A 118653-nucleotide genomic window follows, 5' to 3' on the forward strand; every position below is an offset into this window, starting at 1 on the left:
CATCGATGTAGGTTAAACATGCTGCAGGGGCTATTTATTAAAATGGTGCAGGGGGCACCATGGCACATGCTGTGAATGTATTTTATACATGGATGTGATCAGGGCAGGACTGGAGTTAAACATGTAAAGTTTGAGGCAGATTGAATCATGCAGAGGGTAGCTAGACATCACTTCCTTCCATTTCTCAAATCATCCTCGACATTTGCAAAACAGGAAGTGCATTTCTCAAAACAATTCGTACAAATAGTAAAACACTACGGATTACCCGCTAAAGCCAGTCTCTGGCTCAGAATCCTTAGTTCATCTCTCCAAAGTAAATCTGTGTCAATGAACATGTCATTGGATCAGAATGACCAGTCCTGGTGTCATTGTGTGGATCAGACGGTCAGATTGCTGAGTCATGTTGTCAATATAACAGTGTTCTCTGGAGGGATGTTCTGATGTAAACTATGGATAAAGTTCTGATAACAGTTATTGTAAACTGTAAGTTCCTCCTTAGTGAATGTGGGAGATTGATTCCAAGAGACTGGAAAAGATTCACCTTTAGGCTTTTACTGTTTGTGCTGTAATCTGTTGACAGACCACCAAAAAAAATTAATCTGGCCCTTCCTGCAAATGTCACAGATGTATCATCGAGTACAGATACTTTAGAATTGGCTGTAAGACCAGATGGATATTTAGAATTTTTCACCCCCATACATCTCTCTGAACTCATTTCAATAGTTTCTACATCCAAACCATCAACATGTCTTTTAGATCCTATCCCAACTAGACTGTTCAAGGAGGCTTTACCTTTAATTAATTCCTCAATGTTAGATCTGATTAATCTCTCTCTAGTAACAGGTTATGTACCACAGGCTTTTAAGGTTGCTGTAATCAAACCTTTACTTAAAAAGCCCACTCTAGATCCAGATGTTTTAGCCAACTATAGACCAATTTCCAACCTCCCATTTCTCTCTAAAATTCTGGAAAGAACAGTTGCAAATCAATTATATGAACATTTACAAAGGAATAGCCTGTTTGAAGAGTTTCAGTCAGGCTTCAGAGTGCATCATAGCACAGAAACAGCTCTGGTGAAAGTTACTAATGACCTTCTCATAGCGTCAGATAATGGACTGGTCTCTATACTTATTTTATTGGACCTTAGTCCAGCATTCGATACAATCGACCACAAACTTTTATTACAGCGACTAGAACATTCTATTGGCATTAAAGGGACAGCACTGGACTGGTTTAAATCCTACTTATCAGACAGGTTCCAGTTTGTGCATGTCAACAATGACTCTTCTGAGCATACTAGGGTTAATCATGGAGTTCCTCAGGGTTCTGTCTTAGGACCAATACTGTTCACATTATACATGCTTCCCTTAGGCAACATTATTAGGAAGCACTGTATTAATTTCCATTGTTATGCTGACGACACTCAATTGTATTTATCTATGAAGCCAAATGAAACTAATCAGCTAGCTAGACTGCAAGATTGTCTTAAGGACATAAAGACCTGGATGACCTATAATTTCTTACTACTAAATTCAGACAAGACTGAAGTCATTGTATTTGGCCCCAAACATCTTAGAGAATTGCTTTCAAAGCATATAGTTACTCTGGATGGCATTACATTGGCCTCCAGTACTACTGTGAGGAACCTCGGTGTTATCTTTGACCAGGACATGTCCTTTAACTCGCACATAAAACAAATCTGTAGGACTTCCTTTTTCCACCTGAGAAATATTGTGAAAATCAGGAACATCCTGTCTCAGAGTGATGCAGAAAAACTAGTCCATGCATTTGTTACTTCTAGGCTTGACTACTGTAATTCCTTATTATCAGGTTGTCCCAATAGCTCTCTGAAACATCTACAGCTGATCCAAAACGCTGCAGCCAGAGTACTGACGGGAGTTAGCAAGAGAGATCATATTTCTCCTATATTGGTTTCTCTTCATTGGCTCCCTGTTAAATCTAGAATAGAATTCAAAATCCTTCTTCTGACATATAAAGCTCTTAACAACCAATCTCCATCATATCTTAAAGACCTGATAGTACCATATTACCCTAGCAGAACTCTTCGCTCTCAGACTGCAGGCTTACTTGTTGTTCCTAGAATCTCTAAAAGTAGAATGGGAGGCAGAGCCTTCAGTTATCAGGCGCCTCTCCTGTGGAACCAGCTCCCAGTTTGGGTTCTGGAGGCAGACACCCTCTATATTTTTAAGACCAGGCTTAAAACCTTCCTTTTCGACAAAGCTTATAGTTAGGGCTGACTGGGTGACCCTGACGGGGTGAGCTGGTGTTTTCATTTGCACAACTGACTTCCCCTCTTGACGTCCCTTTAGTTTGCCCCTAGTTATGCTGCTATAGGCCTAGACTGCTGGGGAACCTCTCTGGATGCACTGAGCCCTTCTCTAACTACCTATGTATTTACTATATATACCATTATTGCATTACATTCACTCTGTTTCTTTCTGTGTCCTTTCTCCGAGTGTCCCTGGTCCCAGAGCTGGATGCTGGATGCTTCAGATGTGTGGCTGTGTTTTATGGTCCTTGTGTCCCACCCCCCACCTCTCTATCTCTACCCCTCTATCTATATCCCTCTATCTCTACCTCTACCCCTCTATCTCTACCTCTCTACTTCTTCTGTCCCTCTCAACCCGCCCGGCCAGCAGGCAGATGGGTCCCCCCACATTAGAGCCGGGTTCTGCTCGAGGTTTTTTTCCCTGTTAAAAGGGTGTTTTCCTTGCCACTGTCGCCTTTTGGCTTGCTCTGGGGGTCAGGCATATGGGTTCTGTAAAGCGTCTCGAGACAATTTGACTGTAATTGGCGCTATATAAATAAAATTGAATTGAATTGAATTGAATCATTGTGATACAGAAAGGAAAACAGCGCTGCATAGCATAAAGAAAAAACAAAAAACTACAGTAGAAATGTGAAGAGAGGACAATCTCCCGAGGGAAAACTGTCCATGCAGCTGTAGGAATTCCAGTTCAGTCTTCCTACACCTCCTGTCTGTTAGGCCGCAAATTCTCATCCACATCATGAATATCTTCTCCTGAGTCTTTGAGTGATTTCAGAAAACCCGAACCCTTCACACATTTCCCTTCATTAGAGAAAGTCAAGATTCAGCTGGGAGCAATTTACCAACTCAGGACAGATTTAGAAAAAAGTCGAATGGAAATGTATAGAAATATCCTGACATATTCTGACAACTTTTTTAAAGACTGATGTGATGAAATAATGACTAAATGTTGTGGGGGGTGAGACTATTCAACAGAGACCCATTAGAATACATTTAGATCAGCAGGACAGAAGCAGCTGATAATGGAGGAAACAGCAGAGAATTGGACAGAATCATTTGCATGGATGAACCAAAGCATTTACAGCTGGTTCAAAGAAATGAGAAACTGCTTTTTGATGTGAACAAGAGACACAATGATCGGAAGATTGAACAAGTAGTTTTGAGAATTTCAGTTCTAATCTGAGAAATGTACCAAAGCAACTGAGAAAAACTACAAATTGGGGAGCTCTAGGTGAAATGTGCTGCCTGCGGTAGATGTTAGACATTCTACAGGGGGCGCTCTGGAGCCATTTTATCTCACATGGCCAGTTCCAATAAAATATTAAAGTTTCAACAGTTCTGGTGAGTTTCTGAGCATGTTTAGGGCTCAAAAGGTCCCTGTTCCAATAGGTCGATGAAGAGGAGGAGGATGAAGAGGAGGATGAAGAGGAGGAGGAGTCAGAGCTGCTCTCTGGGGATAAACAGAGAACCGAGCAGCTGACTCTCACTGAGGATAACGACTGAAGAACAGAAGCATCTGAAGAGATCCGAGCTCCTCCTCCGTCTGCTGATCGGTGAGTTTCATCATCAGAAGTCCAGAGGAAAGTTCAGACAGGCAGGAAGAGAGACAGACAGAGAGACAGACAGGCAGACAGACAGGCAGAGAGACAGACAGACAGACACAGAGAGACAGACAGACAGACACAGAGAGACAGACAGACAGACACAGAGAGACAGAGACAGGCAGACAGACGGACAGACAGACAGAGAGACAGACAGACAGACACAGAGAGACAGAGAGAGAGACAGGCAGACAGACAGACAGAGAGACAGACAGACAGACACAGAGAGACAGGCAGACAGACAGACAGACAGGCAGGCAGACAGACAGGTAATCAGCAGGTAAACTGTCATCATGTCCAGGTGAGTTGAATCTTCTTTACTTCCTGTCGGACTGAGTTCAGATCCAGACGTTCAGTCGAATCTTCACTAGAAAACAAGATGTCGGTTCAGCTGTAGTTTTATTGTCTGTAGTTTTAGTCCGTCTGTAGTTTTGTCTGTAGTTTTATTGTCTGTAGTTTTAGTCTGTCTGTAGTTTTAGTCCATCTGTAGTTTTATTGTCTGTAGTTTTATTGTGTCTGTAGTTTTAGTCCGTCTGTAGTTTTATTGTCTGTAGTTTTAGTCTGTCTGTAGTTTTATTGACTGTAGTTTTATTCCGTCTGTAGTTTTATTCCGTCTATAGTTTTATTCCGTCTGTAGTTTTATTGTCTGTAGTTTTATTGTCTGTAGTTTTATTGTGTCTGTAGTTTTATTCCGTCTGTAGTTTTATTCCGTCTGTAGTTTTATTGTCTGTAGTTTTATTGTCTGTAGTTTTATTCCGTCTGTAGTTTTATTGTCTGTAGTTTTCTATGGCGTCGTCATGGTGACCGTGTTTTTCCATCTTGTTCAACTCTGAGCAGCTTCAGGCTGAATTTAACCTTCGACACACTTTGGACTGTTTGGATCAAACCAGTTTCTGATCAAATCAGTTTCTGATGGACTATTGATCGATTATCTGCACTCTCAGCTGTTTGTTCCTCAGATCTTTTTCAGCTCTGCGTTCTGCTGAGTTTAGCTCTGAAAATGGAATCTGAGTTCTTTACAAATGAGTAGAACTTGTTAATTTATAGAGACTGAATTAGAAAAGAGTTTATTGAGAAGTTTGACAGAGTTGGTTTGGTTCTAAAGCTCCGTTCTGTCCTTCAGCTGAGGTTCTAAAGCTCCGTTCTGTCCTCCAGCTGAGGTTCTAAAGCTCCGTTCTGTCCTCCAACTGAGGTTCTAAAGGTCCATTCTGTCCTCCAGCTGAGGTTCTGGTTCTAAAGCTCCGTTCTTTCCTCCAGCTGAGGTTCTAAAGCTCCATTCTGTCTTCCAGCTGAGGTTCTGGTTCTAAAGCTCCGTTCTGCGTCTCATCTTCAGTTCTCCTCTTTCCTGTCAGAGCGACACTGAGGTGGAAAATGTTTCAGATGATTGAGAAGAAGCACGACGAGCCAGATCTGCTGCCTTCTAATTAAAGGTTAGCAGTTAGCGGTTAGCAGCTGTCCAGATGTGGTCGCCGTGGCAGCTGTGTGCTGATTGGCTGTCGTCACTGAGCTGTAATTAAACACACAGATTACAGGCTGTGAGTGGGCGGAGCTTCACGTGCCAATATTTGGGAGGCTTTGACCTGATGACTAATGTGTGTGTGTGTGTGTCAGTAAATTCACATCTGAATATTACGTCTTGCAGTGATATTTGAGGAAACAGAGTTCTGACCTTTAACAGTAAATCGCTGAAAGTTTGATCAGTTCTGCAGTCAGAATATCACCAGAATATCACCAGAATATCACCAAAATATCACCAAAATATCACCAGAATATCACCAGAAAACGTTCCACCACCTCTTTGGTCTCACAGCTGTTCCTGACTGAATGAATGAACATTTATAAACTAGTCTGTTGAAGTCACTGGAATCAGTTTCTATTTATAAAAATAGAAAACTGAATAAACTGCAGCGTTAGAACGTCTGATTAGAACGTCAGTGACTGAATAAAGCTCAGCGTTAGAACGTTCCTGTCCAAGCTATGTTTAAGGAGCAGTCGGAGAACAGAGGAGCTGTTGTGAAACGGGGTTACTGGAGTTCATCAGCTGTTTTTCTGGACATCAGTCTGAGGAACGAGTTCAGCTGGAACCTCAGCAGGAGCCTCAAAAACAGCAGCTCGTCTGTGGAACGTCCCCTTTTAGAACCACCACCCAGAAATTAAAGATCCTGGAGCCAGAAACAGATTTTCTCTGATCCAATGTTTGCATAAAGAAACAGAAGCTTCGGTTCCATTGATCAGAAAACAAACAGAGTCAGAAAAACACAGGAACCTGTGAGTCACAGCTCAGGGTCCACAACACCCACAACACACACTAACACACCTTCACCTAATAACACCTGGTCTCACCTGTACTATATTGTTTGTAGTACTCAGTGTATTTATAGTAATGTTTATAGTACTCAGTGTATTTATAGTAATGTTTGTAGTACTCGGTGTATTTATAGTATTCCTCCATTTTATAACAGAATTTTTAACAGTAAACTGCTGAACATGAAGACGTTCCCTGAAGGTTCCCTGATGGTTTTCAGATAAACTATCTGTTAGACCTTAAGGATCTCAGTGTGGAACATCTTCTGAGGTACAAACAGAACCAGAACCTCTGAAGCACCACAACCGTCCACATTTCCATCATTTAGGTTCCTTTTGGTTCCAGGTTTGGATGTTCCATTTCAGGATGATCGTCTGGTTCTCGTTGGTTCTCCTCCTCGTGTCTTCGGTTCCCTCCATAATGGCTGCAGAACCTGCTGGCTGTAAGATCCGCATCACTGACAAAGGCCTGGACATGTGTGAGTGATTCTACGAGAACCTTCATGTTCTGATTCCAGCGGTTCTAATCCTGAATTAAACTTTAATCCAGATTTAATCCTCCATGAGTTCTCCACCACTGATCCACGGCTTAGTTGCCATGACAACGGAATGACCCAGGTCCTTCTGTGGTTCAGGTCTGATGAGATGTTCTGGATCTACTCTGGTTCTCTAACCAAGTGGACGTTTGTGTAGAACCTCCACAGATGGATCCATATTAGTACCTCTTCAGTTAGGTTCTCCTCCATCCTGGAGACTCCTGGACCTGAGAACTCCCTCAGAAAATAAAGGTGCTAACTGGAACCATACATGGTTCCTCTATGGCACCACTGTGAAGCTCCATGTTTGGTTCCAGTTAGCACTTTTATTTTTCTGAGCAATGGGTTCTTTAAAGAACCATTTATTTAAGTTCTTGGGAGAATCTCCAAGCATCTCCTCAAAGAACCATAAAAATGGTTCCTTTGGAGACCATAAATGGTGCAAAACCAAACTTAGGTTCTTTAAAGAACCATTTATTTATGGTTTTCTGATGTTTAATAAACCAAAAGATTCATCCAGAATAAAATCAGGTTTAAAGAACCAAAGAACTCCAGAAACCATCAAGTTCCTTTAAAGAACCACATAAATAAAGAGGTTCTTCAGGAGCTGATGGTGTTTTATGAGTATCTTAGGAACCATCTAAGAACTCTGTTTTTTTCTGAAAGAAGAACTATTCATGGTGCTAGAGGAAGCTTTTGTTTGATGGTTCTTAGAAGCTCTGTTGGGGTTCTGGTGATGTCCAGAACTTTTAGCATCACAGTGTGAACCTCCTCAGAACCTCTGGAACACGTCCGACTGTTCTGCAGCAGATTGAGGTCCAAACATTTGGAGAACTTGTTTGTTTGGACAGCGCCACCTACTGGATGGTCGGTAACGTGTCCAACCTCTAATTTAAAAGCTTGTTCCAGCAGATGTTGGTTCTGTTTGGGGTAAAAAAGCAGTTTCTAAAAAACCAGGTTCCTGAAAATGTTGGTTACCTCTGCAGAACCTCCAGTTCTTCACACTGATAAAAAGGTTCTGTCTCTGGAGGTGGACCGTCCGATCAGGGTTCTAGTCCGGAGGTGGGCCGTCTGATCAGGGTTCTGTCTCGGTCTTCAGGCAGGTTCTAGGTTCTATCTATAATTCTGCAGTGGTCTGAACATTTCTAGCAGTTTTTCTACAGTTGGAAGTAGAGACATTCTAAATGTTGGTGGTGAAGTAGTATTTATGTGTGTTTCTGTTAAAGTACTACGCTGTGTGTACTTTCTGTCATGTTGTGTATTTTGTGTTTCCAGTGAAATCTGAAACTCAGAGGTTTGTTGAAGAGGAGCTCAGTAACATCAGCATGCCGGACATGAAGGGCAAAGAAGGACGCTTCCAATACACCATCACTGAGTACACACCGGATACTTGAAGTAATACTGCAGTACTGCACCGCGGCTGTGTGTACTAATACTGCGTCTGTGTTTCAGAGTGAAGATCACGGAGCTGAATCTGACTCATGCCGACCTGCGCTTCATCCCCGACATCGGTTTGTTGTTCGACGTTCAGAACTCGTCCATCTCCCTGACCTTCAATCGACGGATCCTCTACTGGTTCTTGTAAGTTCTCCACATGGAACGCCGATTCTACCTGAACGGTTCCACGACAGAACAACACACTGTACTTACAAACCGGTATTTACCATGTACAGCATTTTAGCAACAGCAACACTTAGGGAAAAGAAGATGCTAACTAGAACCAAAAATGGTTCTTCACAGCGATGGCATAGAAGAACCATTGTTAGTTCCTTAAAGAACCTCTTAGCAAAAGTTCTTGTGAAGAACCATTTCTGCCAACAGCTCTTTTAAGAACCCTTAAAGAACCACGAGAAAATACCATGAATGGTGCTCCAAAGAACTTCAGCAAAAACAGGTTCTTTAAGGAACCATTTGAAGGACAGCTGTTTGTGGATCATTAAAGAACCTATTTTTATCAAAGAATTTTAGCAAAAACAGGTTCTTTAAGGAACCATTTACAGAACAGTTGTTTGAGGATCCTTAAAGAACCTATTTTTATCAAAGAAGCAAAGAGCAAACCATTGATCAAGTAAAATTTCTTATCAAAGACAAGGAACTTTCTGTACTTTAAAGAACCATTCCTGCAATAAAGAGGTTCTTCAGCTGGTGGTGGTTCTTTGAAGAACCAGAGAGCCTTTAAAAAACGAATGATTTAAAGAACGATTATTTTACTCAGAATATGAGCTCAGCAGCTGCATGGATGTACGTTTAGTCTGGTTTAGATCTCAGTCTTTTGGACCTCAGGCATCAACGTTCTGAGTCCTAATTAGAACCCAGACCAGACCCTGGTTCAGGTTTCACAGACTGATCCAGATGTTTGCAGAGTGACGGAGCTGCTGAAGGGTTCAGGTCAAAGATGGAGGGTTTAGATGACAACTATCTGCAGATGAAGATGAACCTGAGAAGGAGGAGGATGGTTGTTGTTCTTCTTATTGTTGTTGTTGTTGTTCTTATTGTTGTTGTGTCTCAGCTACGACACGGGGAACATCAACGCGTCGGCTGAAGGCGTGAACATCAACACGGCTCTAAACCTGATCAGAGACGATGAAGGACGACTGAAGATCAACAACATCAGCTGCGACGCCAACATCGCCAAGATGAGGGCCAAGTTCAGCGGAACTCTGGGGTAAAACGGACGGTTCCTCATGGTTCCTCGTGGTTCCTGGTGGTTCCTCATGGTTCCTGATGGTTCCTCGTGGTTCCTGATACTTTAAAATCAGAGCAGAACATCTGATGATTCATAGTGGTTCCACACATTATGCAGTTCACCTCAGCAGGAGAACAGTGGAGAACCAACACTGAGGAACTCCATGAGTTCCGTGTAAACAGAAAAGATTCTCCTGGAGAGATGAAAGCGTTCTGTCTGTTTAAATAAAGTTTACCTGCTAGAGCTTCTGTCACATGACTCAGTGTTGGCCAATCAGGAGCTTCTCTGTCTTTCAGGAGAGTTTATGACTTCCTGGGACGAGTTCTGACGACGGGAATGCGCTTCCTGCTCAACCAACAGGTAATACACCTGTCTGTCTGTCTGTCTACCTGTCTGTCTGCTCACCAGACTCTCTTTCTGACCTTTCTGTCTCTCTCTACCTGTCTCTCTCTCTCTGACCTGTCTCTCTCTCACTGATCTGTCTGTCTCTCTACCTGTCTATCTCTCTCTGACCTGTCTCTCTCTCACTGATCTGTCTGTCTCTCTACCTGTCTATCTCTCTCTCTCTGCCTGTCTCTCTCACTTATCTGTCTGTCTCTCTACCTGTCTATCTCTCTCTCTGCCTGTCTCTCTCACTGATCTGTCTGTCTCTCTCTCTGTCTATCTCTCTCTCTGACCTGTCTCTCTCTCACTGATATGTCTGTCTCTCTACCTGTCTATCTCTATCTCTGCCTGTCTCTCTCTCTGCCTGTCTCTCTAACTGATCTGTCTGTCTCTCTACCTGTCAACCTCTCTCTGCCTGTTTCTCTCTCTGATCTGTCTGTCTCTCTACCTGTCTATCGCTATCTCTGCCTGTCTCTCTCTCTCTGCCTGTCTCTCACTGATCTGTCTCACTACCTGTCTATCTCTCTCTCTGTCTGTCTCTCTCTCTGCCTGTCTCTCTAACTGATCTGTCTGTCTCTCTACCTGTCAACCTCTCTCTGCCTGTTTCTCTCTCTGATCTGTCTGTCTCTCTACCTGTCTATCTCTATCTCTGCCTGTCTCTCTCTCTGCTTGTCTCTTTCACTGATCTGTCTCACTACCTGTCTATCTCTCTCTCTGTCTGTCTCTCTCTCTGCCTGTCTCTCTAACTGATCTGTCTGTCTCTTTACCTATCTCTATCTCTGCCTGTCTCTCTCTCTGCCTGTCTCTCTCACTGATCCGTCTCTCTACCTGTCTATCTCTCTCTCTGTCTGTCTCTCTCTCTGCCTGTCTCTCTCACTGATCTGTCTCTCTACCTGTCTATCTCTCTCTGTTTGTCTCTCTCTCTGCCTGTCTCTCTCTCTGCCTGTTTCTCTCTCTGATCTGTCTGTCTCTCTACCTGTCTATCTCCCTCCCTGACCCATCTCTCTCTCTCTACCTGTCTCTCTGTCTCTGACCTGTCTGTCTCTCTCCACCTGTCTGTCTCTCAGATCTGCCCGGCTCTGAACCATGCTGCTCTGGTCCATGTCAACTCTCTGCTGGAGACGATCCCTGTGAGGACGGAGGTGGATCAGTTTATCGGGATCGATTATTCTCTGATCGACGACCCAGTGGTGACGTCCAGGAGCCTCGACATGAACTTCAGGGTGAGACGGGATGAGACGGGGTGTGTTCTGGTGAGATGTGGACTGGTCTGAAGCAGGTCTGTTGTGTCTGCAGGGGATGTTCTTTGACCTGTCGCAGCAGAACGTCTCTCTGGTGAACTATGCCGTGGAGCCGGTGATCCGGGAGTACGACCGGATGGTCTACCTGGCGCTGTCCGAGTTCTTCTTCGACAGCGGGATGTTCTCCTACTACACAGCTGGGATCTTCCAGCTGAAAATCGTCAACGAGAAGGTCAACCAGCACCACCGAAACCCGAACAGATCCATTAAAACCAGAACAGATCCATTAAAACCAGTATAGACCTATTAAAACCAGTATAGACCCATTAAAAGCAGCATAGACCCATTGAAACCAGTATAGACCCATTAAAACCAGTACAGACCCATTAAAACCAGCATAGACCCATCGAAACCAGCATAGATCCATTAAAATCAGTATAGACCCATTAAAACCAGCATAGACCAAACCAAACCACTACAGACCCATTAAAGCCAGTACAGACCAAACCAAACCGGTACAGAACCATTAAAACCAGCATAGACCCATTAAAACCAGTATAGACGCATTAAAACCAGTATGGATCAATTAAAATCAGTACAGACCAAACCAAACCAGTAGAGACCCATTAAAACCAGTATGAACTGGTTCCTGTCTCGTCCTTCAGATGCCCAAAGATCTGGAGATGCTGCTGAGGACCACCTACTTTGGAGCCATGATGATGCTGGTGAGGAACCGGAGCAGGCAGAAGAACATGGTTCTCATTAGAGGCTTCTTCTGGGTGGGTTCCTTCTGGGCCTCACGTTCTCCTGCTGTGTTCTGCTAGAACCCGGCTCTGGTGGACGCCCCCATGTCTCTGCAGATCGCCGTCAACTCGCCTCCAAAGACCACCATCAAGACGTCTGGGGCAACAGTCGCCATGACGGCCAACGTCAAGGTGATGGTGCTGCCTCCAGGGCAACCGCCGGTCCAGATGAGCAGCATGACGATGGTACACAACAACAACACAACAACAACATGACGACAACACAACAACAACACAATAGCACAACAACAACACAATAGCACAACAACACAACAACAACACAATAACACAACAGCAGCACAATAACAACACAACAGCACAACAGCATAATAACACAACAACACGAATACAACATAACAACACAACAGAGACACACAACAACAACTCAGCAATAACAACAACACAACAGAGACACACAACAACAACACAACAACACAATAACACAAAAACACATCAGAGACACGACAACAAGAACACAACAAGAACACAAGAACACAATAACACAACAACGACACAACAACAACATAACAAGAACACAATAACAACACAACAGCACAACAACACAATAACACAACAACACAATAGCACAAAACAACAACAACAACAACACAATAACACAACAACAACACAATAGCACAAAACAACAACAACAACAACACAATAACACAACAACAACACAATTGCAACACAACAACACAACAGAGACACACAACACAATAACACAACACAACAGAGACAAACAACAACACAACAGAGACACACAACAACACAACAACAAGAACACAATAACACAATGACACAATAACAACACAACAACAAGAACACAATAGCACAACAACAATAACACAACAACAACAACACAAATGCAACACAACAACACAACAGAGACAAACAACAACAACATAACAACAAGAACACAATAACACAACAATGACACAATAACAACAACACAACAAGAACACAATAATAACACAACAACACAACAACAACACAATAACACAAAAATGACACAATAACAACAACACAACAAGAGCACAATAGTAACACAAGAACACAATAACAACAACACAAGAACACAATAATAACACAATAACACAACAACTCAGCAACTACGACAACACAACTGTTTCTGTCCTGCAGGAGACAAAGTTCAATGCCAAAGTGTCCATGAGAGAAAAACGCCTGTGTGTCCATGCCGACCTCCGCAGGTAAACACCTGAACACCTCCTCTGCACCTGAACACCTCCTCTGCACCTGAACACCTCCTCTGCACCTGAACATCTTCATCACACCTGAACACCTCCATCTGGCAGTGGTGGCGCAACGGTTAAGTCTCTGGACTACTGATCAGAAGGTCAGAGGTTCAAGCCCCGATGTGGCCACTGTTGGGCCCTTGAGCAAGGCCCTTAACCCTTCCTGCTCCAGGGGGCACTGTACCGTGGCTGACCCGTCGCTCTGACTCCCCCAGTTGGGGAGATATGCGAAAATCTGAATTTCCCCTCGTGGGATTAATAAGGGATAATAAAAATTAAAATTAAAATCACACCTTCCCTCTGACCATAGACGTGGGTGTGACCATGGACCTGGTTCTGACCCAGGTCCTGGTTCTGACCCAGGTCCTGGTTCTGATCACAGAAACTGTTTCTTCTTCCAGGTTTAAAATTTTCTCCAACCAGTCGGCTCTGGAGTCTCTGGCTGTAAGTTTCCACCTGTCTGTCTGTTATTAACCTGTCTGTCTGTCTGACTGTCTGTCTGACTGTCTGTCTGACTGTCTGTCTGACTGTCTGTCTGTATACCTGTCTGTCTGTCTGTCTGTCGACTGACTGTCTGTCTGTCTGACTACCTGTCTGTGTGACTGCCTGTCTGTCTGCAGCTGATTCCCCTCCAGGCTCCTCTGAAGACGATGCTCCAGATGTCGGTGGTTCCTCTGATCAACAGTAAGAATCTGATTCACTGGAAACCTGAAAACAGAAACAAGCTGTGAGCTGACCGTGTGTGTGTGTGTGTGTGTATGTGTGCAGACTGGACTAAGACAGGCGTCCGGATCCCTCTGGCTGATGGGATGGATTTCGTTGAGGAGGTGGTTGAATATCACAACGTGAGTCGAACATGAACCTGTTTCTGTTGGTGGAGTTCCATCTGCTGATAACGATGCTGTAGATCAGTTCTAACTGCTCCTAGAACTCTGGATCTACTCTGATGGCATGATACTGCCACCTCCATGCTTGGTGGTAGGTTTGGTGTTATTGGGGTTAATAAAAGACCTGCCCAAGACAGTCTGAAACCAGTCCTAAGAAGGTCTAAAACCAGGACCAAATCCAAACCTAAACCAGTCCAAATATGTTCAGAACCAGTCAGAAGACAGTCTGAAACCAGTCCTAAAAAGGTCAAAGACCTGTACAAAATCAGGACTAAAACCAAACCTGAACTACTCCTAAAAAAAGGTCCAAGACAGTCTGAAACCAGTCCAAAAGCACCTCTGGAAAACTTCAGAGCATAATACTGCCATCTCCATGCTTGATGGTAGGTTTGGTGTTCTTGGTGTTTAAAAAAAGTCCAAGAATTGCCCAAGACAGTCCTACAGTAATCCTAAAAAAAAAGTCTAAAACCAGGTCCAAAATCAAACATAAACCAGTCCCAAGAAAGTCTAGAACCAGTGAGAATACAGCCAGAAACAAGTCATAAAAATGTCTAAAACAAGTACAATATAGGGACCAAAACCAAACCTAAAGTACTCCTAAAAAAGTCCAAGACCTGCCCAAGAATGTCCAGAACCAGTCCAACATCCAGTCTGAAACCAGTCCAGAAGCTCTTCTAGAAAGCCCCAGAGCATGATACTGCCACCACCATGCCTGGTTTGGTGTTCTTGGGGTTGAAGGCCTCACCTTCAGTTTTTGTTCCATCTGACCAAAGAACTTTCCTCCAGAACCTTTTCTTTGTCCATGTGATGAGTGGCGCTTTAAGGTTCTGCTTCTAGAGGAAGAACTTCCTTCTTCATGGATCCTCTAGAACCCTGTGGACTCTGACAGCTGTGTTCCAGCAGCTTCTCATTCATTCAGACCTGCTTTCTGATGGTTCCTGGTTGACTCTTGACCATCCTGACCAATCGTCTCTCAGCAGCAGGTGGTAGTTTGTGTTTTCTTCCTGATGGTGGCAGTAACACACCTGGACCATGAAGATGATTCTGGATCTGCAGCTGCTTTCAAACAGCTCCAGGTGACTTTCTAATGAATCATTTCAGACGTATTTCCAGACACCTTGGACGATTCTTGAGTCAATCTGGATAATTTTAGCATCAATGTGTTCAGTTTTTCAGTCATTCTAGATGTTGTTGGTCATTTTTAGAACAGTTTTGCATAAATTTGGACAAATTCTGAGGCAACTCTAACTGCTTTTGTGTCAATTTGGGCAAGTTTTGAAAAAACGCATAAATATTTTAGTCAATTTGGACAATTGTTGAGTGAATTTATGAGTCCATGTAAACATCTCCACCGTCAGTTTGGACTATTTTTGGATACATTTTGGACGATTTAGGCAATTTTTTATTCATTTTAGTCAACATTTCAGTCATTTGGGCCATTTTTGTATCATCTCGGGCAACCTTTGAATATTTCAGACATATTTCCAGTCACCTTAGGTTATTTTTGGGTCAATTTCAATTACCTTAATTTTTGAGGTAATTTGGTCAGTTTTTGAATCATGAGCAAAATGTTTTCAGTCACCTTGGAGTAGTTTTGAGTAAATTTGAACTCATTTTGAGTCGACTTTAACTGTTTACGCATCAATTTGGTCAGGTTTTTAATAATTTTAGACACGTTTTAAGTCACTTTGGACAGTTGTTGAGTGAGTTTATCTCCATGTAGACATCTCTTCAGTCAGTTTAGGACGTTTTTGAGTCAATTTTGGGCAATTTCTGCATCACCTTTGGCAATTTTGGAGTTCAAGTCAATAATTTTCTTCTTCAGATCTTTGCTGAGCTCCTCAGACTTTCCCCCTGTAGTGTTTAAGGTGTTCTTTTATTTTTTGTTGTGTGTTTTCATCCATTGGAAATTGTTCGGTGAGATCATCCATACCCTCACTGATTTGTGTTTTCAGTCTGTTGATTTTGTTTGCTGTTCCTCTTATCCGTTCTTTGAGTAGGTCCTTTTTGGTTCCAATGATTATCTTTTCTGCATTTTTGGTCCGGATCGGGTTCTTGATGTTGATGCTTGGTGGTATTAAATCCTCATCCTTGCATCAGAGGTTAAAGATTAAGTGGTTGCGGAAGCGTTCTCGTGTCTTTTCCAGTTTCTCTAGTCGGCGCATTCTTTTGACACCGCTGTCTCCAAATCTTCCTCGTAATATCTCAAAAACATTCATCATGTCTTCTTGCTACTATTTTAGTTTTTCATTCTTTTGTTCAGACAGTAGGTGAATAGATAGATGATCAGAACAATCGAGCAGAACAATGAGTGCAATGTCATCTACAAAATACCATGCAACTCTTGCAATAACACATACATCGGGGAGACAGCGAGAACATTTCACAGAAGGAAAAAAGAACATCAGAAGGAATGCGAAAAGGAAACAGCAACACGACTCACGAGATCTCAGAAAGAAAAGGCACTACAAGAAAATCTCAAATCTGCAATATCAGACCACTGCAAAAGGAACGATCACATTATGGACTGGGACGGGGCAAGACTCATCGGAATGGAAGAAAACAAAGTGAAACGCTGGATTAAGGAGGCGATGGAGATCAGGAGGCAGACAGAGAGAGCCATGAACAGGGATGAAGGAGGCTTCATGCTCTCCCACACCTGGGACACCATACTCCAGAGGAAATAGGACGGCGGGGGATGCGGCATGCTTGGTGGGATGGTCGGGTCCGTTGGGCTCACCACGACATGCCAATACGGTGTGGGCGTGGTGGGCCTGGCGGATCTGGCAGATCTACTGGGCCGCAAATGCCGGCTGTCAAAATCTGCCGGCTGACACGTCACGCTGTCAGTGAGACGCTTCTGAGGAAGGCGAGAGTGTTCACCGAAACTGTCAAGAAAGGCAAATAACATATCTATTCACCTAATGTCTGAACAAAAGAATCAAAAACTAAATTATTCTCTGATTGCAGTTTCTGAAATGTGAATATAGCTCCTCAGACTTTCCCCCCATAGTGTTTGAGTCTAATGAGTGGATTTAATGGTTCTATTTAAACTGGATCAGAGGAGTCAGCAGCTGTAGTCGACTGGAATCACTCAGGAGAAGTTAAGAGGCCGTGGAACTAAGGAAATATGATAAACACAACTTTCTACATCAACAAAACTGATAATTTAAGTTAATGTTTGTATATTTATGATCCAGCAGGTTTAATCATATTTCCAGAAGACCTTTAATAAATCTAAAAGAACCAAAATACAGGATTTTCTGTGGCAAAGATTCATGTTTCAATGGTTCCATCTTAAATCCAGAGTTCTAAGAGTCACTGGAGACTCAGACTGATGGTAAACATGGACTTATTGTGCATATAAACTTTAGTTTATGACTGTACCTGATGGCGGTGTCTTCTGATTGGCCTCTTCTGAACCATGTGATGCTGATGTGTTCATCTTCAGGGCTTCATCGTGATCGGAGCCAATCTTCACTTCAGCAAAGGCCTCAGGGAGATGGTATCGGCCAGCATGGAGGGCAGCAGCAACAGCACCGGCAGCGCCTGAACATCTGGAGAATGTCTGGAGAACGTCCTCAAAGAGAAACACTGTAAATACACAGGAACACTAGGAACCAACAGCAGGGAACCTTCAGACAGAACCAGCAAAACGTCTATATATTTCTGCAGCAGCTTATTTACCTATTTAGTAAGGACACTGTGAAACCTGGCCAACACTGGAAACACACAACGGCATCACATGGTGTGTCTCCATGACGACACTGTGTCACAACTCAGGCTCCACCCCTTCTGAGGGGGCGTGGCCTTCCAGTGACACATGACGTCATCAGAACAGCGGCGGTGCATTCACTGAACCCTGCACCAGAAACCTCAACACTGCAGCAGGAAGGCTAGAGGAACAAAACCTGAATTTAACCAGAACTTAACCAGAACTAAACCTTAAATGATCTTGAAGTAAACTAGAACTAAACTTGAACTAAACCTGAAGTAAACATAAACTAAACCTGAAGTAAACCTGAAATTATCCTGAAATTATTCTGAAATTAACCTGGAGTAAACCTGAAATCATCCTGAAGTAAACCTGAAATAAACCTGAACTAAACCTAATCTAAACCTGAAATTATCCTGAAATAAACCTGAAATTATCCCGAAATAAACCTGAAATAAACCTGAAATTATCCTGAAATAAACCTGAAGTAAACCTGAACTAAACTAGAAGTAAACCTGAAGTAAACCTGAAATAAACCTGAAGTAAACCAGAACTAAACTTGAACTAAACCTGAAGTAAACATGAACTAAACCTGAAGTAAACCTGAAATTATCTTGAAATTATTCTGAAATTAACCTGGAGTAAACCTGAAATCATCCTGAAGTAAACCTGAACTAAACCTAAACCTGAAATTATCCTGAAATAAACCTGAAATTATCCCGAAATAAACCTGAAATAAACCTGAAATAAACCTGAAATTAACCTGAAGTAAACCTGAACTAAACTAGAAGTTGTGTGATGATTCTGTTAATAAAGTCTCTATATAACTGTTCAGATGAAAATTAGAAGGATCGCCAGACGAAAATGTGAGAAAAATGTACCTCTCAGGTCTCAGTCTCAGGATTCTGCTAAAAGTAACAATCAATGATTGGAAATCAATTACTGAACAAAAGTTTGTTGATCAGATTTTATTTTTATCAGTTAAAAAACAAAACATTTTAACAAAAAGTCACTTAATTTAAACTCACCTCATCACAGCAACTTTAATTAGCAGCTTTAATTAGTTTATTATACATCACTTCACTATCAGTTCATACTAATGATCAACCAGCTAACGAACTATTAATCACTTATTGATCAGCAGTGAGCATCACAGATCGGTGAATCATTGTAAACGTGCAGCTCTTCCTCGTGTTAATGAACACATCAGTCACAGTTTTTTAATCAAAGTTCACTTTTCAAACTGAAAATTAAATAAAATTCATCTGAGTGCTGAAAGAAATACTGTTTGTTTTCTCCTTTTTTAACCTCAAACTGAAAATAAACCAGTTTTTAACTCTTTGGTCACTTGTTAGAAAACTTTTCGGCAATGGCATCGTAACCATGGAAACCACACTTGGCACCGGCGACCCTGCAACCGAAGGTCAGAGCTTCCTGTAAAGTCCTGCCTGCAGACAGGAAACAGATTCAGTCATTTCCTGTGGTTGATCATTGAGAATCTAACGAGACGCTTAACGGCTCTGACTGACGCAACAATGATTCCAAAGGTTTTAAAGCAGCGCATTGTTGGTGGTTTTGGTGTTGGTGGTGTAGTTATTGTTGTTGTAGTTGTTGGTGTAGTTGTTGTTGTAGTTGTTGATGGTGTAGTTGTTATTGGCGGTGTAGTTGTTGTCGTCGTAGTTGATGGTGGTGTAGTTGTTATTGGTGGTGTAGTTGTTAATGTTGTTGGTGTAGTTGTTATTGGCGGTGTAGTTGTTGTTGGTGTAGTTGCTGTTGGTGTAGTTATTGGCGGTGTAGTTGTTGTTGTTGTTGATGTAGTTGTTCTAGTAGTTGTTGTTATTGGTGGTGTAGTTGTTGGTGTAGTTGTAGTTGGTGGTTTAGTTGTAGTTGCTGTTGTAGTTGTTATTGCAGTTGCTATTGTTTGTGTTGTAGTTGTTGTTGGTGTAGTTGTAGTTAGTGTAGTTGTTGTTGTGTAGTTGTTGTTTGTGTGGTTGTTGTTTGTGTAGTTGTGGTTGTCGGTGTAATTGTTATTGGTGTTGCTGTTGTTGTTGTTGGGGTAGTTGTAGTTGTTGTTGTTGGGGTAGTTGTTAGTGGTGTAGTTGTTGTTGGGGTAGTTGTTAGTGGTGTAGTTGTTGTTGGACTAGTTGTAGTTGGACAGTGAAGCGTCTCACCGTGGGACAGCCTGTAGATCACTGCAGCGTTGAAAGTGTCTCCGGCTCCCAGAGTGTCGACCAGACTTGGTGGAGGAAAAGCGTCTGAATGGAAAAAACCATCAGGACCTAAAGCAGACGCTCCTTTTTCTGCCCAGGCACAGATCAGGACAGCCCTGAGAGACAGACAGGTGAGGGTCAGACAGGTGACAGACAGACAGGTGAGGGTCAGACAGGTGACAGACAGACAGGTGAGAGACAGACAGGTGAGACTCACCCCTGTCTCACTTGAGGGTAGAATCCTCTGAGAGCAGCTTCAGCCGACTGGAAGCCAAAATGCCGAGCGACGTCTTTACTGACAAACACCTGAAAACCAACAGGAACAATTAGGAACCAACAGGAACCAACAGGAACAATCAGGAACCAACAGGAACAACCAGGAACCAACAGAAACCAACAGGAACAATCAGGAACCGACAGGAACAATCAGGAACCAGCAGAACATTCCACCCATCAGACAGAACAAAGTTTTTAGCCATGATGATTCGTACCACGTCGCCGTGTGGAAACAGCTGGTACAGCAGCTCTCTGGTCTTCTCAATCTCCACAGAGACGGTGATCCTCTGTTGCTGTGGCAACCTGCTGTTGTACGTCGCCACCTGCTGGATCATCTTCACCTGTTCGTCAGCGTTCCGACCCTGCAGAGGAAAGATGGCCGACATTCTGGTTAGTCGTAGTTAACCCGGTTTGTTTAATTAGGTTAAGCTGAGTTCACATCATTTTGTCCTGTTCAGTTTTCGGTTGTTTAGTCTGTTGTATTTCTGGTGTAGTTTTGGAGTAGTTCTGGTGTAGTTGTGGTGTAGTTTAGTCTGGTGTAGGTTTGGTGTAGTACTGGTGTAGTTTTGATGTATTTCTGGTGTAGTTCTGGTGTAGTCTTGGTGTAGTTTTGATGTATTTCTGGTGTAGTTGTGGTGTAGTTTTGATGTAGTTGTGGTGTAGTTTTGATGTATTTCTGGTGTAGTTCTGCTGTAGTTTTGATGTGGTTTTGATGTAATTCTGGTGTAGTTTTGATGTATTTCTGGTGTAGTTTTGGCGTAGTTCTGGTGTAGTTTTGATGTAATTCTTGTGTAGTTTTGGTGTAGTTCTGATGTAATTCTGGTGTAGTTTTGGTGTATATTTGATGTAGTTCTGGTGTAGTTTTGTTGTAGTTCTGGTGTAGCTTTGGTGTAGTTTTGATAGAATTCTGGTGTAGTTTTGATGTATTTCTGGTGTAGTTCTGGTGTAGTTTTGATGTAATTCTGGTGTAATTCTGGTGTAGTTTTGGTGTAGATTTGATGTAGTTCTGGTGTGGTTCTGGTGTAGTTTTGCTGTAGTTCTGGTGTAGTTTTGACATAATTCTGGTGTAGTCTTGGTGTAGTTTTGATGTATTTCTGGTGTAGTTTTGGTGTAGTTCTGGTGTAGTTTTGATGTAATTCTGGTGTAGTTTTGGTGTAATTTTATGTAGTTCTGGTGTGGTTTTGCTGTAGTTCTGGTGAAGTTTTGGTGTAGTTTTGGTGTCGCTCACCTCCCAGTGAATCCACCTGAACTGACTGAGGTCCACTTCGGAGAAATCCTCCGCTGTGACATCAGGAAGGTTCCTGACAAACAGGAAGTGAGGTCAGAGTTTATGTTCATCCCTCCACCTCCTCTCAGATCAAACTGCTCCAAGTCTTTCATGTTAGCGAGACGCCTCCTCATGTCTAGTCTCCAAGTCTGATGACATCACTATTATGTCCTGATCTGATGCCAGTGAATGAATGAGTATCTGCTGGTTCAGTCTGATCACATTTATCTGATAATAAAGTTATTAAATCCATCCAGTTCATGTGTTTAACAGCTGAAGATCTCCTGTTCCTTCATGTTCTGTAGGTAGATCCTTGTAGTAAAGCTCTCGTAGAACCCTGTCTAAATGTGGTATTAGAAGGTACATGTAGTACTAGAGGGTAGATGTAGTACTAGAGGGTAGATGTAGTATTGATCGGTCCGATTGGGACGTTCCTTGTTAATCTGCAGTATATTTATTGTGTAATTTAAAAACCTTGGAGCTGCTCAGTTTGGAGGGACGAAGAGTTTATCTTCAGAAATAATCAACGAAAAACATTTCAGATATTAAAGACTTTTATTCTTGAATTTCCCTCGGGATTAATAAAGTATCTATCTATCTATCTATCTATCTATCTATCTATGTATCTATCTATCTATCTATCTATCTATCGTCTATCTAACATCTATAGTCTATCTATCTATGTATCTATCTATCTATCTATAGTCTATCTATCTATCTTGTCAAATTCACAAAGATCTTCTAGAAGTCATGTGTATTAATTAATGGATCAGACTGATCAGCTATCAGTTAGACTGACAGATGATCAATCAGACTGACATGATCAATCAGACAGATGATGTTCATCATTAACGCGTTCTCTACATGCAGACCTTCAGGTTGTACAGGACACAGTGAGGGACAAACTTCACTGTCAGAGAAGATCTGAAGTCAGGCTGTAAATCAATGAGCTGTACCATTAGAACCACTGACAGAAGAACGCTGATCATCTCATCACAACATTCTGCTGGTTCCTGCCCTCATGTGGACGTTCCTCTGACATGTTTTAGTTCCTTGAACATCACTGGAGAACATCAAGCTACACCATGAAAACCACTCAGGAACATCTCCAGGAACAAAGAGGACCAAGTGCTGACAACCTCCAAACTGCTCAGACCTTAATCTGATCGAGAACAAGAACCCCACAAAGAACCCAGAGGATCCACTGAGGACCTCCAGAGGTTCTGTATCTCTGATCTGCTGCTACCTGAGGTTCTAATGTTGTGACTGTTGGGTGTCTGGTCTGAGGAACACCTGCTCAGGTGTGTTGATGTTTCAGTCAAATCACAATCCTTTGAATTACTGAACATGCTGAGATTTCAGAGAGAACATCAGGAGATATCTGGTTCCTCAGCTGAAGACTCGGTAAACATCGGCTCCTTGGCTGACGTCTGGAGACCAGAAGGTCAATCAAGTTTTAGTGATTCATCCAGTGATTAGTGAGAAATTAAATGAATCAACCCAAAACCACTGCAGAGGTTCCAGCAAAGCCTGAAGAATGAAACCGGATCTACAGGAACAGTCTTTATGATGTTAAGCTACGCTACGCTAAGCTAAATGAGCCACGCATCAAACTGTTTCTTTAGTAACAGTGACGAGAACGTGATGAAGAACAATCAGCTGCAGTTTAATGCTAACATCTGGTCTATGGTGGCTCCTGAGGACAAAACACCAGAAAACAGAAAACAGCCAATCAGGTTCCAGATCAGAACCTGGCCAACATCTGAATTTATCTGCAGTAGAAGATCCCTGCTTCCCTCTCTGGCTCCTCTGATGAAGAACAACGTTCAGTCTGAGGGGAAACATCTGGAGAACTTCAGCAGAATGTCTTCACTGAGGTCAGAACAGGAAGCAGGAAGTTCAATCTGTTCTCAGAACTAACTTTAATGTTTAAACTGATGAAGATATGAATAAAAAATCAGGGTTCTGGGTTTGGACCAGAGCTCTGATGGTTCTGGGTTTTTGTCCTCTCTGTCCTTTCAGCTGTAGTTTTTTAGTAAATAATGAGACATCTGAACCGGGCTGCGTTGTGTTTTTAGCTTTCTAGTTTTAGCCACTTCCTGTCTTTAGCTTCTGGTCAGCTGACCTCCGCGCTCCATCTGATTGGTGGATCGGGACCTCGGTTCTGCAGTGGGTCAGTCGTTATTAGACCAGATTCAGGAGCATCCAGTGTTCACCAAACACCTCGAGATGTTTCTGTCATCCACCTGCAGAAACCGGTGGGCGGGGCCTGTGAAGATGGGCGGGGGTTATATTAACTGGGTGGGGTCTATCACTGTAGGCAGAGCTTACAGCAGATTCATTCACTGTGACCATGTGACCTGCTGTTCTACTGATAGTGATTCTTTCATCTCCATGGTAATGTCCTCTGATTGATGAGGTGTTTGGGGAACACTGTGGCGTCGCGGTGGCCATGGCGGCGGCTGGTCGTCTTACGTATCAGAGAGAATGACGGTTCGAGTCCCACTGGACGGACAGACCAAACAACATGCACACGGAGTCCGACCTTCCAGCTGCCAAACCACTTGAGAGGCGTCGACTGAACACCGCGAGAAGTCAGCCATGATGAACCTGACGGACACACAGACAGCTGACATCACACACTAGAAGCTGCTCTGATTGGTGGGACAGGAGGGGGCGGACCTGCTCGGAGATGATGTTGTTCCTGAAACCGAAGCCATTAGTGAGAGACACACCTGTTCACCCCTGGTCACACCTGTTCACTCCTGGTCACACCTGTTCATGTGCAGGATGGTCCGGCTTCCTGTGCTGACGTTGCTGATGACCACAGAGGCTGGAAAGATGCACTGAGCATGCTCAGAAACCAGCGACACGTCAATGCAGGACTTCTGAAAATCCTCCAAAATAAAACTAGACAGTAAAGAGAGAGAGCAGCTGTTGCGATCACACTCGACAAATTGATCGGCGCCGATCCTGATCAATGATTCTGATCAATGAACTGGATCGGTGCTAATCTGCATTCAGTGTTGATATTACCCTATATTAGCATTAGCCTGAAAGCTAACCTGTTGTCAGAGTTGATAATAGGTTGTATTAGCATTAGCCTGAGAGCTAACCTGTTGTCAGAGTTGATATTACCCTGCATTAGCCTGAGAGCTAACCTGTGTCAGAGTTGATATTAGGTTGTATTAGCATTAGCCTGAAAGCTAACCTGTTGTCAGAGTTGATGTTACCCTGTATTAGCATTAGCCTGAAAGCTAGCCTGCAGTCATTGTTGATATTACCCTGTATTAGCATTAGCCTGAAAGCTAACCTGTTGTCAGAGTTGATATTACCCTGTATTAGCATTAGCCTGAGAGCTAACCTGTTGTCAGAGTTGATATTAGGTTGTATTAGCATTAGCCTGAGAGCTAACCTGTTGTCAGAGTTGATATTAGGTTGTATTAGCATTAGCCTGAGAGCTAACCTGTTGTCAGAGTTGATATTAGGTTGTATTAGCATTAGCCTGAAAGCTAACCTGTTGTCAGAGTTGATATTACCCTGTATTAGCATTAGCCTGAAAGCTAGCCTGCAGTCAGTGTTGATAATAGCCTGTATTAGCATTTGCCTGAGAGCTATCCTGCAGTCAGTGTTAATATTAGCTTGTATTAGCATTAGCCTGAGAGACAACCTGTAGTCTGTAGCCTCTGCATTGCCCTTACTATACTTGATATGCTCATCTACATATTTTTGAATTTACCACCAGCTATATATGTAGTATATCTAATGCCAGAGCTGTACACCATAGCAGTAAACTATAATTAGTTTCTATGTTAGTTGTACTTTGCATGTATCATCTGTCTTATCATGCATGTATCAAATTGTGTGTTCTATGGTCTTTGTCCTCCTCCACCTCTCTACCTCGTCTGTACCTGTCAACCCGCCCGGCCAGCAACAGATGGGTCCCCCCACATTAGAGCCGGGTTCTGCTCGAGGTTTTTTTCCCTGTTAAAAGGGTGTTTTCCTGCCACTGTCTCCTCAGGGCTGCTCTGGGGGTCAGGCATGTGGGTTCTGTAAAGCGTCTTGAGACAATTTGACTGTAATTGGCGCTATATAAATAAAATTGAATTCAATTCAATTCAATTGAATAGTCAGTGTTAAAATTAGCCCGTATTAGCATTAGCCTGTTGGGTGTATTGATCAGTGCATTGATCAGTGTAGTGATCGGTATATTGGTCAGTATAATTGATCAGTGTTTTGATCAGTATATTGATCGTGCCACTCACTCGGCCACCGGTCCGGTGGACAGCGAGCCCATGAAGGCGCAGGGAGCCCCAAGCAGCGACAGAACCGTGCAGGAGTTGGAGGCGTTTCCTCCTCGCTGCCAGCGCTGCGACAGACACCTGCAGGCGGACAGTGATGACATCACAGCGTGGTCAATCAGTGCGATATTTATTTATGATGAGTATCTTGTATTAGCGTTAGCCTGAGAGCTAACCTGCAGTCTGTGTCGATGTTAGCCTGTATTAGCATTAGTCTGAGTGCTAACCTGCTGTAAGTGCTGATAGTAGCCTGTATTAGCATTAGCCTGAGTGCTAACCTGCAGTCAGTGTTGATATTAGCCCGTATTAGCATTAGCCTGAGTGCTAACCTGCTGTCAGTGTTGATGTTAGCCTGTATTAGCATTAGCCTGAGTGCTAACCTTCTGTCAGTGTTGATGTTAGCCTGTATTAGCATTAGCTTAGTGCGAACCTGCTGTCAGTGTCTTCTTCAGGGTATTTGTCGACGACGTTGATGATGTCAAGACACACCAGGCCGACACACAGAATCTTCTTCTGCTCCTCCATGTTGGTCCCGACACACACACTAAAACACACACTAACACACACCGCTGGACTTTGACACACAAACATATAATCATCCCTCTGAGTCATTCTGATGCAGCATTAAAGAGCTGCTGCCACCTGCTAGACAGGAGAGGAAATGAAGCTAAATGACAATCTGAACTTCAGCAACATTCAGGTTCTCATTGCTTTTTGTTTTTTGTGTTTGTCAAAGGAGATTTAAATAAAGTTTAACTGGTTAAAGACGTTTTATTTCATGTTGAAATACAGTCAACAGGAAGAGGAGGTTCACCTGGACGCCTTTCTGACCAAAACACAACAAGCGGCCCAATATTCAGCCAAATATGAACAAAGATTAAAGAGAAACGGCTTCTAATAAGGACCAAAGTCTGAAAATCTATCGAAAATTAGTTCCTGAAAAAACACGCATTACAAAACAAACAGCTTCTGTCTTTTCTTTGTCTGGACAGAAAGAAACAACGAGCACAAAGAACCGTAAACAGCAAATACATTTTCTACATTCAAATCAATGACAGCCGGATGACAGGTCACCTTCAGAAGCCAATCAGAAGAGAGCTAGCTGATCAGCTGACCAATCAGACTTTAAGAGGGCAGCTGGACTGAAAGTAAGAAGAATAAAAAGCCGTTATTTTGAGACTGAGTGTTTAGGTTGAGGCGGTGCTCCTGACGCCCTCTGCTGGACGCTAACCGTTCAGTTCTATCAGCGTTCCTGTGGCTCGGTTCTACAGTGATGAGAACATCTTATTTACACATGAACGACTCCTCAGTGGGACAGAAACATGCTCACGGTTACTGGCTTCTGATTTGTCAGCGCTGTCCAATTATTCCTTAGCAACGGTAACTATGCAGCAGGTCTGTTCGTCTTTAGGTTCCAGAAATGAGCTGAGAGCGTGAAGAATTAAACCGACTTGCATGTTCTCCATCCCATAATATGCACGATCAGCAGCAACATTCAACCCGACAGATGCAGGAACATTCACAGGGCTCAAGAGGTTCTTCTGGAAGGTTATCATGGTGCCACTAGAACAGCTCCGACCCATTAGAGTTTGGACACAGAACCTCTGGAAGTTCCGTGTGTCTGGAACCAGTGGATCCTTTGGGTTCTGAGGGTTGTGGGGTGGAACCTCCGTGGGTCGGACTGGTTCCGGTTGATGCTCGGTCAGATTTGGATGTGAGGATGCTGCAGGTAGTTCTAAGGCCTGATATTCTGCTGGAGGAGAACCATCCACATGAAGCTTCTCCAGCAGAACGCTGTGATGACGTGATCAGTGAGGTGGTTTGAATGTTGCAGCTGATCGATGATTAATCAACAACCTTCACATGGAGGATTTTCTCTAACAGCTGTTTACACATTTATCTGTTTTCTGTGTATTCCAGTTTTATTTTGGTCAAATCTACATCTCAGTTTTTGCTTTTAGCTGCTCAGCCGGACAGAAACCAGAACAGAGGACAGACCTGAGAAATAACCCTGAAACAACAACTGATTCTGAACTGTATCACCTTCAATAACTGTGTTGTTTAATCCTCAGTAGAACAGCAGAAGAGCTCCTCCGATGAACAACAAAAAACACTTTATAAAGACTAAAGCTCAGCTCCAAAGTAGAAACTCATAGGGGCTTTCGACCAAAGAGCACCAGGTGCTAGGTTGGTTCAAAGTTGAGAGCCAGTGCTTTTTTGGTTCAAATCTCGTGCCGCCCCAGAACGGGTTTGTGTTTCCATTCGGAAGGAGCAAAGTTGGAGCTGCGTCATTGCGCCACCACAAAACGTGTGTACGTACTGCGTACGTAGCCGTTCAACAGCGTTCGCGCCGTACGGAAACCCACACAACAACAGAGGACTTCTTTGGAGTGGTGTTCATGGCTTTGCTAGTGTGCGTTGAACAGCAAAACCTTCTGTTAGGGGTTACCCATCGGCGTCGCCGTTCCAATGCCCGGCGATCACGTTTGAGAAGAAAGGTAATTATCAAAGACGTTTGGATACTTAACAGTAAATGTGCTAGCGTTAGCTTAGCTACTTAGCTTCGACTACGCTTGCATTGATTACTTAGCGGTTAAACACGCGCAATAAGTTGATGATCATATCTATGTTTATCTTTTTAGATGTTTTTAGATGTCACCCCGCCCCCTGCCCGTGACATGCTCGGCTCTCAACTCTGGCCAAGTCTGGCCCAGCAACGAGTTGGTGCCCGAAAAAGCCCCAGTTTTTGGAGCCCGGAACCGCAGCTCCGGTGGTGGAAAGACAAAAAACCGGCGCCAAGTCGGGCACCGGCTCCGACTCCGAACGGGCTCCACCCAGGTCGAAAGCCCCTATCAGAGAACCAATGAGTCCAGCTGTGATTCCAACCAGTCTGACTGATGAACATGGTTCTAAATGAGCTGAGAACAGCAGAACATTCTCAGTTCTGGACCTATGGACTGGGTCTACCTATGTCTGCATCACGGCTCCACATGGAAAAGAACTGAACAGAGGAAGAGAACAATCTGACTGAGAGACTCGAAAAAGATGGAAAAAGATCCAGGAAGATCAGTGAGCAACTAGAAGGAGTCCTAGTACCACTAATCAGGAGGTCTAGAAGGAGTCATAGTACCACTAATCAGGAGGTCTAGAAGGAGTCATAGTACCACTAATCAGGAGGTCTAGAAGGAGTCATAGTACCACTAATCAGGAGGTCTAGAAGGAGTCATAGTACCACTAATAAGGAGGTATAGAAGGAGTCATAGTACCAGTAATAAGGAGGTATAGAAGGAGTCATAGTACCACTAATAAGGAGGTATAGAAGAAGTCATAGTACCAGAACATCAACCTCTATGGACAGAGGACCAGAACTAAACTTGGTTGCTGCTCAGAATTAAACTTCCAGATGAAAATTTGCTGAAGAACCTGAGAAGAAGCCTGATGGATGTTGGAGGACATTCTGTGGTCAGATGAAGATCAATGAGTTGGGCTCAGATGGAGTCCAGACATTTGGTGAGAACCTGACCAGGACTACCACAGTGGATGCAGAGTCCTGACAGTGAAGCATGGAGGTGGTGGTATGATGACTGAAGAAATGAAAGCTGGGTGGTTTAATTTCTGGAATCTAAAGGTTTTAATGTGACATCAGAACAGATGCTCTGCTGGAGAAGTATTCTAATTACAGGTGATACAGCTGGAATCATTGTGCTGATATTTCAGAGCCCTATTTCCTGCTGTGTAACTGTGTCCTGTACATGAACATTATGGGATGTTTGTTCGTTTTAGAAGAAAAACAAAGAAGCTGCTGACAGAAGATGACCTCAGATGAGTTACCTGCAGAAGACCAGGATTCACCTGAAAGCTCAGGTGAGTCTGTGCTTGTGACAGCACCAGCATCTGTTGGCGTGGCGATGTGCGTGTCATACATGTTGCTTGCTTGCGTAGTGTGAACTTCCTTAAGACCCAATAAATAAATGGAACAGGGATAGCAGTGGTTATAGTGCATCTACATGGAAACAAGCAGCCAATCAGGGAAGACCGTGTCCCAGCAGTGAACCAATTGATGACGGTGAGGACAAACATTAGCTGTACAGATTCAAACATTCAGACCAATCACAGGACGGCTGCTGAGTGCCATCGGTTTCCATGATGCTTCACTCCAGCTGGTGTTTAGAGTCTGAGACAGGTTTTAGTTTCACGTGTTCTTTATTGTTCTGCTGGTTGAGTTCTGGACCTTCGGCTCTACTTGGTTCCAGTCCAGGCCCGGTCCGAGTGCGGTGAAGGGACGCAGAGCTCGGAATCAGAGTCCGACTCCCCCTCTGCGATGTACGGTCGCACAGTGGCGCAGCGGGCGGTGCCGCCACCGCCGCGGCTGCCTGCGGCGTAGAACCCGTTGTTGAGGAAGTCCAGGTTCTCTCTTGACTGGGAGATGGAGAACCCGCTGAAGGAACGTTCCAGCTCCTCGTGGTCCACCGACGGGATGGAGATGGAGGCGTCGCTGTCGGGCTTCACCTCCTCCCCCCCTCCCTCCCCTCCCCTGGTCCTGTTACTCCCCCCCTCCCCCCTCTCCGGTCGGTCTGTCCCGCCTTGTTCTCCGGTGCTGTGCCGGTTCGATCGGTTCCCGCCATGCCGCTCTCCGGCCGGAGGAGGGGGCAGTCGGACCAGAGAGCCATCCCCCATCGGACTCGGAGTGTTACCATGGCTACGCTGGGGAGGGGGCGGGGCCTGCTGCTGGAGCTGGGAGCTGATTGGCTGCCAGGAAGTGGAGGGCGGGCAGGAGGGGGCACTGTGGTTCCTGTGTCCGGTGGAACTGCTGGAGCGGACCATCTTGGTCACGAACCGGGTCTTCTCTGGGTAGTCACCGGGTAGCACCCTGCACAAGGCATAAACAACAGGTAAACAAACAACAAACAACAGGTAAACAAACAACAACCAACAGGTAAACAACCAATAAACAACAGCTAAACAAACAACAGGCAAACAAACTACAAACAACAGGCAAACAACCAACAAACAACAGGGAAACAAACAGCAAACAACAGGCAAACAACCAACAAACACCAGGGAAACAAACAACAGGCAAACAACCAACAAACAACAGGGAAACAAACAACAGGCAAACAACCAACAAACACCAGGGAAACAAACACCAGGGAAACAAACAACAAACAACAGGCAAACAACCAACAAACAAGATTTTATCGACAACAGATCCTGGGTCAGAACCATGGGACAGATCAGAACCAGATCAGAGAGGGGTCAGGTCTATTTGGATCAGAACCCTTTTAACAGGGATCAGTCGCCATGGTAACAACGTGGATCACTGTGGTAACCGGGTAAATCATCACAGCAACCATGTAGATCACCAGGGTGACTTCAGCTTCTTGCTATGTTCTGGCTATGGGATCATGTTCTGGTGGAAGTTTTTGCAGCCTGTATGGTTCTCTTACTGGTTCTGTTCTGTTGCTGGTTCTGTTCTGTTGCTGGTTCTGTTCTATTACTGGTTCTGTTGCTGGTTCTGTTCTGTTACTAGTTCTGTTCTATTACTGGTTCTGTTCTGTTGCTGGTTCTGTTCTATTACTGGTTCTGTTCTGTTGCTGGTTCTGTTCTGTTACTGGTTCTTTGGGTTCCCAGTAAAGACACTGACTGCATGATCTTGGAGATGGACTGGCTCTTCTCCAGCTGGTCCACTGGACTGTGGTACGGTGGTGCCGGGTCTGGTTCTTTGGATCCAAAGTAGGCATCGGTCTCAGCCTGAGGGATTCCCATTCGCTGGATGTAGATGTTGACCAGGAAGTCCAGCTTCCTCTCCATGGACAGAACCTGCAGGGGACCAATCAGATTCAGGACAGGCTCCAGCAGGTTCTCAGCGTCTGTCAGCTACACACTGGGTGGTAGTTTACCTGCTTCTCCACTTTCCCCAGCCGTCCCATCATGCTCGGGTCCTCAGGTAGCTCCTCATTGGCTGCTTTAGGACGGTCCTTGTCTGTGATTGGTGCTCCTCTGCCGACTATCTGATCCACTCTGCCAATTAGGAAACAGCAGGTCAGACTGAGTTCATCAGAAATATTAAACAAACTGAACTTAGTGTTTCCTCACATCAGGTTCTACTGATGTTAGAACCTCAACAGTTGGAGAAATGTGGACCAAAGACTGGATTTTAGTAGAAACATGGATCCATCCATAGATATACACTAAGAGGAACTTTATGAGACACTAGACCACCAAATGTCCATTTTCGAGGACCAATAATTATTCATTTTTGTCAGTTTTGATCATTTTGAGTCATTTTTAAACCAACTTTATCTTATTTTGGACACATTTAGAGTCATGTTGGTCATGTTTCAAGACATTTGAGTAAAATTTGACTCATTCTTGAATGATTTTTAGTTATTTTGGACAGTCTTTATCTCCTTTTGGGCAAATTATTTTGAGTCTAAATGTCTAAAACTTGGAACCTTGTCTGGTCAAACTTTAACACATTAGGTTCTACTGATGTTAGAACCTCAACAGTTGGAGAAATGTGGACTAAAGACAGGATTTTAGTAGAAATATGGATCCATCCATAGATAAACACTGACAGGAACTTTATGGAGACACTAGACCAGCCTGGACTGGAGACAGCAGGAAAATAAACATTGACCAGAATCTGAGCTGATTCAGAAACATTACTACCACCTAACCCGGTACAGCAGAAGGTTCTAGGCCCAGCCCGAGTTCTTACCTGGACTGGAGGTTCTTGATGCGAGCCAGCATGTCCAGGTGTCCGGCTGAATACTGTTCTATCACATCCATGACATCGTAGGGACGGAGACTCTCCTTAAACTTCCTCTTAGAGACCATGAAGCGCATGATGCTGAGGAAACAGAGAGCAGCAGTCAGGAGGGTTCAGGTTCTGACTGTTCTGATCAGCAGAACCTAATCTGGACTGAACTCTGTGGACTACATCCATCTGTCTGAGTGAGTCTGGATCTCAGGTTCTGGTCTCTGGGCAGAATGAGACGGGGTGGCTTGACTGGGCTGAACAGAACCACGTCCTCCTTGGTTCTACAGGATCAGGACCTTTGGGATGGGTTCTACAGGATCAGGACCTTTGGGACAGGTTCTACAGGATCAGGACCTTTGGGACGGGTTCTAAAGGATCAGGACCACAGGTAGGGGAAGGATGTTTGGACACAGACAGGTTCCACCAACAACAGGTTTCAAGAGGAAGATAAAAGCAGCAGAGAACACAGAACCAACGCTCAGTGGAACCAGGGGAAGTTCTGGAGGTTCTCATGTGTTCCAGCACCAAAACAAACACGGAGACCAACGAGCTGTTTGTTCTATTTAGATGAAGAATATCTGTACGTCTGGTCTCTAATGAGGCTGGTTCAGCTAATCCGGTTATCTTCTAGTGATCGGGTTTCACTAGACTGAACATCCACAGAGTCTCTGAGCTGGAACCAACCTGATGGTCCACCAGGTTCTAACACTGCACTGGAATCAACCTGATGGGTCCTCCAGGTTCGAGCTGGAACCAACTTGATGGTCCACCAGGTTTTAGCTGGAACTAAGCTGATGGTCCACCAGGTTCTAGCTGGAACCAACCTGATGGTCCACCAGGTTCTAGCTGGAACCAAGCTGATGGTCCACCAAGTTCGAGCTGGAACCAACCTGATGGTCCACCAGGTTCGAGCTGGAACCAACCTGATGGTCCACCAGGTTCTAACACTGCGCTGGAATCAGCCTAATGGTCCACCAGGTTCTAGCTGGAACCAACCTGATGGGTCCACCAGGTTCTAACTCTGAGCTAGAACTTCAGGAGCCTAAAACATGTAGTTTATAGTCCTGGTGTGAAGGTAGAACATTGCTTCATTAAATAAAATTACTGTAGATACAGAACCAGTAGGTTCTGCAGGAACTTTGTTCAGATCTGGTTGTTCAATCTGCTACCTGGAATATCACCTGCTCTGCTGTTACTCTGGTAATGAAAGGTAAGAACCACTGCTACAGTCCTGAACCTGACCTCATGACGGAACAATGGTGGAACCAGAGCCAGAGGGACACTAGCTGTCCTGGTTCTGAGGGACTGGACCGTTGGAACCGTCAGATTGTGACAGAACCGAACCAACACCAGGGAGGAGAACAGAAGAGCTGCAGCGGAACACGGTGGAACAACAGAACTTTGAGGCAGAACAACAGAATCGTGAGGCGGAACAACAGAACCTTGAGGCGGAACAACAGAACCATGAGGTCAGACTGCTCTTACCCACGGCTGATGGTGACCTTTGACCCTGGGGTGGGCAACAGAAACAAAACAAACAAAAAGAATGTGAATAAAAGCATGAATCTGCAGAATAACAGCAAATAAAGGGTGAGGGGTGATGGGCGGCAGCAGGTAGAGTTCAGGTGAGCAGCAGCCGGTACCAGATGGCTCTGATGGTGACCTTTAACCCCGGTGTCAGGTCCTGAGGGACGAACTCGCAGTGGCAGCTCTTATTGTCGTCAGCCATGTCTTCCCCTGGCAGGCTGGCCTCTAAACAACAACAACAACAACATGAGTCTGGCTGCGGCGCTAGAAGCCCCGCCCCCACAATACCTGCACTGATCTTGTGACCTGTAACCCACGGTGTCATTGGGTGTGTGTATTTCACTGCATGTGTGTGTGTTGGGTGTGTGTATTTCACTGCATGTGTGTGGGTCGGGCGTGTGTATTTCACTGCATGTGTGTGTGTTGGGCGTGTGTATTTTACTGCATGTGTGTGTTGGGCGTGTGTATTTTACTGCATGTGTGTGTTGGGCGTGTGTATTTTACTGCATGTGTGTGTGTTGGGTGTGTGTATTTTACTGCATGTGTGTGTGTGTGTTGGGCGTGTGTATTTCACTGCATGTGTGTGTGTTGGGCGTGTGTATTTCACTGCATGTGTGTGTGTTGGGCGTGTGTATTTTACTGCATGTGTGTGTGTTGGGCGTGTGTATTTTACTGCATGTGTGTGTGTTGGGTGTGTGTATTTTACTGTATGTGTGTGTTGGGTGTGTGTATTTTACTGCATGTGTGTGTGCTGGGTGTGTGTATTTTACTGCATGTGTGTGTGTTGGGTGTGTAGTTGTGTCGTGTGCTGACCTGGGGAGCTCTTCTGTCTGAACTCTTCATCCTGCATCTCTATCAGCACTACAGAGGAAGAGGAAACACCTTCATCACCAACCAATAGGCCAACAGTTAGCCTAGCTTAGCATAATTACAAGAACAAGAGGAACACTGTTAGCCTAGCTTAGCAGAAGCACAACAACAAAACGGGCATTGTTAGCCAAGCTTAGCATAAGGACAAGAACAAAACGGGCATTGTTAGCCTAGCTTAGCATAAGGACAAGAACAAAATGGGCATTGTTAGCCTAGCTTAGCATAAGGACAAGAACAAAATGGGCATTGTTAGCCTAGCTTAGCATAAGGACAAGAACAAAATGGGCATTGTTAGCCTAGCTTAGCATAAGGACAAGAACAAAACGGGCATTGTTAGCCTAGCTTAGCAAAAATACTGGAACATAGAGGACACTGTTAGCCTAGCTTACCATAAGCATAGGAACAAGAGGGGCACTGTTAGCTTAGCAGACCATTGGAACAAGAGGGGAACTGTCAGCTTAGCTTTGAATAACATTGGTGTAATACAGACACTGTCAGCCTAGCTTAGCATAAACATTGGAACAAGACGGGCACTGCTAGCCTAGCTTAGCATAAACATTGGCAGAAAACGGGCATTGTGAGCCTAGCTTAACATAAACATTGGAACAAGAGGGACCCTGTTAGCTTAGCTTTGCTTAACATTGAAAGAAGAAGGGTACTGTTAGCCAAGCTTAGCATAAACACCAGAAGCCTCTTATCAAGTCTCAGATCTGCTGGAGTTTACTTCCTGTTTCCTTTCCCTCTTCCTCAGCTCTGCTCTTGTTGTGCTTCTGTTTTTGTTTGTCAATAGTTGTTTTGTTTGTTGACTGTTGTTTTTGTTTGTTTATAGTTGTTTTGTTTGTTGACTGTAGTTTTTGTTTGTTTATAGTTGTTTTGTTTGTTGACTGTTGTTGTTGCTTTATGGTGATTTTTGGGTGATATTTGCTGTTGAGCACTGATGTCACCTGTACAGATGGAGCTCTCTGATTGGTCAGACTCAGTCTCACCTTCAGAGTTCTGGCGGGAAGCAGCTCCACGGATCCTGAAAGCCTGTCTGGTTCTGCTGCGTTCTCCGAAGCTCCAGCTCTTTGGAACCTTGCTGGGACTCTCCTCCAGACTGGGCTCCATGCTGGGGGACCGACGAAGGGCCTGGACCCCCGCCAGACCTCCTGGGACCCCTGGACCGACCCCTGGACCAGGACCAGAGCAGAGACAAGTCTGGGTTTATTAAAACATGATGACAAAAAGAGACGAGAAAAGAAATGATTTGATACATTAAAGAACCAAAACTGGACGCAAAAAGACGGAATTAGACAAAGATGGACACAAAATAGACACAACCAATCTAAAATGTTTCTTAAAATACAAAAAATAGAGACAACTGGACCCACCTGGACCAGGACTGACTCCAGGAGCAACACCGGGTCCAACTGTAGGAACCACAAGAGACAGGAAGTGAGGAAGCAAAGGTGAGCGACGTGACGCTGGTTCAGGTTCTGCAGAGAACCTGGTTCTGGCTGGAGAACCGTCAGATCATCCTGTCTGTTCTATCAAACACGTTACTGCAGTCGGACTGTCCTCACAGTATGTCCGAGCCAGAACCAGAACCAGGCTCGACCCAGTAGTCAGAGTAAATGCCAACAGTAATGTGATTACATCCTGTCATACTTTGGTTCCAACACCCACCGTGCTGAGGAGAACCTTTGCCTTTGGTTCCTGAACTGCGAGGAGATGAGAAGACCCTCTCCTTCAGACTGACCTTCTGCCTGCAGGATGACACACCAGGAGGTAGTACTATCAAAACTGCAGTATCCTCATTTAAAACTGTAGTAATATTACTTAAAACTGCAGTAATGTCATTTAAAACCATAGTAATACTAATAAAAACTGCAGTAATTTCATTTGAAACCACAGTAATACTCTCAAAACTGCAGTAATATCATTTAAAACGTAATAATACTATCAAAAACTGCAGTATTCTCATTTAAAACCATAGTAATACTATCAAAAACTGCAGTATTCTCATTTAAAACTGTAGTAATATTATCAAAAACTGCAGCAATGTTGGATGAACTTCAGACAGACCCTGGAGACGGTTCCGGCTGGACGTCCTTCCTGCAGACAGACAGTATTGATCACTGATTATTTATTGATCACTGATTATTTATTGATCACTGATCAGACCTTCCTCAGCGGATTACAAACTGCAGCTAAACAGATGAGCCCAAAACATGTCGACCTCCTCTGAGGGTCCAGTGGTACCGGACTGGTTCTATCTCTGGGTTCTGGTGTGGTTCCTGCTCTGCTTCTTTCTGTGGTTACTGGTTTGGTTCCTGCTCTGGATTCTGCGGTGGGTTCTTTCTGTGGTTCTTTCCTGGTTTAGTTCCTGTTCTGGTTCCTGCTCAGCGTTCTGTCCCAGAGGTTCCCACATAGTTTCAGAGTGTTCCACCAGTTGACTAGACAGAACCTTCTGGTTCTTGTCAAATTGGTCCGGGTCTGAATAGCTAAATATTTCTCCACGTCCAGAACACTGAGAACCGAACACACGGTTCCCTGACTCTGGGTCACCGGAGGGTCGGGATGTTTTGGCTCACCTGTCAGCGGTTCTATCCGTCCCTTTTCCAGGTAAAGTAGAACCTGTCGCACCTGAACGAGAGTCCTGATTTGTTCTTGAGGTTCCTCAGGAGGTCTAGCTGATTGAGAGGAGGAATCAGCCTGGAGACACAGAGAACACCATGATACAGAACCCCTGAGAAAATGCGAGGAGCTGAAGGTGTGCAGGTGGAGTCTCACCTGTACATGGGCACCGACACCGTCCTCTCGTAGTAGTCCCAGGTGGAGGTCAGGTCGGTCCGGGTCAGGTTGGTGGCGTAAACCCTCCAAGCTGCCTGCAGAACCAGAGGAACCCATTAATGTTCTGTGGTTCTGGTTATCAGAACATAATTCATCTTTAGGAACATCTAAACATCACGTTCTACCTGCTGACTTTCAGTCCAGGTGAGACTTTAATCAGCAGAACTAAAAATATGCTGAACTCCGTCTTCTCTACATTTTAGTGAATTTCTGGAGATTTATTCTCATTGGACAGGGTTGTACACTCTGTCTTCTCACCTCCATATGCCTGACCAATCAGGGTGCAGAGTGGCTGTGATGTCAGAGTCCTGGCTCACCTGTATAAGTCCCGCTGCTGGATTCCTTCTCTTCTCAAAGTGTTTTTGTCGGTGCTGCTCCTGAACCTTCAAAGCAAAACCAGAACCCAGGATACCCTGAAGACAGACAGACAGACAGACATACAGACAGACAGGTGAGCTGGGGGGAAGCAGGTGTCTCAGGCAACTCAGGTGAACATCAGAGTGACTCACAGCCGGCAGAGCGAAGAATGAAACTCCGATCAGAGTGAAGGTTGCTGCTAGCAGCCGTCCATTCCAGGTGATGGGGAACTTGTCTCCGTAACCGATGGTCGTCAAGGTGATCTGACAGAGACAGAAACAGACCAATCAGATCCTCCTGTCGCTGAGGGGGAGGGGACAGCAGGTGTCTCATTGTCAGGTTTACCTGAGGAGTCCAAACTCCGGAAACAAAACTTCAACTGTTTTTAAATTTACCCACTGAGGGATCACTAGTTGATCTGAACTTAGCTTCAGTGTACCTGTACTACACCTGAACTACACCTGTAGCACTTGTACTACACCTGTACTATACCTGAACTACACCTGTACTATACCTGTAACACTTGTACTACACTTGTACTACACCTGTACTACACCTGTACTACACCTGAACTACACCTGTACTATATCTGGACTACACCTGTCCTACACCTGTACTATACCTGTCCTACACCTGTACTATATCTGTACTACACCTGTAACACTTGTACTACACCTGTACTATACCTGAACTACACCTGTACTATACCTGTAACACTTGTACTACACTTGTACTACACCTGTACTACACCTGAACTACACCTGAACTACACCTGTACTATATCTGGACTACACCTGTCCTACACCTGTACTATACCTGTCCTACACCTGTACTATATCTGTACTACATCTGTACTACACCTGTAACACTTGTACTACACCTGTACTATACCTGAACTACACCTGTACTACACCTGTAACACTTGTACTACACTTGTACTACACCTGTACAACACCTGAACTACACCTGAACTCCACCTGTCTAATGCATGTATACACCTGAACTATATCTGTACTATACCTGTACTACACCTGTACCTGTACTACACCTGTACTACACCTGTACTACACCTGAACTACACCTGAACTACACCTGTACTATATCTGGACTACACCTGTCCTACACCTGTACTATATCTGTACTACATCTGTACTATACCTGTACTACACTTGTACTACACCTGTATTATATCTGGACTACACCTGTACTACACCTGTACTATACCTGTAACACTTGTACTACACCTGAGCTACACCTGAACTCCACCTGAACTCCACCTGTACTATGCATATATACACCTGAACTATACCTGTACTATACCTGTACTACACCTATACCACACCTGTACTACAGCTGTAACACCTGTACTAAACCTGTGATCGAAGGATACTACTGTGTGTGTTCGTCTCACCAGTCCCCACCAGAGGGCGTCGGCGTATGTCTCAAACTGTTCGTTATCTTCCTTTTCAGCCAAATAAACGAGGAAACTTGCCAGAATGAGGCACAGGAAGCCAATGTACCAGGCGGTGATCAGTTCCTGCAGGTGAGACGCATCCAGGTAACTTCAGAGTCCGTCCACATAAAACCAACCAAGTCAGAACAACGTTCCCCAGAATCCTCTGAGAGTTTGACCTTCATTATATATTTTGAGAGTTTGTTTATTTACAGGTGAGTTAGCAGAAGATCAGGCAGGTAAACATGTGAACAACAACGGCAGCACAAAGGTTTTCTTTAGATTCAGAACAAACATCCGCAACAACCGGAGACACGACAGACAGATCAATAACTGTGATCAATACACTGCTGATCAATGACCCCGATCAGGTGTCAGCAAGAAGATACCAATAAACCAATACTGCTGACACACCAAAACACAATCACACACACACACACACACACACACACACACACACACACACACACACACAAACACAATCCACACACACACACACACACACACACACACACACACACACACACACACACACACACACACACACAGAAACACAATCCACACACCGAAACACAATCACATACACACGAAACACAATCACATACACACCGAAACACAATCACACACACACACACACACACACACACACGCACACACACACACACAGAAACACAATCCACACACCGAAACACAATCACACACACACACACACACACACACACACACACACACACACACACACACACACTGAAACACAATCACACACACGAAACACACACTGAAACAGAACAAACCTCCTTCGGTCTCCATAAGTTTAATCTGTTTGTTAGTTTGTTTGTGTTTTTGTTTCTAGTTGTTTGTTTATGTTTGTTTCTATTTGTTTCTGGCTTGTTTGACATTTGTTTGTTTCAGTTAGTTTGTGTTTGTTTGACGTTTGCCTCCTTCATCTGGGTCCAGAACTGGAACTCTTGCATTTCTGCCAGAGGTGGAGGTGAATTGTGGGTAATGAAGGTGTCATGTAGCTGGTTCTGGTTCTGACGGTACCTTGCTGTGGGCGTAGACCACCGAGCCCAGCAGCTTCCAGGTTCCTCCCCGTCGGTCCATCCGGATCATCCTCAGAATCTGAAGGAACCGAAGGGACCTGATGGCCGACGTGGCGAAGACGTTCCCCTGAGTCCCTGCCGCCAGAACCGAGATGGACGCTATCAGAACCATGATGTCTGCAGAGAGAGAGGGAGACGGGTCAGACAGACGGGTCACAGACAAACGGGTCACACAGACGGGTCACACACAGACGGGTAAGAGACAGACGTGTCAGACAGACGGGTCACAGACAGACAGGTTACAGACAGATGGGTAAGAGACAGACAGGTCAGACAGATGGGTCACAGACAGACGGGTCACACACAGACAGGTTACAGACAGACAGGTAAGAGACAGACGTGTCAGACGGGTCACAGACAGACGGCTTCACAGACAGGTTACAGACAGACAGGTAAGAGACAGACAGGTCAGACAAACAGGTCACAGACAGACAGGTTACAGACAGACAGGTAAGAGACAGACGTGTCAGACAGACGGGTCACAGACAGACGGGTTCACAGACAGGTTACAGACAGACAGGTAAGAGACAGACAGGTCAGACAGACAGGTCACAGACAGACAGGTTACAGACAGACAGGTAAGAGACAGATGGGTCAGACAGATGGGTTCCAGACAGACGGGTCAAACAGACGGGTAAGAGACAGACAGGAACTGACCGATGACACAGAAAGGTTTCCTGGCGAACTTGAGTCTTCCTCTCCATCCTCGGTATCTGCAGCAGCATCCGGCAGCCCAGATCCTCACCATGTACTCCACCCCGAACACCACGATGGTCACCACCTCCTGCAGAACATCAACACGACAGCAGCATCGGTGTGACGCTGAAACACTGAAGCTTCCACACGCCAGGAAGATTGCCTACATCCTGTCAGTCTGGACTCCTGCAACTCAAAAATGTGTTTTGGTTCATTCACAGATTTATTAAAGGTCTTCTGGAAGAAAGTTCTGTAGTTAGATGGAGCAAAAGCTGAAGGTGAGTCCTTTAACCCCAAGAACACCAAACCTACCATCAAACATGGAGGTGGCAGTATCATGCTCTGGGGCTTTCTAGAAGAGTTTCTGGACTGGTTTCAGACTGGACGTTGGACTGGTTCTGGACAGGTCTTGGACTCTTTTCTTGGAGTAGCGTAAGTTTGGTTTTTGGTTCCAATTTTGTACTGGTTGTAGACCTTTCAAGGACTGGTTTAGGACTGGTTTAGGACTGTCTGGGGCAGGTCTTTTGTAACCCCAAGAACACCAAACCTACCATCAAGCATGGAGGTGGCAGTATCATGCTCTGGGGCTTTCTAGAAGTGCTTCTGGACTGGTTTCAGACTGTATTCTGACTGGTTGTGAACATTTTTTGAGTTTAGGTTTGATTTTGGTCCTGGTTTTAGAACTTTTTAGGACTGGTTTCAGACTGTCTATGGTGGGTCATTTTTAACCCCCAAGAAGACCAAACCTACCATCAGGCATGATGGTGGCAGTATCATGCTCTGTGGAACTGGAGCTTTCCACAAAGTAAATGGAATAATGAAGAAGGAGGATCACCTCCATGTTCTTCAGGAGAACCTAAAACCATCAGCAGAAGGTTGATCTTGGACACAGTTGGATGTTTCAACCAGACAATGAGGCCAAACACACATCAGATGCGGTAAAGAAATGGTTCCATTAGGCTGGAATGAAGGTTCTAGACTGGTCTCCCCAAAGTCCTGGATTAGACCAATCAAGAACCTCAGGACTGATGAAGAAACAAATCTGAGGCAGAAAAACCATCAATTTAGTGGAACTGCACCAATTATGGTGCAGTTCCACTAAATCGGTGGTCTTTCTGCCTCAAAGTTGAGTCAGTTCAATTGATAGTATGATGATACTGCCACCTCCATGCTTGACAGTAGATATAGTGTCCAAAGGATGTCTGTGTAGTTTCTCATTCATCCAGGTCATGGTTATCCAAAGTTGTTTAAATCAATCCAACTGGACTTTAAGAAAGTTCCTTGAAGACGTTTCACCTCTCATCCAAGAGGCTTCTTCAGTTCTGGTGGTGGTTGATGTTGCCTCAGCTTATAACCTCGGGACAGGATTCGGCGGTCTTCCTTCACCTCAAGGAAGAGGGACACTCATTTCAGGACACCAATGTTCAGATTTTGGACAGGGAGGACAGATGGTTTGAGAGAGGCGTGAAAGAAGCCATCCATGTCAAAGTGGAGAAGCCATCTCTGAAAAGGGGGGGTGGTCTGCGACATCATCTTTCGCCATTTTACAATCAGGTCCTTTCAAAACTCCCCAAAAGAACTACTCAGCAGAATGACTCAGGTGAGGTGGCTCATGCTAACGACCACCATTAGCATACGAGGGCTCGGTGAAACTCGCATTTCATCGACCCCCTTTGTCACTCCCTGGCTCCCAACGACCATCGTTGAGGAGCCAGGTGGGCCTTGGCAATGGTCGTCAGAATGTGAATAACACTGACCACACCTCACAGAGGTTATAAGCTGAGGCAACATCAACCACCACCAGAACTGAAGAAGCCTCTTGGATGAGAGGTGAAACGTCTTCAAGGAACCTTCTTAAAGTCCAGTTGGATTGATTTAAACAACTTTGGAGTGTCCAAAGGAGTCAAAGATAAACCAGAAGATTGAAACCAAAAGAACCAAACTGAGGAGGAAATGGAAAAATGTAACCAAATATTAACATTTATGTTTGTATATTTATGATCCAGCAGATTTTGTTGTACTAAATCTATGAAAGAACCAATACATGATTGTGTTTCAATGATTCCATCGTAGGAAATTCAGAGTAGAGTTCTAGGAGTCACTGGAAACTACAGACTGATGATAAACATGGACTTTATAGTGGATGGAAACTTTACTTCATGACTGTACATTCAAATCTGATCATTTTTTCAGTTTTTACAGTTTAATAAATCATTTCTGTGACATTCTAAAGACTACAGCTCTTTGTGATGCTAAGGAACCATCGGCTCTGATCAGGTCTGATGATGTTAGAACACTGAGAAACCAACATCTAAGAAACGATCATCAATCAGCCAACAGCCAGAAATTAAATCAATTAATGATTAAAAAAAAAAAAAAAAAGCTTTTCTATATTTAGACTGGAACCTTTATTTCCTGCTGTAACTGTCTGATCCACCGATTCTATTCTCTTACTGCTGATCGATGGAACAACATGATGGCGTTCCTGAAACACATAACAGATCAATAGTTTGTCCTCAGAGATGTTTACCAGGATGTAGAGGGCGTCCTCAGAGCTCTTCTCATACTCTCTGATGGTGGAGAACACCGACAGAACCAGGCAGGAGAACACCAGCAGGAACCTGAACACAGAACATGAAATGGTAAACAGCTAGCAGAAGACTGATGAGTGTTTCAGGAGGAACATCCAGCTGATCTTATCCTGGACCAGATATCTACATGCAGGTGAGGCGAGGCAGGTATTTACACGTAGGCGTGGTAGATGAAGGCCCATCCTCGAGGTCTCTCCAGCACGTTGTACAGAAAGTTCTGCAGGCGTCTGTAGAGAGCGTTCCGTTTGGGAGGTTTCTTTCCTCCGGAGACGCTGCTGCGCTGCCGCCGAGGACCATCATCCCCACCTGAACACAGAGTCATGATTGGTTCCTCAGATGGTTCTGTTCTATTGGCTACTGAGACTCAGGAACTCTGTTGATCTCAGTTCATCTCAAACGCCTGAGTTCTGGTTGGAGGTTATTAATTATAACAGAAGTCTTTGTCATGGTGCCCGCTGATAGCTAAACTCATCCAGGTTCTGGTGATTGTAGGAGCTTCAGGAGGAACCAGCCAGACTTCTCTGGAAAACATTTCAAGAAATGTTTTCCAGAGAAGTCCAGTCCAGTTGGTTCCTTCTGAAGCTCCTACGACTAAATGGTGGAACATTTCAGGTCATTAACCTCCTTAGAAGTCGTTGTCATGGTGCCCGTTGCTGCTAAACTCCCACAATGCTCTATGCTTTAATTGTAGTCTGAGTGATGCCTCCTCTGGTCTCTACAGGATTAAACAGGAAGAGGCTCCACCTGCTGGATCAACCAGGAACTACAGCTGATTGACATTTACTGACATCAGGACCTTCTCCTACTTCCTTATATTTTGCGATTTTGTGTCTCGTTTTTGTCATCCTGTCTCATTTTTGTCATTTTGTGTCTCCTTCCTGTTGCTTTTTGTCTTGTTTACGTGTTCCATTTTTTGTTGCTTTGTGTTTTATTTGTGTTGTTTCATCTTTTGTCTTGTCTAAATTGTTCATGTCATATTGTGTCTCTTTTGTGTCATTTTGTCTCATTGTTTTGCTGGTTGGAGGTCATGAACCTCCTCATTCGTCCTTGTCATGGTGCCCGTTGATGCTAAACAATGCTCTCTGCCTTAACCTCCCTTGGTCTCCACAGGAATAAACAGGAAGAGGCTCCACCTGGTGGAACAACCAGGAACTACAGCTGATCTACATTTAGTAACATCATGGAGAGAACACAGGTTCCTCACCACCTACAGAACATTAAGGAGCAGCTCCTACATTGTGACTAAATGTTATTAACGCATCTATAAGACTTGGTTTCATGAATGAGGGTTATATTGTAAAGATCACAGCTCATAAGAACACTGAGATCATTTCTTTATTTTGTATATAAAATAAAGAAACTATAAAACATAGGAAAAGTATGACAATCACAGCTCAACACCAGGAACAGAACTACATTATCTCCTATAATCATCCTTAATGTGAAGCTCGACAGCCAGACACATTTTTGACATGAAGTTTTGCGTATTTTCTAGGGCTGGGACTTCAACACGTTAAATATAATTAATTAATTACAGAAAAAATAACGCATTTAATCCCACCTTTCTCAGTTCCCTTCTTTCTGACACATTGGTATCACTGATAAATACTCCAGCCCAGGAGGTGGCGCTAATGAACCTAAAGTCTGGTTTTCAGCCATGAAGAAGATCCATAGGACGCATTCAATTCAGAAACATCGCACCAACATGGCGGCTCGGTTGCAAATGTCCTCTTTTATTATGAAAATTGTGCAGCAAAAAGTATTTCTGAAAACATTTGAGGTGAGAAATAATCTGCTGAATCTGTCCTGGTTTTAGTTCAACAACGGCTAGTTTGGATGTTTAACGAAAGTTTCACGATGCGTCGGACCTCAGATCCCCACGCTGCAGGCTAACGGTGTAGCCATCCCATAATAGACCACTTTAGAAGACATTGACAGAGCTTGAGTTTATAAAAAGTCTTCATATGTCGAATATAATCGCAGGGTTTCCTCTACATTCATTCTGCAGTGGCGGCCCGCCGCTGCTAAAATCCCAGCCGCCGCTCCTTTAAATTTCTTTTTTTTTTTTTTAATCGTCGCAAATACTCCATCACCGCATGTCTCCACCTTCTGCCTTTTACTGCCTGAACTGAGTGAAATAAAGATGCTGGATCACATGAATCTAAACTGGCGTTAACGTGAAATTCAGTTATTTTTCTACCTTTAACCCTCGTGTTGTCATGCAGGTCAAATTGACCCATTTTAAAGTTTGAAAATGTGGGGAAAAAATATTTTCACAGTCAAAACTTTTACATTTTCAACATTTTTGAGAAATTTTTGAACATTTTTTGGTGCAAAAAAAGAAATGCTAAAAAAAATGTTTCTTCAAGAACAGTCGGAAAAAAATCAAACAAAATCCAGCAAATTTCGCTGGATTTTGGTTGATTTTTTTTCTGAATGTTCTTAAAGAAAATATGAGAACTTTTACTGATATATATGGAATCATTTTAGATATTTTTAGCATTTCTTTGGAAGATTTTTATTCATTTACATTTTTTAAATTATTATTTAAATTTTAATTTCTTGCCAAATTTGGGATTTTTTTTTTTTTTTTTTTTAAATAAAATTTTTAAGGGAAACTCTTAAGGAATTTTTGGAATTTTCTTCTTGAAGATTTTGCAAATTTTTATAAATTTGGGGAATTTTTTGCTGAGCTGGGATTTTTTTCAGACAAGGGAACAACTTTTTTTGGTGCCCGTAAATACGGACAACAGGAGGGTTAAGGAGTAAAGAAAACTTCCTCTCAGTCGCCTTTCAGTCGGTTTATTTCCACAGAAACATGATGAACTCAGTGTGTTTAACTGAAGCTCAGTTTATATCCATCTGTGGGAAACTCCATCGTCTGCAGTAACTGAATGATGGAGAGAAACGTCTGCCGTTTGAACTGTAACTAAACAACACATTCAGAATGATTTTAGGCTAAAATATAGAAATGTTTTTAATGTTTAGACCCTCATTAACATTAGTTTTACAATAGTTTTATATCTATTATGTTTTACAGTAGAACCCTCATGAATTAAATCAAGTAATTTGGATGCATTAATAATATTTCAGTCACTTCTCAGCAGCAACACTCATTAACCAGAACTGAAGAAAGAGATTCCTACATTTAGAATCACAAAACTGAGTTTGTTCATCCAAATTAACTTAACAAGTAACTTAATACCACACTGTACTTAGTGTGATTCCTCTGAAAGGAACTGTCTGCATTACTGTGTGACAAATTTCTGGTTTTCACAATTTCATTATTTATATAAAGTTATAAACATGATATTGTCATTAAACTTATCGCTCCTTACTTTTCTTAACTCTGTAATTCTATGCAAAGAAATCAAAAGTTGAATTGTAGCAGAACATTTTGAAGAACCATGAAAGCACAAAGCTAAAGGAGCAGTAACCTGAATTTCACTTTCACTGAAACTAGAATCTGTTTCAAGGGGAAAAGAGGAATTTCAAAGTGATGAAATCCACAGAAGTAAACAGTCCTCAGTAACACAGAAAGATAAATGAGGTTCAATTAAACATTTCAGCAACAATTCAAACACATTTTTACTGTGTAACCTGTGCATAACCCTTAACATAACCTAACCAAAACCTACACATAATCTAAACCTAAACATAACCAAAGCATAACCTAAACATAACCAAAACCTAAATATAGCCTAAACTTAACACTAACCTAAACATTAAAACTTGTCTTCACCTTAAACTGAATGATTTTCATTGTAGTTTTGTTTTGGTCCCCATAGGAGGAATGTCCCCATAGGGAGGAATGTCCCCATAGGAGGAATGTCCCCATAGGGAGGAATGTCCCCATAGGAGGAATGTCCCCATAGGAGGAATGTCCCCATAGGGAGGAATGTCCCCATAGGAGGAATGTCCCCATAGGGAGGAATGTCCCCATAGGAGGAATGTCCCCATAGGGAAGAATGTCCCCATAGGAGGAATGTCCCCATAGGGAGGAATGTCCCCATAGGGAGGAATGTCCCCATAGGGAGGAATGTCCCCATAGGAGGAATGTCCCCATAGGAGGAATGTCCCCATAGGGAGGAATGTCCCCATAGGAGGAATGTCCCCATAGGAGGAATGTCCCCATAGGGAGGAATGTCCCCATAGGAGGAATGTCCCCATAGGGAGGAATGTCCCCATAGGAGGAATGTCCCCATAGGGAGGAATGTCCCCATAGGGAGGAATGTCCCCATAGGAGGAATGTCCCCATAGGAGGAATGTCCCCATAGGGAGGAATGTCCCCATAGGAGGAATGTCCCCATAGGGAGGAATGTCCCCATAGGAGGAATGTCCCCATAGGGAAGAATGTCCCCATAGGAGGAATGTCCCCATAGGGAGGAATGTCCCCATAGGGAGGAATGTCCCCATAGGGAGGAATGTCCCCATAGGAGGAATGTCCCCATAGGAGGAATGTCCCCATAGGGAGGAATGTCCCCATAGGAGGAATGTCCCCATAGGAGGAATGTCCCCATAGGGAGGAATGTCCCCATAGGAGGAATGTCCCCATAGGAGGAATGTCCCCATAGGGAGGAATGTCCCCATAGGAGGAATGTCCCCATAGGGAGGAATGTCCCCATAGGAGGAATGTCCCCATAGGAGGAATGTCCCCATAGGAGGAATGTCCCCATAGGGAGGAATGTCCCCATAGGAGGAATGTCCCCATAGGGAAGAATGTCCCCATAGGAGGAATGTCCCCATAGGGAGGAATGTCCCCATAGGGAGGAATGTCCCCATAGGGAGGAATGTCCCCATAGGAGGAAGATCCTCATAATGTGAAGCTGAAACAGACTGAGGTCCCCACAACATTAGGAACATGTGAAAACACCAACACCGTTTCCCTTTCCGCCCTATCAGTGCGGGACTCTCCGTCCCTGCGGAGACACTCGGTCCCTGCGGTCCGATCCGGTCCCACCGGGACACCGTGAGGACATAGAGCCGTCATTAATCCGCCAAGCGGCCCGGTAACTGCGTACCTGCGATCAGTAGGGCTCCGTCCCGGCTGGACTCGGTCCCTCCGGCCTCCAGACCCACAAAGCCGACCTTCATCTTCTTCTGGTCGGCCTCCGCTCCGGGGAACACCCCGCCGTTCCGGGATTTCTGCACCATGACGGAGAGAATGGAGCCGCACCGACCCGCAGATCTACTGGCTGCCCGCAGACGGAGCTCCGAGGCCGGTCAGAGCATCGCTGCTGCGGTCGGAGAGAGGAGAGCAGCCCGCAGACGGACGGAGGACGGACGGGCTCAGACTGGCTGATCAGCAGATTCTCTCCCCGACTTCCCCCAGAAAAAGGAAACAGAATGACGTCACCGACGGGTTATCGATCAGAGATGCTGATCAGCTGATCGACCGCATCGATCAGATACAGTAAATAAGCAGAAAGATCAAAGCCTTCAATCATCATCTCTGACCGTCACCATGGCAACCCCAGAATCTGAAGGCGGTAACCATGGCGACCGGAGGGGGAGGAAAGGCGGGGGGGGGGAGTTAGAGGGACCAGAAGCACAAAACAACAATGACGTCACACTGAGGAGCCGTTCTGATTGGCTCGTAGAAATGACCGTTTTTCACTCTCTGATGTCAGTCACCAGAGGACCAATCAGCTTCCAGAGACACACAGACCTTTGACACTTTTATTATGCATCACCAGCCAGGTGACGTCATCAATCACAGTCACCTGTAACAGCCGTATACCTTGTTCTGATTGGCCGGTTTACCACACATTTTAAACACAGCAAGTAAAAACAAAAGGGTTTCCATGGCAACAGCTCAGAGGTCCTGGAACAGGGCGGAGTAGAAGGCGGGCTCAGAGCGGCGGCCCCGGAACCAATGGATGATGTCACTGATGGCGTGTTTCCGTCTGATGTGAGGTGGGTGGGTGGAGTCACTGTCCAGCCGTCTCCTATGGCAACCATTGATGGCCATCTCTCTGATCAGGAAACCTGGAGGCAGACAGACAGACAGGTGGACAGACAGTCAGGTAGACAGACAGACAGACAGACAGACAGACAGTCAGGTAGACAGACAGACAGACAGACAGACAGGTAGACAGACAGACAGACAGACAGTCAGGTAGACAGACAAACAGACAGACAGACAGACAGACAGACAGGTAGACAGACAGTCAGGTAGACAGACAGACAGACAGACAGACAGGTAGACAGACAGACAGACAGACAGTCAGGTAGACAGACAAACAGACAGACAGACAGTCAGACAGTCAGGTAGACAGACAGACAGGTAGACAGACAGTCAGGTAGACAGACAAACAGACGGACAGACAGGTAGACAGACAATCAGGTAGACAGACAAACAGACGGACAGACAGACAGGTAGACAGACAATCAGGTAGGTAGACAGACAGACAGACAGACAGTCAGGTAGACAGACAGACAGACAGACAGACAGACAGTCAGGTAGACAGACAGACAGACAGGTAGACAGACAGTCAGGTAGACAGACAAACAGACGGACAGACAGGTAGACAGACAATCAGGTAGACAGACAAACAGACGGACAGACAGACAGGTAGACAGACAATCAGGTAGGTAGACAGACAGACAGACAGACCTACCCAGTGACCTCATGCTGACTAAACTTCCGCTGACCAATGGGACGGCCAGGCTGAACTTGCTGGAGCCGTTTCCATGGAGACAGACTGAGTAGAGTCCAGTTCTCAGAGGATGGATGAAGACCAGCTGGACGTTTGATGGACTGAAGGACGGACAGAAGGTCTGTTTGGGACGTTCAGGGTTTTAATGAAGAACAAAGCGGTCTGAGATTTACCTGGACTCTGCCTTGGTCCTGGTCTGGGTCCTGGTCTCTGACAGCAGCTCCTTCAGGGGGAAATTCTCTGAAACACAAAGGAGATGGAGATGCTGGACCAGGATGGAGATGGAGCTGGGTTAGTAGGGATTGAAGAGCAGCAGAGACAACCAGTTTTTTGTAATTTTGGAAACAAAGGAAGACATACGGAGGACTGAAGGAACCAAAGAACCCCACCTTAGTTCCACTGAGTTCCTGCTGTGGAGCCTGAATCTAATCTGTAATCTTATACCAGAGCAGATACTCTACTGTTAGGAGTAATCTGATTACTGTGAGGGGATACAGTGATGCAGTACAGGAGTTATCAGTCTAACTTCAGTTAGTGGTACTGATAGACACTAACTATTATTAGATAATTATTATAACGTAATTAATATAATTATGTAATTGTTATTATTATGGAATTATTCTAATTAGCCTACAGATGTATATTTATGATGTCATTAATGAGTCATAATAAATAATAAATATTTTACCGACGTTCTCAAAGCGTTCCACCCAAACGATCATCAGCTGACAGGAACCAAAAACCGGAGAACCCAACTTCATGTCTTCAACGGGACAAGTCTGGACAGACAGACAGGTGAGAGACAGACAGGTGAGAGACAGACAGACAGACAGACAGACAGGTGAGAGACAGACAGACAGACAGACAGACAGACAGACAGACAGACAGACAGACAGGCGAGAGACAGACAGACAGACAGGTGAGACAGACAGGTGAGAGACAGGTGATAAAGTGTTTCCATACGGTGGAGTTGGGGGCAGAGTCAGGGTGACTTTGCAGGTCAGACGGTGACTCATTCAGTGTCTCCACCTCCTCTGAAGTCCTCGACCAATCGAATGCTTCTAAGATAGAGAAACATATTAAATGATCACATGACCCTAACTCTCCCTACTCAGGTGTGAACAACGCTGCTGTGACCTCAGAGTGACATCATCACTGACTGTGTGACGGCGACGGGACGATTAAGGTGATCTCTGTCAGGGCATCGGCAAACATCAGGACAAACCTCTGTCCATCGAACACGCCTCCTCCGCTGTCCCCCAGCACGGCACGGAACTCTGGGACACACAGGACAACCAATCGGCTTCAGGAACACCTGTGTGACCTCAGAGCACCATCAGCCAATCACATCACTAACCTGAGTGGCTGCTGTTAGCCCCGCCCCCATGCTGCTGCCCCACCTCCAACGGCCAACCGAGAGATGACAGCAGGTCCAGGAAGTGAGACTGGACGCTGCAGTGAGACTCCACGTTCCTCAGGACCTACAGAGACAGACAAACAGACAGGTGAGACAGAGTGACAGACAGGCAGACAGACAGGTGAGACAGAGTGACAGACAGACAGACAGACAGACAGGTGAGACAGAGTGACAGACAGGTGAGACAGAGTGACAGACAGACAGGTGGGACAGAGAGACAGACAGACAGGTGAGACAGGCAGACAGACAGACAGACAGACAGGCAGGTGAGACAGACAGAGAGACAGACAGACAGGTGAGACAGACAGACAGACAGACAGACAGGTGAGACAGAGAGAGAGACAGACAGATAGACAGACAGACAGGTGAGACAGACAGACAGACAGACAGACAGACAGACAGACAGACAGACAGGTGAGACAGAGAGACAGACAGACAGACAGGTGAGACAGAGAGACAGACAGGTGAGACAGAGAGACAGACAGGTGAGACAGACAGGTGGACCTCAGCAGCTGTCTTCTGTCCTGCTCTCATGTAGAAGATGAAGGCGGAGTCACAGTTTCTGGACGGCAGTTCATCCAATCGTCTCAGACTCTCAGAGAAACCAGGAAGAGACGAGTCCAGAGAGACGAGGTGGGCGGGGACACCGCTGATACCTGGGTCCTACAGAGAGACACACAGGTGAGACAGGTCCAGACCAGAGGATGGACTGTCTTGTGTCCTTGATACCTTCACACTGTCAGGTGTCAGGAGGCCCAGGTGGGACAGGAAGAGTCTTGCTGTCTGGAACCGGGTCGCTAGGGGCGGTGGTCTGCAGGTTGTCATGACGTCCGAATGGCCACTGACTATTGGCCGAGCCTCAATCTGCTGCTGCCTCCTCAACGCTGCTCGCAGACGCTCCAGCTGCTGCTGCACCTGTCAGAGGACAAGGTGGTAACACCTGGTTACACCTGATTGCACCTGTCTCACACCTGACTAGACCTTGTTCTGCTTGACCCACGGTCTGGTTCTGATTGTGGTTCTGGTTCTTACCTGCTCTGTTGCGGTCTCGTGCAGATCTGGAATGCTCCGGTCTGCTCTAACTGGAGGAACTCTGTCCATGTTTTCAGGAAACAGCTGATGTTTGACAGGACTTCGTATCCCAGTGTCCTCCTGGGTTCCCCGACACTGTTCTGGGATCAGAGTTTGCTGCATTCAAAATGCAAACAGGAGAGAAAAATCACTGATCTGAAGCCTGTGAAGGATTCTACTCTTCAAAGTGCCTCGATGATGTATTTTATCACTAGTAGTTGTGTATATTTCTTGTTAATTTTTACTTTTCTACTGGTATTTCTGACATATTTGTGCTTCCATCCTCTTTGCTGCTGGAACTGTCCCCACTGTGGGATGAATAAAAGATTAATTATCAGCAGAATGTTCAGACTGCTGAGCTCCAACACAAAATCTGGGCCTCTACAGGCGTGAAGGTTGTCTGTACTTTAAGGTCATCGCCTGTACTTTAAGGTTGTTACCTGTGTCTGTGCTCGTCCCTCTCTGGGCTGCAGATGGAGCTGTAGAGTCCAGGTGTGACGTCCTGACGGTCCTCTGATCAATACTGTGAGCGACGGATATGGAGCTGCACATAAGATCAACATCATCAATCATTGCTGTGTCAAAGTACTACAATAAGTATTGAATAACACTACAGTATATGTTGAGTACTGCAGTATATACTGGATACTACAGTATGTGTTGGGCACCAAAGTATGTGTTGACTACTTCAGCATGTTTTGGGTACTACAGTATATGTTGAAGTACCACATTGTGTGTTGGATTCTACAGTATCAGTTGGATACTACGGTGTGGGTTGAGTACCACAGTATAAGTTGGATACTATAGTATCTTTTGGATACTGCAGGCGGTGTTCAATACTACAGTAAGTGTAAGAGTACTGCAGAATGTGTAGTAGTGATACAATGTGTGTTAGAGTACTACAGTATGTGTTAGAGTACTTCAGGTACTACGGTTCCCAGCCTGGTTCTGGACTCACCCTGCTCAGGTCCTAGTCCTTGTTCCAACATGGCCAGAATGATGGAGCTTTCAACCACAAAATATCTGAACTTCTTCAGGCTGCTGTCACTTAAACCAGAGCAGCCAATCAGAGCGTCTTCACTCAGTGACCCACCAACAAACGGGAACGCCTCAGAAATCTGCATAACACTGAGATACCAGAACCAGGTCGGACACTGTGAGAACCTCTAAACCAGGTCTGACTCCAGTCTGAACACCTGATCTTGAACTGAATCAGGTGTATGACCACATATACCAGGATTCCAGATTTTCTTCTGAGAACATCAGATTGAAGGACATTTCTGAATAACAACATGGCATCTGAATGGAAAAGACCAGAAACTCAGTGTTTGATTGGCTCACCAGCTCAGCGTGGCCTCAGCCGCTTCCTTCACCCTCAGAGACGCCGGGTTCAGGTCCTTCTCCTCTTTACGCCTCACTTCCTGTTCCTCTCGGGACTTACTGCCGGAAATCCCTAATTCCACAATCTCCAGGACCTCCAACAGACACTCCTAAAAACATACATATAGACCACACCTTACCTGGTGGTCAGCTACCTGGTGGTCAGTTACCTGGTAGTCAGTTACCTGTATGTCAGCTACCTGGTAGTCAGTTACCTGTATGTCAGCTACCTGGTGGTCAGTTACTTGTATGTCAGCTACCTGGTGGTCAGCTACCTGGTGGTCAGTTACCTGGTGGTCAGTTACCTGTATGTCAATTACCTGGTGGTCAGCTAAATGGTGGTCAGTTACCTGTATGTCAGTTACCTGGTGGTCAGTTACCTGTATGTCAGCTACCTGGTGGTCAGTTACCTGTATGTCAGCTACCTGGTGGTCAGTTACCTGTATGTCAGCTACCTGGTGGTCAGCTACCTGGTGGTCAGTTACCTGGTGGTCAGTTACCTGTATGTCAATTACCTGGTGGTCAGCTAAATGGTGGTCAGTTACCTGTATGTCAGTTACCTGGTGGTCAGTTACCTGTATGTCAGCTACCTGGTGGTCAGTTACCTGTATGTCAGCTACCTGGTGGTCAGTTACCTGTATGTCAGCTACCTGGTGGTCAGTTACCTGGTGGTCAGTTACCTGTATCTCAATTACCTTGTGGTCAGCTACCTGGTGGTCAGTTACCTGTATGTCAGCGACCTGATGGTCAGCTACCTGTATCTCAATTACCTGGTGGTCAGTTACCTGGTGGTCAGTTACCTGTATCTCAATGACCTTGTGGTCAGCTACCTGGTGGTCAGTTACCTGTATGTCAGCGACCTGATGGTCAGCTACCTGTATCTCAATTACCTGGTGGTCAGTTACCTGGTGGTCAGTTACCTGTATCTCAATGACCTTGTGGTCAGCTACCTGGTGGTCAGTTACCTGTATGTCAGTTACCTGGTGGTCAGTTAACTGTATATCAATTACCTGGTGGTCAGTTACCTGGTAGTCAGTTACCTGGTAGTCAGTTACCTGGTGGTCAGCCACCTGGTGGTCAGTTACCTGTTTATCAATTACCTGGTGGTCAGTTACCTGTATATCAATTACCTGTATATCAGTTACCTGGTGGTCAATTACCTGGTGGTCAGTTACCTGTATTGACACCCGGTTACGCCAATCGGAGGTCACCAAAGTTAGTGTGGCATCGGTGTGTAACTTTGCCAAAACCATGTCGGACTCCATAGTTTTCTCTGGACCCCTGCCTGATCTGACCAGCGACCATATGTTTAGCCGTATGGCATCGTTTCGCCGCTGGTCGTCTACGTGGTGTACTGCAAACGACGTAGGCTTTATAGACAATTGGAGCTCTTTCTGGAGAAAACCTGGTCTGATTAGGAGAGACGGCATCCATCCCACTTTGGCTGGTGCAGCTCTCATTTCTAGAAATATGGCTGATTTTATTAGAACTCCTAAAGCATGACAACCCAGAGTTCAGACCAGGATGCAGAGTTGTAGTCTTCCACACCTCTCTGCAGTTTCCTCTCAGCTGTCACCCTCCAGTAAATCACTTAGCTTTATTGAGACTGTGTCTGTCCCCCAACCACCAAAATTCAATAAATTAAACAATTCAAAAATAAACCAAAGACATAGTAAGCATAAAAATCTAATTAAAATTAATACCACTTTTTCAACTGAGTGAAGAAACAGGACAATTAAATGTGGTCTGTTAAATATTAGATCTCTCTCGTCTAAATCTCTGTTAGTAAATGATTTGATAACTGATAACCAGATTGATTTGTTCTGTTTGACTGAAACCTGGTTGCAGCAGGAAGAATATGTTAGTCTAAATGAATCAACTCCTACTAGTCATACTAACTGTCATGTTCCTCCAATCACAGGCCGAGGAGGAGGAGTGGCAGCAATTTACCTCTCTAGCTTAAAAATGAACCAGAGACCTAAACCTAGTTACAGTTCATTTGAAAATCTTACTCTCAGTGTCTCTCATCCAGATTTAAAAGCTCAGAAACCAGTTTTATTTGTTGTTGTATATCGTCCTCCTGCTGCTTACTCTGAGTTTTTATCTCAATTCTCAGACTTTTTATCTGATTTAGTGCTCAGCTCAGATAAAGTCATTATTGTGGGTGACTTCAACATTCATGTTGACGTGGACAGTGACAGCCTTACGACTGCTTTTAATCCAATATTAGACTCAATCGGGTTTTCTCAACATGTAAATAAACCAACTCATAGTTTTAATCACACCCTTGACCTTGTTCTGACTTATGGCATAGAAATCGAACCGTTAACAGTATTTCCCCAGAACCCTCTTCTTTCTGACCATTTTATGATAACATTTCAATTTACAACAATAGATTGTATAGGAGTTAAGAATAAATATCATTACAGTAGATGTCTGTCTCACAATTCGGTGACTAAATTTAAGGAAATAATACCCTCTCTATTTAGTTCAGCACCACTTACTGATATCATGGAAGGGAAATATTATAATTTTACCCCCACAGAAGTGGATTATATTGTCAATAATGCTGCAGCCTCACTGCGTACAACACTTGATAGTGTTGCACCTGTAAAAAAGAAAGTTCTATCTCAGAGAGGACCTGCTCCTTGGTAGAATTCCCAGCTGCGGACTTTAAAGCAGGCGTCCTGAAAGCTGGAAAGGAAGTGGTACTCCACTAATTTAGAGGAAGTTTATGTAGCTTGGAAAAAAAGTCTAGTAATTTATAAAAAGCTCTTCGTAATGCCAGGACAACATATTATTCATCTTTAATAGAGGAAAACAAGAACAACCCCAGGTTTCTCTTCAGCACTGTAGCCAGGCTGACAAAGAGTCAGAGCTCTGTTGAACCTTGTATTCCTTTAGCTTTGAGCAGTAACAACTTCATGAGCTTCTTTACAAATAAAATTATTACGATTAGAGAAAAAAATAATCTGGCCCTTCCTGCAAATGTCACAGATGTATCATGGAGTACAGATACTTTAGAATTGGCTGTTAGACCAGATGGATATTTAGAATTTTTCACTCCCATACATCTCTCTGAACTAATTTCAATAGTTTCTACATCCAAACCATCAACATGTCTTTTAGATCCTATCCCAACTAGACTGTTCAAGGAGGCTTTACCTTTAATTAATTCCTCAATGTTAGATCTGATTAATCTCTCTCTAGTAACAGGTTATGTACCACAGGCTTTTAAGGTTGCTGTAATCAAACCTTTACTTAAAAAGCCCACTCTAGATCCAGATGTTTTAGCCAACTATAGACCAATTTCCAACCTCCCATTTCTCTCCAAAATTCTGGCAAGAACAGTTGCAAATCAATTATGTGAACATTTACAAAGGAATAGCTTGTTTGAAGAGTTTCAGTCAGGCTTCAGAGTGCATCATAGCACAGAAACAGCTCTGGTGAAAGTTACTAATGACCTTCTCATAGCGTCAGATAATGGACTGGTCTCTATACTTATTTTATTGGACCTTAGTGCAGCATTCGATACAATCAACCACAGACTTTTATTACAGCGACTAGAACATTCTATTGGCATTAAAGGGACAGCACTGGACTGGTTTAAATCCTACTTATCAGACAGGTTCCAGTTTGTGCATGTCAACAATGACTCTTCTGAGCATACTAGGGTTAATCATGGAGTTCCTCAGGGTTCTGTCTTAGGACCAATACTGTTCACATTATACAGGCTTCCCTTAGGCAATATTATTAGGAAGCACTGTATTAATTTCCATTGTTATGCTGACGACACTCAATTGTATTTATCTATGAAGCCAAATGAAACTAATCAGCTAGGCAGACTGCAAGATTGTCTTAAGGACATAAAGACCTGGGTGACCTATAATTTCTTACTACTAAATTCAGACAAGACTGAAGTCATTGTATTTGGCCCCAAACATCTTAGAGAATTGCTTTCAAAGTATATAGTTACTCTGGATGGCATTACATTGGCCTCCAGTACTACTGTGAGGAACCTCGGTGTTATCTTTGACCAGGACATGTCCTTTAACTCACACATAAAACAAATCTGTAGGACTTCCTTTTTCCACCTGAGAAATATTGTGAAAATCAGGAACATCCTGTCTCAGAGTGATGCAGAAAAACTAGTCGATGCATTTGTTACTTCTAGGCTTGACTACTGTAATTCCTTATTATCAGGTTGTCCCAAAAGCTCTCTGAAACATCTACAGCTGATCCAAAATGCTGCAGCCAGAGTACTGATGGGAGTTAGCAAGAGAGATCATATTTCTCCTATACTGGTTTCTCTTCATTGACTTCCTGTTAAATCTAGAATAGAATTCAAAATCCTTCTTGTGACATATAAAGCTCTTAACAACCGATCTCCATCATATCTTAAAGACCTGATAGTACCATATTATCCTAGCAGAACTCTTCGCTCTCAGACTGCAGGCTTACTTGTTGTTCCTAGAATCTCTAAAAGTAGAATGTGAGGCAGAGCCTTCAGTTATCAGCTCCTCTCCTGTGGAACCAGCTCCCAGTTTGGGTTCTGGAGGCGGACACCCTCTCTAATTTTAAGACCAGGCTTAAAACCTTCCTTTTTGACAAAGCTTATAGTTAGGGCTGACTGGGGGACCCTGACGGGATGAGCTGGTGTTTTCATTTGTAAAACTGACTTCCCCTCTTGACGTCCCTTTAGTTTGCTCCTAGTTCTGCTGCTATAGGCCTAGACTGCTGGGGAACCTCTCTGGATGCACTGAGCCCTTCTCTAACTACCTTTGTATTTACTATATATACCATTATTGCATTACATTCACTCTGTTTCTTTCTGTGTCCTTTCTCCGAGTGTCCCTGGTCCCAGAGCTGGATGCTTCAGATGTGTGGCTGTGTTTTATGGTCCTTGTGTCCCACCCCCCACCTCTCTATCTCTATCTCTACCCCTCTATCTCTATCCCTCTATCTCTACCTCTCTACCTCTTCTGTCCCTCTCAACCCGCCCGGCCAGCAGCAGATGGGTTCCCCACATTAGAGCCGGGTTCTGCTCGAGGTTTTTTTCCCTGTTAAAAGGGTGTTTTCCTTGCCGCTGTCACCTTTTGGCTTGCTCTGGGGGTCAGGCATATGGGTTCTGTAAAGCGTCTCGAGACAATTTGACTGTAATTGGCGCTATATAAATAAAATTGAATTGAATTGAATTGATTGAATATCAGTTACCTGGTGGTCAGTTACCTGGTGGTCAGTTACCTGGTGGTCAGTTACCTGGTGGTCACTTACCTGTATATCAGTTACCTGGTGGTCAGTTACCTGGTGGTCCAGCAGGGCGGGGTGTTGGGTTAACCAGACATTCAGACAGTAGAAAGCGGCAACGATGATGGAGTGCAGATCTCTGGAGTGAAGCTGAGGAGGACGACTGCACTGAAACACGATGTAGGTACAGACGGAGCTGACAGCTCGCCTCCTCTCCACCTCCTCCACCTGAACCTGCACCTACAGGATGACAGTGCAGCATCACAAGGAGGCATTTGTTTATAAAAACTGAGATGAACAGAGACCAGGTTTGATCTGAGTTTGTGTCCATGTCCACCTTGGCCAGTCCTCCCAGTACTTCCAGTGCCGACAGACAAACTGCTGAGTCATTCCTCCACTGAGACGTCAGATGCTGAGTCAGGCACCGCACAAACTGAACCCACAGAACTGCCGCTGCATCTGATTGGACAGCTAGTTACCGTGGCAACACACGCACAGTTACCATCAGAGTTCTATGACATGACGGATCAACAACATGAAACCAATAATTAAAAACTATTCATGTCATCATGTAAGTACCTGGTCCTCTGGTGCGTCTGCTCCCACTGGTTCCACTGGTCCCACTGGTTCCCCCAGTCCGTCTGGGTCTGGCTCCACCATGCTTGGACTCAGGTTCCTGCAAACACAGATGGATTCAGTGCATCAGTGTAAAAGGCGTTTAGCACCCCCTGGATCCTGCTGTTGGAACATCTCTGAAGACCATCAGTGTAATTATCCAGAATTTGAACGGTTATTAAAGAACCAGGGAAAGGAACCAAAAGACTTTGTCTTGTATTTAAACTGAACATAGTCATCATATGATAAACTATTCTAAAGATCATTCCATCTCAGATCAATACATTTTTAGAACAGTTTCTGCTCAAACACCTCTGGATGGATGGATGATTCTACAGCATGTCGATATTTAGAGATACTTGTGTGTAGTTTTAGACTGATGTATCAAATGAAGGCAGATGTGAGGAGATGACAGCAGAGTTGGTGGACACCAGGAATCTCACCTGCTGGGTTTGTCCTGCAGCCTCAAACAGAGCTGAGTCCTGAACCACATTCAGCATCGCCGCTACAGAAACACCAGATCAGAAAACAGTCAGACTGAACAGCCAGACCTGCAGATCAGGACCTGACTCTGGACCACAATAAGAAGCTGATCCCGGATCAGGGACTGACCTGGATCAGAGGATGATGAGGGATCAGGAACTCACCCAGGAGGAGCTGTGTGTTGGACATGTTTGTCTCCATCTGCAGAGCTCCAATCAGAACACTGAGGAGGCGGGGCTTCAGAGACAGAAAGCTACCTGTTCTGACACCATCAGGACTGAACCTTCCATCTAGTAAGACCTGAGTGCACACAGGTGAATGTTACTGCGACTGTGGTCCAGGTATCTTCGGTACGTACAGGTAGGTGGGAGGTTACCTCTGATTGGAGGGATCCAAACTGCAGAGGGAGGGGCAGCAGGGACAGCAGGATGAGGATGGACGCTCGCCTTAAATCCACCAGACTCACTAATCTTTTGAACCTCAGCAGCTCTCTGGGAAACCGACACAGACACAGTTACCTGAAGAGGTCAGGTGCTTCATGAGCACTTTCAGTTTAAGAGTGCAGGTACAACACATGTGACCTGGAAATGCTGAAAGGTTTTCTGTTCTAGTGAGACTGGACACCATAAAAAATAAGCAGACTGGGTTAGCAGTCTCGGACCAGGAATCAGTGGTCTTGGACCAAGAATCAGAGTTCTTGGACCATGAGTAAGAGTCTTTGGACATTGAGGAAGAGGTCATGGACCAGGAGAAGGAGGTCTTGAACCAGGAGCAAGAGGTCTTGGACTAGGACTAAGAGGTCTTGAACCAGGAGAAGGAGGTCTTGGACCAGGGGTAAGAGGCCTTGAACCAGGAGTTAATGGTCTTGGACAAGGAGTCAGAGGTCTTCGACCAAAAATCAGAAGTCTTGGACCAAAAGTAAAGGGTCTCGGACCAGGAGTTAATGGTCTTGGTCCAGGAGTCAGAGTCTTTGGACCATGAGTAAGAGGTCTTGGACCAGGAGTCAGAGGTCTTGGACAAAGACTCAGAGTTCTTGGACCATGAGTAAGAGGTCTTGGACCAGGAGAAGGAGATCTTGAACCAGGAGTAAGAGGTCTTGGACCAGGACTAAGAGGTCTTGGACCATGAGTAAGAGGACTTGGACCAGGAGGAAGAGCCTTTGGATCATGAGTCAGAGGTACTGGACCAAAAATCAGAGGTCTTGGACCAAAAGTAAGGGGTCTTGACCAGGAGTTAATGGTTTTGGTCCAGGAGTCAGAGTCTTTGGACCAGGAGAAGGAGGTCTTGGACCAGGAGGAAGAGCCTTTGGACCAGGAGTCATAGTTCTTAGACCAGGAGTACAAAATCTTGGACAAGGATTCAGAGACCATGTTCTGTTTTTACAGAAGTAATGTTTCCAGTTGTGGTACTACTGTACATGAGTGATTCTATAATTAGGGGTACATTTCAGATCAACCAAAACGTGAAAAAATCAGTGTTCTTTTTGGCTTAATATTCTATCTGTTTCTATATTATACCCCTGGATTGTGCTAAATCCATTAATTGGCCAGCTTAACCACTAATGATTTCTTAAATATTTAAATCAAAATAAACACCTAGTTCATTATTTTGTCAACTGTGTTACGGACAAAAGTTGTGTTGTAGAAGACATGAATTAAGTACTACGCATTTGATAAAACAATTATTTGCAACTTCTTGGGTCTATTCATCCAGAGATTTGTTGTTGTTTGTCGAACTGCTTTGAAAATAAGAATTTTGAGCTGAAAATTGATATTCTGCAGGATATTATCATCAAGGATGACAATTTTTTTTTACACAAATACTATTACACTGAATTTAAAAGTTACTGAACATTATTATGTAAGTCATCACTCTCTAGAAATGACCCTCATCATTTATATTACAGTTTAGGCAACCCATCCATCCATCCATTATCTATACACCGCTTATTCCTCACTAGGGTCGTGGGGGGGGCTGGAGTCTATCCCAGCTGACTCAGGTGAAGGCAGGGGACACCCTAGACAGGTCACCAGTCTGTCGCAGGGCCACATACAAAGACAAACAAGCACTCTCACATTCACACCTACGGGCAATTTAGAGTAATCAATTAACCTCAGCATATTTTTGGACTGTGGGAGGAAGCCGGAGTACCCGGAGAAAACCCACGCATGCACAGGGAGAACATGCAAACTCCATGCAGAAAGATCCTGGGAAAGCCGGGACGCGAACCAGGGATCTTCTCGCTGCAAGGCGAAAGTGCTAACCACTACGCCACTGTGCAGAGTTTAGGCAACATTTTATGTAATTATGGCACAAAAATCATATGTAACACAGTTGACAACAAAATAACACAGTTGACAGAAGTAACACAGTTGACAGGACACATTAGGAAAAGAAGAGAGAAACCTTTCTTTGCAATGAAAACTTTGTTTTGATTGATTGATTTATTATTTGAATATTATTTGTTTTTATATTTATTTATTATTTATGTAATCACTACCTTCTTACACTTGTATAGATTTCATCATGCAATTTATGTATAAAAACAGTATAATCAAGCTAATGTGTTTAAACCAACTACGTTTAATAAGCATGAACTATGAAAATAAACCATGTCAACTGTGTTACACCTGATGGGTGACACAGTTGACATGTAACACAGTTGACATTTCCTCCATTTTTGGACTTTGTGCGAGCTACAGACATTGAAGATGTCAGCACATGACCATGATCAACTCATATTTCTGTGGGCTTTCTTTACATTTTTGTCATTAAAACATATAAAGTAAGTACACAAGAAAATGTTGATAACACAGTTGACGAACAATTAATCCGCTCCATGTGTAGACAATCATTTTGATGAAATATTGACAAGGAGGAGTTGAAACTTACCACACTGTCTTCAAGGTTCCCACCAAAAAGGATGTGCCCTCCAGTAATGTGAGTCATGTGATTTTGGAGCAAACCAGTGCTAATTTATAGGTTTTATCAGTGGGTAACACAGTTGACAAGGATTTCTCGGACAGACGTTAAGTGAATAATTTCATGTATATTAATATTTTAAATAGATTTAAAAACAGCTTTATCATGTTATAATGATTATTTTTGAACAATTAATTCTGAAATAATGTATAAAAACATATATTCTATTGTTAAGTTCTAAGAGCAAACGTGACATTGAAGAAATCGGACAGCACAAAAACTGTAAATTCCAATATATAATTGCATTTTTTGCTAAATAAATTATGGAACCCGTTACCTTTTTCTTTTAAATGAAAGAGAAATATCATCCAATCTGAAATTGGTCATTGCTTGAAAAAATGACCAACAATATTTGATAAAATTGACAAATACACCCCATGGACTTGAAATGTACCCCTAATTATAAAATCATCCACATTTTTTGCGGTACGCATACTTGTCGAGCAGCACATTCTCCAGAACTGAGATGAAGGAGGGGAGCAACAGGTTCACTCCTCTCAGGTCACAGCAGAACAAACGAGTGGAGTTCAGCAGGATGGAGGCCAGAACAGGAGGACACACCTCCTCAGACACCTGGAGACCCTGCAGGAGAAAAATAAATAAACCGGTAATAAATAAATATAGCAGTAATATAGTACTTCTATAGTACATGGTTAGTACTACTCTACTATAGTAGATGGTTAGCTCTACTACTATAGTACATGGTTAGTACTACTTGTATAGTACATGGTTAGTACTACTATTATAGTACATGGTTAGTACTACTTGTATAGTACATGGTTAGTACTACTATTATAGTACATGGTTAGTACTACTACTATAGTAGATGGTTAGTACTACTTGTATAGTACATGGTTAGTACTAATACTATAGTACATGGTTAGTACTACTCTACTATAGTAGATGGTTAGTACTACTTGTATAGTACATGGTTAGTACTACTACTATAGTAGATGGTTAGTACTACTCTATTATAGTACATGGTTAGTACTACTTGTATAGTACATGGTTAGTACTAATACTATAGTACATGGTTAGTACTACTATTATAGTACATGGTTAGTACTACTACTATAGTAGATGGTTAGTACTACTTGTATAGTACATGGTTAGTACTACTACTATAGTAGATGGTTAGTACTACTCTATTATAGTACATAGTTAGTACTACTTGTATAGTACATGGTTAGTACTACTCTACTATAGTAGATGGTTAGTACTACTTGTATAGTACATGGTTAGTACTACTACTATGGTACATGGTTAGTACTACTCTACTATAGTAGATGGTTAGTACTACTTGTATAGTACACGGTAGTACTACTTGTATAGTACATGGTTAGTACTACTACTATAGTAGATGGTTAGTACTACTTGTATAGTACATGGTTAGTACTACTACTATAGTACATGGTTAGTACTACTCTACTATAGTAGATGGTTAGTACTACTTGTATAGTACATGGTTAGTACTACTACTATAGTAGATGGTTAGTACTACTCTATTATAGTACATGGTTAGTACTACTTGTATAGTACATGGTTAGTACTACTCTACTATAGTAGATGGTTAGTACTACTTGTATAGTACATGGTTAGTACTACTACTATAGTACATGTTAGTACTACTACTATAGTACATGGTTAGTACTAGTATAGTACATGGTTAGTACTACTACTATAGTACATGGTTAGCACTACTACTATAGTACATGGTTATTACTACTACTATAGTACTTGGTTAGTACTACTACTATAGTACATGTTAGTACTACTTGCATAGTACATGGTTAGTACTACTATAGTACATGGTTAGTACTACTACTATAGTACATAGTACTACTTATGCAGTACAGTTAGTACTACTACTTTAGTACATAGTTAGTACTACTTATGCAGTACATGGTTTGTACTACTACTATAGTACATAGTTAGTACTACTACTATAGTACACAGGCAGTAATAATACTCTTGTTTTTCTTGATCTTTCCAGATTCAAACGTTCAGTCAACAGAAGTCAGATTTCACGAGTTCCATCAGTTCTTGTTCTCAGGTTCCTTCTTTGATCCTCATCAGTCACGTCGTGTTTCTTTGACTGGTTTCTTCCTGAAACTGATCATTTCTCCTCCATCCAACTCCTGAACACTTCAGAACTAGATTTGACTCTCTGTACTTAGAATAAAACACCTCCATTTAGTGGAGAACCTTCTGTTCCTCACAAAGATCTGCTGAAGTTCCTTAAATCTGCTGGTTCATTGAAGAAATAATGAGATAAAACAGAACAGGCAGCAGGTTTAGTCCTTTAATGACATTCTCCGGGTTCTAGTTACACTCAGAACAACTTTAAAATACACAAACAGAACATACAACAAGTAAAAATCAGTTTAGATTCACACTGACACAGTTAAGTTCTAAAGTGCTGTTTCGTCCTCAAGTTCTACAGATTCAGTGATAGAACGTCTACCAGCAGTAAGACGCTGTAAGGCTTCACTTAGTCTGCTACCGTATCTACAGCAAGGCCAAACAGCAAACATCTCACTGACATTCTCTTCTTCTAAAGTCCTCAGAGCTCCTGAGAACTCCTCAGAATTCCTGAGAACTCCTCAGTTTGTTCTCAGAGGTTCAGTTTTCTGTGGTTCCGTGTTTTCAGTGTTTAGAAGAACTGACATCAGTCAGATTTAGGCACAAACTGGTTTTCAGAAACCTGCAGTGGAGAACGTTTCTGTGGAAGCACATCAGCAGAACATGGAGGAACTGAGCCATCCCAGCAGAACCTGGATCTGTTTCCATGGAAACCAGTTTCATTATCCCAGGCTGAATGACCAGAAGCAGTTCTGAATGTTTTATAGACGAAGCAGCTGAAGATGTTCCACAACAGAACCAACCATCAGCTGCAGCTCTAGAACCTTCGAACCAAACTCCATCCTAAGAAGCTCCAGTTTAAACCCAGACAGAAGGTTCTGGTTGAATCTAGATCTTTACCTCTGGTTGGTAGCCTCCAGCAGGTTTCAGAATCAGGATGAATTTCACATGACGTTCAATGGATGGAGACTCTTTTAGAACCCCAATCAGCTGATCGCTTATCCACAAGTTAAAGACAGAACCTAAATGGTTTGTAGCAGCAACGGAATGAAACCGGATTCATGTCGACCCCACAGAGTCAGCTGGTAGCTCTGAAAGACAGGAAGTGCTGATCTCTGTCCACAATATCCTGGAAAAAAATTCTTTTATTTTGGAGGCAGAAGGTCAGATCAGGTGTTGAGTTTAGGTTGGGTTTAGTTTGGGTTTAGGTTGAGTTTAGGTTGAGTTTAGGTTGAGTTTAGGTTGGGTTTAGGTTGAGTTTAGGTTTGAGGGTTCGGAGCCCCATGTCTAAAGCTTGTTCTGGTGCTAAACGTCAGATTTATCTTTGTGGTTTTGATTCAGACACATTTCACAGATAAACATTCAGTGTTCCTAGTCTGCTGCTGTACGTCCAAAATGTTCCAGTTCAGAAACAGGAAACCAGTGAGTTCATGTGGAATCATCACAGTGTGGAACCATCAGTGTGTAGAACTATCAGAGTGTGGAACCATCAGTGTGGAACATCAGCAGATCCAGAAGCTCCTCAGAGATCCTCAGAATGACCTGATTTCATCATCAGATCAGAATTAAAGAGAAACTCTGATTTTCTCTCATAAACTGCTTCTGTAAATGTTACTGATCAATCATTAATCAATCACAGATCAATCACCGATCAACCAGCAATCAATCACTGATCAACTAGTGATCAATCACTGACAACCACTGATAATTCACTCATCAATCACCAATCACTTAGTGATAAATCACTGATCAGTCACTGATCAATCACTAATCAGTGATAAATCATTGATCAGTCACTGATCAATCACAAATAATTAACTGATCAATCACTGCTCAATCACTAATAAATAACTGATCAATCACTGATCATTCACTGATCAACCACTAATAACCGATCAATCACTGATAAATCAAGGATCAATGACTGATCAATCACAAATAAATAATTGATCAATCACTGATCAAACCGAAGTGTTTCATTTGAGGTTCAAGCTTCTGACTGCTGAGAGACAACACTTCTGTTTCCTGTTTGTCCTCCCTCCCCTGCATTTCGGTGTCCTCAGAGACCCTGTAAACCAGTGGCCTGTCTGCCGGCCTGTCTGTCTGTCTGTCTGTCCTACACCTCCTTCTCCTCCTTGCTGTTGAAGGACGTCCGTCTCAGATTCTCTTTGACTTTGACGAACTCCGGAGCTTTCAGGTTTTCCTGCTGCTGTTGCTGTTTTTCCAGCTGCAGAGAAAAAAGAAACATCAGTCAGATGAGTGAGACCAGTTAGACTAGTTAGACCAGACAACATCATCAACACGTCATCACGTCATCACGTCATCAATGTCATCACGTCATCAACTTGTCATCAACACGTCAACACATCACATGTCATCAATTTGTCATCAACACGTCATCACGTCATCAATGTCATCACGTCATCAACTTGTCATCAACACGTCATCAAGTCATCACATGTCATCAATTTGTCATCAACACGTCATCACATGTCATTAATGTCATCACATGTCATCAACTTGTCATCAACACGTCATCACATGTCATCACATCATCAATTTGTCATCAACACGTCATCAATGTCATCACATGTCATCAACACGTCATCACGTCAACTTGTCATCAACATGTCGTCAACACGTCATCACGTCATCAATGTCATCACATGTCATCAATGTCATCAACACATCACGTCATCAATGTCATCACGTCATCACATGTCATCACATGTCATCAACACGGCATCATGTCATCAATGTCATCACGTCATCAATGTCATCAACACGTCATCGTGTCATCACATGTCATCAATTTGTCATCAACACGTCATCACATGTCATCAAAACGCCATCAACACATCAGATGAGGCTCTGAGGCAGACGCAGCGGAAACGTGTCCCTGAGGTGAAACCATCATCCCGCTGAGTTGGATCAAAAGAAAAACTGATCAGTTTCACAACTTCCTGTTCATCTGAACATCAATGTTGTGTGTCTGTTGTGTGTCTGTTGTGTTTTATTGTGTGTCTGTTGTGTTTTGTGTTGTGCGTGTGTCTGTTGTGTGTGTTGTGTGTCTGTTGTGTTGTGTGTGTGTGTGTGTGTGTGTGTGTGTGTGTGTGTGTGTGTGTGTGTGTGTGTGTGTGTGTATATTGTGTTACCTCCTCCAGCTTCTTGTGTCTTTTCAGCAGTTCAGCCTCTAGAGGTGAGATCTTCCTTCGAGCCTCGTCTTCTTGCTTCTTCTGTCGGATCTGTTGATCTCTTCTCCTGGACTCCAGAACCCTCTGGAGCTCTGGCTTCATCTCCACATTGACACCCCCGCTACACACAGACACACAACACACACACAGATACACAACACACACACACAGACATCAGGTGAGTCTTAATGATCTCCAGTTGTTTCTTCAGCATGTCAGTGTTTAGAAGAAACCATGGAACTGGTGAAGGATCTTCTCGGAGCTTCAGACACTGGACTAGTTTCTATACTGGTTCTACTGGATCTCACTGGTTCTTATACTGGTTCTACTGGATCTCACTAGCTTCACGTCTCTGGTCTCCAGCTGATGTCCTCACCTCCTACCATCCCCCCTCATCCTCACCCTGCCAGTCGAGGCAGACGTCTGCCTTCCCTGAGTCTGGTTCTGTCCGAGGTTTTTCTTCTTTCCTGTCGCTCATAAAGAATCCAAAGACAACTCTGGATTGTTGGGTTCTCTGTTCAAAGGTTCTCTGGTTCTAAGATCTGTTCCTCACTGAGTCTGAGAGACGACATGTTGTCAGTCTGTAGTAATAAAACAGTGTGTTATAGCGTTATTGTGTGTTATAGTGTTATTGTGTGTTATAGTGTTTTATATTGTGTTATTGTATGTGTTATATTGTTGTTATATTGTGTTGTTGTTGTTGTGTCTGATATGGTGTGTTATAGTGTATTATATTGTGCTATAGTGTAGTTGTTGTGTAATATTGTGTAATATTGTTGTGTAACATGGTGTGTCCAGCAGAGGGCAGTCTCTTTCTAAACAGGCTGATCTGATTCTACAAACAGAGAAACTGAATCAGGTTTTCTGTGTTTCTGTGAAGTTTTTTTTTGTTTTTTTTTTAAAGTAGATTTAAATTCTTGTGGAAATTATTTTATGAATTAAATCATAACACACCTCTGGTTAAATCATTTTACACCATTTTTCTTTATTATATTTTATAAATGTGTTATATTAAGTTGATAATATTCTGTCTAATCATTTTATATTTATTATTTTATTTCCATTATTACATGGCATGAATGTAATTCTACCATTTAATTGTAATTATATTTAATCATTATTATGATTGTTGTTTAGATTTTATGCACATTTAATTTTTTGATGTTGTCGTTGTGTTGGTCTGTAAAGTTTCACTGGATCAGAGGCAGTAAAGCTGTAACTGAAGGAGGTTCTAGAGGAGGTTCTAGAGGAGGTTCTGAATGAGGTTCTAGAGGAGGTTCTAAAGGACGTTCTAGAGGAGGTTCTAAAGGAGGTTCTACAGGAGGTTCTAAAGGAGGTTCTGCATGAGGTTCTAGAGGAGGTTCTAGAAGAGGTTCTGAATGAGGTTCTAGAGGAGGTTCTGAATGAGGTTCTAGAGGAGGTTCTAGAGCAGGTTCTGAATGATGTTCTAGAGGAGGTTCTGGATGAGGTTTTGGAGAAGGGTCTGCTGCTCTTTCTGTTCTGAATGAGGTTCTAGAGGAGGTTCTAGCTGAAGTTCTAGAGGAGGTTCTGAATGAGGTTCTAGAGGAGGTTCTGAATGAGGTTCTAGAGGAGGTTCTAAAGGACGTTCTAGAAGAGGTTCTAAAGGAGGTTCTACAGGAGGTTCTAAAGTAGGTTCTGCATGAGGTTCTAGAGAGGGTTCTAGAAGAGGTTCTGAATGAGGTTCTAGAGGAGGTTCTGAATGAGGTTCTAGAGGAGGTTCTAGAGCAGGTTCTGAATGATGTTCTAGAGGAGGTTCTGGATGAGGTTTTGGAGAAGGTTCTGCTGCTGTTTCTGTTCTGAATGAGGTTCTAGAGGAGGGTCTGAATGAGGTTCTGGAGGAGGTTCTGCTGCTGTTTCTGTTCTGAATTAGGTTCTAGAGGAGGTTCTGAATGAGGTTCTGGATGAAGTTCTAGAGGAGGTTTTAAAGGAGGTTCTGAATGAGGTTCTGCTGCTGTTTCTGTTCTGAATGAGCTGAAAACTTTCCCACAAACCTCGGCGGCGGACGCCTGTGAGGTGGGAGGATGTTGCCTAGCAACTCTTCACAAACTCCACAAAGAGACCACAAAAAACCCGAAACTGTGGAGGAATGAGCTGTCGTTGTTCCAGAGAAGCCTGCAGATGCACAGCAGACACACAGCTAACACTAAACACACAACAACAGACACACAACTACAATTAAACACACAACAACTAAAACTAAACACAGCTATATTTGGTGCCAAAATGTGTCAGAAAAGGACACAAAAAAATGAGACATGAAATGAGCAAACCAGGACAGTTTAGTTTTAGTTGTTGTGTTTGTTGTGCTCTCTTGTTTTGTCTTATCTTATTTTTGTGATTCTTCTCTTTTTAAAGGTTAGTTTTTTTGTGCCGTCGTCTTTTTATTTCTGTTTCTTTGGATGTTTCTGGATCTGAGTCCACCTCCTCTATGAAGCTGTTTCTGTGTTCAGGTTCTGGTACTGGACTGGGTTCTGGTATCAGACTGGGTTCTGGTACTGGACTGGGTTCTGGTATCAGACTGGGTTCTAGTATGGGACTCGGTTCTTGTACTGGACTGGGTTCTAGTATCAGACTGGGTTCTAGTACTGGACTGGGTTCTGGTATCAGACTGGGTTCTAGTATGGGACTCAGTTCTTGTACTTGACTGGGTTCTAGTATCAGACTGGGTTCTAGTATCAGACTGGGTTCTGGTACTGGACTGGGTTCTGGTATCAGACTGGGTTCTAGTATCAGTCTGGGTTCTGGTACTGGACTGGGTTCTGGTACTGGACTGGGTTCTAGTATCAGACTGGGTTCTGGTATTAGACTGGGTTCTAGTATGGGATTGGGTTCTGGTATGGGACTGGGTTCTAGTGTCAGACTGGGTTCTGGTACTGGACTGGGTTCTGGTATCGGACTGGGTTCTAGTATCAGACTGGGTTCTGGTATCAGACTGGGTTCTAGTATCTGTCTGGGTTCTGGTACTGGACTTGGTTCTAGTATCGCAATGGGTTCTAGTATCAGACTGGGTTCTTGTACTGGACTGGGTTCTGGTACTGGACTTGGTTCTAGTATCGGACTTGGTTCTAGTATCAGACTGGGTTCTGGTATGGGATTGGGTTCTGGTATCAGACTGGGTTCTAGTATCAGTCTGAGTTCTGGTATGGGACTGGGCTCTGGTACTGGACTGGGTTCTAGTACTGCAGTGGTTTCTAGTATGGGATTGGGTTCTGGTACTGGACTTGGTTCTGGTACTGGACTGGGTTCTAGTATCGGACTGGATTCTGGTTTTGGACTGGGTTCTTGTACTGGACTGGGTTCTTGTACTAGACTGGGTTCTAGTATCAGACTGGGTTCTGGTACTGGACTGGGTTCTGGTATCAGACTGGGTTCTGGTACTGGACAGGGTTCTGGTACTGGATTGGGTTCTAGTATCAGAGTGGGTTCTGGTGTGGGATTGGGTTCTGGTATGGGGATGGGTTCTGGTATAGGATTGGGTTCTAGTATCGGACTGGGTTCTAATATCAGAGTGGGTTCTTGTACTAGACTGGGTTCTAGTATCAGACTGGGTTCTGGTATGGGACTGGGTTCTGGTACTGGACTGGGTTCTAGTATCAGAGTGGGTTCTGGTATGGGATTGGGTTCTGGTATGGGGATGGGTTCTGGTATAGGATTGGGTTCTAGTATCGGACTGGGTTCTAATATCAGAGTGGGTTCTGGTACTGGAGTGGGTTCTGGTATCAGACTGGATTCTGGTACTGGACTGGGTTCTAGTACTGCAGTGGGTTCTAGTATGGGATTGGGTTCTGGTACTGGACTTGGTTCTGTTACTGGACTTAGTATCAGTCTGAGTTCTGGTATTGGACTGCGTTCTTGTACTGGACTGGGTTTTGGTACTGGACTGGATTCTAGTATAAGACTGGGTTCTGGTACTGGACTGGGTTCTGGTATCAGACTGGGTTCTAGTACTGGACAGGGTTCTGGTACTGGATTGGGTTCTGGTATGGGACTGGGTTCTGGTATTGGACAGGGTTCTGGTACCGTTTGCAGCTCAGCAGCTCTTGGTGAAGCTCCTGGTGGCTCTTGGAGGCCTTGACCGGGTTCAGGAGCTTCTTGGGTTTGATGATGTCATCGTCTTCGTCTCCATCCAGGTAATCCGGCGGCGGGACGAAGCCGGACACCGGAGACGGTTTCCGGCTGTTGGGTCGGTTCTGGTGCAAGTCGGCGAACGCTGAAGCTGGAAACAGACAGAACACTAGATCTAAACTGTGATCTGCTGCTGGTGGAACGTCTCCAGGCTGAAGGTTCTAGAATGATCTCTACTGGCCGTTCCTCAGATGTTCTGGAGATCAGATGTGGTTCTGCTGGAATCAGATGTTGAAGCAGCTACAGGGATTTGGTCCTGTTGGTCCAGAAACTCTATAAAGAAGCTGCTTTGGTACTTTCAGTCACAGGATTCATAAAATCTAACTTTCTGTTTTGAAGAACCTCTTCAGCTGCAAACAGGATTTTAAAGGTTGATATAAAGATGCTGCATCAAAATCAACTGGACTTCTTGGGTAGGTTCTTCAAGACGTTTCACCTCTCATAGAACCCTGTGGATACCCAAGAAGTCCAGTTGATTTTCGTCTATGACTTCTCTGGTACCAGAGAAGTCCAGCTGATTTTTACTGAAGCTCCTATGACTACCATGACCTGGTTACTGAGAATCTCCACAGACATGTTGCACCTCATACAGCTGATGAATATGTTGCTAATGCTAATGCTAGCCAGATTTAGCAGCATCCGACACTTGACTTTAATAAACTGGTGGATCCCGACGATGAAGGTCCATTTAATGAATCTGATCGTGATGTTGTGTTTAAAGACTGAAGTTTGTTTGTTTGATCAATTCATTTCTAAAAAGTTGAACAGAAACATGAAAAATAAAAACCACTGATTGAAGCAGCTGCATTCTAACATTAAGCTTGAGTTCATGATTCTGATAATTAGGTTCAAAACACATCAAAGATCCTTTGAAACCAGAAAAACAAGTTGGAATGACGTAAAAACATGTTTCTGCTGCTAATCAATCAATAACTCTAGCTGAACTTCACTTTATTAGAATCTTCTTCTGCTTTGACTTTTAGTTTGAACCCAAACATGAGGTTTAGATTTTGGAAACTTTTCATTTCTGGATTGATTTTCACATGTCTTCAGCTTATTCATCAGTTTAAGCAACCAGAATCCATAAAACTGATCATCCTGATCAATAACAGATGATCGATAATCCTGATGATCATCTTGTCTATGAAGCCGTTTTAGATGCTTCAGAAGGATGATATGAATAGAAACGCTTTAGGCAGGAAACAGAACGACATCATCGATCAGCTGATCACCATGGAGGCTGTAATGAAATGATAGCAGGAAGTCTGAGATGTTCTGAGGTATTGATCAGAGGTATTGATCTGTGGGAGCAGTGATCTGGTTACAGCAGGAGGAACCTCAGTAATATCAGAATAGAACGTCATTTTCTTTCCCTCCGTCCATCCACAGGAAACAGAAAGTTACTAAATCACATCAAATCAAAGAGCTGAAAGTCTAAAAGCATCTTTATTTCATAACGTTTGGCTCCTGGATGAGTTCATGAACATATCAGGTGTTAAAATGCTCCTTCCATCTCCTCTGATAGTCCTACCAACGTTAAAGTTCACCCAGAAGGACCTTTAAAGTTCTAGAAACCAGAACCACATCCAGGAACCAATGGTTGGTTCTAGGACTCTAAACTGATCACATTAGGATACATCCCATAATACTGAAGATCACACCAAGATACATCCCATAATACTGATGATCACAGCTTGGTAGAGAGGAAATGTTCAGAAACCAGATCCAGTGTTCAGACCAGTTAGACCAGTCAGACCAGTGGATGGTTTAAACTGACTCCATCTCTTCCTGTGTCAGATTTGGGCCATTTTGCTTTTTATGGTTTGGCTTTAGTGTCTTAATGATGATTCTGTGTTTCTTTGTGTTAATTTTGCCTCTTTTGTGTTGTTTCAGTCTCTTTTTGTGATTGTTTTGTCTTTTTGTGTCAACTTTGCATCTTTTTATACCAATTTTGCATCTTTTTGTGGTTATTTAAAATCTTTTTGTATCAATTTTGCATCTTTTTGGCCCAATTTTGCATCCTTTAGTCCCAATTTTGCATCTTTTTGTGGTTATTTCAAATCTTTTTGTGTCAATTTTGCGTCTTTTTGTGGTCATTTCCCTTTGTTGCACTGATCTGGGGTCAATTTTTACCAGAACTCAGATGTGTTTTTCCTCCTAAAATGTCATGTGTCTATCTAGAATAGAATAGAATAGAATAGAATAGAATAGAATAGAATAGAATAGAACAGAATAGAATAGCTTTATTGCTATCATACATGGGGGCATGATGAAAATATCTATATATAAATATATATTGTGGGTAGGTATACTCTGGATTTCAAGGACCTAGAACTCTGGAAATATTCTCAGGATGAAGGTAGAACGCTGATCATTGATAAAGTTACAGAACCAGAACCAGACTGTGAAACACCTGAAACCACCTGGATGTGGAGTCTGTTTATGGTTCTCTGATGAATCCTGGACACGTTTGGACTTTGGTTCTGATGTTGGTTTAACTGTTCAAACAGTCTGAGGTCAAAGTCAGACTCATGTTCAGCTTCAGCTCACATGATCAACGTCATGGAACCCAAACTATGGAACCCGGTCTGATCCAGAGACCCGGTCCAAACCAGGATCACATTACAATCAGCCAGAACTTTAGAATCAACCAGAACTTTAGAATCAACCAGAACTTTAGACTCAACCAGTACTTTAGAATCAACCAGAACCAGAACTTGGTTCCGTCTTCTTACAGCTCTAAACACTGACTTGTTTTTCCCAGATTCCTAGAATCCAGAAACAGCCTCAGAGTTTTCCATCATCAGCCGAATAAATAAATTATATCAGAAGAAACATGAAATATTCTGTTAATAAACCTGAAGCAGAATCACACCTAGAGAACGTGTTTAATGATGGAAGGACCGTTTCCTGATGGTTCCTGACATTTCCTAATGTTTTAGATGCTCAGCAGAACTTTACTGAACCAGTTTAACGCAGTTTTTAGAGGAAAACATTCAAACAGTTTAACAGAACAGAACAGAATAAATGTTCATGAAGCACCACATCTCACCAGATTTCACCATCTGACTGGAGCTCTGAGAGGGGCTGCTCTGATCCATCTGCTCCTGGTTCTACTCCTAGTCCTGGTCCTGGTCGTGGTTCTGTTACTGGTTCTAGTCCTGGTCCTGGTTCTGTCCTCCTCTCTGGTCTCAGTCTGCTGGAAGCTTCATGTCTGTTCTGCTGCTCAGTCAGAGTGAGAGTAGAGCAGCAGTCACATGACCTCAGTGTTTCCCTGATGCTCCTCCTCCTCTTCATCATCCTCCTCTTCATCATCCTCCTCCAGATTCAGCAGGTTTCTCAGGTTTGAAGTGAGAACCTTCAGAACATCAGGACAATCTGTACTTTGAACTTCCAGCCTTGTTCTGTTGGTGGCGCTAAAACACCTCGACTGTCTCCAGTTTGTTTCTGATCGAATCCAAACCCAGACTTTGAGCCGAAATGTTTCCAGTCAAGAAAGAAGTTAAAGTTCAAATTAACCTGAAAATATGGAATAAAATACAAGTTTACCCCAAGAGTTTAAATATTAGCAGACAGAAATACCACAGAGACACAAAACAATCACAAAGAGACACAAAACAACCACAGACACAAAGAGACACAAAACATCCACAAAGAGACACAAAACAACCACAAAGAGACACACAGAGACACAAAACAACCACAAAGAGACACAAAGAGACACCAAACAACCACTTTCTGCTCTCAGCTCTCGTAGGAGGCGGTCGCACTTTTCCTTGCTCCGCTATCTCTGTTCCTCCCTACCCTCATGTCTCCCTGCTTGCTGCATTTCTTCGTCTCGTCTCGTCTGTCTGACTCGGAGCGATCGCTTGGCACTGGACCTTCGAAACACCGATCATGGAATTGATTAACTGGTCTCTCAACGCAATTGACAAGATTGTCGCCACAAAGAGCACAGGCCTAGGGGAGCCTACCTGCCTGGATGGGAGTTTTGCCTCTGGTTAAGTGATCGACGTCTGGGGGAAGTGGAAGGGGATCATGTGCCTGGCACCCCTATCCGTGGAGGATGTGGAAGATGTTTATATATTCGGATTTATGATGACAGGCCTGCTGATAATTGGCTTGTTCACTGGCCTGAGCTTCTGGAAAATCAGGAAGACCGCAGACAGAAACGACGTCCAAACTCTGCTGGTCTATGCAAACGAACGGATCACGGCTGCCGATTCTCGGTATGACGAACTCAATCGTAAGATGAACAATTTGCTTGGTGTGACTGTTGATTTGAGTCACAGATTGGAAGCCATCAGGGTGAGAATCGCTACAGCTGAGGTCTAAAATTGTTGAGAGCAGTAGGGGGAAGGTGAAATTACTTCTCTCCTGCTCAAACATGTGAATAACTGATTACATTCTGGCGCCCCTGGAACAATAACAAACTCCTCTGGAAGTTTCATGGCCAAGAGATAGCTCTCCTACACCCCCCCCCCCCCCACCTTCCCAAGGACACCTGTTGACTTTTGGACCGGGCCAACCGAGGACGTCTCCATAGCAACCTTGCTGTGTTATCGCGCTCCCACCCTCGCGAACTGAGACACCGGAGGTCTGAGACGGAAGAAGATGGGCTACACTCATACACACACATCGGACTCATGAACTGAGGACCGAGCTAAACATTCGCACACACATTCCCATATCCCCCCTCCCCCCCGCCTCCACAAGCTTTCCTCGCCATACACAGGAGCCAGGAATCCGTGCACCTGCACAGGAACCGGCTAACTGTGTGGTGCTCCCCCCTCCACACCCCACATCCTTATCCCAACTATCCTTGTCTAATATGCTTTGCCTGTTTGCGGGTTTGTTTTTTTTTAGGTTCCTTCTCAAATTGAATTTCCCAACATTGGAGGTTTCATTTGGTACAACGAGCCTTTTTTTTCTTCTACCCTCTGCAATCCCTACCCAGATCCCAACATGTCCTTTTTCTTTTTTTTCTTCAAGAAAGGTGCGCGCAGCACTGCGCAGCAGCCGGAGCTGTCATTGGCAGGGCAGCTCAAATGAAATACCGTTGTATATGAAAATGTGCAATGACCAATAAAGATTGATTGAAAGAGACGCACAGAGACACAAAACAACCACAAAGGGACACAAAGAGACACAAAATGACCACAAAGAGACACAAAACAATCAAAAAGAGACACAAAGAGACACATGGAGACACAAAACAACCACAACACAACCATTCCACTAACGTAGCGCTGAGTGGTTGGTAGCGTTGTAGGGTTATGGTTTGGGTTGGTAGTGCTGAGTGGTTGTGGACCTGCCTTACGTTGTGTTGGACAGGTTTTGTTCTTCTGGACATTGAGGTGATTTTAGACAGGTTTTGATACATTTTCTTGATGCTTGTCGTTATGTTGGAGAAGTTCAAAGTTGTTTTGTTAGTGGGTTGTTGTGGACAAGCAACCATCTAATGTTTCTTCTGCCTCCAGAACCTTCTCGTGGTGTCACCATCTACATCTGAAGAACACTCTGGATGTCCAACAACATGAACGTCCACCTGCAGGACTCTGACCTTCATCATCCAGAACTGACTGGTGTCATGTTGTTGCTGTTTGGTTTTTATTTGTTCATTTCTCAGTGAAGTGTGTCTTGAGTCCACACATGATGAATGAATAAAGTCAGGGTGGTCTACGTAGGGATGAGGGTCAGGGTGGTCTATGTAGAGATGGGGGTCAGGGTGGTCTACGTAGAGATGGGGGTCAGGGTGGTCTACGTAGAGATGGGGGTCAGGGTGGTCTACGTAGAGATGGGGGTCAGGGTGGTCTACATAGAGATGAGAGTCAGGGTGGTCTACATAGAGATGAGGGTCAGGGTGGTCTACATAGAGATGAGGGTCAGGGTGGTCTACATAGAGATGAGGGTCAGGGTGGTCTACATAGAGATGAGGGTCAGGGTTCTCTCTACAGGATCTCTGGTTGGACTCAGACCAACCAAACCATTTATCACATGATCCACCTTCTGCTGCTCTGAAGATTAAAACTGCAGATTAAATTAATTCTCTGATTCTGGGTCAGTTCTGGATGATTCAGGAACAACGCAGAGGATCGTGGGTGATGTAGTCCTTCCATTAATCAGAAACCACGTGTTGATGACTCCAGACAAACACCTGTGTGGAGGTCACATGACCCAGGTGAGTTCCTGTGTTCAGGTTGCTGCTGGTGTTCCTCCTGATGTCTGATCAGGATTATTCCTTTATGTCCAGCTGGAGGATTAACTGCAGTTAATCTGAAGGATTAGAGAAACACTCAGAGCTCAGCGGCCTCACAGTCCAGCAGCAGGTTTACAGGACGACACCGATTGGTGATCACACTGATCACCAATAACCAATAGATATCCAGTAACATATGTATGTTATTGGATATCTATTGATTATTGGTAGTCAGACACACTGATCACCAACAACCAATAGATATATGACAATACGTAATAACTGATATATTCTATATATAACAACACATGGCAGAGGTGTGTCAGTCATCACTAGACTGGTTCATTAATAAGGATTAATATAGAAACAGGAGGATGATGTCAGAGCATCATGTGACTTCTCTGTTTACTGATCGATCGATTGATGAATATTGATCAGTTTGTTTCCTGCAGTTCTATCTGTTCTTTGTTTTCTCACTCTGTTCTCTTATTTCTTCATCAGATATTGTTTTCCAGATTCTGCTTTGGTTTAATCTGTAGCTACCTGCTAAGTTAGCTGCTAGCCGTTAGCATAGTATTAGCCTCTGTGAAAGCAGCTAACATCTTGAAGTGTGGAGATGTTTGAGCTTCTAGTTCAGTTCCTGCAGGTTGTTTTTCTGTCAGTTAGAACATTGTTAAAGTTAATCTGACTGTAGAAACATGTGACGCTGCTCCAGCTAGCGTTAGCCACAGGCTAATGGGCACAGCTAACCTCTTAGTGTTAGCATTAGCCTAGCACCTAAAGCAGCATCAGTTCCAGCAGGTGAATTATTCAGGTATTTTCAGGGGAAACTGAGCAGCTGCAGAGAGCTCTGGTCTCCTCCAGCTGAAGACCTCCAAAGGAAGGAGGAACCTGAGCAGATGTTGAACCACCTCAGCTTGGAAGGAGCTCTGACTCTGAGCTCTTCATCTTCTCTGAGTCCAACACCCACTAGAGTCCAACACCCACCAGAGTCCAACACCTACCAGAGTCCAACATCTACCAGAGTCCAACACCCACCAGAGTCCAACATCTACCAGAGACCAACATCTACCAGAGTCCAACACTCACCAGAGTCCAACATCTACCAGAGTCCAACACCTACCAGAGTCCAACATCTAACAGAGTCCAACACCTACCAGAGACCAACATCTACCAGAGTCCAACATCTACCAGAGTCGAACACCCACCAGAATCCAACATCTACCAGAGTCCAACACCCACTAGAGTCCAACACCCACTAGAGTCCAACATCTACCAGAGTCCAACACCCACCAGAGTCCAACACGTACCAGAGTCCAACACGTACCAGAGTCCAACACCCACCAGAGTCCAACATCTACCAGAGTCCAACACCCATTAGAGTCCAACACCCACTAGAGTCCAACATCTACCAGAGTACAACACCCACCAGAGTCCAACAGCTACCAGAGTCAAACACCCACCAGATTCCAACATCTACCAGAGTCCTACACCTACAGGAGCCATGTTCATCTTTGTGTCTAGAATACTAACAACTTCATGTTTTCCTCTGTTTGTCTCTTTGTTGTGGTGTAATGACACCTCCACCTCGGTGCAGCTCTGAGTTTAAATAAAGTCTGATGATCTGCTCCACCTCAGCCTGAACTAACCCCACCTCCAGGTAGACCAGGTGTGTCAAGAGACTCGGTCAGTGGGGTTATTTGACTAAAGCTAATCTTAACATCAGAGTCTGGTGTTTCCTTTGCGACACCGACCCTCAGCTGGGTGAGACGGATGGTAGCCTCACAGGGACAAACTTACCTTTGCCTTTTGGGTGCTTTCCATTTTTCATGCTCTGCTGCTTCGGTGGAGGTTCGTGGTCGATGCTGTACGCCTTCTGAAAACACAGAAGATGAAGAAGACTGAGGACCAGAACCCACACAGATCTACCTGCTGCACGCTCCATTACACACCTGACTCAGAGGACCTGTCACCAAGTCCACTCGAGTCAGATGGAGTTCAGTCATATGAATCGAGTCAGTGGAGTCTGTGTCGAGTTACTCGGTGACTCTGAGGATGTGAAGCTTCACTCAGCTGTTTGTTGATAGTAAAGATGTTTTTTCCGCACGTTGACTAAAATCTTAGAAGATACTGAGGAAGTTCTGAGATCCACCAACAGGAAGTTTAAAGTTCTACCTTCAGCCCACCTTTAATCAGATCCTGAAGGAGACTAGAACCCAACTCCTGAATTGAGGAAATGTTGCTCTGCGTCTTTAATTCAGCTCTGAGTGTTCTGTTGTTCTGCCACAGGTTGAATAGAGCCTCTCATCAACATGCTGCAGGCCTCCCTGAGTCCCAGACCCCAGCAGACCCCCCTCCCTGGGAGACCCACATTCAGACAGGAGACCCCAGGACCAGGACCGCCACAGGGGGTGCTGCAGAGCCGAAGCAACTCAGATCTGATCCAGAACACAAGCAACACGATTGTTCTGATCCAGAGTGACGTCAGAACACCACAGAGAACCTAGAGACCCATTCAGAACCCCACAGAGAACCCAGAGAACTTGGTTCTGGTTTCCCTCAGTTCTGCTGGTTTAAAGTTTCATTCTTTCTGAGCAGACAGAATAAATCGCCTCTGATTGTTAAGTGATTTTGTTTCCATTCTGTAGCAGCAGAACTGAGGACGGAGCGCCCCCCCCACTGGACACTCAGCAGCAGCACATCCTGTTCTCATTAGAACTCTAGATAAATCCAGCTTCAGAACTCCTTTCAGTTTGTGGACATCTTAGAGTCAAAGGTTTCCACAGAGATCTCTTTAAATGACTCATCAGGAAAATTAAACTATTTTATCCTTGTTTTAAATAAAATGTTCTGAGTGATAAAAGAACAGCCATCTGTAAAGACTCCAGAATAAAGGCAGGTATAAAAGTGGACATTTGATGGATGAAGAACTGAAGCTGAAATATTATTAAGACGTTCGAAGTAAAGAATGTGTCAAATGAAGCCTTCTAATATTTAAAAAAAGAATAAAATATTCTGAAAATATCATAAAAGAATAAAATATCCCAAAACATAATTCTCAGAGTTGTAATTAAAATTCATTTAGAGAGAAGAAGCTCTGATTATATGTTTAATAAAATTTCAACATTTTTCTTGTAAACCATATTTACAGGAGAAGTTTAATAGATTACTGGACAAGTTTCTCTCATTTCATGGGTGAATGTGTTTACATCTCATTAATTAGTCAATGAACCAGTCAATGAACCAGTTAATCAACCAGTTAATGAACCAGCTGAACTGGTCTGGCTGTTTGCTCAGAGTGCAACATTCCTCTCTGCTGATCTCTGAACTATTTCTAGCTGCAGGATTTTCTCTCATCGTCTTTATCTGGAGTCAGAGATGGATTTAACCACCGCTGATCACTGACCTGCTGCTAACCAACACCAGTTAACCAGTAGAGTTAACCAACACCAGTTAACCAGTGGAGTTAACCAGTAGAGTTAACCAGCACCAGTTAACCCGCACCAGTTAACCAGTAGAGTTAACCAGCACCAGTTAACCAGTACAGTTAACCAGCACCAGTTAACCAGCACCAGTTAACCGACGGAGTTAATCAGTACCAGTTAACCAACACCAGTTAACCTGCACCAGTTAACCAGTAGAGTTAAAAATAATTCGCTGCTTCTGATTGGTCACAGCTGACTCACTGTGAGGTCACAACCTCCCAGGAGCCGAGCTCTGATTGGTGGACAGGAGGTGAAGGTAAAGCACTGACTGGTCACCTGAGGGTTGAACTCTGAGAGACCAGTGGGTCAGAAGGAGATGTGCAGAAGGTCCAGGTTCTCAGTGTCAGGAAGGTGGTTCTCTTTAAACCTGTTACATCTCCACGGTAACTGATGCTGAGGAGCTAGAGCTCCATGGTAACTGATGCTGAGGAGCTAGATCTCCATGGTAACCGATGCTATGGAGCTAGCTCTCCATGGTAACTAATGCTGTGGAGCTAGATCTCCATGGTAACTGATGCTGAGGAGCCAGATCTCCATGGTAACTGATGCTGAGGAGCTAGATCTCCATGGTAACTGATGCTGTGGAGGTAGATCCCCATGGTAACTGATGCTGTGGAGGTAGATCCCCATGGTAACTGATGCTGAGGAGCTCCATCTCCAACCTCCTGATCTGAACGTTTCTAAAACCATTGAATGAAGCCGTTACAGCAACACACACTGGATGCATCCTGTTACCATGGAAACCTACATGTATTCAGCTGCAAACATCCCATAAATGTATTTTAATGTTTGGTTTGTTTCCTCTGCTGGTCCTGCAGCTGATAGATCACTGATCAGATCATTAATCATCTATTGGTATTTATTCAATCGGTAACATTAATTTATCTTTAATTTGGTTCAGATTAAAGTGATTTCCTTCATTATGGGATGGAGTCAGGCCTACATGACCTTCAGTACAACATCATGTTTAATACATGAAGTCTTATAGTTTTATTGTGCAGCTGTCAGTGATCAATAATCAGCTGTATTGATCGGTTAAATAAATACAGCTTTCTACCAGCGTTCCTGTCTGACATCACTTCCTGTTGCAGCTTTTTACCATCATTAATGTTTATGTTCCTCATTGTTCTCATTAGAACAACCTGCTGACTGAAGCAGCTCCATGATTGGTCCATTTACTGCAGAAAAGTCACATGACTTGTTAAACGTCCATTTGCCTGAAACAGGAAGTCTGAGTTGACAGAGGAAGTAGAAAACCTCCTTTATGACGGCTGAAATCTGACTGAGGTTCAGTTCTGTTGAACCGATTGAGAGTCTGGATGAAAGAGTCTCCATAGTTCTGATCTGTGGTTGAATGTATCACCAGATTACTGATGTCCAGCTTCCATTCTGAGCTGTAAAACTCAGGGTTCCCTCATTCAGATCCATGTTTCTGATGGTTTGATGTCTTCATATCCAGGTTACTGAAGCAGGTGAACCTTCAGGAGACAACCTGAGTCCAGACTAGCTGGAGACGACCAGATGTTTGAAGCTCAAAGTAACTTTTCTGTAAACCAGATGAAGGTATCTAGAGCTTAGAGCAGATGTAAATAATCAGAAGACTGACTTAAATCTGCAGACAGTGGACCAGCAGCGAGTAAAACCTCTGACTGGAGAGGTTCTGGTTCCTGGAGGTGGATCTGACCCAGATGGAGATTCCAGCTCGTCTCCACCTGCTGCTGCTGACAGAAACACTCGGCTAAAAATAGGCCGATGAGTCAATGTGACTCGATTCCTCCATCCAGAACCCTGTCAGCTGTTGGTCGCCATGGCAACAGACACGCCCTCAACAGGTGCATCGCTTCATAATTCAAATATTTGTCGCCGTTCAGCTTTTCTCCGGTTCACCAGAAACTCTAAGGCTGTTTGAGAATCGCATTCCTCTGAGCTCTGCTCCATCAGAGAGCAACACAAACGGACCTCCACTTTCCACTGCTGTTTAGACCGTCTACTGAAGGTTCTACTGAAGGTTCTACTGAAGGGTCTACTGAAGAGTCTACTGAAGGTTCTACACTGAAGGTTCCACCTCAGAGTTCTCCTCTTCTACTGCTTACAACTTTAAATCAGGGTCAAAATAAAAACAGATTTCTACAAAATAATATCAATGAATTAAAAATACAAACTGTGAAATAAGGGACTGCATCAGGATTAAGCCTCTTTAAAGACTCTGATGGAACTCAGCTGGTTCTAGAAGTCCTCAATGGATGACCTGAGGTCAATGACTGGAGGATAAAGACTCCTGGATCTGAAGGTCCAGTCTCTGGTGGAGCAGAACTCCTGGATAGAACTACACCATGAAGACTGAAGAACCAAGAAACTCTAAGAAAAGGTTGTTGAAAAGCATCAGTCAGGACGATACAAGAACATTTAAAGTTCCTGAAGATCTCCTGGAGTCCAGCTAAATCCATCATTAAGAAATGCAAGGAAGATGGAACATGAATAAATCTGACTAGAGCAGGATGTCCTCAAGACCTGAGAGACTAGAGAGGGAGGCCACCAAGACTCCTATGACTCCTCTGAAGGAGAAAGAGACTAGAGAGGGAGGCCACCAAGACTCCTATGACTCCTCTGAAGGAGAAAGAGACTAGAGAGGGAGGCCACCAAGACTCCTATGACTCAAACAGCTGATCTATTAATCTAGAAACAAGGACAATAATCATCATTTGCAGTTTAAAGCACTGATCTGTGAACCAATGACTGGCAGCTGAAGTTATTTTTCTTTGAGGTTATTTTAACATCTGAACTTGTTAATGATTCTGAGGTTTGTGTTCTTGGTTTATAAAAACAGAAGATCATCTTTAGAAACCACATTAAGCTCTTTTCTCTGTACGACTGATCAGTGAATAATAATAACAATAATCAACAGTTTCATTTAGTTTCATGTTCTTATGTTAAGTCATTTTGACGTAAAGACTCTCCAGAAGCTTCACTGAATGACTTTACCTCCACACCAGCTCCTGAACATCTCAGATTATTTAACTCTGTTCGCCTTAAATGCATGAACTTCTATTTTAAAGGCAGCTGGAGTCAGTCGGGCTCTTTTACAGAAGAAACAGAGAATAAACCAGTCGACAGTCTTCAGATCTGAATGGACTCACCTTCTTCCCATAAGCAGCTCCCATTGTTTCCAGTTAGAGGCAGCAGCTTCCTGACAGTCCAGTCGCTGGGCTCCGTTAACCCTCCAGGCTGGGAGTCCGGCTGGTCGGCTTCATCACAGCAGAGTGAGGAGGAGGAGGAGGAGGAGGAGGAGGAGGAGGAGGAGGAGGAGGAGGAGGAGGAGAAGGAGGAGGAGGAGGAGGAGTCCTGCCACCTATTACTGTCTGACTCTCTGCTGCCACCTGCTCAGGTGATCCCACCAGATTAATCTAATTGGACCTGACAGGAGAGAAATGAACTCTGGACCTTAAAACCTCTGAGAACAAGAACCAGGAACCACAAAGGCGTTCTAGTAATCAGAGTTTATGAGGTTCTCTGGAGAACAACAAAAACAGCAACACAGAATAATTGTTCTTACATTAGAATTACAGAATAATTACAAGAATAACTATCTCTGGAAGGATCCGGGTCAGAAAGTCAACGGTTTAAAAAAACAGATTTTTTAAAAGAAACAGTTCCTCTGAACTCCAACACTTAGCCACATGTAATACAGCCCTCACCCAGCAGTTTCACCACCATTACCACCTTAAATCAGCCCTCACCCAGCAGTTTCACCACCATTACCACCTTAAATCAGCCCTCACCCAGCAGTTTCACCACCATTACCACCTTAAATCAGCCCTCACCCAGCAGTTTAACCACCATTACCACCTTAAATCAGCCCTCACCCAGCAGTTTCACCACCATTACCACCTTAAATCAGCCCTCACCCAGCAGTTTCACCACCATTACCACCTTAAATCAGCCCTCACCCAGCAGTTTCACCACCATTATCACCTTAAATCAGCCCTCACCCAGCAGTTTCACCACCATTACCACCTTAAGTCATTCCTCACCCGGCAGCTTCACCACCTTTCCACCTTAAATCAGCCCTCACCCAGCAGTTTCACCACTTTTCCACCTTAAATCAGCCCTCACCCAGCAGTTTCACCACCATTACCACCTTAAATCAGCTCTCACCCAGCAGTTTCACCACCATTACCACCTTAAATCATCCCTCACCTGGCAGTTTGATCACCTTTACTACCTTAAATCATCCATCACCTCCACCACCTTTACCACCTTAAATCATCCCTCACCTGGCAGTTTCACCACCATCACCACCTTAAATGATTCCTCACCTGGCACTTACACCACCTTTACCGCCTTAAATCATCCCTCACCCGGCAGTTTCACCACCATTACCACCTTAAATCATCCCTCCTGTGGCAGTTTAGCCACCTTTACCATCTTACATCATCCCTCACCTGGCAGTTTCACCACTTTTACCACCTTAAATCATCCATCACCTGGCAGTTTCACCACCATTACCACCTTAAATCATCCCTCCCGTGGCAGTTTGACCACCTTTACCACCTTAAATCATCCCTCACCTGGCAGTTTGATCACCTTTACCACCTTAAATCATCCATCACCTGGCAGTTTCAGCGATTATCTATAACATTCACCTTCATTCACCAATTGTCCAGTTTTATTCAGTATTATTCAGTCTTCTGAAGGTTTTTACAGACATTTTGTTTTTGTTCATAAATCATGAATCTTCGATTAATCTGTTGATAGGTGGTGATCTCAGCTGAGGGTTAGGGTTCTGCTGCTCAGGGTTAGGGTTCTACAGACTGAACCACAGCTAGAAACAGACCATTTATTCATAAATAACAGAAGTGGTAGATGGAACTTAAAGTGAGTTTCTTTAATGTTTCCACAGAGTTTAAAATACAGTTTGTTGTTTCTTTGGGTTATCATCAGTTCAAACAGTGAAACTATTTCAGACATGAAAGCAACAAAAACTAACTAAAGGAGGAACGTTAAGGGGTTCTACTGATGAGATCACTTCATGGTTCTAAACTCGACACCCTCACAGTAATCAGATTACTTCTCAGTAGAACAGGAATGAATCCTTCATAAAGACTGGAGTCAAGCTGTGACTCCAGTCGGTTCTACAGGATGAACCTTAGTGTTGCATCTACTCTCAGATGTATGATAAACTGTAGAAACACTGAAACAGACATTCTACGAGAGTCAACTGAAGATGAACCAAAGATCCTGAAACCATCTCCAGGTGGATCGTTCTGATGTTTGTAGAAACATCTGAAAACTTATTCTGAAAGTCTGATTTACCTCCAGTCTGGATCAACTTCCTGTCAGCTGTGATGAAGCAGGTCGGACCTCCTGTTAGATGTGAAGAACCCTCAGAGTTCTGTGAAGGTTCCTCTCCTGACTACCTGGAGGTTTCATTGGATCCTCTGGAGCAGCAGATCTGAGAGCAGCTGTTTATTTAAATTTTTTTTAATTTATTTAATATTTCATGTCAGGAATTAAACCACCTCTCTGTAGAACCGAAAACGATCACATCTCACAGCTGCAGAGATCTCTAACCCCATTGGTTTGAATTGTTGTGATTTCACTGCTCATGCAAGGCTTCTGATTGGATGTGGGTCCAGCAGCGCATCTGAACAGCTGATTTTCTCTAATCGTTGGCTGATGAGTGCAGAGAGCAGATGGTATCTGTGTTTTATTGCAGATCAGACACAATAAATAAAGTCAGGATATCTGGAGTCCATCACCGTGGACAGGATGATTCTACACGACGGATCACATGATGGAATGTGGCTTTAACACAGCCTCTACTGGTCAGTGGTGGGCGGAGCCTCGGCGTCATCATGGCTCGGCCCCGACATCTGCATGAAGAGCTCCCGGAGCTCCGTGATGTCATCATCGAGGGATGGCAGAGGCGGTGCCGACCGCTGCTCACGCTCCTCAATGAAGTCCCAAAGCCGGACGCTGTTCATGAACTGAACACAGACAGTCAGGAAACTACAAACCCCAGCTGAAGGACTACATCTCATAAACTACAAACGCCAGCTGATGGACTACAACTCATAAACTACAAACCCCAGCTGATGGATGACAACTCATAAACTACAAACCTCAGCTGAAGGACTACAACTCAAACTACAAACCCCAGCTGATGGACTACAACTCATAATCTACAAATCCCAGCTGATGGACTACAACTACCAATCAGATTCAGGTTCTTACCCGGACGTTTCCCTCTGAGCTCAGCTGTTTCCGGGGCTTGTCGGGTTCCGCTCTGGTTCCGTCTGGGAAGGCGTGAAGGTACAGACACTTTCCTCCGAACGGACACGAACCCCGACCCTGATCGAAGTACTTGCAGGCCTTTTTACTGCAGAGACAGAACGATGAGGTTCCACTGAGTGTATGTGGAACGTAGCAGAACCGTTGGTGCTTCTACACCTGCTACCGTCTCTGATCCCCTCCAATGAAGCTCCTTAACTGACCTGTAACTGAATTATGTTCCGAGGAAAACCTGTTTCCTCTCAGATTATGACAGATGTTTCACAAACCCACAAACCTGAGAACGCTCAGAGAACATTCAGAGAATGCTCAGAGAACACTCAGAGAACATTCAGAGAACGCTGTATCTGTTAATCATTCAGTGCAGCCGTGACATCTTGAGGACGTCACCTGGCCTCCAGAGGTCTCACCTGACTCCACACTTGAACAGGTCGATCAGCCGGTCCTTCTCCTCCTGGTCCTCCACCCAGTAGACCGACGGGATGACGAACTCAGAGACAACACGACACTCTGGACACGACCTGAGACACAGAGACAGTCAGACACGCTGTCCTCACCTGTCCCGTCAGACTGTCCTCAGCTGTCCTGTCAGACTGTCCTCACCTCAGATTGCCCTCACCTGTCTCATCTGTCCTCACATTAGACTGTCCTCACATCAGACTGTCCTCACCTGTCCTCACATCAGACTGTCCTCACATCAAACTGTCCTCACATCAGACTGTCCTCACCTGTCCTGTCAGACTGTCCTCATTTGTGCTGGACTTACTTGATGATCTTGTTGCAGAAGTTCCTGGTGCAGCGCCACTGTCGGATGCAGGCCAGGCAGAAGGTGTGGCAGCAGGAGGACAGGATGCCGAACCTGCGGTCGGATGGGTTGGCCTTCTGCACCACCACCTCCATGCAGATGGAACACACCTGAAAAGCAACCTTGGTCAGCGTCACCGTCACCACAGCAACCACACAGGTGACTGAAGGAACTCACCTTGTCCTGGCTGAGCTGAGCTGCAAACGCCTTTTCCATGTCGGCCTCAAAGGCCAGCAGACACACCTGGAGACAGAGGGACACCTGTTGGACCTGCTGATTGTCCTAAATGAGTCCTACTGACTGAAGACATCCGAGTCCTACAGATAGAAGACATCTGAGTCCTACTGACTGAAGACATCTGAGTCCTACAGATATAGGACATCTGAATCCTACAGACAGAAGACATCTCTGAGTCCTACTGACTGAAGACATCTGAGTCCTACTGACAGAAGACATCTGAATCCTACGGATAGAAGGCATCTCTGAGTCCTACTGACTGAAGACATGAGTCCTACTGGCTGAAGACACCTGAGTCCTACTAACAGAAGACATCTGAGTCCTACTGACTAAAGACCTCTCTGAGTCCTACTGACTGAAGACATCTGTGTCGTACTGACTGAAGACATCTGAGTCCTTTTCCATGATGTTCTGGTTCCTCAGAGCTGCAGGACTCTAAACTTGACCCACTAAGATGAGTCACGTGCACACCTTCTCATGCATCCTCCTCTGCTCAGGGTCGTGGGGGTGGAGCACGCGTAGTCCACACACCTCACACAGGTCGCCATGGAAATATGGACAGGTGTCGTCATAGTAACAGTGTCCGGCAGCTGCATATGGACACAGCTGTGGGAGGTCCTGATAAGCCCCACCCACCGAGGGAGGAGCTACAAAGAGTACAGGTGAGCAGAGTAAGACAGGTAAAGTGGAGGTGAGCTGTTCTAGATGGAGACAGTACCAACCTGGTTCTGGTGCTGCAGCGTCCAGGCCCGTCCTGATGGCATCCACGTATGACTGTGGAGCCGCCGCCGCCGTGACCTCCAACCCCACGGCATCAACCGGACCCCCGAACACCCCGTCAGAACCCAGAACTACAGACAGACAGAGGTAGAGGTTGGACCGGGTCGTCCTCTACAGGACTGAAAACATCCTGACTACAGACAGAGGCAGTGGTTCCACTGGGTCATGGTTCTGGTCCCCCAGACAGACGTTATTAAAGGGTTCTACTGGGACTCTTTGGACACAGTTCCATGAACCAGGACAAACCAACCAGACTGAGTTTGTTGGACGTGTGATGACACAGCTGAGTGTTCCTCACCTCTGTCTCTCAGAACCACCTTCCTGACACCACCCCTCCCAGCTCTGCCTCCGGCTCCGCCTCCACCTGCAGGATCCTCTGAAGCTCCTCCCCCTCCTGCTCTGAACAAAGGTCTGATGTGATCGTACCTGCACACAAGTCACACTCACCTGAGTATGCGCAGCAAGCTACGTAGCCCCTAGTTCGTACTGATGCAAAGGTTTTACCTGGTGAGTGTCATCTACATATGCAGACGTTACCTCCTCACCTGTCCCATTCAGGGTCACCTGTCGGTTACAGTTACCTGTCGGTTAGTTACCTGTCGGTTACAGCCACCTGTTGGTTAGTTACCTGTCGGTTACAGTCACCTGTCGGTTAGTTACCTGTCGGTTACAGTCACCTGTCGGTTAGATACCTGTCGGTTACAGTCACCTGTTGGTTAGTTACCTGTCAGTTACAGTTACCTGTCGGTTACAGTCACCTGTCGGTTAGTCACCTGTCGGTTAGTTACCTGTCGGTTACAGTCACGTGTTGGTTAGTTACCTGTCAGTTAGTTACCTGGCAGTTAGTTAGCTGTCAGTTACAGTTACCTGTCAGTTACAGTCACCTGTCGGTTAGTTGCCTGTCAGTTAGTTACCTGTCGGTTACAGTCACGTGTTGGTTACCTGGCAGTTAGTTAGCTGTCAGTTAGTTACCTGTCGGGTGCTGTCACCTGTCGGTCAGTTACCTGTCAGTTAGTCACCTGTCGGTTACAGTCACCTGTCGGTTACAGTCACCTGTCGATTAGTTACCTGTCGGTTCATTATCTGTCAGTTACAGTCACCTGTCGGTTAGTTACCTGTCGGTTACAGTCCCCTATTGGTTAGTTACCTGTCGGTTAGAGTCACCTGTCGGTTAGTCGCCTGTCAGTTACAGCCACCTGTCAGTTAGTTACCTGTTGGTTAGTTACCTTTCAGTTACAGCCACCTGTCGGTTAGTTACCTGTCAGTTACAGTCACCTCTCGGTTAGCTAGCTGTCAGTTAGTTACCTGTCGGGTTCTGTCACCTGTCGGTTAGTTACCTGTCAGTTAGTTACCTGTCAGTTAGTTACCTGTTAGTTACAGTTACCTGTCAGTTAGCTACTTGTCAGTTAGTTACCTGTCAGTTAGTTACCTGTTAGTTATAGTTACCTGTCAGTTAGCTACTTGTCAGTTAGTTACCTGTCAGTTACAGTCACCTGTCGGTTAGTTGCCTGTCAGTTAGTTACCTGTCAGTTAGTTAGCTTTCAGTTAGTTACCTGTTGGGTGCTGTCACCTGTCGGTTAGTTACCTGTCAGAGTCACCTGTGTGTTACAGTTACCTGTCAGTTAGTTACCTGTCAGTTACATTCACCTGTCGGTTAGTTACCTGTCAGTTAGTTACCATCACCTGTCGATTAATTACCTGTCGGTTACAGTCCCCTGTTGGTTAGTTACTTGTCAGTTACAGTGACCTGTCAGTTAGTTACCTGTCGGTTAGTTACCCGTCAGTTACAGTTACCTGTCAGTTACAGTCACCTGTCGGTTAGTTGCCTGTCAGTTAGTTACCTGTCGGTTACAGTCACGTGTTGGTTACCTGGCAGTTAGTTAGCTGTCAGTTAGTTACCTGTCGGGTGCTGTCACCTGTCGGTCAGTTACCTGTCAGTTAGTCACCTGTCGGTTACAGTCACCTGTCGGTTACAGTCACCTGTCGGTTACAGTCACCTGTCGATTAGTTACCTGTCGGTTCATTATCTGTCAGTTACAGTCACCTGTCGGTTAGTTACCTGTCGGTTACAGTCCCCTATTGGTTAGTTACCTGTCGGTTAGAGTCACCTGTCGGTTAGTCGCCTGTCAGTTACAGCCACCTGTCGGTTAGTTACCTGTTGGTTAGTTACCTTTCAGTTACAGCCACCTGTCGGTTAGTTACCTGTCAGTTACAGTCACCTCTCGGTTAGCTAGCTGTCAGTTAGTTACCTGTCGGGTTCTGTCACCTGTCGGTTAGTTACCTGTCAGTTAGTTACCTGTCAGTTAGTTACCTGTTAGTTACAGTTACCTGTCAGTTAGCTACTTGTCAGTTAGTTACCTGTCAGTTAGTTACCTGTTAGTTACAGTTACCTGTCAGTTAGCTACTTGTCAGTTAGTTACCTGTCAGTTACAGTCACCTGTCGGTTAGTTGCCTGTCAGTTAGTTACCTGTCAGTTAGTTAGCTTTCAGTTAGTTACCTGTTGGGTGCTGTCACCTGTCGGTTAGTTACCTGTCAGAGTCACCTGTGTGTTACAGTTACCTGTCAGTTAGTTACCTGTCAGTTACATTCACCTGTCGGTTAGTTACCTGTCAGTTAGTTACCATCACCTGTCGATTAATTACCTGTCGGTTACAGTCCCCTGTTGGTTAGTTACTTGTCAGTTACAGTGACCTGTCAGTTAGTTACCTGTCGGTTAGTTACCCGTCAGTTACAGTTACCTGTCAGTTACAGTTACCTGTCGATTAGGACTGCAACTAACGATTATTTTAAGAATCGATTAATCGGCCGATTATTTTTTCGATTAATCGATGAATCGGATTAAAAAAACAACACATTTTTAATTTCCGCCGCTTTATTCAGAAAGAGAAGATTTGGACTGACAGAACAAATAAGATCCTTGTAGCGAAGCCTTCGTCTTCAACCATCGACAGAGGCCTCATCTCAGTGACCATCATGTTGAGGATGCTCTCAGTCAGGACAGATGCTTGCTGTGGTGGACATGATGTCTTGCTCATCATGAAGCCTGTCATTGTTTGCTGTTCATGAAATGAGAAAGATAGTATGAGTATGTATTATAGCACAATTTACAACTCAGTAGTTATCTGGTTTTATTTGCAGTATTAGGTTAAGGCAAGTAAGTAGTCCAAAGAGCAAAACACAAAGTACGCACGCACACACACACACACACACACACACACACACACACACGTGCCCTATCACTGTCATTAATCAGCTAACAAACACTAGCATCAGGAGAGCTACCAGACAGACTAACGTTACGTTTTCTCACTTAAAAACAGAACAAACGTAGGATAATGTAGTGATTTACCTGCTGTTGAGCTCCTTCTTCCTCATCGGCGACTCCAACGTGTTTCCGTTTCAGGTGTTGCATCATCATCGTGGTGCTCCCGTACATCATATCACTTTTGTAAAGCTTGCATGTTACGCATGTTTTTTACTTTTTGAAGCGTGAAATGCTGCCACACTTTTGAGGATTTCGGTGTGACTGTTTTCTCCGTGTCCGTCATGTTTGGTTGAAATTACTCTGAATTTACTTTCGCTTTGCCGCCACCTCGTTCTGTTCAACTCGCTCTACAGGTTGAGTTATTTAAAAAAAAAAAAAAAACTTTATTTCAGTCAGCCAGCATTGACAAAGCTCTGCAGGTGAAGTAGACGCGCCGCGACATGGCGAGTGACGCACGAATCGATAATGAAATTCGTTGCCAACGTTTTTAATAATCGATTATTATTGATTTGTTGTTGCAGCCCTACTGTCGATTAGTCACCTGTCAACTAGTCACCTGTCAGTTACAGTCACCTGTCAGTTAGTTACCTGTTGGTAGGGATGCAACGATACAGTTAAGTCACGGTTCGGTACGATTTTCGATATGAGGGACACGATTTTCGGTTCGATTCAATACATTTAATGCTCTGAAAAAAAAAATACAAGTGTTATTCCTCTTTCGATATATATTTTTTTAATTTTGCTAACAAGCAAAAATAACAATGCCATAATAAAAACATGCATTTTAGTGCATAACATTATATAATATGTACGAGAGGGGATAGCATATCGTGGATCAACAGTTTTCATAAGGTACGAAAAGCCATCATTTTCAACCACAGAATAAGGCTGCAAAGCTTTGGCAACAAATGTTCCAACAGCACGTGTGATTTTCTTATGTTTATCGGAGGTGAAAGTGTACTTCTTTTGAAAGGCGTCCGCTATGCTGCTCTGAGACTTGGGTCGCGTTACCTTGTCTTCTGCCCCGCTCGCAGATGACTTGTCTGGGTGATGGCGGCGGAGATGAGTGGTCATGTTGGTCGTGTTGCCCGTGATGTACGGTATAGTTGTAAGGCAATACTTGCACACAGTTTTTGTTTTAGTCACCATTTTCGTCCCCTGATCATTATAATCAACAGCAAACCCAAAATGCTGCCATACAGCGGATCTGTACGACGTAGAAGCCGCCTCCTCAAACTTTTGTCTTTCCCCGCTAGCCATGATCCTCGTGTCTGTCACCTCTCCCTCAAACAACAGCAGCGTGGTAGCCCCCGCCCTCCAGGCAGCTTGGGGGGTGAGGGGAGGCGGGCTGCTTGCGGGGAGGAGCTTTCTGGGAGCTTTTCAAGGCAGAGGGCTCAGCCTTGGTTGCGCCCATAGCATTTTAGCGAGAGCACACTAGAAAAAGTTCAGAAAATACATTTTGGGAGCGCTGCTTTCATTTGGATCGAACGTTTTTGTGTATTGAATCGAAGAGGGCGTATCGAACGGTTCAATAAAAAATCAAGTATCGTTGCATCCCTACCTGTTGGGTACAGTCACCTGTCGGTTAGTTACCTGTCGGTTAATCATCTGTCAGTTAGTCACCCGTCGGTTAGTTATCTGTCGGTTAGTTACTTGTCAGTTTGTTACCCGTCGGTTAGTCACCTGTCGGTTAGTTACCTGCAGCGCTCTCCGTAAGCACAGACTCCTCTCTGGTAGAACTTGCAGATGGTGGAGGGTTTGCTGCTGCTTGGGTCATGAGAGAACAGACACCGGCTTCCCTCCCTGCAGACGCCATGGAGGAAATACCTGGAACACAGGAAGTGACATCAGCACCTTCAAACCATCGCTATGGCATTAGATTAGAAACTGCTCTGTGATTGGCTGGCAGTTCAAGTCTTTCATATTTGAATCATTCCTTGAATCTCCTCAAAGAAACGTCGTCTTCAGGTAACCTTGAACCACCCTCAGGGCGAGGAACGACTTTACTCAAAGATTGATCTAACCTCCTGAAAATCAGTTGAAGCTCTACATCATTTCTGTTTCCATCAGATGAATAAAGTCTCTGATGTTCTCAGAATGTTTCAGTCAGAGATGGTTGATTCCTCCAGACCCTATAATGCTGATTTTATTCTAAACCATTTCAGTATCTGTAGCTTTAAATGAGCTGCTGCTGGCCCCGCCCCTTCATGAAGAAGACTCTCTCTGTCTGTAATTGACAGACGAATGAGCCTTTCTATTGTCTAACTTTCTCTCTGAGGATCATTTTCCAGTAAACCAGTGTGAATGTTTTTAACTGGTGTGTTTGTCAGATGACGATATAAAATCAGTATTTAAATAATGCTACTGCTGGTTAACATGTTAGCATGCTGTCTGTTTCATCCTTGTTCTGCTGTCTGTCAACAGAAACATCTGGAAATGAGAGCAGCTTTACTGTAGTTCAGCTGGATAAAAGTGTAGTTTAATGAGCACAGAGAGCAGGGGTCCGTTTCACGAAGCAGGTTCAACAAACTCTGAGTTTAACCCTGAACTCTGAGTTGATCTACTCTGAGATAGAAAACTCTGAGTTTTCGGTTTCACAACGGCTGATTTGAGTTGGTTAAATCAACTCAGAGTAGTTTCACCCAGAGTTAAGCACGTGCACCACAACTCTGAAAAGCCAGGATCAATGGAGCGCTGATTCAATAAGTCACCATGGCAACGGGGAAGCGGAGGACTACACCGTTTGAATTGGAAATCTTAATGCGCTTATATAGCGAGTTTGAACACGTTTTTAGAAAGAAGTGCAGCACCTGCAGCTGCAAAAGAGAGGGAGACGGTGTGGGAGAACATTGCTGCCCTGTCAATGCGTAAGTTTAAATCACAATAATATTACAGGGGAAAACTGTTTGAATAGTAGCCTATTAAGTTATTTCATTGAGGTGCAATCCTGCAGGGGAGAAGCTTAAGATGAAATATAAGAACATTGTTCAAACAGGTAAGAAGTCAGCATAATCTCATGGAGCTACCTCATTTTGATCATGTTTTACATTGTAAAGTAGCCTAAATATTAAGTGGCTGTTTGACTGTGCAGTGGTTTTATCCCACACACAGCCTAAATGTGTGCATCCATATCATGTTCTGTTAAACAATTAAGCAATCAAGGCTCTCTGTGTGTGTGTATGTATGTATATATATATATATATATATAGACACACACACACACACACACACACACACACACACACACACACACACACACACACACACACACACACAGAGCCTTGATGGCTCTGACAGGTTTATGTCCAGGGGAAACCACAAAGATGGTAAAAGTCACAAAGAACCGCAGCACAACACACAATATCTGCTGGGATGTGAGAGCATGACTGTGGTTGGTAAAGTTGTAAATGTAAGGACGGATTAGGTTGGATGTAGATTATGGACTGTGAGGTGAAACGCTACCATTCAAAAAGATAACTGTCCGGAAATGCCAAAACATCTATGCGCGGTCTGAAAACAATCTCCCGACAAATATTTAATTCTCTGTGCAGTAATGCTGCTCCTTCATCCACTGGATCGTTAATAAACGGACATGACATTTATAGACGGCAGAACTAGACTTCGCCAAAACTCACCTGATGACTGAATGAATGAGGAAATCAAATGGCGTGTGTGACTGAAAGAGGGCGGAGACTGAGAGAAACTCGAGGTTTACTGAGAAAAACCTGGTCCCGACCAGGTTATGAGTCATAGAGTCTGTTACTATGGTAACTGACCGAGAGTTTAAGTTACCCCTCTTTGTGAAACAGGCTAGAGTTACCCCTCTGTCTCTGGTTTGAGTTACCTCGCTTTGTGAAACGGAAAACACTGAGTTTCCCTCATTTCAGGGTTAACAAAATCAGAGTTTTCACTAAACCTGCTTCGTGAAACGGACCCCAGGAGAGAAGCTAACGGATGCTAACATGATAACACAGTAACCAACCCAGTCCTGGTTTAAATTAAAATTTAACATCTCTGAATGTCCCTCAGTGGTAGGATTTACACAGACATCTGACCATCAAAGCTAACGTTAGCCACATTAGCTGTACAGTGCACTAACATTAAGGATTCTTTGTTTGTTGTGGCTAATGCTAATGTTAGCTACATTAGTCACACGATGCTCTAACTCCAGGGATCCTCCTATAGTTGCAGCTAACGCTAATTTTAGCCAAATTAGCGTACAGCACGCTAACTGTAAGGATCCTCCTATAGTTGTAGTTAAAGCTATCATTAGCCACATTAGCCTACAGCATGCTAACTCTAATATCCTCCAATAGCTGTTGCTAATGCAAGCATTAGCCACATTAGGCTACAGCATGCTAACTCTAAGATCCTTCTATAGTTGTAGCCAATGCTAAAATTAGCCACATTAGCCTACAGCATGCTAACTCTAAGGATCCTCCTATAGTTGTAGCTAATGCTATCATTAACCACATTAGCCTACAGCATGTTAACTCTAACCATCAGTAATCTGAGTGTTCTCAGTGCATGAAGACTGTTGTGCTCACTCTAACAGCGGAACATCTGGTGAGTTTTAGATGTTTTAGAGTTTAGCAGAAGCAGGAAGTAAATAAACCTGGTGGGCTTATTCTGATTGGTTCACCTGGAAGCAGGGGGCAGGGTACACAGAGCTGGACTGCTATTGGGTCCAGCTCTGTGTAACCAGTAACAATCTGGTCAGATTGTTATTGGTTAGTTAGCTGTGAGGCTAACTAGATGGTCAGATTGTCACTGGTTAGTCAGCTGTGAGGCTAACCAGCTGTAAGGCTAACGAGCTGGACAGATGGTTAGCTGTGAGGCTAACGAGCTGTGAAGCTAACGAGCTGGTCAGATTGTTATTGGTTAGTTAGCTGTGGGGCTAACTAGCTGTGGTCCGAACTAGCTGTGGGGCTACGTAGCTGTGGGGCCAACTAGCTGTGAGAACAGAACAGAACAGCCACTAACTAAAATACTTTCACTGAGTTTGAATCTTTTCGACCTTTAACTTGTTACCCAGGACCGTTTGAACTTCCGGTCTGACGGTAACCAACCGGAAACACTGATTTGACCTCCTGAACATTTATGATCGTTTCAGATCTCACCGTTTAATCGATTAACCGGGTGACGGTTCAGCAGATCACAGGTCAGTCCCGGGTTTCCGACCTCTAGTCCCGCCCTGCTGCGGGCTGAACCAGGTGAGCTAACGGCTAAAAACATTAGCACCAAGCTAACGCGTCCGCAGCGACGACAGACAGTCAGAGCGCGAGACAGACGGACAGGTGTGCGGCAGACGGACTCACCTGCAGGTCACCTGTTTGGTGCTCATCTCCAGAGCTTCAGCTTCGACGGCTGCTTCCAAGTTGTCCTCCGGTGTCTCGGTGAAAGCGCTCCGACGGGGAGCCGCAGATACAGCAGGAAGGTTCCACAGGGTTCTTCTTCTCCTGCTGCTGTTCTGAGCGGACCAGACAGGAGCTGCTGCCCCCACAGGTCACCTGAAGAACTGCAATGACTCAGTTTGTTCCTGCTGCAGCTTTTTATCGCGTTACAGCCTGATGTGTCGCGTTTACGTCCTCAGAAGCACCTGGTACACACCTGGATAAAAAAAATATTTAAAAAAATTTTTAAAAAAAACATTTTTATTCATTCATCAGAATTCAGAGCAGTTTTTTTCTCCTCATTTGTCTTCATGTTCAAAGTTCTGGTTCTCTGTGGAACCAGAACATCATAAAGAAGGAGACAACGACACGTGATGTTTGTCTTCAGGTGAGGATTCTGTTCCCGGAAGCAGACACACCTGAGCTGACAGATCAGATCACTCCGACAGGTGAGATGGAAACACTGCTGACTTACATTCTGTCTACCTGTCTGTCTACCAGGTCTGTCTGTCAGACAGACAGACAGGTAGACAGACAGACAGACAGACAGACAGACAGGTGTTTGGAGAAACTATAGTGTACTGACAAAGTGGGCTCTCAGGCTTTTTCATTACAATTCTGTGTTTTTTTTTCCGCAAATTTGCTGTAAAACACCACATATGACGTATTGGTGTCAATATTTAAAAATTTACCTGTCTGTCTGTCTGTCTGTCTGTCTGTCTATCTGTCTGTGACTAAAGTCTCAGTAAAGTCCCAGAATGCACTGCAGCATTCAAGTGGCGCCGACATTTCTATGCAGGTTGGTTTCTAAGACAACAACGCCCACACAGTCCAAAGGTCACCCATTCAGGCCAGAGCAGCAACAGATGAGCCAGGTCACATGACAGTCTGTCTGACAGCACCTGAAACCTGATAGGCCGTTACTAGGCAACCAGGAGAGAAGGAGGAGGGGAGAAGAAACCACAAGTTAGAGAGGAGGAGAAGGAGAAGACACGAGAGGAAGAGCAGAGCACTGGGAGGACTGAGAGGACTGGGAGAAGAATTAGGAGGACTGGGACTGGGACTGGGCGATGGAGCGCAGCGTCATCCGGCTGAGTCACTGTCAGAAGGAGATCTTCTGCTTCTCGCTGCCAGATGAGTGTCCGAGCTGTGGGGAGGAGCTGAAGGGGATCCGCCTGCAGGAGGCGCCGGTCAGCCTGCCGTCCCCCCTCACCAACGGACACAAGAGCTCCTGCTGTCTGCTGGTCGCACCTGCACACGACAACCTGCACAGGTAAACACCTGCACAGGTAAACAACAAACCAGTCTGAACCAGGATCCAGTCTGTTTCTCGAACACTGACCTGCTGTAACAAGTATAACCAGTCTGACCAGTATAACCATTCTGACCAGTCTGACCAGTATAACCAGTCTGACCAGTATAACCAGTATAACCAGTCTGACCAGTATAACCAGTCTGACCAGTATAACCAGTGCATCCTGCTGTTTGTTCCTCAGAGACTCTGACGGGGCGTCTGATCTGCACACTGGGATCTCCAACACCAAAGGTAGGACTCACCTGGACACTGGTGCTGAAGAGGACAGACAGGTAGAGACAGACAGATACAGACAGGTAGACAGGTAGAGGGGGCAGGGCAGGTCTCAGGTGATCACCTGTGGGTTACCTGTGTGTGCAGGAGTCGTGTTTAACTACACTCGAGGAGGCGTCCGTAGAGACCAGACTGGATGGGAGCGCTGCGTCAGCGTTCCTCTGGTCCGACCCGACATGTTCCACCTGCTGGCCCAGTGGGACCAGTACCTGGACCGCTTCTCTAACGGACCCATGTGGGACCCAGCCTGGCACAGGTAACTACCAGCTGACACACCTGAGACAGGTACAGTCATAAAGTTTATATCCACAATAAGTCCATGTTTACCATTAGTCTGAGTCTCCAGTGACTCCTAGAACTCTGAATTTAAGCTGGAACCATTGAAACATGAATCTTTGTCACTGAAAATCCTGTATTTTGGTTCTTTTAGATTTATTAAAGGTCTTCTGGAAATATGACTAAACCAGCTGGATCATAAATATACAAACATTAACTTAAATTATCAGTTTTGGTGATGTAGAAAATTGTGGTTATCATATTTCCTAAGTTCCATGGCCTCTTAACTTCTCCTGAGTGATTCCAGTCGACTACAGCTGCTGACTCCTCTGATCCAGTTTAAATAGAACCATTAGATCCACTCATTAGACTCAAACACTACAGGGGGAAAGTCTGAGAAGCTCAGCAAAGATCTGAAGAAGAAAATCATTGACAAGAACCAGTCAGAAAGTCACTTGGAGCCGTTTGAAAGCAGCTTCAGATCCAGAATAAAAAATTTTTTAAATTTTTTTATTTAGCCTTTATTTATACAGGTAGGCTCATTGAGACACTGAGTCTCATTCTCAAGAGAGACCTGTCCTTAAATAAAATAACAAGGCAACATTGAGTCACTGACAAACAACACTAAGGGACCTGTACTAGACAATATAACAATACAGATACATCTTCATGGTCCAGGTGTGTTACTGCCACCATCAGAGAGAAAACACAAACTACCACCTGCTGCTGAGAGACCACTGAGAGACACCAAACCTACCATAAAGCATGGAGGTGGCAGTATCATGATCTAGGGCTTTGTAGAAGGGCTTCTGGACTGGTTTCAGACGGGATGTTGGACTGGTTCTGGACTTTCTTGAGACTGGTTTATGTTTGGTTCCAGTCTTAGTTCTCCTGGTTTAAAGGTGGTTTAGGATTTATTTTACTCTGGATCTGGTCCTGGATGAGGACTGGTTTCAGACGGTCTTGGGCTTTTTTTAGGAGTAGTTTAGGTTTGGTTTTAGTCATGATTCTTTTGGGACTGGTTTCTGACTGTATTCTGCCTGGTTCTGAACATTTTTTTGGTTTAGGCTTGATTGTGGTCCTGGTTTAAGATCTTTTTAGGACTGTTTTAGGACTGTCTTGGGTGGGTCTTTTTTTTTTAACTCCAAGAACACTAAACCTACCATTAAGCATGGTGGTGGCAGTATCATGCTCTGTGGAACTGGAGCTTTCCACAAAGTAAATGGAATAATGAAGAAGGAGGATCACCTCCACGTTCTTCAGGAGAACCTAAAACCATCAGCAGAAGGTTGATGTTGGACACAGTTGGATGTTTCAACCAGAAAATGAGTCCAAACACACATCAGACATGGTGAAGAAATGGTTCCATCAGGCTAGAATGAACGTTCTAGACTGGTCTCCCCAAAGTCCTGACTTAGATCCATCAAGAACCTAAAGAACCAAGTCAGAAAGACAACACATTCAGAGTTCTAGGAGTCTCTGGAAACTCAAGACTGACCTGATCAACATGATCTGCATAGTGAATGGAAACTTTAGTTTATGACTGTAAGTCACACCTGACACCATTTAACTGTCTGTCTGTCTGTCTGTCTGTCCGTCTGTCTGTCTGACTGCCTGTCTCTGTCTGACTGACTATCTGTCTGTCTTTCTGTCTGTCTGACTGACTGACTGACTGACTGACTGACTGACTGACTGACTGACTGACTGACTGCCTGTCTGTCTGTCTGTCTGTCTGTCTGACTGACTGTCTTTCTGACTGACTGTCTATCTGTCTGTCTGACTGTCTGTCTGACCGACTGTCTGTCTGTCTGCCTGTCTCAGGTTCGATGAGGATGACCATAACTGCTTCAGCTTCTGTCTCCAGTTTGTGAACAGCGTCCTGACAGCCGAGGGTCGCAGCTCTCTGAGCAGAGACGACTTCACTCGCAGCTTTATCCTGCCGAGGATGAGGAGGGTGTCCAAATACACCACGCTGTACCAGCACCTCCAGAGACACCAGTACTACCTGGTGGACAGACAGGAGGACAGACAGGAGGACGCAGCAGTCAGCAGTTAAACCAGACTCAACACCACTGGAAGGAGTTTCAACCAAACTCAGCTCTGTTACCACAGAAACGGAACCCTGTCTCCATGGTAACACTGATCCTGTCCAACTATGGTCTTCATGGTAACAGCAACCCTGTCCAACCGTCGTCTCCATGGTAACGCTGACCCTGTCCAACCACCTTCTCCATGGTAACAACAACCCTGTCCGACCGTCGTCTCCATGGTAACACTGACCTTGTCTAACCGTCGTCTCCATGGTAACAACAACCCTGTCCAACCGTAATCTCCATGGTAACGCTGACCCTGTCCGACCGTCGTCTCCATGGTAACGCTGACCCTGTCTGACCATCGTCTCCATGGTAACGCAGACCCTGTCTGACCGTCTTCTCCATGGGAACGCTGACCCTGTCTGACCATCATCTCCATGGTAATGGTCTCTGAGGAATCTGAACCCCCCCTGCTGGTCTGGTGGGTCTCAGGGACTGGGTGCTGATTCTGGTCCTGGTCCAGTCACCGCATGGAGCCTCACAGAGTCCAACACGGACGAAGTCTGTTTCTCAGTGTGTCTGAACGTCTGCACTAACACGCGTTTTAGCATGTTTCTCTCATGTTCATATGAACATGTTCAGATTTTCTCTTCAGCAGGTGGAATAAAAGTTGAACTATGAAGATAAAAACTGTTTTCTGACAGAACAGCTGAACTTCTAGATAGTCTATACGCATGAAAACATTTATTCAACATGTTTGTTGGTAAATCGTCTGCAATGAAACCAGTCAAATAAATCTGATCATTTAACGAACACACGTGTAAAATGACTGAACCTCCTTCTGTTTCTGTTGTCTTTGATTTAAAGAACTTTAAAAATATACTGACAGCATTAAACTGGAATTTAACCCTTTATTTAATAAAAATACATATCTGTAAAATTACAATAAATCTATGAAAAAATATTTTTCTTCACAAAGTTTACTGGGTTGAAGCAAATCTTAGACAATAAATGAGTAAATTCATAATCATTTCATTCTCATTTCACACACATTCCGGGGCTTTCTTCTGGTAAGACTTTACGGCGCATGCTCAGACAGGAGGAACTGCGATAGCAGGCCGACAGTTCCAGCCGGACTCAGATTCTGTGACACCGTGGCGTCCACAGCAAAACAAACCGGCAGAAGCCAAGCAGCTAACAGTTAGCATCGTCTCACTAGAACTGGACCCGGCCTCTGCTGGTTCAACCCGATCTCTACCTGTCCCGGCAGGATGCAGGCGGAGTTTCGGGCTCCCCGGCGACGGACCCGGGTTCAGGAGGAGTACGAGGCCCCGCTGCCAGTGAGCCTGAGACCGGAGGAGAGGAGCCTGTTCAGGGCGGAGCTCATCAACCAACACGTGCTGGTCCGGGACCTTGAGCAGATCCAGAAGATCCACAACCAGGTCTGACTTAACCCACATCACATAAACCAGGTCTGAATTAAACCAGGTCTAGTTCTGGATGTTTTTCCCTGAGCTTCGTCTGTCAGGCTGAACCCTTGTTGCGCCTTCAGGGGTTTTTCGGGAAAGGCGTCTTGTCCAGAGCCCGGCCGGACCACAGCATCTCTGACCAATGGGAGGGTAAGTTTAAACCTGCACAATGACATCACTGTCTGGTATCCAATCAGTGCTGCTCGCCGCAGTCAGCTGGTCTGTTTCTGTTCCAGAACACGAAGGTTTGTTTCTGCCACTCGTGTCACAGGCCAGGTCAGTGACGTCACACTCTTCTCACCTGATGATGTCACTGTCTGCCCTCTTGATGATGTCACATCTTGCCCCTCCCCCTCTGTCGCAGGTATGAGGAGCTGCTCAGGTGGGCGGGGGCAACTCTCTCCGCTCAAGGGTTGGACGAGGAAGCTGTCAATCAGACTCTGCTCCAGCTGTCTCAGCCAATAGGGACTGAGGACCTGAGGGGGGAGGGGCAGATGATGAATGGGCAGGAAGGGCCGGGGCCAGAGGACGGAGCCTCTCCATGCACAGAGAGGGCGTGGCCAGAGGGCGGAGCCTCTCCGTGCACAGAGAGGGCGGGGCCAGAGGGCGGAGCCTCTCCGTGCACAGAGAGGGCTAACCCTAACCCGGACTCTGATTCGTTCTCTGACTCTGACTCTGAACCTGGTCCAGGTCCAGGTTCTGGTTCTGGTTCTCTGGTTCCAGGTCCTGGTTTTGTCCTGGTGGTCTCTGACAGTGAGGTGAGTCTTTACCTGAGACCCTGTGTTATGTTGTTGTGTTTAGTTGTGTTGTTTTGTTGTTTTTGTGTTGTTGTTGTGTTGTTGAGTTGCTTAGTTGTGTTGTTGAATTGTGTTGTTTCGTTGTATTGTTGAGTTGTGTTGTTAAGTTGTATTGTTCAGTTGTGCTGTTGTGTTGTTTAGTTGTTGCGTTGTTGAATTGTGTTATTGAGTTGTGTTTTTGTGTATCTGCAGGCTGCTGTGCAGATCAGGGAGGTCAGACGGACTCCGTTGTCGCTGTCAGAGTATCTGCAGCTCAGTCTGGAGGAGGTAACACACACGTCTCTAAATACTACAGTACCCATGATCCTCTAATGCTGATGCCATGGAGACAAGTCAGGAAGTAAGCGTTTGATCTGGATTCTACCTGTTCACCTGTCTGTCTGTCTGTCTATCTGCTCGCACAGGCCTTCTTCCTGGTCTACGGTCTGGGCTGTCTGTCTGTCCACATGCACCAGGTACCTGTCTGTCTGTACCTGTCTGTCTGTCATTCTTCTTTTAGAACTGAAATTTGGTGTCAAGCCGTGTGTCCACTAGATGTGATTTTCCCGCACGGCAATGCACCGCATCTGAAAATTGCACAGCCGGCAGGCGGTCACGAGCGGACCACAACATGGTCACATGACAGCTCTGAGCAACAGCAGGTTGCTACATGGTCACATGACCGAGCTTTCAGCTTGACGGTCTGGCAGATGAGTCAGATAAACACAGTGGCTCGGCCGCAAACTTTCCTTTTTATTTCAAAAACACTAATGGTTATGATGCGTGCGCAGATCCAGCTGTTCTAAGCTTCTCCTCCATGGTGTTCAACACCTGCCGACCTTTCTTTAAGCACCTTGCCTGCTCCTGATTGGACAAACGCATCGATTCGGGGGCTGGTCTGCTCCTGGATTTCAAGCCGGACCAACATGGCGGCTCGGCCGCAAACTTTCCCTATTATTACAAAAACACTGCAACGGAAAGTATTTCTGAACGCATTTGAGGTGAGAAATACTCTGTGCATCAGCTGAATCTGTCCTCGTTTTATTTCAAAATAAAATTGGATGCGGCGTGTGGAGATCCCACGCATCGTGAAACTGTCCTCAAACTTCTAAACTAGCCGACGGTGACATAAAACCAGGACAGATTCAGCTGCTGCACAGATTATTTCTCGCCTCAAATGCTTTCAGAAAAACTTTTCGCTGAAGTGTTTTCTAAATAAAAGGGAACGGTTGCGGCCGAGTCGCTGTGTTTATCCGACTCATCTGCCGGACTGTCAAGCTGAAAGCTCGGTCATGTGACCATGTTGTGGTCCGCTCGTGACCACCCGCCGGCCGTGCAATTTTCAGATGCGGTGCATTGCTGTGCGGGAAAATCACATCTGGTGGACACACGCCTTTAGTCTGTGACCTCATTCCTGTCCTGTCCTGTCCTGGGATTGGTCAGGAGCCCCTGTCAATCGTCCAGCTTTGGAGGAAGTTCCGGTCGCTGCATCCCGACTTTGTCAGCTCGTACGCAGCCTATCATCACTTCCGCAGCAGGGGGTGGGTCCCTAAGGAAGGGGGCGGAGCCAAGTACGGCGTCAACCTCAGTAAGGCACACACCTGAAGTTACAGCAGGTCGAGTCTAATGTAGACACAGGTGTGGTCTGGAGTAATGGGAGGTGGGGTCTAGAGATACTGGAGGTGGAGTCTAATGCTAGAGGAGGAGGAGTCTAATGTCAGTGTTTTAGTTCTCATACTTTTCTTCTTTGTGTTTTTCAGTGTTGTACAGGAAAGGGCCGCCGTTCTACCACGCCAGGTAACACACACACACACACACACACACACACAGACACACACAGGCACACACACACACAGACACACACAGGCACACACACACACACACACACACACACACCCACACAGACACACACAGGCACCCACACACACACACACACACACACAGCTGTAACACCAACGTCCTGATGTCGTCCTCCTCCTGTAGCTACTCCGTGGTCATTGAGCGGGCTGACGATGCATTCGAGGGTTCTGCGCTGCATCCGTTTTCCTGGCGCTCTTTGGCAGCTCTCAGCAGGATCACCGCCAATGTCTCCAAGGTAACAACCTATCAGGTGTCTTTACTCTGCTGCAGGTGTTCCTCTGGAGACGAACTGTGCTGGTTTCACAGGAGCTGATGTTGTGTTACGTTGTCTATCCGACCGACCAATCAGAGGCGGAGCTTGACTCACCTGAGTGCCTGAGCAGACTGAAGGTTCAGGTAATGTCAGTCTGTGACTTCAGTCTTCTGTCTCTGTGGAAAATAAAAGATAAATGTTGTCTCCTCATACTTCTGTGGAGGTTCTCAGTCCAGGTCCTGGTGATGGTAGGAGCTTCAGGAGAAACCAGCTGGAGGTTTTGGAAGACATTTCTAGAAACATCTTCCAGAACCTCCAGTTGGTTCCTCCTGAAGCTCCCCCCATCTCCTCATCCTGTAGATGATTTGGTTTTGGTCAGTTGGTCAAAATGAGTTATAATCTGTCTGATATGAACTAAAAGTTGCTCAAAATTTGTCTTATATGAGCAAAAAAATGTCCAAAATTAGTTAAAATTTCCCTGATATGAGCTACAAATTGCTCAAAATGAGTTAAGAATGATCTTATATGAGCTAAAAAAAATATTTAATGAAATACCAGGATTCTTATTTCAGATTTGTTTTATTTTTCCTGAAGGAAACTTGTTCACAGGTTGCTATAAAACTAAAGTTTGCTCATAAAGTTTTGTGTCTTAACAGGAAGTGATCGTCGGCAGGTGGGTTTCCTCCAGAGAACGAGCGGAGCAGGACGACATCTGATTGACTGACAGGAGAAACTCGCGAGGCCCTGAAGTAGTGATGTCACTAGGAGACTGGTGATGTCAGTGTCAAGTAAGAGCAGAAGACAAACATGGACGCTGTCGTAGAGCTGATGGAGGACGTGATCACCTGTGATCTTTGGAGTTGGACTGCAGCTTCTGGTTCTGAACTGATGTGGTCCAGCAGGTTCAGGTTTGATGTTTGTGTTCAGTCAGCTGACCGTCCAGGTAACCATGGAAACAGCTGGACCACCCTGTCATGTCAGTAGTCTGTAGGACGTATCTTCTGGGAACCATGAGTCAGACCCTCACTGAGATATTTAAGATGATCATCAGCTGTAGTCAAACCCTCACTGAGATGTTTAAGATGATCATCAGCTGTAGTCAAACCATCAGGGAGATGTTTAAGATGATCATCAGCTGTAGTCAAACCCTCACTGAGATGTTTAAGATGATCATCAGTTGTAGTCAAACCACCCATCAGTGAGATGTTTAAGATGATCATCAGCTGTAATGAAACCATCACAGTCAGCAGGTTTGAACTCTCTGACCCCAGAAAGGTTTCAGTCTTTGAAGAATCACCAGTAATGGCAGAATTTATCAGACAGAAACTAACGACAGAATCTCCAGCTGAAGAACTCTGACCGCCTCAATTCTCTGTGAAGGAAAATGACGTGAAGCTGGACAGACGAAGCGTCACAGTGAAGCTGGAAATGTACAAAACTGCTCCAGTAAAATGGACTTCATGGTGCTTTAGGTTCACTGGTCTGATTTGAAGATGAGACTTTTAAAAACTCGACCAGAAACACATTAAAGCAAGTTCTTCTGAGACCATCAGCGTGTGTGACTGATATTTACTGAGAAACAACCGAATAATCCAACAGTATTCTGTACACCACCACTACTAATGAAACAACCAAATAATCCAACAGTATTCTGTACACCACCACTACTAATGAGAGCTGTTAGAAAAATACTGTCACTCATAAGAATACTACACAAATATTACTACTACAATAAAAATACTGTCACTTGTGAAGGAAAAATTCCTCACTTTCTCATGACTGAGGTGGTTCTAGTTTATGACAGCCTAAATGCTGAGTCATCCCAAATGGTCACCCTTGACTCATGGTTCTCCTAGATAGAGGATACAAACTTGCGTATGTTCTCTCTGTCCCCTAATATGACCCTGAGACAGACAGACGCTTGGTAAACATAACATAGGGATAACAGACCAACTATCTGGCTGACGATGTCAGAACAACAAGGTTATATTGAGTATAACATCAACATGGCACGCCTTCCAAACGGTATAAGTACCCAAGACCAGAGAGACTCCTCAGAACTGATGCTGCCAGTGCTCATGTCACTGTGTTACTCGCTGTATCATTTCTCCTGAATTCAGTAAACCTTATTCTCAACATAAGCCATCTGAGTCTCCAGAGTGTCCCTGAGTTTGCCTCCTGATTCCTCTTTTGACATCGCAGAATTCCCTAACAGATTGGCGTCACGAACAGGATCTCCACACAACAAAGACTGGTAAGTGCAAATTTTAACAAATTTTGCAAACTGCCATGCCTGAGTTTGGCGAGATTATGTACCTGTTAAAACTTAGTTAAAAAAAACCTAAACTTTGAAAATTAAGTTCTATGATACTGAATCTGCGATGGTCTGATATTGAATTTGGACATTAAATGCCAGTCGGCTGCCTCAAGAGGCGAGTACGGCGCACTACGCATGTGGGTTTCAGTGTAGAGTCGGCGCTCGTCCACTGCTGGACAGAGGCAGTGTAGAGTACACGGATTGGGTAATGTACCTGGGTCGCCTCTTAAAGGAGGGTGACTCGACCTTAGGGGACAGCCTGTGGGTCCTTCCACCTTTGAGAACGAGGTTCTGGGCAAATTTAAGTGTTTGTCTGTGGAAGGCGAGACGAGCGTCCGCCCTTTGGTTCGGCGGGGTTTAAGACTCTGTGGAATTTTGTCCCGGAGCTAGGTTATGCGCAAACCTATTGATTCAATACGTTGAATCTGGTACCCAGATCCACCAGACTGAAATCCCACGTTAAATTAGAGGAAACTCCTATTGAATTCTGGCACGAAATTTCCTATAAATTGTGTAAAAAGAATTTTGAACTTCATCTAACAGATCAGACTGAAATTTTTCCCTGATCATAATTGAAAATTGACACATAAGAGTTCAGATGCAGCTGAGAGTGATGGATATGCACCTGCTGTTTGTCTTCATTGCGGTTTTGTTTCTGTGTGTGGATGAATGCCTGTTGTTGAGTGAAAGAAATTAACCATGGGTTGTCATCAGTCCAAATCAGGCGAGACTCATTGTTCCAATGTGAAATCAATTAATAATTCTCATAAAGTACAATCTGAATCTAACTCTGATGCATCCACAGCTAAAATTAAATCTGATGCATCTACGCTGGTCAGTGTAGCAGGAATTCAGTCATTAGTCAGAGCTAAGAACACAGATGAGAAACTTAAGATCATTGCTCTTCTTCAGGAAGAATTGACTAAGATAAAGACTAAAAAGTTGAATCTGGACTTAACACAGAACCCGAGTCAGGATCAGGCTCAGTTTCAGGAAATGGTGATGTAGAAAAAGGACACAGTAATGATGATTTGACGAAAAAGGATAAACAGTCTGCACATTCTTCACCTGTTTTTCTTCAAAGTGATAAGACAGAGGAGTCAGAGCTTTCTGAAACTAATCCAGCTTTCCCTAAATGCATGATCGTTAACACAGCTGTGTGTCAGGCTTGTAGCTCAGCAGAGACCAGAGATATAGTGTTTAGTGCACCAGATCCTTTCACTAGCTTGATGAAATATCTTGATTGGTTGTGGGTTACAGCTACATTGTATAATGTTCTAGTTCCAGACATGAAGGTATTGTTGCATTGCACCTATGGCATAGAGTGGTCTGTGGTTGAGGAATCTTTTGATCTACCCCCCACTGAGAATGTCCAGTAACCTGACAACATAGACATGCTGACATGGTTAACAGAGAAAGCTAAAAAGGCAGTGTTTAAACATGCACGCTGTACTGCTAAACCTTACAAGCTTAATGTTTGTGTGCAGGATGATGATGAGCCCCTGCCGACATTTATTGAATGGTTTGATGGAAATGTACAAGGATGGTTGTTTTTTCCACTGAATGATCTGCTAAGGTTAAATAAATGGTTCAGGTCACAGATCAGCCCCACTGGGCCAGAGACTGCAGAGCACCTAGGAGCTAATCAGTAGAATGGAACGTTTTCAACTCTGTAAACACTAGAGTTTAACATTCCCCTATTGAAAATCTAATATGAACAGTAGTAAAAAGGAAAGGGATCAAATCAAAATTATTTTTTAAAATAAAATGGATCTTTTCTCTGATATGACTTCAATACTGAGAAATTAAAAATCCATCTGTTCTGGATTTAAATTAATTATAATCTTAAAAGTTAACTATATTAAACAAATTAATGCCTCGGTAGTAAATAAAATAGTGTTGAACTTTTAACCTCTGTAGTTTAAGGAAATTATATAAATAACTAATTTCTTTCTGGTTCATCATGAGAAAATCAAACTTTTACAGAGTAAATTGAGAGCAGGATAAATAGAACAAGAAGATCAATCGGTAAAATTAGTAAAATATAATACAAGCTGTGCCTATCAATATGTTTTAAAATATCTTGTAACTTTCTGCTGTATGTTTCACTGATAATGTTTGCATTCCTAGTTCTAAACTAATCACTGTAGGCATTTCAGGCACCCCATAATTAAATTATTTTTTGAACAAGCTTATGTTTCAGAAGCAGGATCAGATGTGGAACATACTTTCTGATTCTTGCAGGAACACTTTTGAGTCTGATGGGAAGAGACCTTCTTTGTAAATTAAACACTGGTATTAATTGTACCTCAGATTACTTGTTTCTAGAAAATAATAAAATCAGTTCAGTGTTTGCAATCAGCTAATGATTTTCAATATTGTTAGACTGTGGAAAGTTTTAATATGAAAGACATCTTTACTGCTAATCACATACAAGTATTACAAAATCTTGTCCAGTTAGTGCGTGTTTGCTGTCTGCTATGAGGTCTGTGTTGCAGTGTTCATGTGTTGCTGCTGATAATCCATCCACTGAGTATCAAATTATAACTGTGACACTTACACTTTTACTTATGACAAAAATGATAAAATAATCTGAGAGGATTTTACTGGTTTATGGTCCAGATTGGGTGCATTTTACCTATAGAACTAACAGATGCACAATAAGCTCTGTGCAAAGATCAGGTTGCTCTGCCTCACATCAAGGTCGTTGTGTCGACTGGGGCAGAAGTAAAACAACTCGCATCAGTCAGCGAGAGACTGTCTCCAGTCCACTGATTGCTGCCGCAAAAACACTTGGGGATGATATGTCTTTCTTAAAACCTAATAAGACTATCACTCTTCCTAAAAAAAAAAATGTTTGTTTTACAGGAAGCACCCTTTCATATTTTAAATGGACCCCCTCAAATTTATCTGAGGTCCCTAACAAACTATGGGCTAAACAAAAGAATCATGTGGGATGTGTGACAACTGTTTTACCTCATGTTGTTGAAGTTAAATCTAAAAAGTTACACTTAATGCTGTAGTTCCTAAGACTAATCAGTATAAGTTATTTTAAAGGGCAATCGTAGGCATAGAGGGCTTAATTCAGTCTCTCTTGGATCAAGGATTGTTAGTGGAGAGAAACAGTCCATGTTACACTCACATTTTGCCAGTTCCTAAACATAATCATTCTGATGAATGGGGATTTGTTCAAGATTTGCAAGTAATTTATAACATTGTCATGCCTTTGGCTTCAAGTTTACCAGACACTAATTCTAGTTTTGCCTCTTTGCCCCTAGATTCTAAATATTACCTCAATTGTTGACCTGAGCTGTGCATTTTTCTCTGCATCCAGATAGTTATTATCTGTTTGTATTTCCATACAAAGGGTGTTAGCTGACGTGGACCAGGCTCTACATGGCTTTGTTAGGAGTCCTGCAGTATGTGCTGCTTTGGTGGGGTGTGATTAGGTGAATTTGCACCTGGCTAGTGATAGCACTCCCCTTCTTCTCTTTCCTCCAAAAGAAGTCTGTCACATGGACTCTGTGCTTCTGTTAAAGAAACTGGCTGAAAGAGGTCACATCACCTCACTGTCGAAGCTGCAGTACTGCAGTCTGAAGACCACCTATCTGGGTCATGTGTTGTCTGAAGGAAAGCAGATGTTTTCTCCTAAAAGACTGACACTGCTCAATAGCATCAAGTTATTGTCATCACTGGATCTGTGTTTATGCTGCTATGGACTCTGTGATGAGCTGCCACACTGCAGGAGGCTCCCCTGTAGTGGAATGGACAGAAAGCATGCATAAGGCCTTTGTGGATGTAAAGACTGCTCTGGTTTCAGCTCCAGCCCTGGGATTGCTGGACTATATGCAACCGTTCAAGCTGTACGTCAGAGAGAGAGAGAGGGGTTTGCTGGAAGTGTGCTGGTGTGGAAACACTTGTCATACCATCGCTAGGTGGCATATTACTTATCAGGGCTCTGTACAGTAGTGCGTAGCATGCCTGGCTATTTAAGATCTATGGCTGTGGTTGCAGCGCTAGAAGAGAAATCTGCACCTCTGGTTTTATCTCATGACGGCATTGTATATGTTACATGCTTAGTGATGTACATAATTAATACAGCTGCCATACTGAACATAATTAACCACATATAGACCAAGTAATGACTCAATCATTTTGTCCAGTCCACACATCATTCTGAAAAGAGCACCTGTTTTAAATTGCAAATTTCCCTGAATTATAGTCTGTTCTAAATTCTGCTATTCTTTCTCCTATTGCAGAATCAACTGCTAATCGAGGCTGTGAGATGGTTATAAGCTGTGGGACACCACCTAGACCTGACCTGAAGCAGAGAACGATTCTAATTTGAAGTTTAATTTAATACACAGATGGTTCAACCAGCAGACCCTCTGACGTCACACGTCATGCAGGTGATGCTGTAGTCAATGACTAGTAAATAGTGGAAGTGGGTACTCTCCCCCCTGAGTAGCTCAGTACAGCCAGTTGAACTGTTTGCTGTTATTATCTCCAAGGACAAGGTCTCTAGCCTTTACACAGACTCCTGCTAACTTTAGGAGCAGCTTATGATTTGGCTCAAAATATGGAAATAGAGAGGAATTTAAACATCAAGTGGAAAGCCACTAGAAAAAAAAAAGCATAAGCAAGGCTCAACAATTTGATTAAAGCAATTTTATTGCTTAAACAATTGGTTACTGTAACATGTAAGAGACAATTTTGGTTCTAACCCGGTTGTAGAACAATAAAGTGAATTATAGCTGGATTATAATGGGTTTTATTTCAATAATAACATTGTTTGTTCCAAATTAGACCCTGAAATGTGAACTGTGAGAGACTTAGGGAGAGTTCTAATCAACCACTTTGGATAGTTTAATTGATTTATAGAAAAAATTAAACTCATTTTACTTTATCAGATGTAATGATTTGATATATTTCTTCGGTCAGTTTTGTGGGTTTAAACTAATAACAGAACGGAGAATAACTTTGAGGTTCACCTGCGGTCCTAAAATTTTGTTATTGGTGTTTTAGAATATATCATTTAATACTCAATAAAAGAAATTAGATGAATTAACACTGGATCTCTAACTACACCACGCAGTATGCAAAGTTTAAAATTGTGTGAGAAACAGATGACTGAAGAAGGGAATTCAGTTTTCTGTTGTGTTTGGGTGTTTCTTTGTTTAATAAGAAAGCTTTGTGATTAAAGAAATTTTCTTTCCAGCTGAAAACTTGGAGTGTTTTTAAGTTAAATATGGTTGATAAATAGTTACGCGCTCATGGATGATGTGGTAAAGACACTTAGGAGTTCTTTTTGGGTTACATTGTTCATCTACATTCTCTCGTGCTGTATGCGGTTCAACTTGTGTTGCAAAAAGAGGGATAGATGAGATCAGTCAATCATAGATGAGATCAATAAACAAAATCACAATGGTTCTAGCAGGATTTACAGCTTAGCAGAAATATTAAGGTCTCCACAGAACTCAGGATAGGTAGAAAGAATTAATCATACTATAGGTAGAAATATTAAAATTTTACTATCAAAGAAAAATGAAAAAAAAACATGTTGAAAACAGGGTTAAAATGGCATGATGCTCTCCCAGTTATCCCAATTGTGCTGTATTCAATCCGCAAAACTGCAAATTTGACCACAGGACTGAGCCCTCATGAGGTTCTCATGGGTCGGCCTATGTCCACAGGAGCTAGAGCACCTTTGAACACACAAGGTCACTCTGTTATGGACTGATGAATGAATGGCTGAGTGTGTGAAAATTGCTAACTGAAAATTTCATTTACAGGTCCCTGACAGGCTCCCAGAACCATCGAGGAGCACATTCATTGTTTTAAGTGTAGTGATTGTGTACTAATCGAGTGTTTGGAAAGAATCTCTTTCTCTTAGGTGGATCCATATCAGGTGATGTTGGTGATCAGAACGGCTGTGGAGGTCGAGGGCTGAGCAGAGTAGGTCCACGAGACACGATGCCGACTAGCAACGGTGGACAAGGAGGGGCCTGGACAGGAGTGATGTGGATGCTGATCTTACTACTGACGGTTCACAGCCACTCCCTGAACGACGGAGAAACGAGAGAAGCACCTGGAGCATCTCCTACAGGAGAAGGCCTCTCACCCCCTGGGTTTGCTATGCTTCTTTCACCTGATCCTCTGAAACCCAATACATTCACCGGTGCAGCCCCAGCACCGTACATATACACTGATACATGAAGTATGGAGCAGAAGAAAAGACAATGAACTGTTCGAATTGCTCCTCACTCACTGACACAGATGATCACCAGAGAGAAGAGAAAAGAGAAATTAACTCTGTGAACTCTAAATCTGTTTACAATTCTACAGGGAACACACCTACGACTGAGGACATCTTCTAATGTTCAAGTGCCAGGTGTAAGGGAGATGACTGTTACACTGGGTGTGGCTATTATAATAGGGTAGATGAGTGACAGGAAGTTAGCATGAGCAAAATCACTCCTCACATGAGGGCTCTGTTTGCTGTGATTTTCAAAGGTGAAGTAATACTTTTGACATACTATAGTGCTTAATGAGTTGCTGAACACAACTGTGTGATTTGAAATGTAAAAAATTGAAAGGGTCAAATAATTTTTCTCAACTGTTTGGTAGAGGTCAATATTTAAAAAAAAAAAAAAACCACTGAAACTAATCATAAAAAAACAAACAAAACATTGATTGTTGTTATTAGTGCCCCAAAGACATAAGAAATAGGAAGTAATAATTTTTATTGCCTTTTTCTTGCTGAGAATGTTAAAGGGTTAAGCTACATAAAGTTTCTAGGCAAAAGGTTGAGGTTACCAATCATTAACCACTTTCAGGAATTCCGGACTTATGGTGTTTCACATCACATCACTTGTAAATTATCCTGTGTGTGGTGATTATGCAATTAATTTTAAACATTCTGTGGCAGAGTCTAGAGAAACACACATCAGGAGTAATGAGAACTCCACTGTGAGATTGATGCTGGGTTATGCACAAGAACGTAATCTAAGCAAGTGTTGGGTGTATCAGAATATGCCTAATTCCATGTATTCTGCCATGTTTACAGCAATAATTTCTTCTCTAGCAGACTATAAAGCAGTAAACTGGAATGGTTTAGATTAAAGGATGGAGAGAGGTGCAGCAGACTGCTTCTCCTCTGACTTTCCCATAAACATTACTGAATTTACTAAATAGTAGCAAATGACAAAATAGGTTGCATAAGATGTTAACAAACATTTCCTAGTCTAGATTAATTCATGCAAATTACTGAGAATCCAATCAGTCAAACTCTACAATAAATTGACTATGAAGCTTAGAGTGTTATTACCATTAGTTGAAACCAACTGTAGAAAGTCTTATATAAAGCATCCTTTGAATGCAATAACGGGGGTGCAGCCTTGGTTGGGGACGCACACCATAGAAAAACAGTGTAAATATTAATAATTGTTAAGTTTGAGTTCCAAATAATGAACCCTCATTAGGAAATTGCAATCAGTATCTGGCACCTATTTAGGCTCAAATCAAATGTGTTCCTAGGCTTTAAAGTAGTAATAATAAAAATATTGATTTTATTTATGTGGCACATTTAAAAATAGCGTTCACTAAGTGCTTTAACAGTTAATAGATGTAAACATAGAAGACTGAGCAAATTATAGGAGAGAAGTAAGAACCGTAAACAAGAATAAATAGTATAATGACAATAAATTAAATGACTTAATTACCTAGATTGGCACGTGGAATGTAACAAGGGAGATAGGTCATTTGAGAAGTAAATTAGTGTTGAGGGTAAAAAATTAAAAGTGATAAAAGTTAGAGAATTAAAGAGCTAAAGAATTATTACAACAAAGAACCAGATAATTAAAAGTAAAATAGAATAAAACTAAGCAAAATAAGAGAAGATATTAATAAAATGAGACAGAACATCTCAAATAATCCAGACAACTTACAGTTTGAAACATTAAAATAAAAGTAAAAATAATTTTTTCATAAAAGAAAGTGTATAAAATTGGATGGAACTTGTCCTTCTCCTGGATGATCAGGGAGGAACTTACAAAGTAATAGTTAAAGGTTGAAATAATTTCACAGATTTGATTTTAGAAAGTTTTCAGGATTGTTTGAATTTTTTAGCGCAGAACTGATTTGAATCAGATTTCTAACAATAATATTAGTGTTAATGGTTTGCTTACTAGTTGTAGTCTCATTTAATATTAATATGATAAAATGTGTGCTAAAGGATGCACCAAGTAGTAATGTTTTTGAAGTGATTAAATTAGTAATAGATAAATAGTGGATAATATAGAATTGGATAAGTGGATTAAAATGTAAAATTTAGATTTAAATATCAGTACAAAAGATAGTGATTGCTGGATGAAGAATACTGAATAATTTAATAGTAACTGGAAAT

General features: G+C 43.9%; 8 protein-coding genes across 23 annotated transcripts; 3 read left to right on the plus strand and 5 right to left on the minus strand.

Annotated features, from left to right (window-relative positions):
• Positions 1-3702: 3702 nt before the first annotated feature.
• On the plus strand, positions 3703-18982 carry pltp (phospholipid transfer protein). 4 transcript variants are annotated; one of them, XM_023267590.3, is made up of 15 exons: positions 3703-3843; positions 6542-6674; positions 8007-8106; positions 8184-8312; positions 9241-9396; positions 9714-9777; positions 10869-11024; positions 11098-11274; positions 11708-11767; positions 11867-12031; positions 12986-13053; positions 13500-13542; positions 13719-13782; positions 13867-13943; positions 17437-18982. In XM_023267590.3, exons 2-15 carry the CDS (start codon positions 6548-6550, stop codon positions 17536-17538), a joined length of 1488 nt encoding a protein of 495 aa, XP_023123358.1. In that variant the 5' UTR covers positions 3703-3843; positions 6542-6547; the 3' UTR covers positions 17539-18982. The 4 variants fall into 4 exon arrangements, with proteins under 4 accessions (XP_023123358.1, XP_023123353.1, XP_054866639.1 ...); XM_023267585.3 differs by lacking the exon at positions 3703-3843 and adding an exon at positions 3850-4192; XM_055010664.1 differs by lacking the exon at positions 3703-3843 and adding an exon at positions 5298-5321.
• On the minus strand, positions 18654-26419 carry khk (ketohexokinase). Of its 5 annotated transcripts, none has more exons than XM_035946955.2 (9): positions 26185-26419; positions 25719-25835; positions 24229-24363; positions 23929-24063; positions 21415-21487; positions 20402-20548; positions 20128-20216; positions 19872-20026; positions 18654-19148 (listed from the first exon to the last, which is right to left on the minus strand). In XM_035946955.2, the coding sequence occupies exons 1-9, from the start codon at positions 26364-26366 to the stop codon at positions 19045-19047; spliced, it is 1137 nt and encodes a 378-aa protein (XP_035802848.1). In that variant the 5' UTR covers positions 26367-26419; the 3' UTR covers positions 18654-19044. The 5 variants fall into 5 exon arrangements, with proteins under 5 accessions (XP_035802848.1, XP_035802851.1, XP_035802850.1 ...); XM_035946958.2 differs by having other exon boundaries at positions 26135-26363; XM_035946957.2 differs by lacking the exon at positions 23929-24063 and having other exon boundaries at positions 26185-26413.
• Positions 26420-26505: 86 nt separating this feature from the next.
• On the minus strand, positions 26506-49463 carry LOC111566825 (potassium voltage-gated channel subfamily KQT member 2). 2 transcript variants are annotated; one of them, XM_023267598.3, is made up of 20 exons: positions 48968-49462; positions 44102-44252; positions 43886-43976; positions 41317-41443; positions 40601-40776; positions 39515-39640; positions 38256-38366; positions 38064-38159; positions 37687-37781; positions 37540-37608; positions 36979-37008; positions 36580-36659; positions 36285-36323; positions 35901-36083; positions 34858-34905; positions 34161-34269; positions 32476-32607; positions 31655-31775; positions 31399-31574; positions 26506-30624 (listed from the first exon to the last, which is right to left on the minus strand). In XM_023267598.3, the coding sequence occupies exons 1-20, from the start codon at positions 49098-49100 to the stop codon at positions 29994-29996; spliced, it is 2724 nt and encodes a 907-aa protein (XP_023123366.1). In that variant the 5' UTR covers positions 49101-49462; the 3' UTR covers positions 26506-29993. The 2 variants fall into 2 exon arrangements, with proteins under 2 accessions (XP_023123366.1, XP_054866637.1); XM_055010662.1 differs by lacking the exon at positions 34858-34905 and having other exon boundaries at positions 48968-49463.
• Positions 49464-49611: 148 nt separating this feature from the next.
• Positions 49612-66724, minus strand: LOC111566826 (ral GTPase-activating protein subunit beta-like). Its single transcript, XM_055010797.1, has 21 exons — positions 66686-66724; positions 64237-64382; positions 61195-61309; positions 60983-61118; positions 60779-60840; positions 60300-60396; positions 60058-60191; positions 59778-59960; positions 54435-54583; positions 54052-54221; positions 53534-53637; positions 53055-53210; positions 52752-52937; positions 52527-52685; positions 51963-52086; positions 51766-51882; positions 51569-51666; positions 51294-51384; positions 50779-50845; positions 50567-50706; positions 49612-49934 (listed from the first exon to the last, which is right to left on the minus strand). The coding sequence occupies exons 1-21, from the start codon at positions 66722-66724 to the stop codon at positions 49762-49764; spliced, it is 2646 nt and encodes an 881-aa protein (XP_054866772.1). The 3' UTR covers positions 49612-49761.
• On the minus strand, positions 66089-86197 carry si:ch211-236d3.4 (protein FAM107B). 4 transcript variants are annotated; one of them, XM_023274560.3, is made up of 5 exons: positions 86044-86197; positions 81222-81297; positions 73118-73313; positions 69038-69197; positions 66089-68109 (listed from the first exon to the last, which is right to left on the minus strand). In XM_023274560.3, the coding sequence occupies exons 1-5, from the start codon at positions 86065-86067 to the stop codon at positions 67999-68001; spliced, it is 567 nt and encodes a 188-aa protein (XP_023130328.1). In that variant the 5' UTR covers positions 86068-86197; the 3' UTR covers positions 66089-67998. The 4 variants fall into 4 exon arrangements, with proteins under 4 accessions (XP_023130328.1, XP_035806001.1, XP_054866690.1 ...); XM_035950108.2 differs by lacking the exon at positions 86044-86197 and adding an exon at positions 81374-81442; XM_055010715.1 differs by lacking the exons at positions 73118-73313; positions 86044-86197 and adding an exon at positions 76275-76741 and having other exon boundaries at positions 81222-81274.
• A 1579-nt stretch (positions 86198-87776) lies between these two features.
• Positions 87777-99776, minus strand: mkrn2 (makorin, ring finger protein, 2). Its single transcript, XM_023274543.3, has 10 exons — positions 99603-99776; positions 95983-96111; positions 91318-91445; positions 90962-91090; positions 90711-90886; positions 90180-90245; positions 89964-90112; positions 89608-89718; positions 89141-89285; positions 87777-88893 (listed from the first exon to the last, which is right to left on the minus strand). The coding sequence occupies exons 1-10, from the start codon at positions 99626-99628 to the stop codon at positions 88726-88728; spliced, it is 1227 nt and encodes a 408-aa protein (XP_023130311.2). The 5' UTR covers positions 99629-99776; the 3' UTR covers positions 87777-88725.
• An 885-nt stretch (positions 99777-100661) lies between these two features.
• LOC111571427 (MKRN2 opposite strand protein) lies at positions 100662-104387 on the plus strand. Of its 2 annotated transcripts, none has more exons than XM_023274565.3 (4): positions 100662-100950; positions 101174-101264; positions 101353-101521; positions 103406-104387. In XM_023274565.3, exons 1-4 carry the CDS (start codon positions 100748-100750, stop codon positions 103744-103746), a joined length of 804 nt encoding a protein of 267 aa, XP_023130333.1. In that variant the 5' UTR covers positions 100662-100747; the 3' UTR covers positions 103747-104387. The 2 variants fall into 2 exon arrangements, with proteins under 2 accessions (XP_023130333.1, XP_023130334.1); XM_023274566.3 differs by having other exon boundaries at positions 100667-100950; positions 101174-101223; positions 103363-103738.
• Positions 104388-104683: 296 nt separating this feature from the next.
• On the plus strand, positions 104684-109484 carry tsen2 (TSEN2 tRNA splicing endonuclease subunit). 4 transcript variants are annotated; one of them, XM_023274536.3, is made up of 11 exons: positions 104686-105016; positions 105127-105193; positions 105280-105319; positions 105408-105801; positions 106033-106107; positions 106245-106295; positions 107263-107407; positions 107580-107616; positions 107803-107914; positions 108029-108075; positions 108589-109484. In XM_023274536.3, the coding sequence occupies exons 1-10, from the start codon at positions 104846-104848 to the stop codon at positions 108056-108058; spliced, it is 1122 nt and encodes a 373-aa protein (XP_023130304.1). In that variant the 5' UTR covers positions 104686-104845; the 3' UTR covers positions 108059-108075; positions 108589-109484. The 4 variants fall into 4 exon arrangements, 3 of the variants coding, with proteins under 3 accessions (XP_023130304.1, XP_023130303.1, XP_023130302.1); XM_023274534.3 differs by having other exon boundaries at positions 104690-105016; positions 107986-108075; XR_008601720.1 differs by lacking the exon at positions 107803-107914 and having other exon boundaries at positions 104684-105016; positions 107950-108075; positions 108589-108648.
• The last annotated feature ends 9169 nt before the right edge of the window (positions 109485-118653 follow it).

Source organism: Amphiprion ocellaris, chromosome 5 (assembly GCF_022539595.1).
Source record: "Amphiprion ocellaris isolate individual 3 ecotype Okinawa chromosome 5, ASM2253959v1, whole genome shotgun sequence".
Lineage (NCBI taxonomy): Eukaryota > Metazoa > Chordata > Actinopteri > Pomacentridae > Amphiprion > Amphiprion ocellaris.

Bases quoted from the DNA above. Each gene is read 5' to 3' on its own strand.
- mkrn2 (XM_023274543.3), bottom strand. From the start codon at position 99,628: ATGAGCACCAAACAGGTGACCTGCAG. The intron at 90,246-90,710 runs GTGTGCACGTGA...CTCTGTCTCCAG, and splicing joins AGAGGAGGATGCATGAGAAG to GTGTGTCTGCTGGCCTTTGA. The intron at 89,719-89,963 runs GTAAGTCCAGCA...TCTGTGTCTCAG, and splicing joins TTCTGCAACAAGATCATCAA to GTCGTGTCCAGAGTGTCGTG.
- LOC111571427 (XM_023274565.3), top strand. From the start codon at position 100,748: ATGGAGCGCAGCGTCATCCGGCTGAGTCACTGTCAGAAGGAGATCTTC. The intron at 100,951-101,173 runs GTAAACACCTGC...TTTGTTCCTCAG, and splicing joins GCACACGACAACCTGCACAG to AGACTCTGACGGGGCGTCTG. The intron at 101,265-101,352 runs GTAGAGACAGAC...CTGTGTGTGCAG, and splicing joins GTGCTGAAGAGGACAGACAG to GAGTCGTGTTTAACTACACT.
- LOC111566825 (XM_023267598.3), bottom strand. From the start codon at position 49,100: ATGGTGCAGAAATCCCGGAACGGCGGGGTGTTCCCCGGAGCGGAGGCC. The intron at 39,641-40,600 runs GTACCGTCAGAA...TCTCACCTGCAG, and splicing joins TGGTCTACGCCCACAGCAAG to GAACTGATCACCGCCTGGTA. The intron at 36,660-36,978 runs GTCTGTCTGAAG...GTCATCCTGCAG, and splicing joins CAGCCGGAACCGTCTCCAGG to GCAGAAGGTCAGTCTGAAGG.
- si:ch211-236d3.4 (XM_035950108.2), bottom strand. From the start codon at position 81,427: ATGACTGAACTCCATCTGACTCGAGTGGACTTGGTGACAGGTCCTCTG. The intron at 81,298-81,373 runs GTGTGTAATGGA...CTGTGTTTTCAG, and splicing joins TGACAGGTCCTCTGAGTCAG to AAGGCGTACAGCATCGACCA. The intron at 73,314-81,221 runs GTAAGTTTGTCC...GTCTGTTTCCAG, and splicing joins AAAGCACCCAAAAGGCAAAG to CTTCAGCGTTCGCCGACTTG.
- pltp (XM_023267590.3), top strand. From the start codon at position 6,548: ATGTTCCATTTCAGGATGATCGTCTGGTTCTCGTTGGTTCTCCTCCTC. The intron at 8,313-9,240 runs GTAAGTTCTCCA...GTTGTGTCTCAG, and splicing joins CGGATCCTCTACTGGTTCTT to CTACGACACGGGGAACATCA. The intron at 9,778-10,868 runs GTAATACACCTG...TCTGTCTCTCAG, and splicing joins GCTTCCTGCTCAACCAACAG to ATCTGCCCGGCTCTGAACCA.
- LOC111566826 (XM_055010797.1), bottom strand. From the start codon at position 66,724: ATGGAGTTTGGTTCGAAGGTTCTAGAGCTGCAGCTGATG. The intron at 61,119-61,194 runs GTAACCTCCCAC...GTGTGCACTCAG, and splicing joins TTGGATCCCTCCAATCAGAG to GTCTTACTAGATGGAAGGTT. The intron at 51,667-51,765 runs GTCAGTGATGAT...TCTCTATCTTAG, and splicing joins CGTCCCGTCGCCGTCACACA to AAGCATTCGATTGGTCGAGG.
- khk (XM_035946955.2), bottom strand. From the start codon at position 26,366: ATGACTCAGAGGGATGATTATATGTTTGTGTGTCAAAGTCCAGCGGTG. The intron at 25,836-26,184 runs GTTCGCACTAAG...GTCCGCCTGCAG, and splicing joins GAAGAAGACACTGACAGCAG to GTGTCTGTCGCAGCGCTGGC. The intron at 24,064-24,228 runs GTGTGACCAGGA...TGTGTCCGTCAG, and splicing joins ACCATCCTGCACATGAACAG to GTTCATCATGGCTGACTTCT.
- tsen2 (XM_023274534.3), top strand. From the start codon at position 104,846: ATGCAGGCGGAGTTTCGGGCTCCCCGGCGACGGACCCGGGTTCAGGAG. The intron at 107,915-107,985 runs GTAACAACCTAT...CTGGTTTCACAG, and splicing joins TCACCGCCAATGTCTCCAAG to GAGCTGATGTTGTGTTACGT. The intron at 108,076-108,588 runs GTAATGTCAGTC...GTGTCTTAACAG, and splicing joins TGAGCAGACTGAAGGTTCAG to GAAGTGATCGTCGGCAGGTG.